Below are 144179 nucleotides of genomic sequence, written 5' to 3'. Positions count from 1 at the left end.
GCAGTTGTAGAAATATTTTCAAACCAGTCACCTTACACAAAATTACAAGTATCTTTTTTTAATATTGTGGAAATTATAGAATCAAAGAGCAGATTCATATAACCAAGTCTCCCTTTGATGCCTTTGGACATGTCAGTGTTCTGTCAATGAAACGAACGTAGTATCTGCTGTGCCTGTCTCCCTGGGCTGTGGTGACTATCAATTTAGCCAAGATAATGAACCTGCACTGTGAAAGCCACAGCACTATGCATTTAAGGTGACCTTGACATCATCCGAGAACACCTTTCACGGCCCTGCCTCATTATCCTCAACCAGCTTGGGAACGCCATACATATGGGTGCAAACCTCAGGTGAATTGTAGTAGCAATAAGTTCCTTAAAAATGCATCTACTGGGCTTCCCTGCTGGCGCAGTGGTTGGGAGTCCGCCTGCCGATGCAGGGGACACGGGTTCGTGCCCCGGTCCGGGAAGATCCCACATGCCACAGAGCAGCTGGGCCCGTGAGCCATGGCTGCTGAGCTTGCGCGTCCGGAGCCTGTGCTCCGCAACGGGAGAGGCCACAACAGTGGGAGGCCTGCGTACCGCAAAAAAAAAAAAAAAAATGCATCTACTACGGACGGACAGTTTGGGAGTTAAGAACAATTCATATATTTTATGTTTTATTATATGAATTGCTCTTAACTTCCAAACTGTTCATATGTAGTAGGTGCAGTTTTAAGGAACTTATTGAAACTAGAACTACTGTATATAAAACAGATAAACAACAAGGACACAGGGAACTCTATTCAATATCTTGTAATAACCTAAATGGATAAGAATTTGAAAAAGAATATATATATATATATATATATATATCTGAATCACTTTGCTGTACACGTGAAACTAACACAACATTGTAAATTAACTATACATCAATTAAAAAAAAAATTCATATAGCCAAAAACTTTAATAGTACTAATCCCAAGAGAAAGGTAATCCTTTTAATAGAACAATTTCTAATTCACAACCGAATTTGTATTTGTGAAAGTGCTTAAGCCGTAGTTGTGGCATCCTTGGGTTGGTTTGTCCAAAGAAAAGAGTTAGCCAATCACATTGAAAGGATACCTTTCATACATGTGTGGTCACACCTGCTAGTTTAGCGCCATTCAATAACCAGAGAGATGACCAGCACAGAGGATGAGGGTGTGTTTTCTCCAACTCTCATCTAAACACACAGAGCAGGGACCTGAGGTGTGTGAAATGTGGTGAAACAAACATAATAGGCAAAAGACCAGCACTCTTCATTCATCAAGTGTGTGACCTTGACGGGGCCACTCCAAGTCTCAGAACTTAATTTCCTCATCTGTAAAATGGGTTCATTGTGCATTCTCCACACTGCACCTTCTTTATAGAGCTTTTGTGAGGGTTAAGTGAAATAATGTATATGAAATTGCCAACTTCAACGCCAGGCTAGACCACAGGATTTTCCAAGACTAACACGGCAACAAATGTTTTCCTTGAGATGAATCATGGCTAATTCATACAAGACCAACTTCCACAGACGACTTCCACAGATGAACACTGCCGTTGATCTCCAGCTTAACATTCATTGTGGTGTCAGAGATTTCAGTCAATATACCACAATCCCAGCATACACTTTGGGCTAAAATAAAACCTTGTTTTTATACTTGGAAGTATAAGCACTTCCAAATAAACTGACCTTGTCTGCATTTGCAATAACAAAATCCCAAATGTAAGAAGTCACTTAAAAGTAGGGAGCAGTGAGACCATTCACTCTTAACTAAGATCTGAAATAACAGAAATGCAAAGTAGCTTCCAGCTTCAATGGTAATATTTGTAATATACCTTTTTGAGTTTTATTTATTTCTCTATTTATTTTTTAAAATTTTTTATTGGAGCATAGTTGATTTACAATGCTGTGTTAGTTTCAGGTATACAGCAAAGTGAATCAGTTATACATATACATATATCCACTGTTTTATGGATTCTTTTCCCATATAGGTCATTACAGAGTACTGAGTAGAGTTCTCTGTGCTATACAGCAGGTTCTTACTAGTTATCTATTTTATACATAGTAGTGTGTATAATATCTTTTGATAACGAAGAAAAATAGTATTCTGTAGTAGAATAGTAAATACTAAAGATTTAAAACAAAAAAATATATATTGATCTGTGCAATTTACTAAGAACACTCCACACACCTTAGCTCAGTGAACCCCTTCTGAAGATGAGAAAATGGAAGCTTAGAGAGGTTAGGAAGCTTCCTCAGTTCTACGCAGATGTTCAGTGCTCAAGCCGAAACCCAAATCCAATCTGTTCCACTCCAAAGCCTGTGCCTTTTCTCTCTGACAGCAGACACTTTCCTGTACACCAAGCTGCCTCCAAGCTCTTAAGTCACCTCTTGCCACTTTCTTCCCTATTACTTGATAAAAGCAATGTCCACGTATTGAGGTTTGGGGAAGTTGTTCTGGCTTATACACGAGTTGACTTGAATTTTATGCTAACTAAAGCAATCTATCAAACGTACATTGTACATCTGCTTCAATCATTAAAGAAAAGGGTGCATTGATCAGAAGTAAAGAATGTCCATGTTAAAAATAAAGATGAAATGCCTCCCTTCCTGGGACGCCGATGCCGGTCCTCTTTCAGTGATAAGACTCCCTTCCCAGGGCCAAGGCCATGCTGACTCTCTGTGTACATGCTGGTCTGTTTTTCTGAAACCTTGAAGAAATGTATCCCTGACATTGTTTTTTCTTTCTTTTTTTTCATATTCTTTTCCATTATGGTTTATCACAGGATATTGGCTATAGTTCCCTGTGCTATACAGTAGGACCTTGTTGTTTATTTATTCTCTATGTAATAGTTTGCAACTGCTCATCCCAAACTCCCAATCCATCCCTCCCCCGCCCCCCTCCCCCTTGGCAACCACAAGCCTGTTCTCTAGGTCTGTGAGTCTGTGTCATAGATAAGTTCATTTGTGTCTTATTTTAGATTCCACTTACAAGTGATATCATATGGTATTTGTTTTTCTCTTTCTGACTTAGTATGATAATCTCTAGGTCCATCCAGGTAGCTGCAAATGACATTCTTTCTTTCTTTTTAATGGCTGAGTAGTATTCCATTGTAGGTATATATGTGTGTGTGTGTGTGTGTGTGTGTGTGTGTGTGTGCCACATCTTCTTCATCCATTCATCTGTCAGTGGACGTTTAGGCGGTTCCCTGACTGGTCTGATGCTCTCTGTTCTGACAAGGTATGCAACTATGCTGAAAACCGTGCTCTTCCAGAACAGCTCCTCAGGGTTACCTGGGAGGCTGGCTTCCGGGCTGTAGTCCTCAGCTTGGCTCAGATAAAAAACACTGCCCTACTTTTGTTATAGACAGCTTCCGATTATTTTCATTGACTTTTACTGAAAATGCCTCCCTGAGCTCTCTCCACTGATGTTTCCCTGTCGGGTTACGATGAAGAGTACTCGGACGCGAGAGATGAGGATACGGGTCACACAGGCTGTGGAGTTAGGGGGGAATAGGACATGGCTGCGGGAAGCCAGGAAGCCCCATGGCTCGTGTCCAAATGGGGAAAATGCATTCAGAGGTATCCAAATGAGGCAAATGAGGCTACCAAGGAAGAGCCATCAGGTTGCTTCGCATGTGGGTCTGCTCACATCCCGAACAGGAGGATCTCGAGCTCCTTGTGCACTGGGCTCAGGTCATCTGCAGCCAGGGTCTGGAGCAGAGGGACCAAGACCCAGTGCTCCTGGAGGGGGCGGGGTCAGGCAGGAGTCAAGACCTCAGCCAAGACAGGGGTTGAGGCTGAGCTCCAGACTCAGGGTGAATGGCAACGTCAGGCAGGGAAACAGAGCAGCCACGGTCACTCCAAGTGCGTCACACTAGGGGCTGGGGAAGCAGGCATGGGATACCAGGCAGAAGAATAAGTCAGGATCCTGCCAGGTTAGGAGCCAAGGATGCTGACGTAGCCCCTGCCCTGGTCAGAACTGTCCCAGAAAGCATGAGAACTGATCCACCCAAGGGAGGAGGTCAAAGTGAGCCCAGCTAGGAAGGGTCAAGAAAGAAGGAACTCAGAACTCATCCAACCTGCATCACCTCTTCACCTCTGCCCTGTGACCACTGTGCCTTATTATTATTGCTGTTGTTGTTATATTATTAATATTATCACTATTATTAAAGAATTATATGTCCATTGATCAGTAATGATTCATTGAGTTCCTACAACAAGCTAAGGGTTGTACCAGGTGGTGTTTATACAATGGTAAGGGAAGCAGTCTGGTCTCTGCCACCACAGAAGTGTACAGGCCGTGAAAGGACATTGGTGATGGGCAGAGGGAGGATGAGATCAGGGTGGGGCAGATGAGTCACTCACTTTGGTCACAAAATTTAAGGGAGCACCAAAAACCTCAGCAATCAAGATAAATAATATTTAAAAACAAAATAAATGCAAGAAAATCCATGATTAACAATATATGAAAATATCAAATAAAACAGAATCTTCCAAGAGAAACACACAGGGAAGAAACGAAAATCCCCTACTTTCCTGAAACCAGGGACAGTACGGCAGTGAGCCTTTCCTTCCTGCTTTTAAGTATGTTTATTTGCATTTTCAAAGGGAGTCATGGCTCTACCCTTAATTTGATCCTTCAAGGTTGCATTTTAATCAGGATCTATCACTGGAAAGTGTTCTCAGTTTCGTAGTTTACTAGTTGAGCTTAAGTAGCAATTGATGCTTCCAAGCTGCAAATTAACTACAGCCACCATATTTCCTACTCATGCAATGTGTCCACCCAGGGAACTCTCCTAACCCTAGCCCTTGGGATCCAGGCTGATGGAGACCCATGTTGTATTTACTTCCTCAATTGTAGAGGCAGGAAAAAGGAGTCAGGCCATCACGCCCTCTTCCAACTTCTGCTTCAAAGTGAGCTTGCCGATTCCACCCACCTTATCGTTGGCCAAAGCCAATGATGTGGCGACTCCCAGCCTACAAGTGTCAAAGAAGGTCAACTGGACCATGGCTTGTGATGGGCTTTAGTGACATCACAGCCACCCTCTGACCAACCAGGACAGTGAGAAATTCTTGCCCCTTTTGGCCACCATGGAGGAAGGTGAGCACCAGGTTTGTTGTTCCAACAGCAAAGAAAGAAATGACCGTCTGGAAGAGCAGAGAATGCTGGGCAGTCCACAAACAACAACCATGCACTGCAGTAAGTGGTTCGGCTATGCACCGTCCATGCACCCTCGACAGGGGCCTTCTCCAAAGAACAACACTCCCAGTTAATGTTTTCCTATTTGGATGTCATTTGGTTTGGGGTTTTGGTTTTTCTGTTTGTTTGGTTTTTTTTTAATTCGTAGACTTTATTTTTTAAAGCAGTTTTAGGTTTTAAAAAAATTGAGCAGAAAATATTGGGGAGAATTCCCTTGGATCCCTTCCCCAACACACACACACACACACACACACACACACACACACACACACACACACTTCCCTTATTATTAACATGGTGCATTTGTTATAATGATGAGCTCAGCTGGTTGAGGTTCTTAGCCAGGGAAGAGCCTTAGTTCTCTTGTCTGAGCCCTTGGTGGTCCTGCCTCCATGGAAGAGCAATCATCTTCAGTGGACCTCAATCACTGTACGTGGCGGTTCATTGAGGCACAGCAGAACATCCCGCGGGCTGCCTCCGTACTCTCCTCCACCTAATTTGTAGCAAACAGCTTTTACCCTTGAGGGTCAGGATCAATCACGTAGGCACTGTCACCCTTCTTTGCTTTAATCCAGTAGCATGAGGAGTCCTGAACGGCCAAGTGGCAGCACTATTTCCTACTCAGTGGATGTACCATTATTGAAAGAATGGAAATCTTACTCAGTCCTTCCTAGGGTACTGAAATCTCTAACCCAGAATATCCCAGAGTCATGTAACACAAAGGAAAAAAAAGGCAGTCAGGTTATCGGGGATACTTGTGGGAAATTGCACATCCCTTTTCACGTCATCGTTCTTAGATTCATATTTATTAACTGCAGAAGAAACAGCAGCATATATTGGTCTCTGGCTGAGAGAATTTAACACAGGCTGAAGGTCAGCTGTTCAAAATCACAAGCCAGGACAGATCTGATCTTCAGTAAGACATTTCTTTTAATCATTAGGTTGATCACATATATTCTGGTTCTCCTCTCCTTCCCAAAACCTAGTAGGAAGGTCCTTCCTCACGCCCTGGGAGTCAAGTTTAACCTTGTAACTTGATTTGATCAATGACATATAATGGGAAGAGATAACTCATGCCAGGGTGTGAGTTGCCTTATCTTTTTTTTTCCTACCTCGGTAACTGTAGACACATTTGCCAAGATGAAACCTCTGTCAGCCTAAGTCCAGGTTGAGTTGAACCTGAAATGTGAGTGAGAAATAAACCATTGTTATGTTTGGGCTTGTTGATTATGTCACCATAACCTAACCCATTCTAATTGACTCACCATTTCCTCTCTAAAGGCCAGTTGTTATGGGCCATGGGGTACATGATGAAAGTAGTGAAACTTCATTTGCTATAAAGAGATTCCCTTAATTTTTTAATTATTATTATCTTTTTCAGAGGGGGGCATGCTGCACGGCTTGTGGGATCTTACTTCCCTGACCAGGGATTGAACCCGTGCCCCCTGCAGTGGCAACACGGAGCCCTAACCACTGGACTGCCAGAGAATTCCCAAGAGCTCCCCTTTAGAAGCAAGCCTGTGTGGCATCCTGTGACAATGAATAAGGTATTTGGTAAGCCCATGGATGGTGGTGCTGGCAGAGAATGGTAACCAGGAAAAGCAAACCCAAATTCAGAACAAGTGTCTGTTCCTAGTAGGACAAATCACTGCTCCCTTGTGGTGGAGTGAGACCAGTGCTATCAACCCTCATGGAGTTGTTGGTTGGTCCCTCAAGATGCCACATCAGGAGATCGGGGTCAGCCTTCATTGGTTGGCAAGTAGACCACACAACAGCAGCAATGGCCAGACTTGATGAAGTGGAACCCACACCACGGTTTCCACACGTAGGCTTTATCACAAGCTCCAGGGCCACTTGGTTTGTTCAGCCATTGATCGCTGGAGGAAAGAAGCTAACGAAGACGCCCCAGGGTCTTTGGGTGGGCTTTCAGACAGGATGTGAATAGTCTGAGCTTCTGGGCTCATCTCAAAAGGTCCAACCTTTCTCTCCAGGTGTCGTTGTCTCTAATCCTTCAGGCATGCTCATTTTGAGTCGATGACTCTCACACTATGGTCCATGGATCAGTGTAGAGCCTCATCTTTTGCCCTGTCTCCCCTCTGGTTACCACGAAAGAAGTAAATGTGAAGAGGACATGGTACCTAGCACATGACTGCTGGTGGTTACCTTCCTCCCTGCTAGGGTGACTTCATGCTAAGTGGATAAGGGAATGGTTCAGAGTTCTGCCTGTAGGAAGGTTTCCCTTCTCTGCTGAGGACACCCCAAATAAGAGCTTAACACAGCATCCACCCACTGTCACATGGCATTGACACTTCTTGCAGAAACATCTATACACCATGTTCTATTTTTCCTCTCCGTAAACTGTTACCGGTGCGGGTTGAAGAGGTGGTGCAGTTGTAGCAGAAGTAGGGACATGAGCTACTTGCTCACGCCAAGGTCCAGTGTCTGCAGACCTGCTTGTGTTGACCCAAATATTCCACTGAATGATGGAGTGATGCTGAGCACATCTGACTAGGTGGGTGGCTAGGTGGGCTGGGAAACAGCTGGTTCATGACTGGGGACCTAGGTGGCATTGTCACCTTGCACTTACTACTATGACAGGAGCTGTTTCCAAAGGAGAGTCTTTACAATCGTCAAGGGGATGGGGATGCCTCCAATCTCCATGGGATTCTGTGGTGACTCCATCCCCTGGGGGGTTGTCACTGGCTCTTCACAGTTCCCTCATGTCCACGGAGCGTTTGGGGAGGACAGGCTATGTTGGACCAAAGGCACACATAAGGGCCTCACAGCTGGTCCCCATATGCTGGTTCCATGTGTTTGTCTTATGATAAACTCAAAAGTCTTTAAAGAAAATAAGCGAATAGCTGTAAAAATAAATTTAAAAGATCCAAGGTCTGAAGTTTACAAAGTAAATTTTGGAAGAAATGGAAAGAGTAAATAAACAACCTAAAAAGCTTTTACATTTGAAAAGGAAAAATGAAGCAGCATAAACTGAGATTATGAACAACAAAGATGCTATTAAAAAGGACTTAAAAATGACACAAAGTTTTGAAATGATTCAAGAGGATTAAAATAAAAATAATTGAAAGATGGAGGATTAGGGAATAAAGCTGAAAAGGGCAGAAAGACAGTAATGAAATAAGATGGCAATTCAAACTCGAATGCTTTACTTGACAAAGATGAACCCACTGAAGGACCCTTCAAATGGTCTACATGGACCCTCTGACCTCCAGTTTAGAGGGGAGACCAGGCAATGTCCTCAAGTTGGCATCCAATCAAACACTTTGGCTCCCTGCCTTTGAATAAGCAAGGGTTTGGAAGCTGGAAGCCTTGGTGGTTGAGGCAGTTTTGCCCTCAGCGGGACATTGGCACATAGCCGCATGTGTCCCGAGAGATGTCCTAATAGCCTTCACTGCCAAGCAGCCAGCATGCACACATTCATTCTCCGTTCCATGCATACGCGTTGAGTAAGAGGTCCTGTGGGTCACGAGGGACACACACATGAACTAATCCAAACCCTCACTCCCAAAGACTCATGGAATGATTAGGAACAAGAGTTATACACAAACATTCCTGGAACCCAAATGTCTGCTTTCTTCACCCCCACTGACCTCCGACCTTGAGCTTTTCCCATCTGCATGGGAAAAGGGTCTTTGCTTTGGGTCCACACCAACTTTGAACTGATATTCCTATGTTATAGTTTTACTCAAATGTTTTTGGCTCAGAAGAGGTAATGCATTACATACAGAGCATTTCACTGAAAAAGTCAGACACCTGCTCACCAGATCTCTTTCCTGGTACGCGACCACTGGGTGCTTCCTGACTGCCACAGGTCAGGGACACCAGACCTGTATCTGAGGTGGAGATTTGCTGGCAGAAAGGTTATTTATTGGGACATGCTCTGAGGATCAACTCTGCCACCTCTGAGAGTGGTCACAGTTATTAGGACGGAGGAGACTGCGGTGAAGACAGTGATGAAGAGGTGGGCAGATGACAACAAATCAGATGGAAGGGAGGCGTTCTCGTGAGGTTGGGGGCAGGGCAGTAACAGCCCCGGGAGGTGGTGATGGGGAGCAAAGACAGCAAACTCATCCTCCGGCACTGGCATCAATGGGATTCAAAAAAAAAAAAAAAAAAAACCCTTGAAAGAATGGAAGCAGAGAGCATTCCCCAGAGCAGAAAACCAGTCTTCAAGTAAGGCAAATAGGAGAACAAAAAAAATCACTCTGAAAACTTTATTGACATTACAAGGGGAGTTTGCTGATGGTAGCCATGACTCAGAAGACACAGGGGAAAAGTTTGGGAAGCAGGGAAGAAGCGGAGGATGAAGAGTCTAATTGGACGATGTAAAGAGCGTGTGGGAGGAGACTGTGCGCAGTGATGAATGAGAAAACCTCTCATGAACAAGCGATAAGATATAGCCTCACACTATCTAGTCCGGAGCTTCTTCAGAAAGGCTTCTGGGCTGCTTGTGAAACTTACAAACAGCCATGCTCCTGCATGTTTCACCAAGTAAGGCACTCTTCCAGACCCTACCGAAAGGAAAAGAAACCAAAACTCTGAGGTGTCAGAGTCAAGAAACAGAAGACGGACGAGGCACCACTTCTGCCATGCCCTGCATTAAGCAAAGAGGAAGATGTGCTCCTGGTCTGGGCATCCTGCCAGGAGAGGGGGGAGGCTGGGCAGCCACGTGATGCCATGGTGCTGCTGCTGCTGTGGCCCCATTTCCAGAGGACTCTCTTTCTCCACATGCAGGCCACTTAGAGCTGGGGTCAGACACTTGGTTCTCGGGCCCAAGGATGACCGAGATGCTGAGCGACCTAAGGCCTCTGTTCACGAGCCCTGGGTTTTCCCTGGCTACAGACACTTGGTGAGCTGCCTCTCAACTTCCGTTTGTGGTACCTGTGGTGTCTGTGCCGCTGCAGGACATCTCTGAGCCAGCCATTCTTAAGCCCCTGGCTGCCTAATGCAACGATCAAAACCACTTTGCTTCTACTGGTTAACAGTTGGTCTGGGGATTTTTCCCTTTGCTGTGGTTCCTTGAGTGAGATATGGCTTCTGACCCTGGGGCTGGGGGGATCAGGTCACAGAGCAGTTGTCATAGAAGGGGCCCAGGGCCTGGGCAGATGGCCAAGCAGCATCTAACACACAGTTTTATAACCTGAAATAGAGATTTCATTTATAAGTATGGTAGCGAAGATGAAGTTTATAAGGGAAAATAAAGGTAGATATGAGTTCAGAAAAGTGTAGAGCCTCATAAATGAAAGGAAAATGGTGAGTACTTTAAAAATTGGCAGCATCTGTGAAAGTCACTTAATACGTAAAGAAATCTTTCAAATAGAACAATAAATAGGCCAAAAGGAAAACAGGCAAAGAGGACAAGAAGTCAAGACAGACTTTCAGACCATGTTGAATTCAAAAGCCAGTTTGTCCACTAGCAGCTGTGTGGCTAAGGGTGATCACAAAACCTCTCTGAGCCTCCATTGCGCTGCCTACAAAATAAAGAGCTGTTAATAGGCTCCTTTCCTACCTCCCTGCTCCCCTTGACATAAACCTAACAGTTCTCAACAACAGAAAGTGGGAGGAGATTGTCCAGCTGTGCTGAGATATAATCGTGTCATTTCCCTGCTTACATTTCAAGACAGTGTCCTCTGCCTTCAGAGGACACTGAAGGTATTAAACACACACTCTTTTGAGTGACAGCAGGGCCCTTGAAGACGTACTAGCTGGCTTTCAGTCCAGCCTCATCTCTACCATCTCAGGAAGGTCCAGCAATAACAAAGTTCACGTCCCCTGAACACTGACTTCTCTCCAAAGCCATCAAGTGTTTGCACACGCTCCCGGACACACAGCGTTCTTACCTCCATTGGAACAAATATCTTGTATCTTGTCTGTACATTGGCCTCTAAATGCTATTTAAGAGCCAGGGCCAAGGTGTTTCTTTTTCTCGTCCTACCGCCTTTCTCAGGGCCCGATGGCAGCGGTGTGTCCATCGCGTGCATGCCTTTATCAAAGCTCTTGCCCACAGGGAACTCTACTCAGTGTTCTGTGGTGACCTCAATGGGAAGGAAACCCAAAACAGAGGGGATATATGTATATATATAACTGATTCACTTTGCTGTACAGTGAAAAAAAAAAAAAAACTTTTGCCATATTGCACTGAGAATATTTTGTTTTTAATTTTTATTGGGGTATAGTTGATTTATGTTAGTTATGTTTAACAAACTAATGTTGTGTTAGCTTCAGGTGTATAGGACAGTGAATCTGTTATACACAAACATATACCCACTCTTTCTTAGATTCTTTTCCCAAATAGGCCATTACAGAATATTGAGTAGAGTTCCCTGTGCTATACAGTAGGTCCTTATTAGTTATCTGTTTTATACATAGTACTGTGTATGTGTCAATCCCAACTTCCCAATTTATCCCTCCCCACCCTTACCGCCCGTAACCATAAGTCTATTTTCTACGTCTGTAACTCTACTTCTGCTTTGTAGATAAGCTCATTTGCACTGCGATTATTGTGTGCGTGTCTGTCTCCCCTACGTGACCAGACAGAAGACGACTCCAGCGTTTCCACTGCTGTCAACACAGAGTCCAGCTGAGCGACGCACACACAGCCCCAGCCCTGAGGGTCTGACGGCACGCACCAAAACAGTTGTCAGACTCACACGTACCCCCATGCACGCCAGCATGACTGCTCTTAGAGCTGTTTGGATTTTGTAATTACTAGGTATGATGATGACCAAAAGGGGAAAAATCCCCAAGGCTGGAGTGAGAAGGAGGAGCAGGTCTGAGCTTCCCTTCCAGAAGCTTCTTCCTCCAGGCACTTCATTTATGATAACATCTTAAGCATTTGGCTCATGTGACAGGTCGGCCTCCTCTTTCCTCGAGACCCTGAATGCCCTCCAGGACACTCCCTGCATTGTATCATGGACTCTGTTTGTTCTCTGTGAAAACAGCCTTGCTGAACATAAGGAATCTTCAGACAATTCTGACAACTCTCACGGTCAGGCACGCATTCACCATTAGACCTGCAGACCTTGTCATCTGCTCTGTCCTCCTGTTGGGGTCACATCCAATGATTCTGAGGTCAAGTTGGGGTGTATTTCCAGGCCACAGCTCAACGTCTTGCATAGTCATATACAGCAGAACAGACACAGCAACAATGAATTTTAACGCAGTGCCTCTAAACAGGAGATTGCCAAGTGGTGGCCCGAGTTGACTTGGTATAGCAGCGTATTAAAGCTATAAACCCGAATGCCTGTAAGGTGGACATTCCCCCCTCCACACCCCAAGCCCTAGCAGTCCCTCCCCTGGCCTTGCTCACCTATGAAACCTGCCAGGCCTTGAAGGTATGTGTGTCCATGAGACCACCTACCCCACATACTGAATGAGCTCCAAACAGATATGGGGGCTGGGACTGAGGGTAGGTCTCTGATGCATCATGGTGGCTGCTTTGGCTGCTTTGAAAGGACACCTTTCCTCCGCACTGTCCCATTCTGTCCACTTTGAAGGGTGGGGACCCCAGGGCCCAGAAGCCTAGGAAGGCATGAGCCTCACTGTCACGGCGATTACAAGAGGGCGTGGCCTGAGAGCCCCATGCTGGTGAAGCTCTTCTCTGAAAAGCAAAAATTAACTTGGGGTGGGGTTGGAGTAGCAACTTCTGCCAAACAAGGGAATCACAGAGTCCCAGCGAGACCCAGCAGCGGTTCCTATATTTTCACAGCAGCTGAGAATGGCTGTCGCAGCGAAGCCTGCTTCACCCCGCCTGCTATTTTTAGCCTCCTCTCTGCCACGCTGGCGAGGCCGTGCTGCCACATGGCAGGGAATGGGATCCATGTGTGCAGACTGGACCACTTCCAGCGGCCGAGTGTTCCCTTAAAAGGCATGAGAATGTCAAATCCGATGGCTACAGGGACAGGAGCGTGGACTCGAAGCGGACGGCGAATTTCCATCTCAGAGAGCTCTTTGAGGACCAGGAAACTAACAAGAGCCTGCGTGTCAGCATCCTTTCAGTGAAGACGGGTTTTCATTTTGAAACTGAAATCAGGATGAGAATTTGAGCTGATATATATGTTGCATTCTGGTCGCCAAGGAAAGACTGCCCCTGTGTGATTCATTTGTGGCAGGGACTTGAGAGCCGCTCATGTAAATTCCCTTCAGACATTTACTTTACAAATCAAAGCTGTTTGGCCATTTGGTTAGAGCTGGATGCTAAACAGACCCAGTCTCAGCTCAAGCCTTTCCCAGGGCAATCCCACAGAAGGAAACAGTTTTCTGAATGTATTCTAATATGGAATAAAATGAATAGAATAAAGTGGAAGACAATAAAACAGAATTAGAATATATTCTAATTTAGGACCCTTATTCTGAATAGTATAAAGTGTGCATAAGTTTTTGTTTCTGGAAATGATTAATACTTATTTTTATTATCCTGAAGTTGTGTCTTATCATGAGTAGCATAAATTCCCTTGATGAGGTGGGAAATCTAACCAACTATTTATTGTACATAAATAAGGGCCAAACACTCTAACACCGAATCCCTCTCTTACCTCACTAAAGTAGAGAAAAACAACGATGGAGAAATGTTTGAAGTCTTTTTTCACCTACTGTTTTCCAAGCATTGCCATGGTCACGAGCATTAGGTCTGGTGCAGGGCTGAGTTAAGGCCACCAGAAACATTCGGAAGGTGGGGAATTAGGCGTGGGGCACGGACCACTGACACCCACGGTGAGAGATGCAGCGAAGCAGCTGCCTTGCTGATACAGTTAAGTTGACAGTCATGACTTTTCCTGGACCACAGTGAGGGAACCACAATAGACAGGAAATGTCAGGAAGCGCCATTAGTTCAAGTGCTTTCCTTAATGAAAACTATAGAACTTTGTTTCTGCTGCTCTGTTTTGCTTTGGAAACTATCAGGAGTTAATTTAGAAGAATAAAGATTACGGCATTGGGTGAAGTACACACGTTTGTTAAATGGCACATTGCTCTGTCGTGGACACACACTCACAAACCTACGCACGCACAGCAATGAATACAGTCAGCCCCCATCCCCCTGACCAGAGCCCCACTGACCTTCACGTCATGGGCCTAAGGGAAGTGGGCTTGTTTGTCTGGGAGTAATGTCAGTCATCTTGCAAATGATTGGCTCAAGGAAGGCCACCTCAGCCAATTCTAAACATTGGAATTCGGGCGGGGGGGAGCTGCTGGGAAACACGCTGTCACTCCCGAGAGAGCCACAGAAAGAGATGGTCTTCCTTTTCCATTAAATATTGCCGTGTCCAAGTGAGGGGACCATCTCATTACCAACCTGAGGGTGGAGCCCACACTGAAAATAGCACAGAGAGATGAAGAGCACCTGGTCTTTGATGACATCATTCAACCATCTAATTGACTGACCCTACAGCCCATGCTCTGGATTTCCTGTGAGGTGGGGATAAAAAATATCTTTATAGGCAAAGCTAATATGATATGGGGATTCTGTTCCTGGCTGCTGAGTCCACCTAATACGCCTGTCAACATCTGCACGAATCTTCTCAAGATTTCCCCTGCCCTCATTTCAGCAGCATTCAACACAGCTGAACATGCTTATTTTCTTGAAATAGCTGCTTTTCATACTTTCCAAGATACCATATTCTCTCCTGGTTCTCTTCTATTTGTTCCAGATGTTCCTTCTCAGACTCTGCCTGGGCCCCTCTCCTCTGCTCACCATCTAACTGTCAGTGTGCTGAGAGGTCTATTCTAACCTCCTTTCCCTTCTCTGTGTACACTCGCAAGCTAGGTTATCTCCTTTGGACCCGTGGCTTAGAATATCCTATGCTCTCCCCAAGTGCCAGCTCTATACCCTTAGCCCCAGTCACTGCCCTGAACTTCAACTGCCTTCTTGACATTTTGACTCAGACGTTCAACTGGCATCCCAAATTATGATGCATGTGAGGGAATTCTTGATTTTACTACCCGTTTCTAAAAAGAAGCAAATGGCACACCAAAAACACCATTTCTCCCTCATTTGCCCTCATCACAGTAAAAGGCATCTCATCAGCCATTTAACACCCTTTCCTTCCCCGTGTGTCTAATTCGTAAGCAAGTCTTATTGACTCTGCTCCCAAAAGAAGTCCAAACCCACCCTCTCTTCTCCACATCCTCTGTCTTCTCCAACCAGGGCTGCAATTCCGAATCACCCCTCCCCGGTGTGCTCCAGGCCCACTAGCCACCTTGCTCGTTCTCCAACATGCCAGACTCAATGTGTCAGACTCAGAAGACCCAGCTCTACTCCAAACCCAGAACCCTCCTCCCTCAGGTCTCCCTGTGCCTGACTCCCTCTTGCCTTTGGGTTGTTAACTTATAAATCAACTCTTCAGGGGGCGGAATCAAGAGGGCATACTAGGAAGATGTGGAATTCACGTCTCCTCACAACTAAGGCACCTACCAGGCACCGGTGGGGGACCATGGACGCCTAAGGGGACGGAAAGCAACCAGCAACCAGCTTGCGAGATCTTGGTTCCCAGGCTGGAGGTCGGGCCCAAGATCCTGTGGTGGGAGCTCTGAATCTAAACCGCTGGACTAACAGAGAACCTCAGACCCCAGAGAATATCAATCGGAATGATTCATCCCAGAGGTCCTCATCTCAGCACCAAGACCCAGCTCTATCCAACTGCCTGCAAACTCCACTGCTGCACGTCTCAGGCCAAACAACCAGTAAGACAGGAATATAACACCACCCATCAAAAAAAAAAAAAAAAAAGAAAAAGAAACAGCAAAAAAAAATATTACAGGCAACAAGGTAAAAACCTACAAGACTAAATAAATGAAGATGAAATAGGCAACCTGCCTGAAAAAGAATTCAGAGTAATGATAGTAAAGATGATCCAAAATCTCAGAAACAGAATGGAGAATATACAAGAAGCATTTAACAAGGATCTAGAAGAACTAAAGAGCAAACAAATAGTGATGAACAACACAATTACTGAAATTAAAAATACTCTAGAAGGAATTAATAGCAGAATAACTGAGGCAGAAGAATGGATAAAAGAGCTGGAAGATAAAATGGTGGATATAACTGCCAGGGAGCAGAATAAGACAAAAGAATGAAAAGAATTGAGAACAGTCTCAGAGACCTCTGGGACAACATTAAATGCACCAACATTCGAATCATAGGGGTCCCAGAAGAAGAGAAAAAGAAAAGGTCTGAGAAAATATTTGAAGATATTATAGTCAAAAACCTCCCTAACATGGGAAAGGAAATAGTCAAGTCCAGGAAGCACAGAGAGTACCATACAGGATAAATCCAAAGAGAAACATGCCGAGACACATATTAATCAAACTATCAAAATTAAATACAAAGAAAAAATATTAAAAACAGCAAGGGAAAAGCAACAAATAACATACAAGGGAATCGACATAAGGTTAAAAGCTGATTTTTCAGTAGAAACCCTGCAAGCTAGAAGGGAGTGGCAGGACATATTTAAAGTGATGCAAGGGAAGAAACTACAACCAATATTATTCCACCCAGCAAGGATCTCATTCAGATTTGATGGAGATTACAACCATTACAGATAAGCAGAAGTTAAGAGAATTCAGCACCACAAACCAGCTTTACAGCACATGCTAAAGGAACTTCTCTAGACAGGAAACACAAGAGAAGGAAAGACCTACAATAACAAACACAAACCAATTAAGAAAATGGTAATAGGAACATACATATCTATAATTACCTTAAATGTAATTGGATTAAATGCTCCAACCAAAAGACATAGACTGGCTGAATGGACACAAAAACAAGACCCGTACATATGCTGTCTACAAGAGACCCACTTCAGACCTAGGGACACATACAGACTGAAAGTGAGGAGATGGAAAAAGATATTCCATGCAAATGGAAATCAAAAGAAAGCTGGAGTAGCCATTCTCATATCAGACAAAATAGACTTTAAAATAGGGCTTCCCTGGTGGCGCGGTGGTTGAGAGTCTGCCTGCCAATGCAGGGGAAACAGGTTCGTGCCCTGGTCCGGGAAGATCCCACATGCCATGGAGTGGCTGGGCCTGTGAGCCATGGCCGCAGAGCCTGCGCGTCCAGAGCCTGTGCTCCGCAACAGGAGAGGCCACGACAGTGAGAGGCCTGCGTACCGCAAAAATAAATAAATAAAATAAAATAAATACTATTACAAGAGGAAAAGAAGGGCACTACATAATGATCAAGGGATCAATCCAAGAAGAAGATATAACAATTGTAAATATTTATGCACCCAACATAGGAGCACCTCCATATATAAGGCAAATGCTAACAGCCATAAAAGGGGAAATTGACAGTAACACAATAATAGTAGGGGACTTTAACACCCCACTTTCACCAATGGACAGATCATCCAAAATGAAAATAAATATGGAAACACAAGCCTAAAATGACACATTAAACAAGAGGGACTTATGATATTTATAGGACATTCCATCCAAAAACAATAGAATACACTTTCTTCTCAAGTGCTCATGGAACATTCCCCAGGATAGACCATATCTTGGGTCACAAGTCAAACCTTGGTAAATTTAAGACAATTGAAATCATATCAAGAATCTTTTCCAACCACAATGCTATCAGACTAGATATCAATTACAGGAAAAAAAACTGTAAATATACAAACACATGGAGGCTACACAATACGCTACTAAATAACCAAAAGATCACTGAAGAAATCAAAGAGGAAATAAAAAAATACCTAGGAACAAATGACAATGAAATCATGATGACCCAAAACCTATGGAAAGCAGCAAAAGCAGTTCTAAGGGGGAAGTTAATAGCAATACAATCCTACCTCAAGAAACAAGAAAAATCTCAAATAAACAACCTAACCTTACACTTAAAGCAATTAGAGAAAAAAGAACAAAAGCACCCAAATGTCAGCAGAAGGAAAGAAATCATAAACATCAGAGCAGAAAGAAATGAAAAAGAAATGAAGGAAGCAATAGCAAACATCAATAAAACTAAAAGCTTGTTCTTTGAGAAGATAAACAAAATTGATAAACCATTAGCCAGATTCATCAAGAAAAAAAGGGAGAAGACTGAAATCAATAGAATTGAAATTCATTTCTAATAGAAATGAAAAAGGAGAAGTAACAACTGACACAGCGGAAGTACAAAGGATCATGAGAGATTACTACAAGCAACTATATGCCAATAAAATGGACAACCTGGAAGAAATGGACAAATTCTTAGAAGAGCAAAACCTTCTGAGACTGAACCAGGAAGAAATAGAAAATATAAACGGACCAATCACAAGCACTGAAATTGAAACTGTGATTTAAAATCTTCCAACAAACAAAAATGCAGGACCAGAGGACTTCACAGGCAAACTCTATCAAACATTTAGAGAGGAGCTAACACCTATCCTTCTCAAACTCTTCCAAAATATAGCAGAGGGAGGAACACTCCCAAACTCATTCTATGAGGCCACCATCACCCTGATACCAGATAAAGATGTCTCAAAAAAAGTAAACTACTGGCCAATGTCACTGATGAACATAGATGAAAAATCCTCAACAAAATACTAACAAACAAAATCCAACAGCACATTAAAAGGATCATACACCATGGTCAAGTGGGGTTTATCCCAGGAATGCAAGGATTCTTCAATATATGCAAATCAATCAATTTGATAAACCATATTAACAAACTGAAGGAAAAAAATCATATGATTATCTCAATAGATGCAGAAAAAGCTTTTGACAAAATTCAACACCTATTTATGACAAAAACCCTCCAGAAAGTAGGCATAGAGGGAACTTACTTCAGCATAATAAAGGCCTTATATGACAAACCCACAGCCAACATTGTTCTCAGTGGTGAAAAACTGAAACCATTTCCTCTAAGATCAGGAACAAGACAAGGTTGCCCACTCTCACCACTATTATTCACCATAGTTTTGGAAGTTTTAGCCACAGCAATCAGAGAAGAAAAATAAATAAAAGGAATCCAAATCGGAAAAGAAGAAGTAAAGCTGTCACTGTTTGCAGATGATATGATACTATACATAGAGAATCCTAAAGATGCAACCAGAAAACTACTAGAGCTAATCAATGAATTTGGTAAAGTGACAGGATACAAAATTAATGCACAGAAATCTCTTGCATTCCTATACACTTATGATGAAAAATCTGAAAGAGAAATCAAGGAAACACTCGCATTTACCACTGCAACAAAAAGAATAAAATACCTAGGAATAAACCTACCTAAGGAGAAGAAAGACCTGTATGCAGAAAACTATAAGACACTGATGAAAGGAATTAAAGATGATACAAACAGATGGAGAGACATACCATGTTCTTGGATTGGAAGAATCAGCATTGTGAAAGTGACTGTGCTACCCAAAGCAATCTACAGATTCAATACAATCCCTATCAAACTACCAATGGCATTTTTCACAGAATTAGAATAAAAAATTTCACAATTTGTATGGAAACACAAAAGACCCTGAATGGCCAAAGCAATCTTGAGAACGAAAAACGGAGCTGGAGGAATCAGGCTCCCTGACTTCAGACTATACTACAAAGCTACAGTAATCAAGACTGTATGGTATGGTATGGTACTGGCACCAAAACAGAAAGATAGATCAATGGAACAGGATAGAAAGCCCAGAGATAAACCCATGCACATATGGTCACCTTATCTTTGATAAAGGAGGCAAGAATATACAATAGATAAAAGACAGCCTCTTCAATAAGTGGTGCTGGGAAAACTGGACAGGTACATGTAAAAGAATGAAATTAGAACACTCCCTAACACCATACAACATAAACTCAAAATGGATTAAAGACCTAAATGTAAGGCCAGACACTATAAAACTCTTAGAGGAAAACATAAGCAGAACACCCTTTGACATAAATCACAGCAAGATCCTTTCTGACCCACCTCCTAGAGAAATGGAAATAAAAACAAAAATAAACAATTGGGACCTAATGAAACTTAAAAGCTTTTGCACAGCAAAGGAAACCATAAACAAGACGAAAAGACAACCCTCAGAATGGGAGAAAATATTTGCAAATGAAGTAACTGACAAAGGGTTAATCTCCAAAACTTACAAGCACCTCATGCAGCTCAGCATCAAAAAAACAAACAACCGAATCCAAAATTGGGCAGAAGACCTAAATAGATATTTCTCCAGAGAAGATATACAGATTGCCACAAACACATGAAAGGATGCTCAGCATCACTAATCATTAGAGAAATGTAAATCAAAACTACACCTGTCAAAATGGCCATCATCAGAAAATCTACAAACAATAAATGCTGGAGAGGGTGTGGAGAAAAGGGAACCCTCTTGCACTGTTGGTGGGAATGTAAACTGATACAGCCACTATGGAGAACAGTATGGAGGTTCCTTAAAAAACTAGAAATAGAACTACCATACTGCCCAGTAATCCCACTACTGGGCATATACCCTGAGAAAACCTTAATTCAAAAAGAGTCATGTACCACAGTGTTCATTGCAGTACTATTTACAATAGCCAGGACATGGAAGCAACCTAAGTGTCCATCAACAGATGAATGGATAAAGAAGATGTGGCACATATACACAATGGAATATTACTCAGCCATAGAAAGGAATGAAACTGAGTTATTTGTAGTGAGGTGGATGGACCTAGAGTCTGTCATACAGAGTGAAGTCAGAAAGAGAAAAATAAATACCGTATGCTAACACATATATACGGAATCTAAAAAAAAAAGTGGTTCTGAAGAACCTAGGGGCAGGACAGGAATAAAGACACAGACGTAAAGAATGGGCTTGAGGACACAGGGAGGGAGAAGGGTAAGCTGGGACGAAGTGAGAGAGTGGCATGGACTTATATATACTACCCAAAGTAACATAGATAGCTAGTGGGAACCAGCAACATAGCACAGGGAGATCGGCTGGGTGTTTTGTGACCACCTAGAGAGGTGGGATAGGGAGGGTGGGAGGGAGATGCAAGAGGGAGGAGATATGGGGATATATGTATATGTATAGCGGATTCACTTTGTTATAAAGCAGAAACTAGCACACCATTGTAAAGCAATTATACTCCAATAAACATGTTTTAAAAAAAACTTGTTTGAACTAATAAATAAATAGACTTTTTTTTCCCTCGAATATATAGAGGCTCCACCAGTTTTTTCGTATTGTCTCACTATTTCTTTGTCTAACCTTTCCTGGAAAATTTGTGCAGACACTGGAACTTCTGCATTCCTCTTGAATTCAAACATGCTTGGCTGGTTTTCTCTGCAGCTCCCTGAATCCCTTCCACTAGATGACTTTTTGTACCAGTAGCCTGAAGGTTTTCATAGACACCTCTTATTTAAGGCAGGAAAATCGTATGTACTCTCCAGGTTGAGTCTTACTTGGAAAGTGTCACCCTTATGCACAGAGTCCCTTTCTTCTTTGTTTCCCATTACCCTCTACCAGGTGTCTTTGGGCTGGAGCAACTGGGTTTTTAAACACTCCTTCAGTGTTTCTCTCTCAGGCAATTCTATGCCCACCACGTGAGTTGCAGAATCAGGAATAGTGCGGAAAGGGATCTCTGAACTTGTTCACGCTGGGCCTCGGGACCTCTGAAGGACTGTCCAATTCTGAAGTCCTGACTCCAAACAAACAGGAAGACCCCCCTGGGAATCCGATGGCACTAAGAATAGCACTTCAGCTCCAGGGAGAGACAGGAGGCACACGCAGCATCAAAGATCAGAACCCTGAACTAAAATCGGAGAAGGAGCAGACCCCTGGGCAGCCCCTGGACTGGGGCCTAGCAGCTCAGCACCATCAGCAGACCCCAGTTTCCCCGGAAGCCACACCCAGAAGGCCAGACTCCGAGAACCTGACCAACAGCCAGGTCCAACTGGAAATGTGACAACGAGGGAAATTTGGCAGTGAAATCTGAACAATTCCCTAAAAATGAATCACCGTGGGGGAGAAATCTCAAACTGATCTTGAGGGTTCAGGATATTGGCTTCCTACAGAAAGACTGGTGCCCATTCACACTCCTTGTGATTTTTTTAAAATTATGTAGAATGTTGTAAAGGGGGTGGGGGTGGGGGGGAGGAGTAGAAGGCACTTATATTCACAGATCCAGCAAAGCTGACGAAAGGATCGAAATGTGCTGATAGTACAGTCCAAACAGATGTCTCAATGACCTGGCCTCGGAGAACCAGGCACAAGCCCAGAATGGCTAGCTTTTCTAAGTCCTCCCCTGAGCAGCTCCGGATAATGAAAAAGAGATGGGAAAACTGTCATTAAAGGAAAGGGAAAGGAGAGAGGGACTTTCTGCCCGCTGAGAGTTTCAGAAGGTCTTAGAAAGGGACTGGGTAGGCCGTGCTTTGTGCTGGAAGAAGATACGGAGCTTGAGATTAGATCCAACTTCCAGGGAAACAGCCCCTGGGGAATGACAGCGAGGATCCCGCAGGAACCAGTATACCTTTGGGAGCTCAGGGAGCGCTTCTGGGTCATGGTGACTTTCTCAGATACAGCCTCCATTAGGTCGTAACTGGGTGAACTGGAACACTCTGACCCTCTGTTTCATCATCTAAAGAACTAGTATAGTGACCGCTACCAGACAGCACTGCCTGAGATAATGTGGGTGAAGCAGTTAGTACAGTGCCTGACACACAACTGCTACTGGGTAGAGGTAAATTGTGTTAAGATTACACCGTCTTCTAGAACAGCCCAAAAACTCAGTGCATTACCCGAGTAGAAGTTTAGTTTTGCTCACAAAATTCAAAACAGGTGTTCTTTTCTGGCAAGCCACCTCCGTGCACACAGCCAGACTGGAAGCTGTCCAAGGTTGCCCCATAAAGCACTGGGTAGACCCTCGGGTCAGGGGCACGCTACAGCACAGGCAAGGATGTGGGGACCGTGGCACCATCTGACAAAGAACAGGCCTCAGAAAGAGGTCCACAGCTGTCTCAGGTCGGGAGTGCAGCTCAGACCACGCTTTGCTGAACACAAAGTCAGCACAGATGATCTAACATCTGTTTGGTTCTAGTTCCTTTGTGGAAATAATGCGTAAAAAACTGTACACAGACATTACCTCAATTCTTGCACATTTTAGACCAAAATGTACCCAGAGTCCACACTTCATTTCCTCTGCTGTTGCTCTGGTCTTGGTCACCATCGCGTCTCACCTGAATTTCTTCCATGGCCTCACCACCGATGTCACCACCCCATCACTGGTGTCATCGCCTCATTGCCTGAGGTCTTGTCCCCACAGAGCAGCTAGTGGATCCTGTGGAGTTCAAGGACGTTCCTGTCGGTCTCTTGATGGAGCTGCTGAATGACGGCTCCAGGTCACTGAGTAAAAGCCGGTAGATCGACCCGGGCCACCAGTGGCCCCTGGGGCCCCGCCCTCACTTGACAGAACCCAGCCCAGGGCCTTCTCCTCCATCTGAGGAACACGCTGCTGTAGGGGTCCCATCTGCCCTGAGCTCTCTCCTCAGTTACCCCCTTGACTCACCTTCTTCAGGTGTTTCTCAAAGTCTCCTTCTCAGCGAGGCCCACGGTGATCGCGCTACTGAAACATGGTGGCTGCCCCAGTACAGCACCGCCTGCCCCTTACCCCACCTTCCCTGCCCCAGAGCCTCGTCACCTCCTGCAAAAGCACTTCTACCATTTGCTTCTTCTTCATGGTCCTTGCATTCTCTCTGTCTCCCACCAGCAGCATGTAAGCCCCTCAGGGTCAGGGACCCTGTCTGGTTTGTTCAACACTTTATCCTAAAAGCCCAGAGGAACACATACAATGTGCTCAGGTGTCAAATGAATTAGTGTAACCAACTGTCTCCACTGAACAAGGCAGAATTATGTGGAAATGGGATCTTAGTGTGAGATGCAAAATCAGCCTGATTTTCCAGGGGTGGAATGAACCCACTAATGACTCTTCCACTCTATTTTATAACTAACATTGGGGTAAAATGCAACTTCAAGATTAGGGCCTAGACACTGGGAAGGGTAAGTGCTTGGGTAGGGGACATGTCTGGTGGCCAAATGGGGTTTCTAGGACCACAGCCCTCCCTCCAGTGGTGTCTGATTCTGCACATCTGAGCATCCCTGGGTGTGGATGTAAGCTGGGGCCACAGGTGATGTGTGTGCCCTCAAGCTCTCCTAAAGTCCACGTTTTCTCTTCCTGGGGACCACATGCTAAATTGCACAAGGGCAGAGTAAGAAACCGAGGGAACTGGAAAGGCGGCTGCGGTTATTTTTCTCCTCAGCTCTTCCCACGTCTTCATGCTTTACAGATGCATTTGTGTTGCCTGGTTCCCCCAGTAGGTCAGTTCCAGCGGAACTGCATTTCCAGTGCCTAGACCTGGATGTAGCACATGACACATGTTCAGTAAACACTTGTGGAACAAGGGAATGAAGGAAGGAAGGAAGGATGAGTGGTTAGGTACATCCACACAACACAGATTCTAAAACAATTAAAATTTATGAATAGTGCAATTCGTATATAAAAATATGTTCAAGTTGAAAATAACTGTTTGATAAGGGTAATGCACGGGTTTATTTTAGAAACAAATTTAAGTGTAGGAATATTTAAAGAACACTTAAATCACCACGCCAGAAACAACCACTGCTTAAATTTTGTTGTATTTGCTTTTGTTATTTTCCTTCACAAAAGGGAAATATAGGTGTGTGCATGTGCACATATATATGAAACTATCATATTAAATATACAGATTTCTATCTTTTTAACATCATATCGTATATATCAACTGATTAATGGCATCAACCATTTACCAGCATCATGATGTATTTTTTAATTAAATTTTATTGGAGTATAATTGCTTTACAATTTTGTGTTAGTTTCTGCTGTACAACAAAGTGAATCAGCTATCTGTATACATATATCACCTCTTTTTTAGTTTTCCTTCTCATTTAGGTCACCACCAAGCACTGAGCAGAGTTCTCTGTGCTATACAGTAGGTTCTCATTAGTTATCTATTTAATACATAGTAGTGTATATATATCAGTCACATTAATGGCTATGTTTTTCTTTTGTTGGTGAAGCAGGATGTATGTAAGCATCCTTTTCTTGTTGGTCATTCTGATGATCTCGCATTCACTTTTGTCATTGCAAATAAAGCCATATCCTTAAACATAAATTTTTGTGCATCTCCGATTGTTTCCTTAGGATAAATTTACTGGGAGAGAAGTCATGATAACTTTAAATGCTGTTCACTCGCACACGCGGCTGGATGGGGCTAAGGGAATCATGGCCATCACGAGCGTGGTGAGGGTTCTGTGCATGTATTCATTTGTCAAAACTCATCAAGCAGCACACAGAAGTGGATGCATTTTATTGTACGTAACGTTGATTTTTTTTTTTAATGTGATGGGGTGGACCGACCCCACGTGAACAGTGCAGGAAGCAAGATGCCCACCATTCCGCCCTCTCTCGGGCTTTGGTTTTCCCAGTCGAAGCGCCCCCACTGAGGGGAAGACCTGGAAACTGCTGTAGGGACGGAGGGGATTTCAAGCAGCAGGGGAAGGAAGAGGAGGGGAGACTTGAGGTCATTGTTGGGCAGAGGAACTTTGGGGCTGAGAGAGCTTGTTAAAGGATGCGTGTGAAGCCAAACCATGGACATGTGATGAGCCTTCCCCCTCATCCCCTCGAGTAGACTTCAGTCACTAACGTGTGGTGAGGCAGACTCACACACACTAGTGGGGTGCCTTGGGCTGCAGAGGCTCACTTCTAGGAAATCGAGGGGCAGAGGAGGAAAAGCAGTGTTCAGCCTGCACTAGAGATCTGGGGCTCAGAGCTCTCCATTCATCAAGTTCCTACAAGAGGCTGGTTGTGGGTGCCTGGTGGGTCCTGTTTTCCCAGAGTTGACAGCTAAGGGCCCCAGCTTAGTGCACAGTAACCAGTCACTAATGAGGTAAAACAGGGCCGAGGGAGAGGTGGTGGGGGCCTTTCGAGAGCAACAAAGCGCTTATGAAGAGGCCACACTCTTCCCTCACTCCCTGCGGCATCAGGAAGGGGCGTCCACTGGACCCTGTCCCTGAAGACAAAGAAACACTCAAGAGTTGGAGATGATGGTCTGAATCATTCCTTCCCACCACCACCAAGTCAGGGGCTGGAGACCAGCTCTCAACTGACCATGTTCCTGACCCCTGAACCCGCAGGACCCCTGACCCCTGGTCGAGTGGAAAGACGGATGTGGCAGTTGATGTGGCAAGGTCATGGGCATTTCCTATGGATTAAGTGACCCGAGAAGGTGGCTGGACTTGAGCCAACTGGCTTACACTGCTCTCCAAGGGGATGCCCTCCTGCACAAAGACACCAGCACCGAGGGTCTGTGAAGAGGACGACCCCCAGTAAGGGGCTGTGAGGGGTGGAAGAGTTTCACAGAACTGCCAGGCTAGGGCCCCCTCAGCTTCCGCCAGAGAACCGACGTACACCCCGAGAGAGTCAGCACGGGACCCTACCACAGAAAGGAGTCAAGGAGAGAACAGAAGCCAACAGAGAGTCAGCTCCAAGTTCACCTATGGAGCCTGGGAAGGAGCTCCAGCCCAGAACTCCACAGGCTTGGGGAGAAAAAGGAAGGTGGGAGGGAACAAGCCATGGGCTTCTCCACTCTAATCATCCAGTACCTGCGCTGGTCTACAGGGAAAAGGGTCTGCACAGCATCTGGGATTTAAGTTTTGAAATGAATAGGACCCAGCCTGAAGATCCAATAGTGATGGTTTCAATAACCAATGCCAGTGAGGAAGTGACAGCATTCAACTGAAATCTCTTAACTACAGCTGCTACCTTGCTGTTAACAGTGGATCGACAGATCAGAGTTGGGAACTGGTATTGGAAACCCTAAAACTGTGTTATGGGTTGAATTGTGTCCCTCCCAAAAAAGATGTGCTGAAGTCTTAACCCCCAGGACTTCAGGATGTGACCTTATTTGGAAATAGGGTCATTGCAGATATAGTTAGATAAGATGAGGTTATACCAGAGCAGGGTGGATCCCTAATCCAGTTTGACTGGTGTCCTTATAAGAAGATGACCATGTGAAAACAGGCAGAGATTGGACTCACATGCCTATAAGTCAGGGAATCACGAGAAAGTAGGAAGAAGAAAAGAAGGACTGCCCTACGGGTTTCCGAGGCAGCATGGCACTGCCAACACGTTGATTTTGGACTTCCAGCCACCTGAGCTGTGAGCGAATACATTTCTATTGTTTTAAGTCACCTGGATTGTGGCACTTGGTTATGGCAGCCCCAGGACAAATGCACACAGACTGTCCCATCCACTACACCAGTGAAGCTGCCTTTCCCAATCCCCCTGCAAATGTTTCTCTGCTCCAGTGGGATGGGATGCGCTTGGCTTGACTACCCACAGCCTGAGGGGAGGCACGCAGGCCTGTTTCTGTGGAAGGGGGCTGCTCCTGTGGGGCTGGAGAGAAAAATCTCTAAGAAAGTCATAGAAGGAACATTTCCCACCCAGGTTGAGTACCTGTTTGAAAGGGATTCATGGCCATCATGGGGCTCTTGGTAGTTCCATTGGCTTGGCCTCACGCTAAAAAGGGGGCCCTTCAAAGGTGGGGAGGCAGTCAGCATGGCCTAGAGGGCGGACGTGGTCCAGGGGCCCCCTGACTGTGAGAGCTTCTCAGGAGTCCTCAAAGCCATGCAATCTACCCCGGGCTACCCTGATATTCAACCAGGTTCTCTCCATCCCGACAAGGTGCCCAACATCTTAGATTGTGAAGCGCTGAGTCCTCACCCAGATTCCTGCAGATTCCAGCAGAGGGGTCCTTTGCCCACAGCATCTTCCTTCCATCTCTGCCTTTGGCTGCATTCTCTGACACACCGACTCGGGGACAAAGCTCAGTTCTTCCTCCAATTGCTATGCAGATGTGCTCACTTTGAGCGCATTTGTGAATTTAGAAATTGCACCCAAAGATCTGGGTGGAAATCACAAGGAGTGGTCTCTGTGACTTCCCAGCCTCTCCCCACCCATCTCCGTGGCTCTACACACCCTCTCTCTCCTCCTCCCTACCTCTGATCAATAGATCAACTGACAGATCCTTCCCCATCTTACATAAAACAGTTCTGTCCACACCCAAGGTCCCTAGAGCTCGGCCGGAAGCACTTGTCAGAGTAGATGTGTTTTATCAAACAAATTCAGTTTCCTTCCCTAGTGGAGTTCAGGTACCACCTAAACATGTATTTATTTGTTTCTTGTGTTATTTCTGAAGACAGGAGCAAAAGGGTCTTTAAAGAAAAAAGAAACTTTATGCTTCATCTTTGAGACTCCAGAAAGGGGACTGGGGATTCCTGGGCCAGTGACATCCCACCTCTCAGCCACTGTAGGCAGGAGCAAAGGGAACCCCCAGGAAACAATTATCTTAAAGGGGCAGGGAAGGAGGCCACATCTCTGGGACACAGCTAGAAGTTAAAGGAGAGCATGAAAGCCAGCCTGGTTCTTAAGACTTGGAAGACTCCAGGGGCCCTAAGCAAGGAACGTGACCCACCCGGCCATGGAGAGCTGGATCCACCGGGTTTCCCACTGTCGACAGAGCGCCCTTGTCCCTTCGCTGGAAATCAAAGGGTGGTACCCAAGACTGGGGGCTTGAACGGGCTCCAATTCCCCTGTCCTGGGGTGATTCTGACAACAGGTGCTAGGGAAACGACACAGCCAAGAACACCAAACCCACACCACTTTCAATATACTTTATTAAAAAGTTTCTTTGTATAAATTTCCTAAAAATTTTAAAATTAAAATTAACACCCCCCCCCCAAAAAAAAAGCAACACAGACACAACATTAGAGGAATGCCAAAAAAATCTCTATTATGACTTTCTTTACATCCTTTAATTAAGGCATTGGTCCCACAACAGTGCACAAAGATTAGGGGATTTTGCTTCCCTCTAACTACATTGTTTGTTAGAAGCTCTAGAAAAAGGAAAGTCGCTCAAAATCTAATCCAGGAAACTGGGGGGGGAAATGGAAAAGTTAGACTCTTGTTTTTTCTCCATACACAGGCTTTCCATCTAAAGTCATGCTTAATTAAGAGGGGAAAAAAATGAACCAAGCAGAAGTATATAGAGTAGCTGTGAAATTGGGGGTTATTTTCTAGATCTTACACTTGCCTGTAACAGGCATAACGTGAAACTCCAGAGGGAATTTGAATTTATAGGAATGTTCACATAAACACCAGCAGTGGATAACTATTACACAACGTTCAAAGTATACAATGTAATTGCCCGGAGACAAAGAGGGTTGACTCCACAGACACATTTAGCACCATATTGATAGGTCATGCAGCAGACATTTCCTCCCAAGTTCGAGTGTAAATCAAAGCATGAAATGGTACAGTGCAAGGGAATCTATACACAGAGCTTCTACAAAGACGACTGGCGATGGCGGACTCCTTCTTCTTCAAGAGGTATGTGTCACTGGTCGGCCACACTTAGGTCCCAATCGCAGCAATGACTCCGGGCTTGATGAGCACTGAGCATGGACCGTGGGGGCGGTGGGTGAGGGTGGAAAGGAAGAGGAGGGGAAAAGTCACATTACTGACCCCAAAGGACACTGTATTTCTCATGAAAATATCCATGGCCTCTGGCTGTCATCACCAATCTCACTTTTCAGTTCATTTCCTTCAGTGGCTCCCCTGGAGCTTCTTGGCCTGGGGTTTGGGGCTTTCTGTGCCATCTGAGCCCTTTCTCTCTCCTGGCATCACCTGCCTGGCCTTTAAGCAAACCCAGCGCTCCCACTCCGCACCGGCCCCAGTATCTCTGTGCAGCTGTTCTGATTTTATTACCAATCACGTTGCCCAGCATAATGGAGATATCGCATGGCCTGGCGGTCCACATTATCATTTAGAGGAAGCAAGATTATTTAAAGTTGAATAGACTACATAGCAGTTATTATTAATTGCTCATTATATTATTTTCCTAATAACCATGTCTGTTACAGTATTTTATGAATAACAGAAACTTAGTAATATTTCTGAAGGGTGAGGCGTGGTCCACCGTATGTTTCCTCATCGGCAAAAATACAAGGATACAAGTATGTTTTTAGGAAAACATAATAACTCAGAAAATTAACCCCGTGTGTTTTATTTTTACACCTTCCTCATCTGAAAATCCAATTTATCTTCTTTTTCAAATCTATCATCATCATTATCATTCAAATATCTTTAAAAGGTGAATTATTGGCCTGGATCCCTTACCTGCAAAAACCACCAACACAAAAGAAGAATCACTTACCAGGAGGGCAAACCTTTTCACATTCATCCTGCGAATCAAATCTGTTTTCATTTCCACCACAGCCTCCATACCAGAACCTGGCGCAGCTTTCAGTAACGGAGTCATAGTACCATTTCAATATAAAGTCCCTGCAAGTTCCTTCTTCTTTTGGCAACTTACATATATCTTGAAGAACAAGATGGGGAAAGAGGATTAATGAGAACGTGTAAGTTACTGTGCTCCCAGCATGAGAGGCTGAAGCTCTAATCACAGTGCTGTCAGAGAGAGAAAACAGAAGAATTTCCAGGAGGAAAACTTCCTTTACCTCCCCAGTCTTCAGTTTCCTCACTGTCAGGTGGACATAATAATCACCTACAGATCTGAGAGCAATAAATACAATCTTATCGATGAAAGGACTTCATAAACTACACTTGGAATCCCAAATGTTGGCAATTATTATTGGATGATTTCAGATTAAATGAACTGTGTTTTCCCCTTTCCAATCACTGGGTCACTTAGTCTCCGGTTCTTTCAATGCTCAACTCCCAGAGAAGAAACCTAATTTTAAAACCTTGGAGTTTTCTACTCCTTGCAAAATAACAATTAAGTTCTGTCAGAATGTCATTCAAAAACAAGACTCTCCATTTCACTACAAGCCAGGTAGATTAAAAACAAAAGTCAAAGTGCAAAAAGAAAATCCTTTATGAATATGTGTGTAGGGACTTCCCTGGAGGCACAGTGGTCAAGAATCCACCTGCCAATGCAGGGGACATGGGTTTGAGCCCTGGTCTGGGAAGATCCCACATGCCACGGAGCAACTAAGCCCGTGCACCACAACTACTGAGCCTGCGCTCTAGAGCCCGTGAGCCACAGCTACTGAGCCCACGTTTCACAACTACTGAAGCCCGAGTGCCTAAAGCCCGCGCACCACAGCGAAGAGTAGCCCCCACTTGTCGCAACTAGAGGAAGCCCACGCACAGCAACAAAGACCCAACGCAGCCAAAAATAAATAAATAAATAATTTTTTTAAATGTGTGTATATGCACACATGTGTTGTGTCTGTGTGTGTGTAGCTACTACGTTTGTGACCAGTCAAATTTAACAAGCCAAACGAAGAGCTAACACTGATGCAAAATTCACAGAAGCAAAAATGTCACATAGCAAAGCTATTCTGAAGACAGCATTCTTTTTCCAGTTAAGGAAGTTTTTGTTTTAAATGCATGCTTCTGATGCAGTCCAGCTGCAGAGTAAAAGCTACATTCTCCACCACGCCTGGAAAAAAAGAAAACTTTACAGTTCACACACAGTAAAACTTCTGTTTACAGTGTTTTCTGGCAAACTCTAGATCTGGCTGGAAAAGAGAAACATTAATATCAACTGTTATCTGAAAGTTTGAAAAACGTAAAACAAACCCCTGGAGTGGACAATGTTACATGTTTATGTGCGTAACTAACACCCGTGAATCACCGGCCCTCCCCACACAGGGCTGACATTTCCGGGGGCCTTTCCCCCAGCTCCATGGATGGCAGGGGTGGTAGGCATCTTCAGGGATGGTGGGTAACAAGAAGTAAAAGGAAAATCTAGGTCTTCAGGTAGAAAACCAAAGCTCAGGTCGAAAACCAAAGCTCAGGTCAAGCATAATGGACCAGACTTCCAGGCACAGAATTGAGGCTCAGAATTGGTCTAAGACGCTACCTGGTAACTCTGGGGAGGCTGTCACCCCCGCCCCCAGGAGGAAAGTGACCCCACACCTACAGCATCTCTGAGTTGCAGACACTTTCAGAGCCCCAGAAGGTCAGCAGTGCTACCAAGAGCTTTTGAAGACCCAAATGAGGCCAGGATAAAATGATGACAACTTACAAAAACAACTTGCTCCCTCTCAGATGTGCCAACACTAGAGGAAAAGGCCTGGTTTGAAGGAATGAGGGGACTGAGCCAGGCAAGATCGTTCAAGCACCAACACACATCCCTTGTTTGCCGGTGGGTCCCCTGTTAGCATGGGAACTTGGCCAAATGGTCGCCTCATCCCCTCCCCTTTCTTCCCCAGAGCATCCCCCAGTGGCCCAGGTTGGTTCCACTTTGTCCCAAGTGCACCCAGTCCTGGCCATCTGTGTTTAGCTCTTTGGGTCCTACTCCCCTGTGCTCTTCTGAAGCAACAGAAGCCTTCCCAGACCCAAGGACACCCAGCCTGGAGGCAGCCCAGCAGCAGGACCCTGCTCCCTGACCAACTGGCTTTTCCAATTTCCCTTGATTTTCACCTTCAGTCTCCAGTACCAAACTACGGCTCTTGCATTCTACATCCTTTATTCCAGCAGGAGTCACTGCCAAGACCTTTAAGATTTACTAATGGAATATGAGGATGCTACTACTCTGGACACGTAAATTCTTGGAGAACCAAGAGAAATATGTTAATGTGGGCCTCAACTTTATGCAAAGACAAGAGCCTGGGGTTCTCCATTTTTAAAGCATGAAAATGGGAGGTTTCCTGTTCTTAAGAAGAGGAAGTTTTAAACTCCCGTCATTTGATCTCTGAGACCCATGCAGGCTGGACTCACCCAAGCTATGTCTGCCTATGCTAGAACAACGGTGTCAAAGTCTACAACATTAAAGTGTCCTACAGTCCAAAGAAGGATGGTTGGATCTCATTGAGTTTTTCCCTAGAACAAGTCTTTGGACATGAGAGCTATGTATGTTTCCCTCCAGAAAGAGTTTTCCCCTTGGGGCCCAGCCCTGGGGGAGCCTGGGGTCCTTGATCCAAGAGAAGTGTCTGGCTACACATTCATTGATTTTCTTCTCCTCATACTGAGAACCCAACCAGAGCCTAAGAGACCATGGGGAGTGAGAATTATCACCAACCTTTCCTGGTTCACTTTTGCCTAGAATAACAATGTAAATAAGCTTCATTTTATTTATTTTTTATTTTTTTATAAGTTTCAGTTTAGGGCTTCCCTGGTGGCACAGTGGTTAAGAACCTGCCTGCCAACGCAGGGGACACTGGTTCGAGCCCTGCTCCAGGAAGATCCCATATGCCGCGGGGCAACTAAGCCGGTGCACCACAACTACTGAGCCTGCGCCCTAGAGCCCGCGAGCCACAACTACTGAAGCCCGCGTGCCTAGAGCCAGTGCTCCAAAACAACAGAAGCCACTGCAATGAGAAGCCCGTGCACCGCAACAGAGAGTAGCCCCCGCTCGCCATAACTAGAGAAAGCCCGCACGCAGCAACGAAGACCCAACGCAGCCAAAAGTAAATAAATAAATTTATAAAAAATAATAATAAGTTTCATTTTAAAAGAGAGACTTGAAAGGCTGCCTGATTCAGATCCCCATCTGGTGAAACTTCCTGGTGAAATAGTCAACGGTTACTGGGCTTCTGTGAGTTTCCAAACATGAGAGGAAACTGATGCAAGCGTGGTGCCTGGAGAAACCCTGTCCAAGGAATCCCATGCTCACAGAAACCACAGGAGCCAACCTACATTCTGGAACAACAGCCATGGGGTGGAAGGCACCCAAGGAAACACAGCCTACTTTTGTAATAAAGACGTGTGTGTGTGCACGTGTAATATTCATGGGAAAAACCAGGAAAGCTATGCATTGGATCATTAATGGTGGCCATAAATGGCCATCAGTGTTTCATTATGGGAATCATATTTTTCTTACATTTTTCTGTATGTCCTGAATTCTTCACAATGAATATCTATTACGTTATTACTAGAAAAAGTGTTTGAAACCAAAAACATGTTGAATTGGAAAATCTTGCCTTTTTTATCAGTTGAGATTTGTATAGTGTCTAAAAGCAGCATATTTTTTTTTTAGTTCTGTGATTCTAAAATTATCATTATTTATTTCTTTAAGCTTCTTTTTTAAATTGGGGTATAGTAGCTTTACAATGTTGTGTTAGGTTCTACCATACAGCGAAGTGAAGTAGAGTTCCCTGTGCTATGTAGTAGGTTCTCATTGTTATCTATTTTACACATATTAGTTAGTGTATATATGTCAATCCCAATCTCCCAGTTCATCCCACCCCGCTTTCCCCCCTTGGTGTCCGTACGCTTATCCTCTATGTCTGTGTCTCTATTTCAAAGCAGCATTTTTAAAGGCATCAATTTGACATTTTCCAAACCAGCAAGTTATCAGTATTTAAGTTCTTTCTTAAGCAAAATCGTGGGAGCTGAGAGGAGGGGAAAGGGTTTAGGCTGCAGTTGTGAATATGTGTAAATATGTTCCTCGTTAGTTTAATGGTTTCAAAACAAGAAGAAGGTTTAATTGCCTTAGGATCAGACATTGTTGACATGATATAAAGTGCTTCCAAACCTCTGAAACAGATACAATTGGCAGGAATGAATAAAACTTTCCTGTGTCTACATTTTGAGTGTGGATTGGCTCAAAAAGTACCAAAGAAACTTTTTTTGTACTTTTAACTTTATTTTAAATGTAGCTGTAGTTGCATTTTAAATGTAGTTTCAGGTCTTGACCAATAGACTTTTATTTCATAAGACTTTTATAGCTCACAATAAAAAAATACCAAATGCCCTTGGAGACCCGTCATAACCCAAACATGGTAGCTGACTTAGCTACATTCTCATGCAGCAGTAAACACACAGCCCTGAAGACGGCTACGTGTCTTCAAAGTAGAGAAAATATTTGTAGCCATTGAATGTACCTCAACTTGTGGGGTTAAGTTAGTTCTTTAAATTATTATCAACATAAAGTCATATATTTTCCCCCATCACATCGTTTTATGGCAGCCAACGCTGTATATTCATGGTGGAACACAGCCAAGCAAATACTGGATTTCATCAAATCTAAGACATCTTAATTTTATAATGTACTATTGTTTTATAATCCACTAAGTAAGAGAAAATGCTGCCAATAAGCCATGACATGTCATCAACGTCAAGTCACATTTCAATCTCAGAGGCACTACAATGGGGAAAATTATACAACTTAGAACCAATAAAGTAAGTAAAACATTGCTGAACTCATTTCCTTCAGAGCTGTGTAACTGACCCAGGAATGCCTGATCAGACAAAATATGGTCATTTCTACAGATTGCTAATTTCTAGGGTGAGTAGAAAAGAATGTTACACGTTGTGTTAGTTATTTTTATTCTCTTCTGCATTGAAACATTTCTTCACACATGGGTGGGCCAATAATTTAGGGTTCATTCTTTTCTGAGTTAAATTTTTTTTTTTTTTTTGCTGTTTAGAAACTTCAGAGTTTTAGCTTTACTAATCATATGCATGTAAAATATTCATCCAAGTCTTCTTTGGCCAAAAATGAGAAGGAGAAAGAGAGAGATGGTAACAAAAACCTAAAACCAACATTAGCAACAACACAGCATCCTCAAAACTAGCAGCCACAAAACATACTGCAAAAATGCCTAGCACAGTCAATACTTTCTTAAGACTGTGATAAGCACTGAAAGATTTGTTTAATTGCTGCTAACTGCCATTTTCAGGCAGCAAATGTATCTCAGAAAAGTGGGTGTGCTGCCCTTACGTGCTGAGGAAAGCAAAGAGTGGGGTGGGATTTTTCTTTTTGCAGGGCTTGTTTTGTTGAGGAAAATACAAGAATTAACCATTTAAAATGGAATCATGTAGTATTGCAAAGTCTGGAATCCTGAATGGTTAGTAATGATGCTATTGGTTTGCTGTTGTAATCAACCTTCATCTCAAGCTGAGGCCTTACTGCCACACCTCACACTCCATGTGACACAGGGCCAGGCCTCAGATGGAGGACAAAGAATCCCCTCGCTAGGCTATCCTCCCATTACACGCCTGTGTCAAATTTCTGGTAAAGAAGTACCTGTTAAATGTGAATTTCAAAAGGGGCAAATATTAACATATGAAAACTCAAATATTAGTACTGCTCAATCTTCTCCCCCTTCATTGGATGCCATGGACCAAAGACCTTTTATTTCACAGGATTTTTGCCCACAAATTCCTGCATAGATTCAAACACTGGTCACCATGTTTCCTAAACCCCAAGTGGTAAACTATGACAAAATTCAGTTCCTAAAGATAGAATCAAAACCAGTAAATCTTTTATTCATAGAGGTAAAAAAGCAAAGAAGAGTGTCTAGGGAATTCCCTGGTGGTCCAGTGGTTAGGACTCGGTGCTTTCACTGCTGTGGGCCCAGGTTCGATCCCTGGCTGGGGAACTAAGATCCCGCAAGCCGCATGCCGAGGTCAAAAAACAAAAATAGTATCTAGCATTTAAAACTAAGAAAGGAACACATCTCTGTAAGCACAAACTGTGTTTGTACTTACAGAGATGAACTGTAATGAACTGGTGCTGGAATTAAACTGCATTCACGTCCACATATAAAAGCTAGCTTTAAAACCTATTTTTGCCTGAATTGTCTAGAAAATACATCTTTGGAGAAATAATGCATATTGTGGCCATTGATATTTAGATGTGAAATATACCTGAAACTACTGAGGAAAAATATAGTTAGTATATTTTTAAAGTTTCTTATAAACAATGATTTGTTGTTACTCCTTTTCTATCTGCAAAAATAGGAATATATTAAAATGTTTCACCCCCTGGAAAAAATTTCTAAGATGCCTTGATTATATGCGGGAGGGGTTGGTAGGGAGGAGGGAAAAACAAGCTTCCATCTCCTAATCCTGTTTACCCATTTTCAACATATACATTTTAAAGTAAATATCCAACTAATTTCATTGAAGAAGAGCATTCAAAATGGTGTGTGTGTGTGTGTACACCTACATATGTTCATTTAGCAGATGTTTATTAAGCGACTTCTCCAGGCAAAGTGCTGGGTTTTTTTTTTTCAAAGGGCTGGGTTTTTTTTTTTTTCAAAAGCGCTGTTTTGTTCCTTGCAGGCTAGAGATGAATTATGCAGAAACTTGTTCTTAAGAAGAGCAAGTAAGGGACTTCCCTGGTAGCCCAGTGGTTAAGAATCCACCTTCCATGGACTTGATCCCTGGTCGGGGAACTAAGATCCCACGTGCCGCCATAATTACTGAGCCCACACGCCTCAACTAGCGAGAAGCCCGCCTGCCACAGCTAAGACCCGAGGCAGCCAAAAATTAAAATAAATAAAATAAACAAAAATTTTTAAAAAAAGAAGAGCAAGTAATTTATATTTTCAGGCTGACTTGAATCACTAGGGGGGAAATACACACACGTGTGTGCACACACACACATGAAAGGAAGGGTGAAAGAACATTCAAGTCCTGGGTTTGAGGGCTCTGTACTGATCAGAAGGAAGGAGAAAGGTTTTGGACTCATCTGTATGTAACTACCACCCATCGCCTTGAAGGACACAAAAGCCCCAGTCTCAAAATCTCTTTTCTGTCTGTCACATGAAGAGAGGAGACCTAAGTGTTGAAAATCTAGATTGAAAACACCTTCCTACGTCTGAATCTGTGACTCAGTCTTAAAAAACAAGACAGCCCAGCCAGATTCTTGCTTAAAGATTGTGTTGTTTATATTAACTCAACACTGTTTATATATTCTTATTCCCTCTGGACCATACATAAGAGAACCAAAAACATCCCCAAATCTCACTGTGTAATTTATTCCTAATCATTTTCTCTCAGTGAAGCACTGAATTTGCTAGAAGTTGTACTCTTCCCACACTCTGTGAGGGGTGAAGTTACCAGCAAGTGGCAAATAATATGCACAGATTTCAGTGACTTTGAAGTCAGAATGTCATCTGTCCTGACCCATATCTTTGGTGAAATCCTAGTAGGTCCACTGTGGCTTCTCTGAGCTCAAGCATCGTGTTGGGAGATGACTCAGGAAGGTAGCTGGGGTGCACTAGGGCCTGCAGGGAACCCTCAGTGCAGGGGACAAAGGCTTATCCATTGTCCCTTGATTATGAGCAGAAATCAAAGGAGTTGAGAAAACTCTAATTTAAAAAGATACATGCACCCATGTTCATAGCAGCACTATTTACAATAGCCAAGACATGGAAGCGACCTAAGCGTCCATCAACAGATGAATAGATAAGGAAGACATGGTACATATACATAATGGAATGCTACTCGGCCATCAAAAAGAGGGAAATAATGCCATGTGCAGCAACATGGATGGACCTGGAGATTATCATGCAAGTGAAGTAAGTCAGAGAAATACAAACACCCTATGATATCACTTATATGTGGAATCTAAAATATGACACAAATGAACTTATTTACAAAACAGAAACAGACTCACTGACAGACATAGAAAACAAACCTACGGGTACCAAAGGGGAAAACGGACAGGGGAGGGATAAATTAGGAGTTTGGGATTAGCAGATACAAACTACTATATACAAAATAGATAAACAGCAAAGTCCTTCTGTATAGCACAGGGAACTATATTCAATATTCTGTAATAACCCGTAATGGAAAAGAAAATGAAAAAGAATATATATATATATACGTATAACTGAGTCACTTCGCTGTACACCAGAAACTAACACAACATTGTAAATTGACTATACTTCAATTAAAAAATAAGAAATCAAAGGGGTTGAGACTTGTTTTCTTCTCCATCCCAAACCACCATGCCACATCCATACTGGCATTTTTTTAGTTTGATTTAAAAATCATAGCATTAAAAGTTTTTATAAAATCTTTTTATACAACTCTTAAGTTAAAACTTAATTACCCAATCTACCATGAATTCTTGAATGGTTCCCATAAATTTATGTCAAGAGGAGAGAATTTCTTGGTTTTCTGTCAATCTTTCCATTGGAAAGGCAAAAGGAGTCTGAAAAACACGTGGCTGTCTCGAACACAGACCAATTCCTAAACTTGTTTCTAAAAGTAAACTATTTTAAAACATTTTGCAGCTCTATCAGTAGTTGGTTTTTTGACCCTTATCACACATCTGTGTATGTAATAGTTTCATAATTCCTGCATTGACTCATCATCTTCTTTCTAGTAACTCCTGATACCACATGTCAGTATGGGTTGTGGATGAATTAAAAGATAGATAGGTAGATAGATAAATGTAGATGTACAGATATAGATCAACCATGTATACATGGACACAGGGAAAGTCCATCAATGGAATAAAATACTATTCCAGCCACTATGGAGAACAGTATGGAGGTTCCTTAAAAAACTAAAAATAGAACTACCAGATGACCCAGCAATCCCACTACTGGGCATATACCCTGAGAAAACCATAATTGAAAAAGAGTCATGTACCACAATGTTCATTGCAACACTATTCACAATAGCCAGGACATGGAAGCAACCTAAGTGTCCATCAACAGATGAATGGATAAAGAAGATGTGGCACATATATACAATGGAATACTACTCAGCCATAAGAAGAAACGAAATTGAATTATTTGTAGTGAGGTGGATGGACCTAGAGTCTGTCATACAGAGTGAAGTAAGTCAGAAAGAGAAAAACAAATACCGTATGCTAACACATATATATGGAATCTAAAAAAAAAAAAAATTGTTCTGATGAGCCTAGGGGCTGGACAGGAATCAAGATGCAGGTGTAGGAAATGGACTTGAGGACACAGGGAGGGGGAAGGGTAAGCTGGAACAAAGTGAGAGAGTGGCCTTGACACATACACACTACCAAATGTAAAATAGATAGCTAATTGGAAGCAGCAGCATAGCACAGGGAGATCAGCTCGGTGCTCTGTGACCAGCTAGAGGGGTGGGATAAGGAGGGTGGGAGGGAGACGCAAGAGGGAGGGGATATGGGGATATATGTATACGTATAGCTGATTCACTTTGTTACACAGCAGCAACTAACACAACAATGTAAAGCAATTATACTCCAATAAAGATGTTAAAGAAAAATACTATTCTGGTAATAGAGAAGATTCCCTCTAGAAACAACTAAAAGAATTGAGAGCACTGTATTTCCAAGTGGCCCCAAAGAGATGGGTGTGTGGAGTCAGAAACCACCCAATTTCATTTAAACACTGATGAGATACGATGCAAACTCTACAAAAAGGATGAGGTGGAGAAACAAGGGTCACTTTAAAACTTAAACTGGAAAGAGTAAAATAGGGAATCCTTGCCAACAGCTCAAAACATAATGTGTTGCTGCTTCTGACAATGCAGGGCATATCGAGAAAGCACAGCTGCTTTTAAATCTAGCACTGTAGGAAAGCAGCTGGGCACTCGATATATGGCTTTCGTCATAATCCGTTGCAGAAATTAACAACATAAAGAGATATGCCTTCCTCCTCCTGACTGTGGCCAATATATCAAAAACTAAAGAACTGTCCCTATAACTCGTGGAAACCCTTTGCTTTGGGGTCTGTAAACAATAAGATATCTAAATACCCTTGACTGTGGAATTAGTACCAATATCCTTTGCAGAATACTCTTAAGCAAAGCATATCGGCTATTTCAATAACCAGTTTCCCACAGAACAATCATAGCTCATGTTCCCCTGAAGAAGAGGTTACGGGTCCCCAGCGTTCCACTGCCCAGGACAAAAGCAAGTCACAACTGTCACTTCCAGAAACACATCTAACTCATCATGGATTTCACATAAAACGTGCACATGCTTGGGGTCAGACACATAGAGAATGGCAGGCTAGACTAAGCCAGGGCGTGTGCTTAGGAAATTGGGACCAGAACATTGATCCCATGGGTCACTTCCAAACCCATTTATTTCATGGATTCCAGTCTGAATTGTCTTGTATTCTTCTAAGCAGTTTTTTATTAGATTAAATCACCAAGTGGATGAAATCTCATGCTTCGCTGCATCACACGCCACAAATCAACTCGAGTCCCAAGATGAGGCACCAGGGAAATGACTAAGGGACACATGAGTTCCTGGCTACGGCTCCCAAAGCAGCCCTCATTCAACTTTTTCTAAGATCCTGGGGACAGGCAACTTGGAATGTGCGGAATAAGCCCAGGAGGGGCCACACAGAGCCACTTTGAAACTTTCTCCATACAAGTCTCTCCTGGTCTGAGAATTAGAACCCCAGCAGATTAAACTGTTCAGAAGAATGCTTTCTTAGTGCTGCAGTGGACCTGATAGTTTCACAGCTCACCTGTTTTACTCCCAGCCAGCCGTTCTGCGGTCACCACTAGATTGATGGTTGAACTAGAAGCTGACCTCGCCGTTTGCGGAGATGGAGGCTGAATTTTCTCTATAAAAGAAAAAGATACACCACTAATAGGTAACTCAGAAAATGAAAGGCTTAGGAACCCTATGAGACTGAGGCAGGCTTGCCGTTCTGGGTCATGTCTTATGTAAGGAGGGGCCACTGAAACGTAGAGACCCAAGAAGTCTCCACACACACTGCGTATGTCTGTTGTCTGCACGTTTGATTCATCTCAACGAGCAAACGGAGGAAATTTCTGAACCTGGAAGAGATCCTCCCATTTTTCCACATAACATCTTCTGCTTCCTTCCAAGGAAGCAGAGCCCTGGGGTTGAAGGGTCTTTGGACTCAAACCTTCATGGGTTGTATGGTAACTGATGGGAATTGCCTTTCCTCAGTCATAGTTCCTTGATATGAATAACTCTGGCCCAAGAAAAAAGAATGGGAGCCTCCCCTCCACGTCCCAGGAACAGCAGGGGGTCGAGAAGAGTCAGGGGTGGGGGTGAGGGTCCAGGAGAACTTGGGGACGGGGCTGGGAAATCATGCAGGCCAGGACTCGGGGCAGCAAAGGAGCCACAGGGCCAACACAGCAGAGGGCAGAGCCTGAGCACGATGAGACCAGGGGAGGGAAAAGCTGGTGCCCTTTCGACTGTGCCTGTGGACATCCCGTGGCCCCTGGGATGAGACTCCCTAAGGAGCCATGACTCAGTGGTGTTTTCTGTTCACTGACCATGGAAACATGCTTCCGACACGGGACATGGTGGGCAGCCGAGACCCAGCCAGGTTCCATGGCCGTATTTCTTTCTCCCTGGGAAGGGGCTGCACTCGGGCCACACGGATCTGATTTCCTGCATCAAGTAGCCCAGGACCCCCAAGGCAGGACAACAGTTCACAACGAACCCATTTTCCATTTCGTTAAGTTATCAAGTTGGGTGCAACCGAAACACACAGGATTTCGCTTTAACCTTGTTGCTGTTTCAGAAAAAGGTCAGTGAATAAGCACTGTTCCCTTTATGGCGCCATTGGCTATCCCACGCAAAGATAGGTACCAACCTTCCTTAAACCGACAGTGCACTTACTTGTACTGAAACTGCCTTGGTAGATGGCTCTGACCTGAGACCTTAGGTAACAGATCACCGTGACATGGTACGTCTGCCCAGGGAGCAGGCCCCCGATGACGTGGTCTGTGACCGTGAGGTTCTGCTTCAGAACTGGGGACTGATCGTGGGCCGAGGTGATGGTGAGGTTGTATAAATAAGGGCTGGGGGGCTCGGGCCTCTCCCAGTGGAGTTTGACACTGTTCTCTGTGATTTCAGACGCGTGGACCTCTCGGGGTGCCTTAACTGCAAGATGGAGTGCTGAGAGCAGGAGACAGAAAATAAAACCCTAAATGACTGTAACACACAGGCCGGAGATGAACTCTAAAAGAGATATACCAGTGCACGGTCGATCTGAAATTTAGGTGAGGCAAACAATTAGCTTCTCTTTCAAGCTCCAGAGAAATACTGATCTTGTAACCCACCAGCATATGTGAAACGTGAAATTCACAGTAATCAAAAATCTCATTGTTCATCGGCCAGGTACACGATTACCCTTTTTTTTCCTGTTGAAAATCTCTCTTATTAAGGAAATACTTTGAAACTGTGTGGTTCGGGGTGCTTAATCTGAAGCGTTCAAGACAGAACGAGGCCCCTAATTTAAAATATATTAAATATACGTCATGGAACTTTAGGGTATGACATGAAATTCTTTCAAGGAATCCCTGCTTCTCTCTCTTCATAAAATGAAGATAATCTCCATTTTCTCAGGAGCACATACATCCTGCCTTCACTTTTCCATACAGTTTGTGACTCTATAGGAACTTCTAGCATCTTCTTTGTGGGAAAAATAAAATAGCACAGTCTGAGTCCCATTAAGCCCACCAACCCCCAACCCCCCTATCTAATCCAGCCTGGAATGCATTCTTCCCAGGGGCAGTACCAGCACGTAGTTTGGTCTGTGGGGACAGAACAATCGTCTGGGCTCTAACTTTTCAATTTGCTAAACGCAACGCCCCAATGTTGCCACAGCACGAGGCTTGGGCCTCTTCTCTATGGGTACGTGCTTCCCAGCGGGGACAAGCCTTCTGCAATTACAAAGCTCCATCCAGACCTTCGGGAGTCATACTCTAAGGGAGGCGGGTCTGGCTCCAGAACTATAGCATAGAAGCATAAGCGTCACCATTTACGAGCTGACAGCAGGCGTTCTCTCTCTCTCTCTCTCTCACTCCCTCGACGGGGTCTAAAACCCTACGTCTACTTAGCACTCATCCCTTTAACTGAAGACAGTTGCATTTCCAGGAGAGGTGGGTGGTGGCCGCCCACTGACACCCCTGAGAGAATGAGCCGCTCCCATGCTTGCCCCGATGGGGGTTTGGGGCTGGGGTGGGGAGTGGGAAAACGGGCAGCAGAGGCGGCGGAGGGGTGGGTATTTCACCTGCTCTTTGCTTGGAACTCACCAGCCTCACGGCGGGCGGGGGGCGGGGGGGGGAGAGAAAGATTACTTTCTAATATAGATAAAAAGGGATGTTTTGGTAATTCCATGCTCAAACCAGCACCTTGCAAAATACATCATCTAGATGTCAGATTGCAGATCAAGGACCGTGTCTGGATTGCTTTGCAAACAGGCTTCAAGGGACAAGCCCTGGACACAGTAAATGAGGCATCCCAGGTAGGTGGCTTTCTTACCCATGGGCTTAGCAGTGGCTGGCCTGGTGGCGGCCAGTTTGGCTGCCTGGGGCCTGGGGGCCTCGGGCTTTGCGGCCATGGATTTGGCAGCAGCAGGGGGTCTGGCAGGGGCCGGCTTTGCTGCTGCGGGCCTCGCGGCCAGTGCAGGTCTGACTGTGGCTGTCTTCGAAACCTCCGGCTTGGTGGCCTCAGGCTTGGTGGCCACGGGCTTGGCAACTTCGGGCTTGGTGGCCTCGGGCTTGGCGGCCACAAGCTTGGTGGTCACAGGCTTGGCGACCTCGGGCTTGGTGGCCACTGGCTTGGCCAAGGGCTTGGAGGCCTCGGGCTTGGCGGCCTCAGGTTTGGTGGCCGTGGACTTGACAGCCTCAGGCTTGGTGGCCATGGGTCTCCCAGCCACGGATCTCTCGGCCACAGGTCTCGTGGAAGCTGGCTTTGAGGCCGGCAGGCTTACCACTGTTATTGGTTTGGTGGTGGTGGTCACTGGCTTTGCTGTGGTCACTGGTTTAGATGTAGGACTTGAAGTAACATTATTCGGAACATTTCTGTTAAAACATATTAAATATTATTTCAACTCATACATATTTTCTCCTGCTATCTAAAATAGACAAAGACATAACTCCATGCGCTATACAAAATTTGCTATCTCACCAAAATGCATGCAGTGGCTTTTACATATTCCATATAGCATTGCATATACTAAATTCCTTCCTTTTAGGATCTGCGCCACAGAAAGACATTGAACAGCATATAAAAAATAGAATTATTAAAAATGAAGCCTCTATTGTACTATAAATACACCTGAAATCTTAGTTTCAATTTATAAAAGCTGGAAGAGAGCAAAGAAACAGAAATAAATATTGTCATAATAATAATACTTTTTGTTCATAATAAATAGTAAAGATAAAATATTTAAATAATGCTCTAATTATAAAAATTGACCAACTGAAACACATACACCAAAAACTGAGATCAGTTAACAGCTACGCTCGTTATAAGAAAGCAGCCGCTCAACCAGATGCTGTGTCAAGTGAAGCTACCTACGAAATAGACAGACAGAGAGAACAGACTTGTGGTTGCCCCCGGCTGAGGGGGTGGCTGGGGCAGGGATGGAGTGGGAGGTTGGGGGTTATCAGATGTAAGCTATCATATACAGGATGGATACATAACAAGGTCCTGCTGTATAGCACAGAGAACCATATTCAATAACCTGTGATAAACCATAATGGAAAAGAATATTAAAAAACGTATATATGTATAAGTGAATCACTTTACTGTACAGCAGAAATTAACACAACATTGTAAATTAACTATACTTCCATTAAAAAGTTTAAATAAAAAAATAAGCAAGATGCTGTGTTGAGCTGGAAAATGATCAAATCGGCATACGCTTTCATTCCTAGGGCGTGTTGTATATTTTTGTTTGTATTAATTTTTGTGTATGCGGTTGTTTTTCTCACAATTTCTTGGTTTACTATGAATCCCTAAAGAGAACAGCAATATAACCATCAGACATGCTAGCGCAGACCCAATTTTGTTCATTACTTGCCCTGAGATGAACATTCATTATTTTATAGAAACGTCATGCTATATGGCATAGGCAGTATACTTTCAAGTTGCTGTCATAAAACTTCTGATACTAGGTTGCTTTGTTCATTCTGTTTTCCTAAATATAAAGTTGAGCCAACCTGATGGAATGTTCCAGGGAAATTATACAGATAATACAAGGCTAGAAAAACAGAACCTGTGAACCTAGATCAAGCAGAATGAGCATCACAGCACCAGAGAAGGGTCACCGCTGCCTTGGGAATGATTTTCAACTTACTAGGCTGAAATGTGAAGCGTTCCCTCTGAGGACAAAGACAAGAGCTGAAGGAGTTAAGGGGTGTAGGGAGAAGCATGGGCGGTTGGAAGAGGTCACCCTGGGGCTCAGCCAAGCGTAAGGCAGGCAGTCACTTTACAAGGATAATTCGAATCTGCATCTCATCTGAATGCAACAGACAAAACCTCCCCTTCTCCCAAAGCATGATCCTCTGTGGCCTTCTCTTGAGGACACAATTGCTGGTACAGTGCCTGATCTCACTTCCTGCCACCACGTCCCCCTTGCCCAGCCCTCTGTCACACAGCCACTGTGCCCTCCTCTCTATTCCTGGAGTTGGCACCGACGATGGCACTGGACATAAGGCCACGGAGCATATGCCGAGCAGCCAGCATCACCATGGGCACTGCAGCCCCACCCACCCCCCATCCATCTCATCAGTCTTCCTAGGAGACCATGCATGTCCCCTCCCTTTGCCAACACCATCACCTGTGTCATTACAGCATTAATCATTTTGAGAGACAGCGAGTCCATTTCTTGCTTAATGTATCCAATCTTTCTGTATGAAATCATTGCACACCAGTTATAGTAGACTGTTGGGACATATGGCCCCAGTGGCCCACTTTCTCTGTACCCACACCCTTTGCAATGTGATGTGGCAGGTTCCCCCAACAAGCCCAGCTCCCCACTCTTGAATCTAGCGAGGCCAGCTTTGGTCACGCTTTGGCCAATAGGATAGGGCACAGGTAACAGTGTACCAGCTCTAGCCTAGACCTCAGGAGGCCTTGCTTACCTCCACCTTCTCTCACGGAACCCTCCCAGTCTCCTTGTGCACAAACCCACGCTTGCCACATGAGACCACCCTAGACCACCAGTCCACAGCTGACCAGCAGCTGACCACAAGCATGAAAATGAGCTCTGTAGAGGCCAGAAGAACTGCCCAGCTGAGCCCAAGCAAAACCCACCAGCCCACAGAATCTCAAACTACATAAACAGTTGTTATTGTAAGCCACTAAGCTTCAGGTAATTTGTTACACAGTAAAAGCTAATGGATACAACAGACTCTTCCCGTGAAATGCTCCACGTGACATTTGGGAAGTCACGTTTTCTGGATCTCAACATCCTCACCCCATAAAGTTAGGGGTTGGCTGAAGGACCTCTGCATTCCCTCTAGCACTCTAATTTCTAAGACAGTTATTATAATCACTTACATTTGTTTGTAACCAAACTGCACAAGATTCTTTGCCGGTTGGTCCCCTTGGAACCAATCACACTGTTTCCTGATATCTGGGGACAGGTAAAAAGCATCTTTACCTAGAGAAAAAGAGAGAAGGAAATATTTAAGGGCATGTGAACCACACGCAAATTAAAATCAATCTGCTAAGGAGTTAAATGGATCACGTATAGGTAGTTCGTGAATATTTGTTGAATTCATTCATTCTTCCAGACAATCTAAGTCCAGTGATTCGAAACATGAAGCATAATGGTGCTTGACCCATAAAACGTCTCAAGCCAGTATCTCCTATTTGGCAATATTTGGGTGATTAAGTTAAAGGTAACACTTCCTCAATGTGAGGGAAGACAGGAATAGAAGAAAAATCAAGTGCAGAATGTACCAAGTTCCAAGCTCTTGAACATCACATTATAATAGAATTACTTTGAACATTTTCTCAGTGCTGTTTAACAAAACTTCTGTTTTAATTTTCCGAAGATGGTAATAGTGGCTCCTGGGTGAACTTGCTGGCCTACCCTTGCTTCACATTTTTCCCCTAAAACTTTAGGGAGACAGGTCATACTTTATAAATCTCCCTCATTTGTTAGATGCTTTTCTGTGCCTGACTCCATCAAGGCAGTGATGAATGACACACCTTCTCCAGGATGTGCAGTCTACTGGGACCACATACCCATAAAGGAATGACCAACGGGCCATGTGATAGATGCGGTAAGGACAACATCCTGATTAACAATGCCCGAGCCTTGGGAGTGGGGACCATCGCAGTGAGCAGGGGGTCTGGAAATAATTTTTGAAGATGAATGCGGGTTTGTTGCTGAAGCAAGGGTGGAGATCATGTAGTGGAGGGAGAGCCATATCGGGTAAAGGCTCAGAGGTAGCCAAGTGTATGGTTGGGGGCTAAGCCCAGATCAATGCTGCTCCTTCTAGAAGCTTCCCTGATCCCCATCAGGGCACACTCAGTGTGACATAACAGCGTATCATGTCATGCCTAATGAATGTGCACTTGACCCCTTCACCCACCTAGACTATAAACTCCCAGGGACACAGTCCATGGCTGGGAGGGGTCTAGTCAAGTCTGGTTGAATAAACGAGTGAACAAGGGCAGGATTCCCGTCTGTGTCAACTGCCCACCCAGCTCCTAACAGTGTGTCTGGGATGCGCTAGGTGCCAGTACATACTTGTTGAATGAGTGGACGGGTCAACATGGGCACACTAGCTATCATTCCCATGCCTGCGGCCCCATCCCTGGGGGCCAAGTGTGCGCAGGACTTACTGCTGATGAAGGATGGCAACAGCCTCCCGAAGCGCATCAGAGGCTCTTCGTTGAGCTCAGTAGACTTGTCCATGAGTTTGAAGAAGACGTCGTTTGGTTCACTGGCGAAGCTGTACAGCTCCTTGACGTTCACCTTCCTACCAATGCCCAGGATCACGAAGAAGTAGCCCTTGCATTTGGCCTGCAGGATGGCTCTCTGGGCCTCCTGCAGCTGCTGGTTCTGCACCTCGCCCGTCAGCATCAGGACCACGAGCTTCAGGTCCCGTGGGTTGGGTGCACTTTCAAAGATGTTCTCAATGGTATAGTCGATGGCGCTGCCCAAAGCCCTGGTCCCCTGGAGCTGTGCCATCCTGCTGCCGAGGAAGGCCAGGAGCTTCTCCTTGGAGCCGTAGTCAGTCAGGGAGAATTCCACCTTCACGGGCGGCACGCTGGCGTTGCCCACGGACTCATAGGGTGCATGCTGCACGACCGCCACTCTGGCGAAGTGCTGGGAGGCCTTGGGGTCCGGGCTCATGTCCAGCTGTTGGACCAGGTACTGTATGTACTTCCTCATCTCATTGAACTGGAACGGAGTGGTGGACTCGGAGCTGTCTAAGATGAAAGCCATGTCGATATCCACGTCGCTGCCCGCTGCTCTCCGGTCCCTGAAGGAAGGCCTCCAGCTGCCAAATCCGCAGGATGGGTCGATGTTGCAGATGTCTAGAAAGAAGCATGGCAGCCCGTTTATTCTGTGACTCTCCTGGCGAGATACTGCACATCAGTCTGCAGGGAGCCTGGGGTCATTAGAATTGTCACATAATGTAGAAACCTATGTATACCTTGCTGACAATACCATGGCCAGATTTCAGTTTTCATCACCTAGCACTTACTAGAGGAAGCAAATCAGGCCGAAATCCTTGTTAATGTACTGTGGCATTGGCACAATGAAAGGAAAGGAAAGAAAAGAAAACTACCTGGCTTCCTTGCCACTCCTTGAAGAAATGTGTTCCAGAAACACATTACCAGATAATAAAACAAAACCAGATAATAAAATTCTGGACTCCAAGGTCAAAATACAAGCAGAACCCACTTCCTCCTTTGTTACCTATGGAACTAATCATTCTCTTCACAGAGAGAGGCTCTGTTTGGGGGCAGTCGGCTTTAAGGATGGAAACTACTTACGCAGCATAGACACTGGTAAGTACAAGACTATGTGAATCTTCATTTCACTTAAGCTCTTTGTACAGATGATGATTATTCACTCAAATGTCCCTCTGTAGATAGTGTGTTTTGCAATTGCAGCCGGACAGATTTTTTTTCTCTTAGAGAAGCACCTTACCCAAGCAAACGTGACAAGTCAGGACTTTCTCCAAGAAGTCCGTGAGGTCTCCACTAGCTGGTAGGACGAGGGCGTGACCCACTGCTGTGTTATTGATCTGGTTTAAACAAGAGGAAATCCTTAGTGGGAGTACACGGGGTAAGTTACCATTTGAAAATGCAGCCGAAGGATACACATCAATTAAATAAACACAATTATTTAATAAACACATCAATTAAATAATTATTTAATAATTATTAAATAATTATTTAATAAACACATCAGTTAAATAAACCCCCCAATAGATCAATATCTTCTCTTTCTTGGGAAGCGGGGTTAGGAAGGAAGGCACTGATTATGATAGGAAAACAGGTTTTCTCCCAATGAGATGAACCGGAGTTCAAATCCCACTCCTGCTGGACCTGAAGCACAATTATTTAACTTCTCTGGAATTCAGTTTCCTTAGCTGCAAAGTGGAGATAATGGTAAATTCCCACGAAGTTATTTGGAAGATTAAATTGGATAATGTATGTAAAGTACCTGATATAGCCTCTACCAAAGAGCAGGGACCTAAATGTCATTGTTATCTAGCAATAATAATAGCGACTAACAAATATTCAGTCTGTCCCTCTCCCATGGGCCCAGGTCTAGAAAGGGATTTAACAACAAAGCAAGTTATGAAATCACTTCCAGAAGACTCAGAATGTCCTGCCCATCACAGCCCCTGGCACATCATCATTAAATTGAATAAATGAATGAATATTTGACTTTTTGAACTTGCTGAAACTATGCTTTTTAGGAAACATGCATGGTTCTGGATCACTCAGCCCTCACAAGGGAGATGTATACATGATCCCCTAATAGGAACGTAAGGCTGGTAGCCCAAGCCGGAGCCGAAAGCCCAATACTATGTTCTCCAATTGGCCTGGAGTTCGGCAGAATAAACCCTAAGAGATGGTGCCAGTGACCCAACTGTCTCTTGCTGACATCGCAGTGATAAAACCGTAGAACATCCAGTTTGGAAAGGAAGACGCTAGGGACCATCCCATCCACCAGCCCCTGTTACAGGTGAGGAATCTGAGGCACAGAGAGCATAAGTGACAGGGCCATGTTATTTTCGGTGACTTAAAGCTAGAAGGTGGTTGGACTGGCACTAGAGCCAAGACCTCCTCACTCCTGGTCCCGCTGTGTCCCTTCCTACCCATCATCCACCCATCCTGGACTGCAAAGCCACAATCAGCACTGAGTAAATATTAATTGACTAATTAATCTTTATATATATATATTAGTGGTATAACAATTATACAAGTCATTTAAGCAAAGAATAAGGAAACACTTAGCTGCTTCAGAGGCTGAAGCTAATGCTTCCTCGTCCTATGCTTAAATAACTTGTTTCATTGTTAGATGCCAGCCTGGCTGAGAAATACTTGAACAGGGATGCAGCTTGGGTGTTGGGCTGGCTGATGTCTGGAGAACCTCCCAAGGAGACTGTAGGCCTCCAGGGTCAGCCTGGGAGAGTCTCATCCAAGAAGCAAAGAGGGACCTAGTGGGAATAAGTCATGGGCATTTGGATGTCCATCTAGTGCCAGAGCCATCAGGACGTTCTGGAAGTCTCGCAAGTGAGACCAGCCTCATCTAGAAGCTAAGGGGTGCAAACCCATCAGGGAGGGTACAGTTGCACCCAAGCACCTTCTCAGAGTCAGAGATGCCCAGAGCACAGACCTGCAGGGCGTTGACCAGCTGCCGGTCCTCCTGGCTCGTGAGGAACAATGGTGTGATCCCAGCATCCGAGAGCTTGAGCACGGCCTCCCTGAGCTGCGGGGACTCCCTCGTGGGTTTATTGCTGAAGAAAACCGCCACCTTCCTCATCAGGAATCCATTCCGCACCCGCTTAAACGTGTTTCTGGCCACGAAGGACATGGCAGTTTCCAGACTCTGCTGCTTGGACGTCAGAGCCACCTGAAGGTTCTTGATCTTGTCCTGGAGAACGGACTTCTTCTTGGAGTCAGCAAAGCGGATCTCCGTGGTGACCTCATTGTTGTAGGTGACCACGGCCACACGGGCGCCCCGCGGGCAGTTGCTCTCAGCGATGGTCAGGTCATCCACGATCTTCAGGACCACATCCCTCATCCGGCTGAATGCGTCCTGGGTGACTCCCTCAGAGGTGTCCAAGGCAAAGGCCAGCTCCGTCGGGAAGACAGGGCATTCCAGGGGCCCTGTGGGAAGGGGGAGGGTTTTCACAGACAAACTACTTCCTGGAAAAGGGATCTTCTGCTTTCCTTGGAAGGAAGTTCAATTACTGAAATGACTTACCGTAGCAGCAAGCTGGAAGAGAACAGAGAAGAGAGTGAAAGCCTGGTCCACCAGGTGCGAATTTCACACATAAGGATAAAAATGAGGCACAGACGGCAGAAAATCGTGTACTTACGACATTTATCTTTGATGCTCTGGACCAGGGCACATTGCTGGAAAAGGAAAGAAGATGTAAGAGAACAGACAGAGAAAGCGCACAGGGCAAGGGCTCGCGAGGTACACATGCAACTTACGTCCATCGAGTCACCTCTGCTGCCTTTGTAACCCTGCAAAACAAGGACGGGGGCTGAGACCTCGCAGACGTGAGGGCTGTGGAGCTTCCCACCAAGGAACAGCCCGGGGCCCACAGACGCATGACAGAGAGAACAAGGTGGGCCCTGACTGACCTTGATCATTTACAGGATCTCCCTATAAATTTGATTTAACTGCTCGAAGAGCAAAGGAGAGACTTTGAGGACAGAAGTGTTTCCCCTGTAAGATAAATAGCTCCATGCCCTGGAATCCAGGATACTCATTGCAAATCAACGTAAATCACACATTTGAACTTGAGCCTAAACGCTGCTTCTCCAGAGAGAAGAGCCGCCTTTCCCCTGCTGGCTTCCTACATCCTGTCAGAGGAGGGACCCCCAGGAGTCACTTAGCTACCCTGAGGCTCCAGGTCTAAGCATCCCGGGATTCCACCCCAGGGATACATTCGTGGCTGCCCTCGGCATCTCATCCCAATGTGTGGCCACCGAGGGTCAAGCTGTCACCTCATGGGCTAGCCAGCATCTTTCCATCCGGTTGCCCTGGCTCATCTGTCCCCCACTGCAACTGGACTAACCGTCTACCGTTAAAGGCTCCTCTCCAGATTCAGCACCTGACTCTACCATCTTCTCCTGGGTTCAACCAATCCAACCCTCTAACCTTTCTTTCTAAGGATGATTTTTCCACTTCCTGAGTTATCTTTTCCATTCTTCTGTGAACCTCATCAATTTCAATGTCAGGAGACAGTACAGGAAGAAATTCAAGCAAGGAAACAAAGACATTCATGATGAAGGATATGGAAGGGTTGGAGAAAGGTACCCTCCTGGCTCTAGGTCACTAGTGGGGTTTCAACCACAAATCAGTAGCTCCCTTGGGGATTTTATAGACCAAAGGGAATCTTCCCCAAACCGAGGTCTATACTATACTCCCTCCACAAGATGCAATCAAAAGGTATTCAAATGTGTTCTCTTTAGTTTGTCCTCAGCAAAAACCTCAAGCAAACCTACACCAGGAAATTGTAAAGGCAAATTACGATACACCCTAGATTATAGAGTTCCATGTGAAACTTGCTTTAAAATTTTCTTGGTACACTAAAGCTCAAAGGCTCTTTTCTCCACTGTGGTATCAGAAGGGAAGTGGTAAAAAAACAAACAAAGAAACCACAACAACAAAAATGCAGACAGCTCTTTTGTGAGGAAAAGAGATAGTGGAAAGTTTTCAAGGAGGACCATGTGTAAGGCACCCAGCCCTCGGGCAGCCTGATTGGAAATGGGTAGGTACTCACAGCTGGTCCTGCGTAACCAGGGTCTCCCTTCTGTCCAGCTATCCCTGGAGGTCCTGAATTTCCCTAGAAGCAGAACAAACATTGCTCAATTGTGGCAGAAGATGGAGACTTCCCAGCTTCTGCAGTTGGAAGGGGTGGTGGAGATGATCTTGTCTAATATCCCCCATCACCACAAGGAATCTCTCACTTTAAGAGACCTTAAGTGTCTCCAAAATTCAGGTAAAGGGACAAGTGGCCCTGACAAAACTGATGTGCATCTCCCACAACTCTATTCTCTGGCAGGTCAAGGTGAGATAGATGCTTGCTGTGAACCTTTAATAAGACCACTATGGACGCATAAGAAAGCAGTAACTGACAATTAATTAGCTCACTTTTCGATGTAGATAACCAATCCAATGTTTTAAAACTCTACCGTGAGTAAGAAATGATCTAGTTTGAATGTCCTCACTGAGAAAATTAACAGGATAATTACAATGAATTTCACTATATTTTAAGCTAAATATAACTGTTAGAAGCCTTTACCCGATTCTAGGCCACAAGTTGCTAATTCAAGACTCAGGGCAATCTTAAAAGGATGAGTAAACATCCACTACGGAGAATAATCCAGAATGAAAAGTAGCTTAAGAAAGAGGAGTCTGGGCTTCCCCTGGTGGCGCAGTGGTTGGGAGTCCGCCTGCCGATGCAGGGGACACAGGTTCGTGCCCCGGTCTGGGAAGATCCCACATGCCGCGGAGCGGCTGGGCCCGTGAGCCACGGCCACTGAGCCTGCGCGTCCGGAGCCTGTGCTCCGCAACGGGAGAGGCCTGCGTACCTCAAAAAAAAAAAAAAAAAAAAAAGAAAGAAAGAAAAAGAAAGAGGAGTCTTTTCATGGTGGGGAGGCGAGAGAATACATGGGCTCAGCCTGGCTTGCCCCTGAACTTGGAACCCTAGTAAGCACTTCGTGCAGCTCATGAGATCCTGTCTCCACACCATCTGGCGGGCATGACCAAATATGTCTGCGCAGACTTCTGATGTCATTCATTGTGAGACTTGAGTCCCCCGGCACCATGCGCGGAGTGGACCGTGGGCTAGTGACCTTTGAGACGTATTAGACGAGGGGGCCCTCCAGACCTCCCTCTAAAGGGAGCATGACCAAAGGAAGACAGCACAGACACAACCACAGGGTGTCCTGAGTACATCCCGTCTAAGGTTTAGGATTCCTCTACTCCCACCCCATACTATCTCTGGCCAGGTTGCAAGTGAAGAAGGGTAACTTTCAAAGAAGCGATGGAGTCTTCAGTGCTCAGACCGGCTACCAGGAAGGTGCAGGCAAACTTACCCTTCGGCCTCTGATGCCTTTGGGTCCCAGAGCTCCGTCTGTCCCCGGCTCACCAGGATTGCCCTGGGAAGAGAGCCAGGAAGCAGCACATTAAGCTCTGAGAGGCAGGTCTAGCTGAGGGTCCCTGGGGGCCTCTGGACCACACTTCCCAGCGTGGCCAAATGGCTAATTTTGATGGATTTTTCACCAAGTTACCGGCGCAGCTGCGGCATTTGCAGACTCAGTCTAAGCTTCCTGAACTTGGACTTAGAAGTTACATTAATGATAACATCATACAGATTATACTAGCATCTTAAGGTTCATAAAGTATTTTATTGCAGTGCCACTTCATTTAATCCTCACGAGCACCATGACAAGGGCATATTGTCATCTCCATGTGACTGATGAGGGAGTGTCTTGGAGAGGGTGGGCCTTTCCCAAGGTCACTTGATTAGTAAGTGTCTGACTGAAGACTAGACCCAAGCTATGGTGACCTTCAGTCCATGGTCACATCAGACTCATCCTAAAACAATGATGCTGTTTACCCCCTAGGGGAATATTTACCTTTGGTCCTGGGTATCCGGGAAATCCTCTTTCTCCCTATAAAAAATAAACGACTCAATATTTGATCCCAACTTAAAATCATCTGACAAATTATTCTCGAGCAGAAAAAATATATCCGTAGCATCGCCAAGAGAAAAAACTCACTACATTACAATTCAATTTTGAGAGATAATTCTTTAAAAATACAGCATGTCAGAAGTTCAAGAATCCTCGGCAGACACATACTTTTTTGCCTCTGCGTCCTTCACTGCCAACTCCATCTCGTCCGTCATCTCCCTAAGAGTGGAAAGACAGCGTTACTGCAGGTGCCCCTGTCAGGCACACCATGACCTTCTTTTTCTAAAGCCCTGAGTAGTGGGTCTCTGTGTCCCTGGAATGTTCCCAGATCAAGGTACAGCTCAAGGAAGAGTTCCTAGTCTTATCCCACCCTCCAGTGCAAATAAGACCGTGTCTATACTAAAGAACTACTACAAGCTGTTGGTGAAGATGCTGTTTGGATGTAGACTCAAAGACGCATGGAACCAGGGAATCTTAGAGTTGATCGGACTCTTTGATCTATGCATATATGAGTCTTTGTTTCTACTTCAAAGCAAGAACGCAAGACTCAGTCTTGCACCCTCCTGAGTCTTCTGTGCTCAGCCCTTACTCCCCTCTCCCCGGTGCCCCTTCCCTTCCTTCCAGGTCATGCCTCTAGACTGCCTTCCTTCCCCAAACCTACTTCCCTGTACTCGGAGATCTGCCCCTATCACTCTGTCCTGGGGGGCTTTCCAAACTGGACACTGTTGATCATTTCAAAAGAATTTGCATGAAATATACATTAATGTCTCTAAAACGTGCACAGAACATGCTCCTTAGTTAATTTACAGTTTTAAACAGCTAAAGAGCTGTTGGCCCAAATTTATAGAAACAGAATCAGGAAGAGATTTCATTCAATGGTTTGAGTAGATTTTAAAGTCTGGTTTTTTTTCCCCTCCGCTTCTGAGACAGTAATAGCCATGGATTTTTAAATTTCAGTTAGCTGTAGGGAAATTACAAACACAAGAAAAGTATTTTCAAGCTTTGGGGTTGTGAATCAGATCAACCTGGTCCACTTAATGTAGTTTTTAGGTGTAATGACTCATTTTACAGAAAAATTCCCAATGTACTGGAGATTTCTTTTTCCTGGATAGAAACGTATGTTACAACGTTATTGCAAGACAGCAGTTAGGGTGTTTTTAAATAACTTTTTAAAATGAATCCTCAAAGTTAGAATTTCCATTGCTGGGATGTCTCCTTCAAAACAAACCGTTTCAACCTGAATTGAGATCTTATCAAAGCCCATTCCATTTTAAACCAAGGACATTTATTTCTTTGCAGAAAAGCTGCATCTAGTTGAGCTCCAAAAGCATTTGCAAGACCTGAAATGAAGGTGGTTCAAGGGTCAGTAAACCACCACATTCACTTCTCAGAAAGAAATCAAGAAAAAATGTCTCTATTCACTCCTCCTCCAGTGAAATAAAAATTAGTTTGAAACTTATAAGCAGCAGGTTTCACTATTTTCAATCACATCCCCAGTAATATAAGAAGCAGCTACCAAGCTGTCTCTTTGTGGAACCAACCCAAGTTGCAGTGACAAAGCCCAGCCCAGCACAAGGCCACATCCCCCTGCTTCCTGAGCACCTCAGCGGAGTCAGCGGCAGCCTGGGCCCCGTGCACGTGTTGATCTTACCGTCTCCCCACGAGGACCCCGGTTCCCGATGCTTCCTTTGGGTCCTGGATCTCCGGGCTCGCCCTAGACATAAGAAACAGGGCTGAGACACCTGTGGGTCTGGGACGATTTAAAATGTGATTCCAAGCCCTGCACTTGTTCTGGGTGACATCATCGGTAGGGCTGCCACAAGCTGCTAACTTCACCTTTTAGATTTTGATGTTAATGATTTTTTAAACTGCAACGTCCACATGTGGACTCCTGGAAGAGAATCCAGGAAGGCTTCTGTTTGTTCTTTTCATCATCATGGCACGGGGACGTGCCAACGGGGAGGAGAGAGAGAGACGGGATAGAGGAAGGCGTGGAGTCAGCAGTGAAAGCCAGTGGCCCCACGAGGGGCGGAGAGGCAAGGCTGGAGTCACATGAACACACTGCTTTCCCCAAGAAAATGCTGCCTCTCAGACTGGTTATGCTGAATAGTCGTTCTCAAGGCTCACAGAAAGGCAGCCTGCATATAGCAAGCTGCTGTTATCCAAAGCAGCCGGGCTCTGGGACCCTTGGGTTAGCTGCACGTGGCCAGCCGGGCTGCTGTGCACAGCGTCAATATCTGGAGAATATTCAGTGCAATACGGAAGTGGTCCTAGTGCCGCTGGTGTGCTCCAAGGGCCCTGGGGATGCTGAGCTGTCCTCACAAGCCTGTGCTCGAAAAGATAGGGCAGTTCAGCAGCGGCTGGCAGTTCTGGTTATGAGAACACAGGCCGACCCACTGCACACAGCCCATGGGTGCCCTCAAGGCGGGGACAGTGATCCCACTGGTGCAGCCACTGTCCACAGGGGAGGCCTGGTGGAAAAGACCAGAGGGGAGGAGAAGGGATATGCAAGCCAAGCAGCTGGACAGACTGACAAACGAGGGAGTGGTGACATGGTGTCTGGCCAGGCCCAGGCCTGGGGAAACACGAGCTCCAGACAAACCTTTCTTCCCAGGGGCCCGGTTCTGCCACGTTCTCCAGGAACACCTGAGGTCCCTCCGCTTCCCTGGAGCATGAGGAGAGGAGAGAGTCAGTGAAACATTCACCCTCTGAGCCAAAGCAGCGGAAGCTCGCCTCCCGCAAGCCCCACCCCACCCCCTGCTGCTCCTGTGTGGAGGTCAGATCCTGCAGCTCTCTGCCACTCTCAGCCCTGGAGACCCCAGTGCAAACGTGCATGGAGATGGCTTGTGCAAACCTAAAATATGAGTGTGACCAGTTTTCACAGGTGTGCACACGTCTCAGTAATTAACGTTCACCTCCTAAGTTACCGACTAGGGGACAAACACCCGGATTTATACGGCTTTACCTCCTCTCCCTTTCCACACCTCCACAACGAGCACCTGACTTTACAGGTTTGGAAACCTATACACACTTTCTCATCGAGTGAGTGAATAAGTCAACAAAGGAACATAGGTCTTCAAAAGCAGTGCAGCCTGCAGAGCCCAGAAATGACCCTGACAGATGCGGCAGATCCAGGTGGTGGCAGCTGTTTGTACTGTTAACTATTTGAAGAGCTTCAACTCACCCGTGCACCATCTTAAAGTCTTGACTAATCAGAGCTTAAATAAATATTTAAAACGAAATAGGTATTTATCAGATTTCAAACTTGGGAAGGACTTTCCAAGCAAATAGGGGCTCTCACAAAGTTCCTACTTCCCCTGTAAAACATTCTTGCGCGTCTATGTCGCCCCAGACCAGTTCATTGCCAGTTTATTAGTCATTTACTAATTTCTGTAACAAATTATAAGATGGCTCCCTGTTCCTAGTAGACCCAAGGGACACCAGACTGTGGGCACCCGGTCCTAGCTCAGCTACACCACGTTTCTGCTCATCATGGATAACAGCCAAGATAGATGTTGATGTTTGCATTGACAGCAAGTTTAAGGGACATCTTCCATGTCAAACTTGAGGATGGGGAGCTCCTTACACAAATACCAAACTGCAGGGGCAATTTCCAGGGGCCAAATATGAAATAACACAGAGTAATCTGAGAATTTTGGTCGATTCATCTGATTTTCTGCAGATCCACCCTAAGACTTCTGCAAGGAGGCCCCTCCTTCCTTTGCTCACCTCCAGGTGGCCTATGTTTGGAAGAGGCAGCACTGGGACTTAGCCCCCGGAGCATCAAGAAAAACGCCCTCTAACTTCCTCAGGGTGAACGAGCCAGTTGCTCCGAGGACTGAGGTTGGCCCCAGGTCTGTGCTGCCAAAGAATGGGGCTGAGGGGTCTGTCTCCTGTTCCTCCCTTCACGAAACATGGAACTCTCACCCTGCTGGGGCAACATGCTACCCGTTTAGCTAAAGAGAGGGGTGGGATCAAGACAGACTTACCCGAGGTCCGAGAATGCCTTGTTCACCGATCAGGCCTGGAGGACCGATGGGACCAGGAGGACCCTGAAAAAGTAAAATGCCAACGGAAGTGCCGTGTGGAGGTGGCACACCATGACTGCCATAGTGTCTACACAACGGAATATCATTCCACCATGGAAAGGAACCAAACACTGACACCGGCTACAGCATAGATAAACCTCAAAAACCTGGTGATGAGTGAGAAAGCCAGACACAAAACCTATTACATGATTCCATTCATATGAAAGGCCCAGAATATGCAAATCCACAAAGACTGAAAGGAAGTTAGTTGGTTCTCAGGAGCTGGGGGAGGGGCATGACCGCCTAATGGGTACAGGGTCTCCTTTGGGGGACGATGAAAATGTTTCGAAACTAGATAGAGATGATAGTCTTGCAACATTGGGGATGTGCTAAACGCCACCTTAAAAGATGAATTTTGTGCTCAATTTTGTAAAAGCAATGGTCACCTCAATTTTTTAAAAATGGTAGGGCATCTGGGAACATGTCACAAGGCACGCAACCACACCGGGGGTACTGACCTGTGCACCTCTGGTCCCCTGCTCTCCCACAGAGCCCTGCTGGCCGGGACCGCCCTTGTTGCCCTTTGAAACAAGAGAAGATGGAGGGAAGGGTCAGCCCTCTGTTCTACAGTCACATCTGCACAAGGGTGCAGGGAGGCAGTCACAGCTGTACCAGGGGTCAGAAGCGAGAGCGCCATAACTCCAGGGAGAGACATTCAGTACTTGGAGCCACTTTGCACTCTTAGGATCGATTCTCACTCTTCCCTCGCCTTTTCCTCAAGATGTCTTCATGACATGAAGCTATTTGGGACCCAAACCTGTCTTGCACAGGTGAGAGGACAGAGCCACCAAGACAGGTGACTTGCTGATGACCAGGTAAGTGGGCACATCGCGGGCAAGAGGTCCCCAGGACGCTGCCTCCCCAATCATCTCCTTTCCCTTCTCCCCTCCCCACCGTCACTTTCATTTTGATAATCATTTCCACCGCCATCATCGCTTCTGCAAGTCTTATAGAAGAGGCTACATTTAAGGAGACGGTAGAAAAGATGGGAGCTACAAGCTTTGATGGTGAAGAAGAGAGTAATTTTTAACTTGTGGGTGGGGTGGGGACCCTCTCCCCTGAGAGCACACAGTGACTGACATTGTGATGACAGCAAAGAGATGGTGACTTTGAGGCTTACCTTAGCCCCTGCTGGTCCCCTTCGGCCAAAGCCGCCCTGAGGAAGAAATCACACCAACGGTGAAAGGGAGGCGGGGAGGCTGGGGGAGGCCAGGCTCCCTGGGACTTAACCCGCACCTTCACGACACCTGCTGGGCCCCAGACACTGTGCCTACCCAGCCCAGAGGAAACTCTTGTGAAGGGACACCTTTCCTCCGGCACTCCCCTCCTGCCCAGCCCTTCCACGCTGCCCTTGTCAATCCTCCACATGGAAGGTTTGAGGACGACTTCAGACCTGCCAACCAAAATAAGGACCCCTCGGGCTGCACGGCCCCAGACAGTTTCAAGTAAGGAATGTGAATCAGGAAGGTCGACCTGTCTATTTTTCTTCCATTTTCCTAACTGGAGGGAGAGGTAAGACGTTAATTATAATGGAAGGGAGTCCCAGACTCTCCACACTGTCCCGGCCAAATATAACACACACTCGGTTAAGTAAAGTATTCAGCGTGGGCGTATGTGAACCTAAAAGCCTGGCTGTACTTGGTCTGGGCTCATGACTTGGCAGTATCTTCCCCGATGCTCCAGAAGTGAACCTTAGTTCAAATAAACGTGGGCTCGCTCTTAAGTAATCCATGAGTTCCCACCTCAAGGTGGCTTCCCCTTCAGTGGAAAGGTTTGGGGTGGGAATCCATCCTGGATATATCTTCGCAAGGTTAGGGGTTGAATGCTGGAGCCTGTAAGGCACCAGCCTGTTACAGGCCTGGCCTATCTTCTGCATCAACCCAGGAACCACCTTCTCTTCACCCAGTGAACAAGCCCCATGATCTTCTGGGGCCACCCTTCTGCCCTGCTTCACTGTAATGGCAGCTTCTTTAATGGAAGACCTTGGCCTCCTTCCAGGGATGACACATGGACAAGAGGGGGAGGGGCGCGGCCAGGCCACGCTCCACAGAGTAGCAGTCTGCCTGCCCCTTCCAAAGGGGACCTCACCGAGTATGACCAGAGGCCACCTGTGCTCAGGCCACGTGAGGAGTGAGGTAGCCCAGGGGAAGGATGCCTTTCACCTGGGCGTGAGCCTGGTTTAGTGATATCCTAAGGGAAGACAGCCCTAACTTGACCACACTGATTTCAAACCCAAACTGGCACCCTGTGCATAGAATTAACACGAACTGTATGCCTGACTGTATTTTAAGTCTCTTCATGGAAACAGGCTTTGGCTCTACTCACGAACTAAGTTGTTCAGCACATAGTAACAATGGAGTGTTTTCCTCATGTTTTTTTTTTCATTGTAGAAATCAACAGCATTATTCAAAAATAATACTCAAAAGCTTTTAAGATAGTATTTTCAAAATTTACGTTTTCTTCTGAATTTTCAAAGCAAGGTTATGCCCATAGTATATCATTTGCCTGGGGCCGAGAGTCATTGCTTTTAAAAGCCCTTGTCAGCACACACCCTCTGATCGCCCACTGCAGATCCCTAACCATGTGACTGCCATGGGGGAAAGGGTTGAGGGGGCCCCGATCTGGCCCTCGTCCCCAGCCAGGTGCTGAGCAGACACCTTTCTCAGGCACCCACCAGCGCCCTGAACCAGCCGTGAGAATTTACAGACTTCCAGACACATCTCCTCCCAGCTAGGAGGTCTGAGCTCCGTGTAACCCTGGGCCCTGGAAGCACTCAAGCAGCTTCCCAAAGATCATTCATCTCCCTTTGGCTTCAGCAATTCTTCAACAAGACACAAAGACGAAGCGTGCACTGAGCGGTCTACAACAGGCATTTCTGAAACGTCTTGAAAAAGCAATTGCGAAATGCAATTCACTAGAAAATTGACTCTGGTTTCACTGCTGGAGTTACAGCAGTACGAGAAAAACAACTATCCAACAAAACAAACACACACCCCATCAGCCTCCCCGCCCTTTATCCCCTCACTCCCTCTGTATTTGTGTTTCTGTTTAGATTTTTTTAAACATTCAGTGGGATAAAGCCCGGCCAAATATTCGAAAGCAGCAAAGATATTACTTTTAAAAGCGTCTATTCAGTATGTTTTGGAAGGGGAGGGAAGCAGGCCGGGGGAGTCCAGAGTGAATGATAAGAATGAAGGGTCTGCAGAAGCAGCAACACGTGGGGGACAATGGTTTCCGAAATGGCCTTAAATTCCCTAAATAAAACGTTGCTGAGCAGCTCTGCCCCAAAGGGTGTCTAGCAGAGTTAAGTAAATATCACCACAGAGCCCCCGCAAACCCCAAGAGGCACTCACGCTTTTCCCGGGTTCTCCAGGCGCGCCAGACACCCCATCTGTCCCAGGGAGACCCTGTCATGGGAAAGAAAATTAACGTAAGATTCTCATCTGCAAAGAAGAACTTGTAGCTCAAATATCACACAAGACGCTGGGGTAAAGGAATGGATATACACAGGGCCAGTCGCACACTCTGGGGGTGCCTTAGACCCAGGTGCACTCTGCTCCCCACAAGGCTCAGGCATGATGAGCACTTTCTGGAAATATCTATGGGGCACAACTCTGCCGAGAGGAAGCCCCTCTTGGGAGGGGCTGTTGCTGTTCCTCTTGGAGACTCCTTTGCGAGTATGCACACTGGCTTCCCGGGGCTTTCTGCTCCCAACCTCAGCCTTGTACATCCACAGCCTTAAAGACCACGTTGTGGCCTCCGGGGCTGGCAGTGAACCAGCTTGACTTTAGTTTCTCGGGCTCTCGGCACAGGGGGAGTCTAGGTACACAGAGTGCTGTACCATGGGGCCGATGTCTCCGGTTTCTCCTTTGGGTCCTCTCTGCTGGCTGTCCTGTCCTGAGTTACCCTGAAAAGAGAACAGGTCGGGGAGTAAGCCACGTGTGCAGGGAAAGCCACTGCTGCTGGGTCAGTGACTAGGAAAATATTAGTGGTGGTCTGAATGCCAGTCGCTTTGGCCACATCCCATCTCCAGATAACGCCTGCCGTGGGGTCAGCAATCACTCTGAGCCCCAAACTGGGGGGGAGATGGCTCTTCCTCCCCCCGGGAGAATGGTGGCCAGGCTCGCTCTTGCCTTGTCCTGGTCTGGACCAGAAGAGGCTGGCCCAGCGATGGTCACTTGTTGACAGGTTTTATAGACCCATGAAGCAAGAAAAACTGCAAACTCTTCCCTTTTCCTAAAGCGAACTTAAAGTGTCCTGAGACCACATTTTAGGGAAACTTCTCGGGCCTTCACATAAGAGGCTTTGCAAAGACTTATCTTTGCAGCGAGAGGGCAAAGACATCTCCAGCCATCCCAAAATTCTAAGAAAAGGGCAAACCACATATTTTGCCAACATGTTTTAGAGCAATTTCAAGAGTAAAATTCCTCCTTTCAACCCACTTCTCCCCACAAACCCTTTCCCTGGACTCAAGTCTCAAATCGGTGACAAGGATTTCCCCTTACCGGGTCACCTCTGATCCCAACATCCCCTCTTTCTCCTTTGTCTCCTTTGGGTCCTTTGTCACCCTAAATGAAAACCACAAGCAGAGACTGAGAATTAGATGAGTTTCACACAGTTGTCTCACCCTCAAAATTGCATTCTTCCTTCCAATCACAAACCTTAAAAAGAACAGTGTTTCAGCATTTGCGTTTACTCATTTTCCATGAAGGTAAAATTATTTCCAGATACTTCAGGTAACCCACAAGTATTTATTGGGGACCCACTCTGTGCCAGGCGCTGGGGATTTATTTCAACAAAACACACTCAGTCCTTGCCCAATGGGACTCTCCAAACAAGAAAAATATAATGTAAATATGTCACAGCTGACAAGGGACATAGGAGATGCCAAGGATGCACCCCAGGAGGAGGTCAGGGAAGGCTGCCTGGAGGAAGTGGTCTTAACATACACAAGTAAAAGAAATAATCCCTAAGTGAAATGTTCATAGTTTTTCCATGACAGTAACAATGCAGAAATATACTTACCCTTCTTCCTGCATTCCCTTTCTCTCCAGAAATACCAGGCAATCCTTTGTCTCCCTGCCAAAGACAATGATAAAATGTCATTCCTGGCACAATTTCTACCACAGACTGAGGTGTTAGTCACTGGAATCTTCAGGACCAAAAGTAATTTGCACTCAGAGTCCAAAATCACTTACATCTTCACCGTCAAGACCATCCAGTCCAATTTCTCCTAATTCACCCTGTGAGGGGACAAGACACACAGGTGAGTGTAAAATACGGCAAAACACTGGGAAAGTTTTAAATATAAAAAGAAAAGCAAGCTTAAGTACCTTCTCTCCTGGGAACCCACGAGAGCCCTAAAAGGGAAGGGAAAGAGGAAACATTAGCTCCTTCCCGGAGGCTGAAGAGAATAGGCTAGAATAGGCTAAGGGCTCCCCTCTCCCCATCCCCAACTTAAAAGTCAGTGTCTAGGGCTTCCCTCTGGCTCACTGGTTAAGAATCTGCCTGCCAATGCAGGGGACACGGGTTCGATCCCCGGTCCAGGAAGATCCCACGTGCCGTGGAGCAACTAAGCCCGTGTACCACAACTACTGAGCCTGAGCTCTAGAGCCTGCGAGCCACAACTACTGAGCCCGTGTGCCGCAACTACTGAAGCATGCACGCCTAGAGCCCGTGCTCTGCAACGAGAGAAGCCACCGCGGTGAGAAGCCCGCGCACCGCATCGGAGAGTAGCCCCGCGAACCACAACAAGAGAAAAGCCCGCGCACGGCAGCAGAAACCCAACGCAGCCAAAAATAAAATCAATAAAATAAATTTATATTAAAGAAAAGTCAGTGTCTGACTTTTCAGTGTTAGAGATTAGTCTGTTCGGCTAGCTCTCGCTCTATCATGAGGGGATCATAAAACTAACTTGCCTGGACCTGAGCACTTGGGTAGTGTTGGCTCTCTGGCAGGACGGCTGGGCCGTGAAGGCCCGGGACAGGAGCTCCGAGGAGGCCCCTTTATGACATTGCAGTGGCCTGTCTCTCAAACGGCAGCAAACTGAGGAGAAGGTTCATCAGCCCTTGACTCCAAGTATGTCACACACAGAACCTTCCAGCACATGAGTCCTTTCCCTCTGTCTCTGGCCCCCTCCACTTCCCTCACTCCTCCCAGGTCCAGGGGCTGAAGCTGCCGGGCACCGGCCTTCTCTCTGCCCTGGCCCACATCCTGTCTGTCCTCATCAGTGTGTCCTGACTGCTTCACACTGCCATGCGAAACTGTTTCTCCAACCTCAGGCTCCCTTCCCGGCACGGTGTGCGCTCCTGAACCCGCCAGGCCCTGGGCTGCCTCTGTGAGAGGCCACTGGCTGTCTGCGCTGAGCCGAGAAGCTGGGGCAGGCATCTTCCTTCCCCAGGAGGCACTGGAGAAAGTGTCCCCCTTCTGTACGCACCACCGACCGCCCTCTCCCCGCTGGGGCCCGGTGCCACGGTCCCCTCCCCACACGTGGGGGTCACTGTACCTTTATGCCCCTCTGCCCGGGGCAGCCCTGGAAACCTTGAGTGCCGTTCACACCAGGCGGGCCGCGCTCACCCTGTCAGGAGAAACAGGCATTTTGCGAGTTGGAACTTCTTGTCACGTGTCTCCACTGAGTAGGGAGCTCCGTGAAAGGCGTGCATTAGGAAGCAGTCCACTGGCTGGCGGGCTGATGTGCCAGGCGGGGCCTCCAGCATCCCCGCCCGCGGGCCCCGCGGGCCGACCTCTGCACAGGGCCTCGAACCTGCAGTTTCCTCCCCTGGAGGAAGTGGGGTCTGGGGCACATCCTGGTGGGCGGAGGATAAGCAGTCCTCAGGGTACTGGGTCTGGGTGGGGGCTGGGCCCGTGGAGAACCCTCGGGCTGGCTGCTTCTCCATATGGTCCTGGGCTCCCAGCTCTCCAGTGGGGTCCAGGCTCAGCCCTGACACCCAGCACTGCCTGACGGGACCTTGGGGGTTTCGACTCTTCCCCCTGGGGCCCTCTCTCCCCACCCCAGGGCTGGCCATGGTCCTGGGTTCCCAGCTCTTCTATGGGGTCCAGGCTCAACCCTGACACCTGGCACTGCCGGACGGGACCTTGGGGGCTTCAACTCCTCCCGCTGGGGCCCTCTCTCCCCACCCCAGGGCTGGGCCTTGTTCTAGTGTCTCAAAAGTTCTCAAACCACTTCTGGGCAGGATTCTGCTTCCCGAAGGCCCTGCTTCAGGCTCTACCCACCCCCAAATGGACCCCTTGGTGACTGGTAACCCATACCGGCAACTGCCCTCTGGGAGGCTGCCCTCAAAGGGCATCACCGCTGCAATCCTGACTGGGTTTCCCCTGCACCCCGGCTCCAGCGGCCTCTCATCTCTGCCTGGATGTCTGAATTTGGTAGATGCTGGGTTTGCCATCCTCAGTGGTCCTCTGTCTCAGGAGCCATTTAGCCCCTCCCTCTGAGATGGAACACGTAAAAACCTGCACTTCCTACCCACACTTGTCATCCTCAGATTCTCAGACTAGTCTCCATAGTGTAGAAATCTGAGTCAAGTTGTTAAGAAAGTTAGAAAGTAATTTTTTTCTGATGGAAAAGACTGGAAACGGAACAGATGAGGAACCCCACAATTCAATCCCAACATGTAAAGAACAAGGAGGGAATAAAGACTTAAGGAAAAAAACAACCTTTACTTACAGGTCCACCCTCGTCACCAGGATAACCTCGATAGCCATCTTCTCCAGAAATACCCTAGAAGAAAGTAAATCGTTTCCTTGGTTAAATGCTGTGGTTTTCTCTGTTTCCTATTTAAGCATCTCTTCACCCCCCTTCATTTGGTAGAGCGGTGCTTTCGGTGTCCCTGGAACGTGACGGTTTCCTACTCATTATTTCAGTGCAATTGTTCTATCAGGATCTTTAAGGCTCTTGATCTACCAAGAAATCCTGTGCATTTCCTATAACTTAGAGGCAAATGGGAAGCATCCCTGCTGGCCGTCCTAGTGAGGCTGCCAGTCAATGATGCCACTGGTCTTAACATAATTTTATAAAATGAAGAACCAATGCATAAAAGAACCCAGTGGAAAGGGAGGAGGGAGCAGACACAGGGACAAGGTCTGCACCTCAGATCTGTCCTACAGCACAGCTAGTTCCTTCTCCTCCCTTTTCCATCTCCCCACCATCATAGCAGAGAAATTCCCCAGCCAAAGTAATGACGGCTCTGAAATCTAGTCTCAGACGTAAGAAAAGGGTAACACCACCGTACCTTTGGCCCAATGCTGCCAATGGGCCCTCGGTCTCCTCTTTGCCCAGAGCATTTGCAGGGAACCCCACAGCAGGCTTTCTCGGCAATGTTGTCCTACCAAGACAAAAACGAAGTTCAGATCTCAATAAATGTCTAGAAAAAAGGCATAAATGTGCCGTCTGAGGACTGCGGCCTCCACAGCAAGAGATAGTCACCTCCTACGGCAACTCCCTTGAAGGCTTAGCCATGGGTGGGCGATACAGTGTCACAAATGGACTCTGAAGAACCACCAAAGATAATGCGTCTTATTCACAATGTCACCTCAGGCTGGGCCTTATTTCTAGAAGTTTCCAACATAGATATTCAAGCTTCAGATGTTAAGTATAGCTTACTTTTTTTTTTTTTTTTTTTTTTTTTTTTTTTTGCAGTACGCAGGCCTCTCACTGCTGTGGCCTCTCCCTTTGTGGAGCACAGGCTCCAGATGCACAGGCTCAGCGGCCATGGCTCACGGGCCCAGCCGCTCCGCAGCATGTGGGATCTTCCCGGACCGTGGCACAAACCTGCGTACCCTGCATTGGCAGGTGGACTCTCAACCACTGCACCACCAGGGAAGCCCAGCTTACATATTTTTAAGCTCCAGAAAGCAAAACCTGACAAACCATTGCAGACGGCCAGGATGGAAGGTGGTTTCAGAGCAGAGACCGTATGCCCTTCCCCAGAACCCTGGTCAGAGTCACGGAACATGGCGTCAGCCTGGAGGAAGCCTGGGAGCAGCTGCGGGGTGGGATCCCTGCCTCTGAGCCACAAGCACTGCACCGCCAGTCACCAATGACTCCAGCGCCCATCAGACACCCTGGACATTCCCTCCCTTCCCAGCCCCCGGCCTTATGCGGGAAAGCGCACACCCAAAGTACATTTCTACCTGCTAAACTCATGATGGTCAATGCCTTTTCTGGCAGTGAATTTCCTAGAGCTTTCACTTTCTCCCATGCCCTAGGTTTGTCAATTAACTCAACTTCCTTCCACTCAATAAAAAAATCCGAATTGCAGCCCTGGGAAGAAGGTCAGAGGGCCGGAGGGAGTCAGCTCGTCCCACAGGGCACCGCTGCCTCCTCCAAAGAACCTCTGAGTTGAACGCTCAGCCCCCTCATGTCCCAAAAGCCCCCAGTCTCACCCCCAAACCCAGACGTTAACCCCACCTGCTGAGAGGCTGAACCCAAGAGGATTAGGAAGCCTATGGGGAGCCCTCATTTGCTCCAAAGGAAACTAGAGGAGAAGGCGACGGAAGCCCCTTTCCACCCAGAAATGGTCTTTCGTCTCCTGCATATTCTTGTTTTCCCTGTTTCCTGTTTACAGAGGGAAGGGTCAAATCTCAATGTTATGGCTTCTCAACAATCTTATAAATGAAAAGAAGTCTCTTTAAAGGGAGCAGAGGAAACTCTAAGGCGACAGCTGCCTCGACACCCATGCCCGGGTGGCCGTCTTTCCAGTTCTCAGATAGCTCCATTTCCAGGACTCATGTTACGGCAACAAAGTAGGTCCCAAGTAAATTACATGAATTAAATTGCCCACCCAGCGGTCTCTCCTCCGTTTGCCTGGTGATGACAGACTGCGTTATCCTGAGATGCCCAATATTGGGCTGTCTAAACCAGTTTGTGTGTAGATGCATAAAACACTCACAAGTTGCTCCGCTAGTTCATAGTCTAGGTCCAGCAAGTTCAGTCTCAGGGGCCGGTTGTACGTGAATCCTCGCCCAAACTCCAGCTGCATCAGCTGCTCCAAGTTGGCGACACGTTCAAGGCCCACCAAGATCAGAGCTCGGACGCCTGGGGGGACAGGTACACTTAAGAAGCCTTACCTAGGCATTCAAGAGCCTCAGTGCTTTTCCTCCTGACTCTCTTTTATTTTTTAAAGAAAACTTCAGTATAAAATTTGGCCTTTAACTGAAACTTGCTTAATCACACGGATTAGCTGCTCCGAAGAGTTGAAATACTGGAACTCTGGACTCCTCTGAGCAATTGTTTCTGATTCGTCAGTAAGTAAATGGATTCATGTAACTCTAGGAAACACCACCATGAAGTTTATTCATCCATAAATTCTCAAGCTCTGGTCTTACGTAACACAGGTATGCTGTGGGAAGAATTGAAATCCCACATCTCCCAAGTCAGATGATAGCAGTCTCATCTCCATTGCTCTGGAAAAGCAAGCTAATAAATAGAACATTCTTATGATAAATTTGCTTCAACAAATTCTCCTTAAACCTCTAGTGTGGACATCCACTTTTTTGATAGCCAGTGCTACCAAATTCCAAAGCAGATGAACAAATAGTACACCTGATAACAGGTATCATTGCAAACCAGTCACCTTAAATTTGGAAAGTATGCTTTCCAAATTTTATGTGAAAGTGTATCTTTTCTTAACGTTGGAGTATTTTTGAGCTGTGATAACTGCAAATGGAAAATACAGCAAGATTTTTTTGCTATAAAATTAATTCCTAGCTTATATAATACAGCCAAATGAATCAAAACTTCATGTTCTTTTACAAAAGCATCATGCTTTCTAGATGTCCTACCACAGGAATGAGCCTGAGACCCCGTGGGGTCTGTGCCAGGACTTGGTAATAGAGCTGTCTGTGTAAGTATGGGATCCTTGCTGCCCCATCCTGTAGCCCCAGGCAGGTGACAGAAGACCAAGATGCCGGGATGAGGTGTCCTCCAAGAGAAGCCGCTTTCCCAGAGGCTCCCTTGGTGGAGTTGTTTCTCTCTAGCCCAGCAGTGCGCCTGCCTCACCCAGGTTTCCTTCTCCCATAGAAAGCCCCAGAACCCACCTTCTTGTCGGAGTTTCTCCGATGCTCTTTGTAAATCAGCCAGATCTCCATCCACCCCATCAGTAAAATGAATGACCACCTGAAGATAAAAGATACGTCAAGCGCCAGCCAAAGTGAAAGAAACATCACAGACCCTTGAGAGAAGGATTAGCCAGTTCAAAGCCTCCACTTTACAGCAGAGGAAACTGGGGGCCAAGGTTGAGAAACCATCACCCCATGTTCATAGTTCCTTGATACTGTGCAATAAGTGAGGTATAAAATAAATGGGTATAGGGTAGGACTTGATTGATTAAAAAGCACAGTCAACAATGGAAATAAAAAGTTTATCTCATTATCTTATTTAGGAGATGTAGTTTCTAGAAATCATGTGTATGCGTGGGTGTGTACATGCGTGCGTGTGTGTTTGTGTAGCCCGTGCTCCAAAATTCATATTTTGAAGTCCTAACCCTCAGTGCCTCAGAGTGTGACCATGTTTGGCAATAGGACTTTTAAAGAGGCCAATAAGTTAACTGAGGTCATTAGAGTGGGTCCTCATCCAATATGACTGGTGTCCTTCTAAGATGAGGCGATTAGGACACAGAGGGAAAAACACGTGGTGACAGAAGGAGAAGATGCCGTTTCCAAGCCAAGTTGAGAGACCTCCAGAAAAACAACCCTGACGCCGCTCTGATCTCAGACTTCCAGCCTCCAGGACTGTGAGAGAATAAATTCCTGTTGTTTAAGCCACCCAACCTGTGGAACTTTGTTATGGCAGCCCTAGCAAACTGATTGTGCATGCGTGCGTGCGTGTGTGTGTGTGTGTGTGTGTGTGTATGTATGAACCAATACAGAGAAAGAGAGAGATAAAAGTAAATACAAATAGAGAACATAATGCATTTAATGGTCAGGACTATGATTAAACATGAATTACTCACAAATTCAATGCATTCAAGCTTAATTACTGATTTCCAAGATTTTTTTTAGAGCTTTAGTAAAACTAGAAGAAGATATTCCATTTCAGCCCAGTTGATAATAAAGGACTCTTACATACAGGCATCACCAACCCCATCAAACATGAAGAGCATCTATAGAAGAACCGTTTGGGGAGGGGGCTTCCGGGCATCGAGGTTTGCCCCTGCCCAGTAAAACCCAGAGATGGCCCAGGAAGCGGAAACGAGGCAGCCGTCCTCACCTTCACACTGTCTGGCGAGGCCTGCCGGAACTTGTTCTGGTAGAGCTTCAGCGTGTCCGCGGTGAGGACGTAGGGGTGCTGGGTGCGCATGTTCTGGAACTTCTCAAACAGCTCTGGCTGGTACTCGGCAAAGTCAAAGGCCTCCACGGGGCCCGAGAGCGCGTTGGCCACCACGGACACCCGCACCGTGGGCAGCTGGCTGCCGCTGCAGCTGATCCTTTGCATTTGGCTAATTCTATTCAGGATGGTGTCCACCTTGGACTCAAAGCCCCTCTGAGCCACAAATATGTTCTGATCTCTTGAACCATCAAAGCCCAGAATCACATCCAGGTCACAGACTGTAAAGGGAAAAGCAGGCCGTGAGCTCGAAGTCGAGCTGCCGAGATGTGTTCAACCTACAGGCACAGCTCGGGGCGTGGACCAGGACGCCACGCTCAAGTGCAAAATGGGACCTTCTGTGCGTGAGCTCTGAGAAGCAATTAGATCTGCCTCTCTCACTGGGAGAACTCACACTGACTCTTCGGAGCCAAAACTGTTGGCCATTCAGTACGTTTGCTTTCCTGATACTAATCAACTTTGGCAACGTATACAGTCAGTGTCTATCTAAGTGCATCCCGAGTTTGTGCTTTAGACTAAACACACTTGAGAACGCAAACCCTCTGATCTCAAATAATTGATCTGATAAACCTACAAACAGAAACAGGCATCAATCAGTCTGAATTATTTAGGGAATTAAAGAGTAGGGGATGGGGAGTAAATCTGGTAAGAGCAAGAAGAGACAGACATCCACTCCTATCCTGGAACCACATCCGATCACAGTGGTAGGTGACAACCAGGACCCAACCCACGTGGATGTAAGTCAATGCCTGACACACCAGATGCTACAGGAGCCCACAGGCCAGCGCTGGGGATCTGGGTAAACAGGTAACTCACCAACATCGACAGGACATGGTTGAAAATATGCACCTAAAGGGCATTACCTTTGGAAACATCAGGCACACCAGGACATAAGGTTTCATGCATCGCATCATGCAGAGTTTCCAAAACCTGCTCGCTCAATTCTGACAGCTCCTGGACACTCCCCACTCGGAACGCTGTGGCACTGTTGGACGCGATCTTCCCAACCTCCTCTGAGTCGATGTTCCTCACGCCCACCGCGAACACTTTGACGCCTCTCTGGGTGAGTGCCAGGCTCGCCTCCTGGGCATCCTCCACCGACCTTCCTCCGGTGATCACAAAGGCAATCTGCGGGACTCTCTGATCCAGGCGACTGCCTGCCTCTGGTATGAAGTGATTCAGCCGCAGGTGCTCCAGGCCCACGTTGGTGTTTGCGTGCCTCCCCCCTTTGTAGACCACCTTGTTGATGGCATCAATAATCTGCTCCTTGGTGGAAAAGTCCTTCAGGAAGAATTCGTCGGTGGGGTCAGAGTTGTACTGGACCAGCCCCACTTGGATGGAGTCTCCCCCTTCATAAACCGTGTCCACAATTTCAGACACGAAACGGAGCACTTCCTGGAAACTGTCCCTCCGGAAATTGATGGAACCATCCAACAGGAACACGATGTCTGCTTTCTTTTTCTCTAAAGACGATTACAATGAAAAAAAAAAAAAGGAGAAATTTGGTTTCTATATCCAGAGCAAAAACACAAAACATAAAATGATTAAAATAAGGCATTCCTGTAATTCATTCACAGTGGACACCTTGGACTCTGTTCCATGACTCTAGAGTTCCTGAATTCACAGTCCTCAAAACACGTTTAGGTGATAAATGATAAATCACCTAAACAAAAGGAAAGGAGACATGAAAACTCAGTGGAACTGAGTCCCAGTTATCCCGTGCAAAATGAGATTATGCCATGGATTCAACAGTCCGTGATATCAGGGGTTTTAGGAAATGCCACTACACACTTTCCTCCTGGTCAAAAATAAATGATAGTGTCTGGAAGGAGTTGGGGGAGGTGTGCTAGAGACAGGGAAAGGGAGGGCTGGGAGAAACAAATTGGAAAATGGGAAGCAGACTCCTTGCACCTTTGGAGGATCACCAGCCAGCACGCCAAGAGCTTTGTTGGAGCCTGTGACACTCAAGGACATTTGGAGATAATTCCCTGATTCCAATCAAGGGATCAAGACTGGAGTAGAGAGAAGGGAATCCGGAGCACTGTGAGATGTTCCACCACCAGCGCAGAAGGAAGACAAGAAAGAGCTAAGTGGAGTGCAGATGCCCCATGGAAAACCAGCCCTAATCATTTGCTCCAGATGTCTGAGGGGCTATCACCTGGGGTAGGAGCTAAGAAAGACGTGGGTTGGTGGAGGGACTCCGTTTGCTCTTGGCAGTCCCAAAGGTCAGACCCAGGAGCATGAGGTCAAAGCTATAGGTGGACAGCTCTAAATTCCCGATGACACCAGTCCAAAGAAAGAGGGTTGACTGGACCAGGACCCCACCAAGGAGAGAGGCTGACTTCCAATCATGTTCGGAGGGGCGTAGATTGAACAACTTCAAAGATGCCATTTTATTCTGACAGCCAATGAGTCTGTGGCTAACCCTCAATGCACTTTTATAGAACCTTTCAATGGGGCTAGGATTAGCCTCGTGGAAGCTCATGGAAGAATCAATGACCATACGCTTTCTGAGATGCGTTTCCTTCTATTCCTCCTACAATTTCAACTCAATTATTTTTCCCGTATTTAGTTTCTAATTGTATGGCAGCCACGACCCTGAGAGAAGAAAATTATTAAAATGAATGCTAACTGCTTTTTTTCAATTAAAAAAAAAAATTGGTGTCCCGCTCTGCCGTCATGGGTACCACAGCTCATACCTGGCCGTGAGGGAGAGGGCATGTCCACTCCTGGAGGTGCAGGGGTGACCTTGGAGGGTCCAAAGGAGTTCACGACCCTTTCTTCTATGTTGGGGAGCTCTCTGAACTCCCGAACCGTGAAGACTAGTCTGGAGTCATTGGTGATGGTCTGCAGCTCCGTTCTGTCGATGTTTCGGTCTCCTATCCCTAAACTCACAATCCCCGAGGAGCTTATCACCTGGGAATACCTGGAAATATCGTCCTGGGATTTGCCACCCAGAAACAGAACCAGGTGTTGGGGCACCCCGTCTTCTATCCGGCTCCCGGCAGACTTGACAAAGAAATTCCTTGCCACGAATTCCAGAGCTTTGCCAGTGTTCAGCGGAGACCCCCCTTTGAACCTCAAGCGACGTGTGGCATCCAGCACGCTGGCCTGGGATTTATAGGTCTTCAGGTAAAACTCTGGGAAGACATCATTGCTGAACTGCACGACCCCAATTCTCACTTTATTAGGGCCAATGTTAAGTCTCCGCACGACCCCGCTAACAAAGTCCCGAATGTGTGCAATGCCATCTGGCCTCACACTGTCAGAGCTGTCGATTAGGAAGACGATGTCTGCAGCATCACTCTCCACGGCTGTGGATGAAAAGGAAAAAGGAAAACTCAGTACAAGACTGGCACGCATCTGGTTTCGTTTCTGAACTTTGCTCTATGTTGCACCAAAATATCAATTGACATGAAAATTATAAGCCGATGTGCATGTGTTTATCTCTTTGGCTTTTTTTAATCAATCATTACAAATTGGGCCTTTTGCATCAAAACAATTTCTGCTTCTTGAAATATTTTAAGTTCTCCAAAACTTTCTCTTTCTGGGTTTACTCAATTTTAATTTTGGCTTTGGTGTCTGGGTTACAACTCATTTCAAAAATATAAACAGCACTTAGAAACGAATCCTGGGTTACCATTATCTATGAATCACGAACTGTTACTACCAGAAGGGATTGAGATCACCAGCATCAACATCTTTGTTGTGCAAGAAAAGAGACAGCTGAGGACAAAGGCCCTCACTTCATCCAAGGCCACCACTTAGCTAGTGACAGCCCGGAGAATCCCAACTCGCTCCAGCAGGCCACACCATCATTCCTGGTGTTTGATTCATAGTATTTGTTTTTCTCACGTATCTCTAGCATTTATACGAAGTTTTTATTTTCACTATTATGCCCCTATTTTCTTTGCATGAATCCATTTTTAACTATAAAATTAATCAGAAGTCCTAGGAAAGATGAGCCATGGCTTCCTATTGATTAGAATTCTAGGTACTTCTTGGATGCCATTTATTAAATAGCTCATATCTTGCCTCTCAACAAATTCAACATTTGCCTCATAAATCACTGGCTACTTATAGTGGAAACATAGCACAGCAAAAGCTGAGCAGGTCATGGAATTGAACCATCTATCTTGAGAGAGAGAAAAGCTGGCCAGGCATACACAGCCAGGACTTGGATTCTCCAGTGGCACATAAAAGGTTTCACAGAATATCAGTATCAGAGACAGCCACGCCCTGATCATATCTGAACACTGACAAAAAGGAAACAAAAATCACCAGACACTCCCCATCCTGGATCATAGGTGTGACCACTGCTTCTGTATCAATTTCAGCATTAGCCGTGAGATTTGGTAAGATATCCAATCATAAAATTACTCCTTCTCAACAGCATTCGATCCGGGGCAAAGTCCCATTTCCTCAAGCCATCTATGATGAGTTCAAGTCCTATCATAAGCCCTTCCTAACACCCTCCCGCTGAGATGCCCTGTGGCTCACCAGCGTGTGTGTCCTTCCTCCCTGCCACAAGCAATAGACCCTGCTGGTTCAATCTCAGGTGTCCTGTTATTTTAATTTTACTTGTGAGCACCATGGCCTTAGAGCCTGTTATTTTTTATATTTTTTTGAAAAGACACAACAAAGAACAAGAAACGCCCAACCTTACCTGGAGGAAGGTAGGGCGTGCTGGCCAGGAGCTGCTGAATCTGCTCGGAGGTTAGGGTTGTGATGGGTGTCAGCAGTTTCTGCTCCAGGCTGGGCAGCTCCCGGAAGGTGCTCACTGAAAACACGTATTCAGGGCTCAGGGAGATCTTCAGCAACTGCTCCTGGTCTGCATTCCTTGCGATGGTAAGTGGCGCCACACCGAACTGCTTGAGCTCTACTGCCGATTCGTCTACCTCATCATCAGACTTCCCAGAAGAAATGAGGACCAGGAACTGAGGGACACCCTCTTCAATCCGGCTCCCCAGAGGCCTCTTGAAGATATTCTTTGACACGTACTCCAGGGCGCCCCCAATGTTGATCTGCCTCCCGCCCTTGGGCCGCAGCCGCCTCACCGCGTTCTGCACCTCGTCCTTGCTGGAGTGGGCGTTCAGCAGGAACTCCACCCTGGGGTCCTCGCTGAACTGGATGACGGCCACCCGGGTCATGTCGAAGCCCACGTCCAGGTAGTCAACCAGCCTCTCGATGAGGGTACGGATGTACTGAAACTCGGGGCCGGCGCTTTGGGACCCATCGATGAGGAAGACCACGTCCCTCTTGCCGCCGACACCTGTGAATCAAACGTTACCATAGGGCTTCAGCTTCACCGACACCAAATTCTTAGTGTTAATGAACAGCCTCCCAATTTGTCAGAGAATTGCCACCTGACCGGTAAGGTATCCTAATTCAGACTATTTGAGTTAGAATACCAGTCCCAGGAGAGAGTCCTGGGCATTTCAGTGATTAAAAGTCAGAGGGAAGAGGAGGAAGCAGCAAAGGGCAAGGAAAAGTAAGTCAGCAGGAGGAAGAACCTAGACACGCAGGAGCCAGGTCTAGACCGAGTGGGGATGGGGTTTGGGGAAGGAGGGGATCGAACCTGTGACAGATGACACTCATAGGTCAAGTGGGACAGTGCCCGACAACTGACTACTGGGATTTGCCAGATGGAGGGACCTTGACCAGAGCACCTTCTGTGGAGCAGAGAGAGCAAACAACAGGTTAGGGTGTGTCCAGAGAAGAATTGTAGACAGCAACACTTTATAAAGGAGCCTGGAGCACTGCTGCAGGTGGGAGCAGGGCATCAAGGGAGAGTTTTTACGAGAAAAGAAAAGGCATTGCATTTGTATCATGAAAGGAATCACCCAGTACGTCAGAGAACTGATGATGCAGGAGAGAGGAGGAGAGTTGCAGGTGACACCCTTGAGTAGGGAAGTGGTGAGGCTGCCCAGGGAAGCAGTGACAGTTCACCCAAGTAACGAGAGGAAGCTGAGACATGGACACTGATGCTGGGGCAGACAGTAAGGCTTCTGGAAGTTCTTTTCCAATTTACTTATATTTTCTCAGTGAAATGGGAATCAGGATCACCAGCTCAGAGTAAGCTGAGGGAAGAGAAGTGTAGAAGAAGCAGGAGAAGGAGAAGGTAGAAAACAGTCATCTTGAAGAGCGGGAGAGCCGATAGACCAGGAGTCGTACTGTTGTAGAAACATAGGCTTTTGTGTATAAGTGAGCTGCACACACACGATGACAGCATTTCTGAAGTGTCTTCTTGGGAGTACAAGTACCTCCAATGCACCGTAAAAAAAGATGGTGGGGGGGAAAAATTGGGAGTTTGGGATTGACATAGACACGCTACTATATTTAAAATAGATAACCAACAAGGACCTACTGTACAGCACAGGGAACTCTACTCAATATTCTGTAATAACCTAAATGGGAAAAGAATTTTAAAAATAATAGATATATGTGCATGTATAACTGAATCACTTTGCTGCACACCTGAAACAAACACAACACTGTAAATCAACTAGACTCCAGTAAAAAGTAAAAAAAAAAAAAAAGAAAGAAAAAGGACTGCTGCAGCCAAACAAGTTTGGGAAATGCTGTGTTCCCTTATTGTACTGGGGATACACAACACATATCAATTAGGGTCCAACCAAAACCAAAAAGACCCTCACTTCATTTATCCCACTGCCTTCCCAAATTTATTTGATGGCAAGCCCTCTAGAACATTCCAGGGAAGCCTTGCAGGGCGAGCTGCACTCTGTGTGGACATCAGCGAGGGAAGCAATCCCTTTCTGCAGCACCGTGCCAGTCACCCTCCCTCCCTCACCCACCCAAACAGCACTGCGTCCTACATCGACTTTCCTCTCACTTGCTTTTACTCTTCCCTCCCCCTTCCCCGTGAGCCCTTCCTAGTTTCCCCTCCCCAAGCCTTGATGTGGACGGTTCTGTAGAATGTGAACCACACAGGAGTGAGGATGCATGTGCCTGTTCACCACTGTGCCCTCCCCACCCGAGTGTCCAGGGAGGGCAGGCGCTCTGTGGGCATTTTGGGAAGGGTGGGTCTATCTGAGCCCCCTTCCTTCTGACAAGTAAGGTTCCCTCCACTTTCCAGTTCATTGTATCAGGCCTAGGAAAGGGGAACAGGAAGGAGGAGATAGAATAAGCCGAGGTCATAACAGCCAGGTGGCCTTCCTGTCAGTTAAGACACTTACTTCTCTGCACCAAGCAAAGACACAGACCTACTAGAGAATGGACTTGAGGATATGGGGAGGGGGAAGGGTGAGCTGTGACAAAGTGAGAGAGTGGCATGGACATATATACACTACCAAACGTAAAATAGCTAGCTAGTGGGAAGCAGCCGCATAGCACAGGGAGATCAGCTCGGTGCTTTGTGACCACCTAGAGGGGTGGGATAGGGAGGGTGGGAGGGAGGGAGACGCAAGAGGGAAGAGATATGGGAACATATATATATGTATAACTGATTCGCTTTGTTATAAAGCAGAAACTAACACACCATTGTAAAGCAATTATACTCCAATAAAGATGTAAAAGAAAAAAGCAATCTTGACACATTGGGTCTGGAAATAACAATGTTTCAGAGACTGTGCTCTAGCCTGATAGGCCACCTGTGGTCAAACTCCCTCCTCGATCACAGGAGGCGGCCAGCTGGACCGACCAGGGGAAGCCTGGACCCGGCATTGAACTGGAACTATCAATTAGATGGCCTCTCTTTTCGGTTGGTTATACAGAGCCTTTATGCAGAATTAGGGGTCTGAGCTGAAAGCCAAGCCTACGCCCATCTTTGAGACTTGAATTTGGCCCAAAACATGAATCTTAGCATCTTCCCAAGCCATTTCTGGCACCAAGCCCACGTGGTTCCTGATTCTTCGCATAACTCTGGTTTTCACTCCCTACAGCTGAGGAAACAAAACTGAGAATACTTTGTAACACACAGGCCAAACAAGTAGCCCCAGATATTTCAAGGAATGAAGAGCCAAAGAATCTGCTCCTTACCCGGGCTCGTTACAGGGACCACAGATGCCCGCAACCTGCTGAGCTCCTCGCGGCTGAGCTGGGTCACCCTTTCGGAGATGACCTGTTGGATGGTCCCCAGCTGCCGGAAGGTGGGAATGGCCACCGCGAAGTCCGGGATGAGGGAGATGGTCTGCATCTCGGTGATGTCAGCGTTCCCGATGCCGATGCCGATGGGCACGGCCCCTCCCCTCTTCAGGACCACCGAGGGGCCTCTCACATCATCCCCAGACCTGCCGGCCGCGAGGACGACCAGGAGCTGGGGGATGCCTTCTGCTATGCGGCTCCCGGCGGAGCCAATCAGGATGTTCCTCAGGACGAAGTCCAGGGCGGCGCCGGTGTTGGGAGTTGGCCCGCCCAGCAGCGTCAGCCCGCGGATAGCACTGACGACGCTCTGCTGGTCCATGTAGGAATTCAGGTAGAACTCGGGCCTGGTCCGGTCGCTGTACTGCACCACAGCTACGCGCACCCGGTCCGCACCCACGTCCAGGCTCTCCACCACTCTCTGGACAAACTCTTTCAACAGCGGGAAGCCGTTCCTGACACCGTCGGAGCCGTCGATCAGAAACACCACATCCTTCTCACCTGAAACTAGAAGGAAGATAGCCCCTGTGACTCACACGGGACACAATAGGGATAATTTCATACCAATCTGTGGTGGACCGAATAACTCCTAAGATATCCAACTCCTAATCCCTGGAATTTATATGGAAGAAAATCTGCAGGTGTGATTAAATTAAGGGTTAGAGGCGTGGGGAGATTGTCCTGGATTATCCAGGTAGATCCAGTGTGATCAATCTCGTGTCCTTATAAAAAGGGAGATAAGAGGATTAGAGTTAGAGGGAGAAGAGGTAAGGATGGAAACAAGAGGCCAGAGATATGAGAAAATCTGCTGGCTTTGAAGATGGAGGAGGGGGCAGTGGACCAAGGATGCAGGCAGCCCCTAGACACTGGAAAAGATAAGGAAGTGGGTAATCGGCCAGAAACTGCAGAAGGAAAGCAATGCTGACACCTTGATCTTAGCCCAGTAGAACAGGTTTTGGATTTCCGACCGCTAAAACTTAAGATAGTAAATTCATTCTGCTTTAAGCCACTAAATTTATTGTAATTTATTAAGGCAGGATTAGGAAACTGATGCACCAATACATACAGGTGTAGCCCTTTCACTTTAGAACTTTTCCACGTTTGAACAGTATTGTTAAGTTTCAACGTTGTCCTCAAGAAGAAATGTTGGGAGCAGGGAGAGAGACATGGTCGGCGGAGTCTGCACAACCGTTAGCACTTTATAGATGAGAGGTTTCAAATGATGTACTGCAAGTCACAGCGGATAAATGGGGGAAAATGTAACCCAGATGTCCAGGTTACAACCCGAAACCCACAGCGAACGTGCTCAACAGCCAATGTAGAGAAGCTCTAGATGCTCTATTTTCAATCAAAGGGATCATGTGTGAAGTTAATTACTCTTTTTGCTGCAGTTTTATCACCAAATGCAAAGTGGTTAAGCAGGAAGTCATGGTAACAAAGATGAGTACTGAGAAACTTTAATGCAGCGTTTATAATGGGAATGTGCCGGCCTCCCTTCATGCTTTATGGTTTTCATGAATGCAAAGGATGAATTATGACACGGGGATACCCCCTTAAAATAAGAAGTTGGGGAACTACATGAAGATGAAAACCGTGTTAGCTCTAATGTGACCGTGTTATATGGCGTTTATTATATATATAGTAAAAACTGTGTTTTTTTAAAAAAAAAAGGATTATTTTTAACCACTGATATAGCTAAATTTTATAATGTCCTTAAAAATAATCACCCTGATTCTCCTGTTTTGCCCTAGAGAGCAGTTAGAGAGTCACCTCGGGGAAAGAAAAGCGATATTCCATTGTTCCTGCAGAAATCACCTATCTTTCTTGGAAACCCAAGGAGGGCTTCTACCCGGAGACCAGGAGCCAGCCGCCTACCATCGACTCAAGCATGGGACAACTGGGCTGCAGAAGCAACCAGAAGTTCTATGCCTTACCTGGTGCTGGCGCCCCGTTTTGCACCGATTTTAAGAGGTTTACAATCTGTGGTTGAAGGTCTCCAATCTTGGGAAGAGACTCTGCAGCCAGGATGAAGGCAGGGGATGGTACCATCTGCTCCAACTCGGCAGGGTCTGCGTTCTTGGCCTGGAGGATGAAGGGCACCACACCGCTCTGTTTCAGGTTGAGAGCTGGCCCGTCCACACGATCGGATGACCTTCCTGCCACCAGCAGCACCAGGAACTGAAGCACTCCATCCTCGACCCGGCTTCCAGTGGACTTCACAAAGATGTACCTCTGCGCGTAGTCCAGGGCATAGCCCAGGTTGAGGGCTTTGCCCGTCTTGATCTTCATTCTCTTCACAAGATTCAGGATCTCGGGCTTGTTCTGGTGCTCATCAAAACGAGACTCCACCCTGACATCGTCGCTGTACTGAGCCACCGCAATCCGGGTCCTGTCAGGTTTCACGTCCAGCTCATCAATGACCTTGTAGAGGAAGTCGCGGACGGCAGGGAACTGGCCCACGAGATTGGCTGAGCCATCAAAGAGGAACAGGACGTCTCGCTTGCTCTCTACAAGGAAGGAGAGTTAGGACACAGTGAGGGACAAGAACACAACAGGCACCAAACTGACCTGAGCCCAGAACCACCAGCTTTTGGTAATGGGAGTTCACAAAATTCATCTGGTATCACTGCACCAGCAAGGGAAGAGAAAACCCACACCAGGTGCCTTTCAAATGCCCCCTTTCATCTATGCACAGGATTAGGACAACTAGATCGGTCTGCCCAACCTAACATCATGCTTCCTCAACAAAGCAGGCCAAGGAAAAGCCCAGAGGGTCCTGTTCTTATATCAGGTGGCAACCACTCTAGGAGAACAGACAGTGTTTTCAAATTGTTATAAAGAGAACTATTGAAAATATGGTCCTGTTGTTCTTCTGCTTAAAAATGGATCTGTCTCTAGTGACAAAGGCAGATATGGGATATCCACCTGACACATAGACATGCTCTAATTAGATTCTCTTTTCATTAAATTTGAGCTTATGGGTTAGAACCCAAAATAGTGTCCAGTGTCGGTCTGTGGGTCAGGATCTCTGTCAGTGATTTCCAATCTGCTGTGATCAGACAACAGAAAACACGGACATAGGGGGCTACGGCATGTCATGTGAACATTATTTTCAGCACACACGGTTCTTAGAACTATTTTGATTATGTTTCAGTGGGATCTATCTTGCTACCCATCTGTGATGTCAGCGACTGGTAGATCTAAGAGTCTGTATCTCATCACCCTAGTAATTTGCAGTCATCATCATCACCCAGACTTCCTTTGGAAACCGTTTTCCATTTTGCCATCACATAAAGATACAGCCTTCATTGGGCTTACGACAAATAATTTTCTAGATACAGCAGATTTGGAACATAAAAATATCATATCAGGAAAATCCTTTCCATTTTTAAATGCTCCCAGTGCATACTCATGTATGAAAGGGAATCCATCTCTCTCTCTTTCTCTGTTTTTCTCCCATTTCCATCTGGATTTGCTCACCAGAATCTTCAGAGGTATTGGGGCAAAATAAATAAATAAGTAAAGCTTCTGAATCAAGAGTGGGACAACCAGGACAGAACGTAAACTGGATTTTCTAGACTTTCTTTCATGGGCGAACATCCTTTAGACAGAGCATCTAAGCTTGCTGGTAGAGTGTCTCAAGCCCCCCCTTCAAAATCCTTCAACTAAAGAGAGCCCATCATCTTTCTATAGCTTATCGCCACGCTCTGGAGTTCAGATCGGGCCATCTGCCTGCCAACGTGGTGTCAGGGGGGAAGAGGGAGCCCGGAACAGTCGGAGAGCGTTACCTGGCTGGGCGAGTGGTACTTCCTCCACACCTCCACTAACATAAGTGGTTAGGGGCTGAATCAGCTGCTGAGGCAAAGCAGGCAGGGAGCTGAAATCATCCATGAGATACACCAGGCTCGGGTTAAAAGCTATCTGCTCAAGCTCTGCCTTATTGGCCTGGCTAGTGCCCACACAAAATGTCAGGATGCCTGCGCGTGCTAGGGCGTTGGCAGCTTGCAAATAAGAGTCCTCAGACTGCCCGGCTGTGAACAAGAGCAGGAGTTGCGGCACACGGTCCTGGATCCTGCTGCCGCCAGCTTCGGTGAAGTGGTTGTCATGGACATAGCTTAGGGCTGCGCCCGTGTTCAGGCCCAAACCCCCCTTGAGCTGCAGCTGCCTCAGGTGAGCTAGCAATTCTGACTTGGTCTGGTAGGTGTTTAGAGAGAACTCCGTCACCGGAGTGTCACTAAATTGCACTAAACCAACACGAATATTGTCGCTTCCAACATCAAGGCTGTTAACTACATTCATGACAAAGTCCCGCACGTAAGGGAAATTGGTCTTTCCAACGTTGAACGATCCATCCAAAAGAAAGATGATATCCCTTTTGTTTACGTGAACTGCAGTGGAGCACAGAAAACAAAGTGAGACATACACAACCGCAGAGGGCTTCCTCATGTGTGCCCACAGCCCAGGCACACATGCCAACATGTAGAACACAGAGAACATCAGTGAGGCCAAGCACGTCCATCTCGTAAAATGTGGCATAAAGCTGCTTATTTCCCTCCAGTGGGGGCTGGTGTTTGTGAGGAGAATTGACAGCCGGCATTACAAAACAAGTGGGCTCACAGAGAGATGTGGTGCCAAAAGCTAGAATGTTTACAACCAACAAAAGTGATCAGAACCCTTGAAACAGAACACTCCTTCCCTGGAAATGAATTCTGCAAGGGTGTTGCTCCTTCTGCACCACTCGCCTTATGACCACGGTCAGAGCCAGGTTTACCTGGGCGAGACTGGGTCCCCCTGGGTTTCCCTCTACACAGTTACAGATAAATTTCCACTTACAGATCGATTAGAAGGGTGAGCCCAAGTTAACCTGAGAACATGAGTTCCCTAAGGCTAAAAAAAATCAGCAAAATTAGGCTGTTCTCATCTTGAAATATTCCTAGGGAGGCCCACTTGTCACTCTCTACCGACTCTCCCATAGAAGAGCCACGGCATTGGCGGGCAATAATCCAACCAGTGCCCACGGGGATTCCTCCTGAGTGAGATCACAGGGTCACGGAAACACCTTAAAATGCAAAGAGACTCCTTGCTATGCTTGGCTGACGTTGTACTCATGAAGAATCGAAAGTACAATTCTCAGATCGGAGTGTTTTCCCCAACACATGCTACCAAATGCTTTCCCATCTCTTCCCTGACGTTTCACTAAAATGGAAGCCTAACAACTACTTATATCCTACGTTCTGTCAGATTGAACTTTGGCTCTGAAAGTGTGGATTAGAAGTCTTAAGGAAATAAAGGAGAGAGAGAGAGTGGATTTTAGAAGACCAGAGAGCTTGAGGAGAAAGCATGCATCCATGCACCGTGGGACATGCACCGAACATCCTTCCAGGGGTGAAGCTTGTGAGGCAGAAAAGCTTGTTTCTGTGATATCCATCTTCTTTAAGGACGGTGAATTGCACTGATTCAATTCGTAAGCTCATTGACTGTTATCCTGCCTTTAAAAATAACTGTTCAGTGATAACCGTAATAAATGAGGGGTTTGGAGGACCACTGGGTTTTTATCTGCACACGCATCCCCTCACTATGCTTCCCCATTGAAGGAAATCCCTTAAAGAGAGAGGACAGAGGATGAATGCTCAGGTTTGGACCGTTTAGAAGTAAACTGTCTACTTGGGAAAGGAAGAGCCAGGCTTCATCTTGGTGGAGGTGGGAGGGGGCTGGACAGGAGTCACCAGTAGAGACAGAACACTAAGACCTCAAGAGGGATCAGAACAGAGAGGTGATCTCTCGGCCAGAAGCTTCAAAGACAGGCAGTCTCTGGTCCTATAGCCTAAGTCACACGATTCTTATTTTATGACATTTTAAGACATACAGTTGTATCACATGGTGTTTTAAGTCATATATTTCTCAAGTCAGGGTAAAAGGAAACCCGAAATAAATCTTGGTTGCTATGGTTTCCATCATTTAAAAGGTGTCGCTCAGCTGAACACAAATAAAACTTGGGTTTGCTTTTTCCCCAGAGATTCTGCCTGGAGACAGCCCTCTCACGTGTCTGACACCCTCCCCACCGCACCTTCAGTGGTTCCAGTGAGGGTCCTGAGAGGCGCCAGCAAGCCAGGCAGCACACCCTGCAACGGGGCGGCTCGGAACTCGGCAGGAATGAACACCAGGGAGGAATCGAAAGCGATCTCTTCCAGCTCAGCCCGGTCGGCCACCTTGCTCCCGACGGCAAAGGCCATGATGCCGCTTCTCTTCAGCTCCTGGGCAGGCTGGCTGACTTCATCTAAGGACTTACCACCTGTAATCAGCACCAAAAGCTTAGGGACCCCCTCGGCGGCCCGATAGCCGGCCGCCTCCGTGAACAGGTTGTTCCGAACAAAGTCCAGAGCAGAGCCTGTGTACGAGGCCGAGCCATCCATGGACTTCATCTTCCTCACGGCGGTTATGACCTCCCTCTTGGTGGGGTAGGTATTGAAATAAAACTCCGGCCTCACTGTGTCTGCATACTGAGCCACTGCCACCTGGATATAATCCTGTCCGATCTCCAGCCTCTGGATGACCTTGGCAACGAAGTCGCGGATTGCATTGAAGCTGACCAGTCCCAGTGCAGAAGAGCCATCCACCAGGAAAACTATGTCCCTCTTGTTGATTTCAATGACTGTAGGTAGCAACGTGACAAGGTGAGTAGAATAGCCTTACGCATCACATTCAGTATGACTCTCTACACAGCTAACACCACCCAAGGGGAGTTCCCTTTGCCCTGGCCAATGTCAAGTCCACGGGAGCCCCTGAGGAATTTGTCCTAACACACACATTAGTTATAGCTGCGCTAGTTATAGCTTCCCTACGGCTGGCAAGTGGGGCTCCCCAAACACCCACCCTCTCTTAGTACTTTTTACAAAACAGTTGCACAAAAATCAACGTAGATTTATTCAACACTTATTTACCCTATTGTCACTAAAAATGTCAGCAAGCTCTTTTCTACCATAAATCCATAGCTTGGGTTTTAGAGGTGAGAACGAAGCCATAGCTCAAATAATTACAGAAGCAGTCAGCGTCTGCTCGGAGAGCCCTGCGCTTCACAATCCTGACTTCATGAACACCTACTGCCAAGTGCAAAACTTGAACAAGCATAAGCACCTCTATTCCTTTTGGTACCCTTGTCCCTGCCTTGATTTTTTCAGGCAAGGGAAAAAAAAAAACACCAATTATTTGGCATCCTAAACTTATAAAAAGGAAATCAATGTCAAAACTAGGAAGTGGCCCAGAAGTATTTGCATTTAAGAGAGAGGCGTTGTGCAGGTCCCACGTTACATGTTAAGGTTATGACAACCCAAAGACAACTCACAAAGCAAAAACACCTTAACAAGATCACTGCCTCCAAGTGACTATGAACTTGTGTCCACCTGCTGTATCGACACCCAGGCAGCACACCTGAGTCTCAGGAACCGAGGCTCATATCGGACCACAGCACCCCATCCAGAAAACGGAGAAGGCTTCCAAGACTCGTAAGATCGTAAATGGCTCAAGCAGAGGCAGGAGTGTTTGCAATTTATTAAATGATCATCTGCATATGAGGAAGCCTCGTTACCCCCTGCAGTCAGATGGATGGCACGTAACACTTTAGTTCACTTGACGTTCGATTATATTGACAGCACTCGTCCAAACTCTCCTCTTTAAGAGAAAACATGTTAATGTACCATAGATACAAAGCATTCAGGGACAGGCGCGTGGAGACCACTGCTTTGGCATTGAGTCGTGGTGTAAACAGTGAATTCCAAGTCCTCCAGCTCTCCATCGAAGCCTGCAGACACGTGGATTCTCCCTACCTGGGGGCGGGGGGGGGGGGCGGGGGGCGCTGCTGAGAGACCCTGAGGGCCACACCCCCTGCTTCCTCCCTCTCCCTCTCTCCATATACACCTAAAAGCCATATACACAGCTGTGCAGCTAACCACATGTGTGCTTTCTAGACACATACAAGGAGAGCGAGCTCACCTGGAAACACCCACTCTCACAACGCGCCTTCCATACCGTGGATGTAGGAGTTGAAATGATAAATGCAGAGCTTCCTGAATTCAATAAGGTGAATGCAACACATGGATAGATGGAGAGGAAGGCAGATCCCTTTCACCCCCCGGTCTCTGGGCTGACTCACGCCCACCTCATCTCCTCCCTCCCCCTCCAGTAAGAGTTCTCCTCTTCCTGCTGCGAGATGCCAACAGAGCCGTCTCCCCTCTTTCACACGGTTCTGCTGGGGCTGGGTGTGAACACCCTTACCACGGTGACCCTGAAGGTCCTGTAACCAGTCGACTGCGGCCCTCACCTCCCTATTGACCCAAGGACGCCAAGCCCCTGCAAGCCCAGGACCGGTGGCGGTCCTCACTCTCCCACTCTCCTGTTCCCAAGCAAAATCTCCTCCAGCAAACGTCCAGGCCCCATCGCCCTTCCTCGCTGCTGTCTTCCTCTGCACCCTCCTCTTAGGGTGACTCAAGGCTACTCCTAGGTGATTCTTCTCAGTGACTTGGGGACCCTGACCTCCAATAAAGCAGGTCCTCCTGTCCCCACCAGCTTCACTGAAAAAGATAGAAGCCACTGGAGGACTTCACCCAAGCTGGTGATGCGCGCGCCCTAACCCAGAGGCTTCTCCAGGCTTCCAGGCACCAGTGAGCTCCAGCCCCGCCTCCCCCTGACAGTCCTGGGTGCGGCCAGGTTCCCTCGTGCTGCACGACTGACCGCCACACCTGGCACCTTGTTCCTTCTGCTTCTGTCCTGCAGCTCCTCACAGCAGCCTTCCCTGGCCACTTGACCTACAGCTCTCTCTCCCCCTTCTTTCCCTGACAGCCCCCTTTAGCGTCCTCATCTGTCACGCTCTGGGAGTAGTTTTCTGGTTGTTGGTTTACATTTTCGTGATCTATCTCCCCATTATACTGCAACGAGCCAGCAGCCACATCAGTCTGGGTCCCCAGTGCTTGGCCTGGTGTCCAGCACATACCTGAGAGCTAAGAATATCTGTTGAATATTTACAGATGAAGCACAAAGATTAAAGACGGTTTTGTAAGTGAGGAGTGAAAGTCAGCTAGGGAAAGCTGAAATAAGGGCCTGGACTGCCATAGATAAAAATGAACTTGAAACTTCTCCTGGAACAAAAATATCCTTTCGTCCTCTGTCATCAATTCAAAAAACTGGAGCCCAGAAAGTCTGTGTGGGCTGCCCAGGATCACACAGCTCGTTAACATAAGACCTGGGACCAAAGGCCCGCTCTTCGGACAGCAGCCATGGCGCTCTCTGAGTGTTTACAAAACCTATGGAAGTCATTCTTTGTTTCCAAAACCATGCAAGCCCATGGTTTCCAAAACCATGCAATCTATCTAATATTGATAGATTGTATTCCAATCAGAGGGAAGTCTGGAAATATCAAGAGAATTTTCTGGATGCAATTTTGCATCAATCCTTAATTTACCCCACCCAGCAATATGCCTAAAACCATTAATAATAAAATCCCTGACGGATGGGTGAGATCACCAGTGATGTAACCTGGTCCACCTGGATCTGCCAGATTTTTACCTGCCGCAGCATCAAGCACCACTGGGTTCTTACTGAAATTTTTAAATACACTTCCCGCCTCCCACGTCCGTGAAATGTGTTTTCTTATCTGACTTGCTCAGCTTTATATGTTATTTTAAAATGACTCCAGTCGGGCTCTTTTGCCAAAGGCCTCCCATCTGAGTGTATAATCTCTCCGTCAACAGAGCTACTCTACAACTCAGTAAACACAGGAAAAACGGTTTTCATAAACATCCCCCCAAGCGAGTGCTTTGTTATTTCTTACCTCCAGAAATGCCACTCCTGCTACGCATCACAAAACTGACTTTGGGGAGACAGTTCTCACATGTCAGCACACTCTAACGGGCTGACTTTTAGAGCTCAATGCCATTATCCTGGAGTAACTGTCTCAGAACCATAATGACCCCCAGAGATCCATTTTTAGGATGACTGCATTATAAGTAGATCATACGACGGTGTTTAATAACCAACGTAACAGGTTTGCCGAATTAGCCCTAAAAGCACACTTTCTTGACAACTCATGCTCTAAAAAGAACTTTCCACTCAATCACAGATCTCTGTTTTTTTTGGAACACTGCAACCGTTACAGACACCACATCCAAGAACTAGCTCATCATGGAAGGACTCGGCTGTGGGTACTTACAGGTTCTCCCGAGGCGAATCATTCTGCAAGGTGCCCACCTGACTTCTACAAAAACACACACAGACAGCCCACTACCACACAGATGGTGAGAAAAGCATACGTACCTTGGGTGACAATGGTTGGCGGTTGCAAGACAATGTGCCTTTGGGCCACGCCAACAATGTACGGCAGTAATTGCTCCTGGACGAGCCCAAAGCTATGGAATTCCGGGACAGTAAACACCAAGTTGTCATTGGTAGCTATGTGCTGAAGCTCTGCCTTGGAGGCGGCCTGGGCTCCGAGGCCAAACGAGAAAATGCTAGCCTGCTTCAGTGCTATGACCGCGTCTCGGATTTCATCACTAGAAGGCCCAGCACTTATGAGGACCAGCACCTGGGGAACCCCTTCCTCCACTCGGCTGCCCCCTGCCCGGGTGAAGTGATTCTCCAGCACAAAATCAAGGGCCAGGCCGACATTGGCCAACTCCCCACCGATGAACCCCAGGGCTTTCACTGCGTCCAGAACCTGAGCCTTGGTGGAATAGCTGTTTAAGGAGAACAGCGTTCTGGGCTCATCGCTATACTGGACCACCCCCACTTGGATCTGCTGAGTTCCAACTGAGAGTCTCTCAAGGAGATTTACAAGGAAGTCGCGAATGACTGCGAAATTGACACTTCCGGTGTTGTTTGATCCATCAATTAGGAAAATAATGTCAGCAGAGTCTTGTTCTTTAAAAGAGAGAAATGCAAAAAGTGAAAGCATTAGAACAAGTGACCACATGCATCGTTCAGTGTTCTGACATGTTTCTTGGGAAACCAATAAGAAACACGAAATATGGACAAACAAAACACACGTTGATTAAGGAATGTGAAATTCTCTTTTAGTTCTGCATTCTGAATGGATAAGAGGCAACTTCTTAACATCATTTCTTAACAGAAATGATGGTGTTTAGTAGGGCATTTGATATCAAATTTTCTTCTGTGCCATCTTTGTAGTCAAATTTCAACACATATTCAATTTCTGGGTATATTCTGAAATTTTCTACTAAATTTGGAGGGAACTGTAGCTGCATGGAATTATGCATTACCATACCTACAGGAGAAAGTAAAGGAGTATATTAACAAAGGTCCAAAGATGATTTCTAATTTGAGGACATTTCTCTTATAATCCTCAAGTCATTATAAGAATTTTCTTTGTCCAAATCCACAGCATAAGACAGAATCCCAGATTTAGGGTTTGGTGATTCATCATCCCAGTATGTTAAACACTTGATTCCTTGAGCAACTGTTGTTCCTTCTTTTTTACTTTAAAAACCAAAGTGGCTGTGTATCTACCACTTTGGGAATACAAAAAGGAGAACTCAAACAGCATTTACGGTTTGGATTCAAAAATGCTCTGATACATTTTGGTTTGATTTTTGTTTCTCAAATGACGTTTAGTTGCGTGAAACTCAAATGCAAGTCTGGGATTCAGCTAAGTGTTCTCTTCATTTATTTTTGCCATTGCCTCTATATTCAATCACATAATGCAGAACAATGTTAAGCAGAGTGATATGAAACCAGTCATGACATAATTATCCAACCTTATTTTTATGACATCGTAGACCGAGTGCCTGGCAAGCCCATGGGCATCTAGTAAACCCTGAATCAGAATTAGCTCCGGAGTTATACAAATGGACATAAAAAGGCTGACCAAGACCTCTTTGCTCCCCACAATGGCAAACATGACACTTCCATTCTGTTACTGAGAATGGGGGTTTCACAGAAGCACTGAGCAAGGAATAGCAATCAATAAACTATGAACCTGGGTGGAATATTTCAAAGCCTCATCTGCTAGAATGTTTAAATCTGGCTGAGTTAAACGATATGAAAAGTAAAATTATTCTAGCAAATATATTTTAATAACCTAAGTAGATGTTAGGAATAGGAAGAGATTTTATGTGAGCATATATGGTATTTATATTCTGGATTTTAGGAAGCTATGTTTGGAGTATAATTGTAATATTATATATACAATCATTCATTCTGATATTTTTAATGACAGTGAACATTTTATACATAAAATTAATTTTTCCTGGTACCAACAAAATTGCTTTTATTTCCACAATGGAAACAGGGTACAAATCTTGTCTCATGGAATTAAGGAATTTTGCTATAGTGAAATGATGTTCTTACCCAAGCTCTCCCCTTGGGGAATCTTAGCCAAGGATGGCTGCAGTTGGGATTACTGGAATCAGAACTGCTCTCTCTCTCCCCTTACATACGTGAAACCCCTAACAGTAATTTTGTAGAGGGATTCCTTTCATAGGGAAAGATACTAATGTGAAAATATCTTGTAAGGTTTTATAAGATATTAACTTAGCATTTGCTAAGAATTGCAAAGCATTTCCTACTCTTTAACCAAACCGTAAGGTTCCTGAAGGATCTTATGGGATGGTGCGGTGTCAGCAGTGTGAATTATGTTGCAAGCCATAGAAATGGCCCACATGGTGCCGGGAGCTCCAGGTTCAGCAAACCATACCACAAAATTCCTCAACACTTCCCAGGCCTAAACCAATGACCCTGAGGGACAAAGGAAGATTTGCCCCTTACTCAACAAACCGAGACCTTTAAAGGAAGGACTAACTCTGAACCTAAGATCAATAAAAGAAGAACGATCCCTAAATCACAGATGACTCATTCCTTATTAATTTATTACTTACTTTTTGATCGCGGTTCACAATAGAATAAATAAAATAAACAAACACTGAGGGAAAACCCTTGATTACTGCTCTTCTAAAAAGCTGAACCACAGCAGGTCATAGAAAAATGTTGGATAATTTGTCATCACTGAAAAAACCACGTTGTCCTCTTATGCACACAATGATGGGACACACAAGGGCATGCTGTTATCCAGGAGAGCCGAAGCCTCAGACAGACACAAGAGAGACCGGTTCCTGTGTACAGCAAGGCATACCAGGGATCGATATTAACTCTAAGAGGAATCAGGTCTTTCTAAAATTCAAAATGAGAAGTTGTCTGGTTTCCTGCTTTTATGGCTCATGTATCACACCATCTGTGGCATTTTCTATGGAAAAGTTTCCAAACAGCCATGGAAAAATCATAGGTTCCTTCAACATCGTTGGAAGCACTACTTTCCTGAGCACACTGGTGTGGGCACAATGCTTTCCTTAGCTCATGGGATGCTTCCTTTTTCCAAGCAAAATTTAAAAGATCACATTAGTATTTCCTATGCAAACACAAAACTGCAGATAGGTTTTGCGAGTTTTCTAAATCTTTATATTTTGCAAAGAAAAGAAAGTTCATCCTCGCGGATACATAGGTCACCTTTAGCTCTTGCTTTAGTAAAGCTTTTGTATTTTATATCCATTGATAAAAGGGATTCAAAAAAACACAACTTTCAGTGATTACTTGAGTACAGTTCATTTAGAACAGCACCATCATGTATATATTCACGGGGAAAAGTTACCTACCTAGTGGGCAAGAAATGGAAAGAAATGGCCCTAGCTTATTAGCAATCTCCATAATGCCTTCCTGACTACCTTTCCCAAAAACTATAAGCAGAGAATTTTTATTATTATTATTATTATTTTGCTATGGAACATGCAGTGGGACATGATACTGGCAGAATTGCAGAGTGAAGTTAATTAGAAAAGACAACATAAATGGATTAATATCCCACCCCGGTGCTGCTAGCGGCTTGGACACTAGAAGACAGAGATGCTTTCTTGGCATAAAAACAAAGGTTTTGTCATTTGTGTGGAAACAGACTATGTTGACAGGCTCACGTAGCATTCACATGGTAATCTAATCGTTTATCCATTTATATAACGGTTAAACACAATGGCGAACTCATCCACCCTTTTTCCTGAATTGGCCAAAACACCAATAAAGAGAAGACGTTCCCTTTCTCACCTGATCCCTTTCATTGTTTTTGCCATGGAAGAGCTATTATCCCTATATCCAGAAAAGCAATGATTAGTGAATTATTGATGCTGAGCACATTGTAGCCAATGGAAAAGGTCATTAGAGCTGCCATCTTGTAACCTCCTTGTAACCTGCAGTGCTTGGTTTGGGGTGCTCTCAGGGTCCACCTTCTTTTCCTGTAATCTGGCAGGATCGACACTAGTGTCATAATGCAGAGGTGAGACACATCATTTGAAGTAGGGAATGCTATTCAGGTTTAATGCAAATAATCCAGACTGCATCACCCCTCCCTTAGAAGTAGACCCACTGGTAGGGTCATGAGCCCTCCCACCCCTATCAAAGCTGAAATCACGGATAACCATTGGGGAAACCATTTTAATCTCCTGAAATGCCCCGGGGTTGGTTAGTTCTGTAACCCTTCTCTTAACCACGATCTGCCTGCCCGGCTCCTATCTAATGACATCTACCCATCTTGCTCCCCAACTCCCTGTTTTCAGGATCTCTCTTATGAAAAACTGATGTCTAGTACTATTTGCCTAAAAACACCATTATTCTGATCATAATCCAGAAAGCCTTTCTCTGGACTCCTCCTCAACTGCCTCTAGGTCTCTTCTGCCTCATCCTGGCCCCTGCTCCTCTGGCTTTCCAGAAGTCTCCCAGCCCCTTCCAGCTCTCATCTGCTTCCCCGCCCAGCCAGGTCCCCAAGGCGGGCTATTTCAGGAATTTACTAGCTACCGTCTTAGCAATGATAAATTTCCTTCCCAAGAAGATCTTCTTGCCCCTCTATCATCCTCTCTTTGCAAGCTCCAACCTGGTAGCTTTTTTCTTCCAAGAATGCCTGAGATATCTTCAGAACACCAGGGAGCCACGCTCATGGACAAGACCCCAGGCTGTGGTCTCTGATGACAACTGAACATCACTGCAAGTCAGCAGTTTCTTCTTGATCCTTTTTTGTGATCCTTTCCTCCTAGCCCTGTTGCAGCTGTTCAAAAATAACTTCGATTCCTCCAAGCTCCCAAGCACCACTGCTTCTCTCCCTCTGCCATCTTCTCTTATTGGATGATTGATGCCAACTCAACCTGAACACTGTCAACGTCTCCCCTTTCCACCTCAGTATCTTAGAAATATGATACCCTTCTCCTCCTTTCCCTTCATCTTGTGGGACACACATCTCTCCTTCTGGAGCTCATCTCTCGCTTGAGCTCTCCCACCCTAGCTTTCTGACCATTCTCCTAGAATTCTCTCCTACCCACAGTCAGTTGGCGACATGGACTCATTCGGGGACACAGGGAGTTCCCTCTGTCCTACTCGTCGCTGATGAGGAAGCCTAGCCCTGGTCAGAATTGCTGTGGTGCAATACATTTGAAATTTACCTGTGGAATTCCTTCCCTATCAGTCTTTAGGCACTTAGCACTGGCAAGAGAGCTAATAGGTGCGACTGGTTAAGTGACTTGCCGGACAATTAGTTCCATGCACATCACCATGCATGAACACATCCATGTAAAGTCGCTGCATCATCGGTACTTCCAGAGTGACACTGATGAGGACCATCGGAATCTCAGAAGCATCTCTATGGGCACAGCCATGGTGACAGCGTGGAGGAGAAGTGGGAAAATCCACTCCAGAGCCAACATGTAAGGGCCTCCAGCTCTAAAACTCAATTTCTTCAAAATAGATTTGGACTGGATCATCTCTAAGGCCTCTCACAATTCTAATTCCATCAAAACTCTGAAATAAATCCCATTGAGTCAAAGACAGGAGCTCTGCGTGTTGCTTCACTGGACCCAAAGTGGACCCCCCCCTTCCCCCTCCACTCAAACTCTTTCAGACACGGAGTTTTCTTTAAAGGAAACAGGCTCTCTATCCCAGGAACAATGAAGGGACTTTTGTTAGGTACCTGCCCAGCCACGCTGAGTCTGTCTTGTCCAAGGAAGGCAGAAGCAACCTCTTGTGGGGTCATAATATCAGGATGTGCTTTTTTAGAGTTAGAATATTAATTGTCTCAAAAGCAAAGAATTCCTCTTGAAGGTAGATGAATTGCTCTGTTTTGGAAGGAGACTACAGAGAATATTCAAACCTTTGTTTTTAGACCTGTGAACAGGCATCTCTTCCCTAATCCGCCCACCATCTTTTAGCCGTAATATTGCCTTAATGCCAGCGGTTGCCAAGCTTATCTCCAAAGAAGAGCGAGGCAGGCAGCAGCTTGGCGATGTTGCCATTACCTGTGATGTCTTTAAGGGTCTCTGTGCCTCCAGCCCTTTCTGGAGTCATGGATGAATGCACACAGGCCACTAAGTTTCCTACTATGTCATGAAGTGAGGTAAAATTCTCTAGGTTGAAAATATGCATATTGAGCGGTTCACTTGCTGTTTCTTTTAACGCTCCTTCATCTGCATCCTCAACTCCAATTGCAAACACGTTAACATCAGCAGATTTAAGTTCCGCTGAAGGCAGAGCAAGGGCATCCTTCGAGTGTCCATCAGTTAACATTACGATAACCTGAGGGACTCCATCACTGGCCCGGCTTCCGGCAGCCTCAGTGAGGTGATTCTGCATTACGTATTCTAATCCTTTTCCAGTCTGATTGCTTCCCCCAGTATAAGACATGTTGGAAACATGGGAGAGGACTTCTTGTTTAGAACGATACGTATTTAACAGGAACTCGGTATCTGGGCTGCCGTTGAACCAGACCAGAGCAAAACGGAAATCGTTTTCTCCCACAGCTAAAGATTTTATAACATCATATAGAAACTCTTGAACAAGTTGGAAATGTTCCTTTCCAATGCTCCAAAAGGAATCCACTAGAAATATTATATCGGCAGCAGCACCATTTTTGACATCTTTAAAAAAAGACATTGGTTTAGATGTTTCTCCTGTTCAAGAAATGACTTCCCATCAGTGCAAAGCCTTCCTCAACTCATTCAGTTTCCACTCTACTGTTACTAAATAATTTACACCTCATGTGTGAAACAGGCGGGGACGCTGACTTACCTGAGAAACAGGGACCTGGACACATGGACCCAACAACTGTCGGTGCCCAGTCATTGACCCAAGTTCCATATGCAATGACTGCCATACGTGGACCAGTAGCAGGTTCCACAATGGGGAAAAACATTCCCTGGCGTGTCCTTTAACTCTAGATGATTCTTTGTGGTAGTTTGAACCCCAAGACCCACCTGCTCAGGTGGAAAGGATATCCTATCACAGGTAACCAAGCATCATCTTGGAAATTCCTTCTTCAGCTTTGAGTCTGAAACTGGGCCCCGACAAGATAGAATACTGAAATCTACTACAGTTTTACCTCCCATGCTTTGGGTAATTTGCCAGAAAAATAAGTATTATAAATACATCTTAAGAAGACTTGTATAACTGTAGGGAAGGGCAAAGTCTCATTTCTTTCAGACTTTTTAGCATGAAGAAAGGTACCCTAACTCATCACTACATCTTCAGAGCCATCTAAGCCCTCTTAGATGCTGAACAGTATTCATCTCTTTCAAAGATGAATCTAGTTCTCTCTTAAAAGTAGGAGCAAGAGGCTCCAGGTGCCAGGCTGTGGGTGGCTGGGAAGTGCCCTTCTGCACTGGGCCAGGCTGGCTGTGCACAGCAGGCCCCTGGACTCTACTCACCTGGGGCTGACCCGATGCCCCAAGCCATGCTCCCCTGGCATTGAGGTGGTCCTCACCAGGCCGCCATCTAAGAACTACCAGGTCCAGAGGGAGAATCCCCATCAGAAGCTCAGCTCTCCAAGCAAAGGAGAGGGACCCAAGTCACTCCTTCCCAGCTCATAATACATGAACCATTTCTCATTTTTCTAGAACTCTGCAAGCAAGTTCTTAATAGGATGAGTTGGGATCCATTTTTAAGTAGTTTGGGGAAACTGATATTTAAAGATTTGATGATTCTAGATGAAAAACGTCTTTTCCTGTCCGGAGTGAGAAAGAAATGGCAACATTTGTGTTTGTTTTTGTTGTTTTTTCAGGGAAAATAATTTTTTGCTCTCAACCATTGTCTTCCCTGGGTTTTATGTGCTCAGACATCAACCAGTGCCAGAAATGTGGAAAAGCTCTTCAGACGGTAAAATATTCTCGACACAAACTTTCTGCTCACACCCAAGGTAAAAACAAACCACTTGCAAACCACCGCCAAGGTATCAAACCCAAGTTTCAGTAAAAAGAACCTCTCTCTCACTGGATAAAGAGGAGCAAAAAGTCTGTAAAATAAATGAACATCCTGTAGTCAATGGCTTGGCTATCTCTTCAAAGCTTATCTAAGCTCTATATTCAGCTCATGACGCCTAAGATCTAAAATCAGAGAATACTGTTCCTTTTAATGAAATGAAGAGATGTTTCTGGATCTTACCTGCTTGTTGCTGCGCACGAGTAAAGGAAAAGCCTGAGAAAAAAAGGCAAAAGATGGCCACTAAAGGCAAATGCCGATGCTTCCTCATTTTGATTTTGTCTAAGCACCAAGTGAGAACCTACGAGAAAAAACAGGACAAAGGAGAATGATCAGGTATTGACTCCCCGATTACTAACAAATGAATCAAGGGTTTATCCCTTTTATGAAAAATAGTTTTGACTAAACATAGACATGAGAATCTTTGAATCTAGTGATTGTAGGACTTTGGCCATAGCTAAAAATTGTGCAGTTCAACTTTTTTTCCTCTCAAATTGAGGCAGGCAAAAATAGTATATCACGAAACAAATGGCAGAATGAAAAAGGGTCAGGAGAAAAGGTGCTCAGAGGCACAAAGGGGCAGGTTGGTGACGCCCAGCCTAACTGTCAATCGTGTCTAACGGAATCCCGCGGGGAAGCTTCCGTTCAGGGAGGGAACGGGCTTCATCCAAATCACAACGTGTACCAACCATGGCAGCTGGGACCATTTCGAATCTTGCCCTCATTCTCTGTTAATATTTAGCACTTTTCCTCCACCAAAAACCTGCTGTGTGTCCAACGCCAATCACAGGATGGAGCACACCCTGGGGTACTGAGTTAGCAAGACTGAAGCCAGTCACGAGGGCTGACGGCCACATAGCATGGTCTCCCATGCAAATTTAACTGCCAGCCAGCCGGGCTCAAATCTGGATGGGCGCAGTGGGCTGTGTCACCATCACTTTTCCCTTCAAGCAAACACCACCTTCTCCCCATGCCACATCTGAAAGCACCCTGACCCACACCAAAGCTTCAGGTCAGCATCTTCACCCTCCAATCTCCAGTGACAGCAGCTTGAGGGTCTGGGCTCTTCCTTATGACCCTCCAGAGAGCCAGCCTAGGTCTTCTCCACCTGGGCTTAGGTCCCCTTGCAGGACATCACCTCTTTTCTCTTCCCCTTGATCCAAGGCTCTGGTTTCCCCCAACTCTTTCTTAGGTCTTAGGTATATGACCTGTGCAGACCCACTAGACCCCATGCTTGATTTAATGATTTGTTGTTGCTGTCTTAACATTCTTAATAACTTTTGGACAAGGACCCTTCATGTTCATTTTGCATCGAGCCCACAGATTCTGGAGCTGGTCCTGGCTACAGCTGTGCATGTGTATCAATGACTCTTCTTACCCTTACCCAGACTTGGCAGGGGTTCCCTGGTCAGAGCCTTGGGTAACAGCATCAGAGAGGAGGGGCGTGCCAGTCAAAATTATTGGTTATTTTTTCTTGTCCTTAGTTTCAAGCAGTACTATTTAATATTGAAAATTATGTGGTATAGACTACAGTCAAGCGAGAAGTCCCATTTGGTTTAAGAAACCTAAATATTTTCATCTGGAGAGATTGGGTTACCATCATAATTTACAGTTCATTGTTAGGGTTTGAAGATTAAGAAGGCGGCCTTGGGAATTACAGCATGAAAAGGTAATCATCATCAGTATAAATAAAAATCAAAAACCTCTCACTCTGGGGCATTTTTTGGTAGAAACAGAAAAACAAATCCTAAAACGCATACAGAATTTCAAAGGATCCAGAAGAGCCAAAGCAAACTTGAGAAAGGAAAAATAGAGCTGGAGACCTCATATTTCCTGATTTCAAATCATATTACAAAGCTACTGTAATCAAAACAATATGGGACTGGAATAAAGACAAACATGTCAACCAATGGAATAAAATAAAGATCCGAGAAACAAACCCTCAAGTATATGGTCAAATAAGCTTCTATAACAGTACCAAGGTTACACAATGGGGTCAGGATAGTCTCTTCAACAAATGATGCTGGAAAAACTGTATATCCACATGCAAAAAATGAAGTTGGACCCTTACCTTACACCACTTACAAAGAACTAACTCAAAATGGATTATAAATGTAAATGTAAGACCTGAAACTATTACACATTTAGAAGAAAATATAGGAGAAAATCTTCATAATATTGGATTTGGGAATGATTTCTTCCATATGACACCAAAAGCACAGACAACAAAAGCAAGGACAGACAAATGGTACTATATCAAACTTAAAAACTTTTACACAGCAAAGGAAACAATCAACAGAGTGAAGAGGCAAGCTACAGAATGGGAGAAAATATTCACAAACCATATATCTGATAAGGGGTTCATATCAGAACACATAAAGAACTCCCACAACTTTACAACAAGATCTGATTTAAAAATAGGTAAAGGACTTGAATAGACATTTCTCCAGAGAAGACATACGAATGGCCAATAAGCATATGAAAAAACACTCAGCATCAGAGAAATGAAAATCAAAACCACAATGAGATAATTCAAAAAGAGTCACGTAACACAATGTTCATTGCAGCTCTATTTACAAAAACCGGGACATGGAAGCAACTTAAGTGTCCATCGACAGATGAATGGATAAAGAAGATGTGGCACATATATACAATGGAATATTACTCAGCCATAAAAAGAACCGAAATTGAGTTATTTGTAGTGAGGTGGATGGACCTAGAGTCTGTCATACAGAGTGAAGTAAGTCAGAAAGAGAAAAACAAATACCGTATGCTAACACATATATATGGAATCTAAAAAAAAAAAAAAAGTGGTTCTGAAGAACCTAGGGGCAGGACAGGAATAAAGACACAGACGTAGAGAATGGACTTGAGGACATGGGGAAGGGGAATGGAAAGCTGGGATGAAGTGAGAGAGTGACATGGACATATATACACTACCAAATGTAAAATAGATAGCTAGTGGGAAGCAGCCACATGGCACAGGGAGATCAGCTCAGTGCTTTGTGTCCACCTAGAGGAGTGGGATAGGGAGGGTGGGAGGGAGGGAGACGCAAGAGGGAGGGGATAGGGGGATATATGTATATGTATACCTGATTCACTTTGTTATACAGCAGAAACTAACACAACATTGTAAAGCAATTATATTCCAATAAAGATGTAAAAACAAACAAACAAACAAAAACCACAATGAGATATTGCCTCACATCCACTGAGATGGCCACTATCAAACAAACAGTAAACAAGAAGTGCTAATGAGGATGTAGAAATATTGGTACTCTTAGGCACTGTTGGTGTGAATGTAAAACACTGCAACCACTTAGAAAACTGTATGGAGGTTCCTCCAAAAATTAAAAATAGAATGACTATATAAGCCAGCAATCCAGCTTCTGGGTATATATCCAAAATAATTGAAAACAAGATTTTGAAGATATATATATATACACCCAAGTTTAATGCAGCATTATTCATAATAGCCAAGACGTGGAAACAACATAAATGCCCATCAATGGATGAATGGATAAAGAAAATGTGGTACATACATACAATGAAATATTATTCAGCCTGAAATAAAAGAAAGAAATTCTGTCATAGGCTACAACATGAATGAACCTTGAGGACATCATGATAAGTGAAATGAGCCAGTCGCAAAGAGACACGTACCGCAAGATTCAACTTACATGGGGCACCTGAAATAGACAAACTATTAGAAACAGAAAATAGAATGGTAGTCGCTAGAGGGACGGGGAGGTGGGAAGGAGAATTAGTGTCCAAAGGGTACAGAGGTTCAGTTCTGCAAGATGAAAAAGTTCTAGAGATCAGTTACACAACAAGGTACATGTAGATAACACTACTGTACTAGTCACTTAAAAATGATTAAATTTGCTCACTTGCTCTACTCTGGGAATCTTCCAGGCCTTTCTATCCAGTCATACCTTTCTTCCCCACACTCTGCTAGACCTATTCCTGAGTTTGTCCTTTGAAAAAAAGCACATGCAATATTTGTGGTCTTTGTAAGTTTTCTTAATTGAGGATATACGGTTTAGAATCGTGTAAATTCTATGTCATGTGTGTTTCACTACAATCTTTCAAAGGATAGGAAAAGTTACCTGAGATTTTTCGAAGTGTGGATTACTCCATACACCTAAAATGTGGCCATCAGTTTAACAGGAATGGTATAAATGTGGCATCTTTTTTTTGAGGCATGAGTCTTTAAGAGCTAAAACGGGAAAACAATACAACAGCACATATTTTCTTAAAGCATATGTATGTGCCCCTATAATTAAATAACAGAACATTTGTCCTTGCTTCTAAATAATATTTGGAAAGGAAGAAGAAAAGAAGTATTTGGGAGCAAATACTAAGGTTTGGGGAAGAGGACTTCAGTCCCAGGAAACTGAAAAGAATCTGATATGAACACTGAGATGGGGTACAAAAGTTATTTCTACCCCAACCAGTGTCATCAGAGCTACAAAATCAGGTCCGCCTAAGGCCTAGGCTTTTGTACCTGCTTGACCTTCCTACCTTGACCTTCCTCTCACCATAGGCCTTCCATGGGCCTGGTGATTCTATCTGTGGTTGTCCGTTGTATATATAATTCAGGAATCCCATTTTCCCCTCATCGCTAAGGAAGACAATGTTAAGGGTGGTCTAAGGTTCTCAACCTTTCCATCTAGAGCAACAGAAATAATGACAGCAAAGGAAAAATCTGTCTGGTTAATTAGCGACCTGGCCTTGGCAGGGGACTCGTGTCTAGATGGACTTCTTAGCAAGATACACAGAGGGCCAAGGAGCCCCTATCGAAGGTGTCACCCAAGGACGTGGATGAAGTGGGCTCAGTCCCATGATTTTTCCTGCCAGAGATCAGTCCCAGAGGGAGGAGCTGGGGTCCAGATCCTGTGGCCCAGCTGTGAGGAACAGCAAGACAACAGAGTGTGGGCCCCAGGCCAGCCCAGTCAGCCAAATTGGTGGGATAGAAAAAGACAAAACCATAAACAAGAGAATGGATTCCAAGACCCACTGTTGCTTTGGATTTTCCAGGGAGGTCAAACCAAAAGTATCACCTGTGATAAAACAAATTTACCCTGTGATTCAAATTCTGAAAGCTTGAAGATACAACCCCAGCACCTAATACAAAGCCACCTGTCAATACAACTTTCTCTTGGAAATGTATCAACAGTGAGAAGGAAAGGTTTTTCTGATGTTCAGAAGGTCAGTCATCAAGAGAACGTATTTCTTTCTACAGTGAAGTGACAGCCAGTGGTGATAACGGTGCCATTCCAAAAACACAGCCCATCTTCTTGGCTTGAAATGGTCAACACGTGCTAGGCACGGCTCTGCACGATACAGGAGGGCAGTCCTCAGCTCGCCGTGCTTTGGTTCCACAGCATCCCCAAGTCCTGGCCAGTGCTCAGGGGAGTCCCCTCAGGCAGTACAGAAACCCACGCTTGGCTGGTTGGTCTGTTTTCTTCACTGAGGATGAATGCCCAAGCCACGGCCCCCATGTTGCCCCATTGCTCTCTAGAAATCCTGCAAGACCATGCTCTACTCTAGGAATCTTCTAGGCCTTTCCATCCGGTCATACCTTTCTTCCCCACACTCTGCTAGACCTATTCCTGAGTTTGCCTTTTGAAGAAACGAAAAGCACATGCAGTATTTGTGGCCTTTGTAAGTTTTCTTAATTGAGGATATACACTTTAGAGTAACGTAAAAGTACATCATACATATGTTATTCTTGATTCTTTCCATTAAAATTGAACATCCGGTCTCTTTACCAGCAATAAGCATCCTACTAGAAAACTATTTTGTGGGAAAATTGTCAGCCCACATTATTTAAATTTTACTGGATTCTTTCCAGAAATATATACTGTCCTTTCCAAGACAGCCTGTGATATTCTAATTGGTCGAGAACTTTTTTTAAAATGTGGGATCCACAGATTTTTTTTTAATATGGGATCCACAGATTTCAAAGGATCTGCCAACCTCCCCCAAAAGTGTACAACATTGTTTCTGTGTATGTGGGAGTCTCTGGGGATAGCATCCAAGTTCACATGTGATTCTAACCGCCTCTAGTCTAACTCCCCACTGAAGTTCAAGCACCACTCCTTCTAGAAAAAGATTTGATGCAATTCTTCCGGGAGGTCCAGTTCAATTGTTTTAAATATTTGATCCGTGCACAAGAGGCAGGATTTAAAGTAGCATTTTTGTTTTGGAATGAGGGCAAAAAAATAGTATAGGACCTCACTGCAAAGCATTGGACAATGTAATCCATGTGGAAAAAATAGGACATGACCACTGCTGAGTGAGGGATGGGACGAGCTTCAGGCTTCTCTGCAGACAACCTTGACAGAGAACATGGGTGAATTGTGCACTGAGTAGGTTTCACTGGTTTTGGTTTTGGTTTGGTTTTGTTTTTACTATCCCTATACTGTCCCTATACTATCCCTATACTGTCCCTATACTATCCCTATACTGTCCCTATACTATCCCTATACTGTCCCTATACTATCCCTATACTATCCCTATATCCCTGTGTGGGATCTCTATTAACAAATTCCAAAGTTTGGTAGTCTTTGGTAGAGCTCAATAAAATCAAAATCATGATAGAACAAAGTCTTAATGTCTTTCTGAGGCACTAATGAGTTACTTCAACTATTCTCTAAGGAAAATGAATTTTAAATTGGTTGAAAATTATATGTAAAGATTTTTATTTCCAAGATCTTAATCTTATAAAAGAGTAGACCCCTAAATGAATTCCTTCTCATTGGGACACAAAGTAATGAAAAAACATTCAGTGCACTGGAATTATCTTTTCTAAAACCTATCCAGATGTTGAGGAGAGGGAAAGAGGGGAGAGGGGAAGTGGGGGAGGGGAGGAGAAGGCAGAGGGGGGCACAGGAGGGCAGAGGGGAGAAGCTCTTCCAACCCTGGAAGTGAAGGACAGAAAATGATGTTTGTTGGATGATGAGTTATCCAGGCTCCACTGATGATTAATGGACTCACATGTTCAGTTGAGCTGAATTCCCAGGTGGGGAAAAGGCCTTTAGATCCACACACTTTTCCTGCCACAGGGCTTAGGAGCCAGTCATGGGGCTCAAGCATTCCTAGACCAGCTGGTGAATATTTGTTAACGTTTTTGTTTGCAATTAAATCTCTCCTAGTGTTTACCATGTCATGGCATCCCACTTTTTAAAACTGCAGTTCCTGGCAACAAAGCTTGGAGAATTTTTTTCATTTAGATTTAAAAGACGTCAAATAGCATCTCCCCAAATGATCACCCAGTTGGTCCATTTTAATAAGGGGGAACAAGTCACCCTCCCATTACCCTTCCTTAACTCTCCCTCCCACCCCCAAGAAATAGAGACAAAAGAGCACAAGTCATATTTTCTGGGCCCCTGTCTCATGGGTGGGATTTCACGCCCTTCTCCCAGGAGCCCCATGGCTGGACTTTCCCCCATCTTATAGCTGGGAAACTGAAAGCAGGTGAGGTATAGCGTTTTGCCCACTGCCACATTCAAAAAAAAAAAAAATTGAACCAGAATCCTAATGAAAGTTTGTGTTTCCAAAGCCCAAGGGAAGAACCCCAGGAAACCCCAAGAGGATGTGCCGGATTTGGCCCCAATCTCAAGGAAACCCCCGACATCTTTCGGGGAAAAAATACACTAAATTTCTTTGGTGGTGACACACCACAGATTCTGTATCAACAGACGCCATTTGTCTGCTGCTGATCTTTCAAATATGAAAACAGTCAAAATTGGCTGCTTGAGACCCTCGTGTTGGGTGGGGTGTCAAGCTACTTTGTGTCACAGATTCTGTCCTAAAGGCAGTAGATTCAACCAGAGAAGTTCATTAAATTCTTATCTTTCTATCGAGCATTAGTCATTCCTTTTTTTACTCGGCCTCATTCTGAAAAGGATTTGAGATGCCTTTTTCCTTTCTGTAGCTGTCCACTTGAAACTTAAAAAGACATCTCTTATTATGAAGACTGCTCTACATGGGTCTTCAACTCAAAATTGTATTCAGAGTCCAGTGACATTCCCCAGCCATTGTGCAATTCCATGAAATTAGTTTTCATTAAGTCTCCTCAGAAGCTTTTTCATTTTCCATGTCTGGAAATCTTTTTTAAGACAGACACACACATGCACACAAGGCAATCTTTTTCAAACAAAGACTTAAATACATCCAGAGCTCCCATTTTGAAGTCATTTATTTGGTCTCCTCCAAGCACTGCTTTTTAGAATCAGGCTGGTCCTCCTAACAAGTTCTAGGACTTCTGTTAACTCCTAACTGTCCCATTTTAAGTGGGAGCTGCAGAAATAGTGGAAGACTGCAGCGACAGAACTATGCCCACCTGCCGTGAAATGAAAAGTCACATTTCAGTAAACCCTAGGGGTCTCTAGCTTGCAGCCACCCTAGTTCTCTCTCTTTTTCTTACCCTTCTTCTCTTTCCTGCCTGAATCCTGGGAAAAGAGCCCCCATTCTTGTCCCCAGAGAGGAAGCTATGAGAGGGAGGACTTAATCTTCTCCGGTTAGCGAAGGAGGAGAGCGGAATTTAACATGTTATTGCTACTTGAAAGAGCTTTGGGGGAATCCTCAAAAGCAATCCATTTGGAACAACTCTAAGAAGATTCCTCCAAATAAATGCATCGGAAGCTGCTCTTCTACAGTTTATTTTACAACTTGAATCTCGCATTTCCATTCTATGAAATTGTGCTAGAGAAGAAAATAGCAGCCACGTGTACACATCTGTAAACAATTATCTGCTCGACCCAGGCTCTGAAGGTGTGTTCTGTGAGAGCGATCCTGTGTATCGACTTGGTCTCACTGCCACCTACTGGTATCCTTGCTAGACACTCAGAATGGGCCCAAGATCTTTGGCTCAAGGAACACAGTGTCTGTTCACGTCTGGGCTATTATAGATAGTGCTGCTCTGAACATTGGGTGCAGGTATCTTTTCAAATTACAGTCTTCATCTTTTCTGGATATATGCCCAGGTGTGGGATTGCTGGGTCATGTAGTAGTTCTATTTTTAGTTTTTTTGGGGAGGTTGGGGTTTTTTTTTGCGGTACGCGGGCCTCTCACTGTTGTGGCCTCTCCCGTTGCAGAGCACAGGCTCCAGATGCGCAGGCTCAGCGGCCGTGGCTCACGGGCCCAGCCGCTCCGCGGCATGTGGGATCTTCCCAGACCGGGGCACGAACCCGCGTCCCCTGCATCGGCAGGCGGACTCTCAACCACTGCGCCACCAGGGAAGCCCTATTTTTAGTTTTTTAAGGACCTTCCACATTGTTCCCCACACTGTTCCCCATAGAGGCTGTACCAATTTGTATTCCCACCAACAGTATAGGAGGGGTCCCTTTTCTCCACACCTTCTCCAGCATTTATTATTTGTAGACTTTTGGTTTCCATCAACAGATGAATGAATAAAGAAGTTGTGGTATGTGTGTGTATATATATATATATATATATATATATATATATATATATACACACACACAATGGAATATTAGTCATAAAAAGAATGAAATAATGCCATTTGTAGCAGCACGAATGGACCTAGAGATTGTCATACTGAGTGAAGTAAGTCAGAGAAAGACAAATACCATATGATATCACTTATATATAGAATCTTAAAAAAGGATACAAATGAACTTATTTACAAAACAGAAACAGACGCACAGACATAAAAAACAAACTTATGGTTACCAGGGGAAAGGGGATAAATTGGGAATTTGGGATTAACATAGAAAAACTACTATACGTAAAACAAATAATCAGCAAGGACCTATTGTATAGCACAGGGAACTATATTCAATATCTTGTAATAACTTATAATGGAAAAGAATCTGAAAAAGAATATACATATATATGCATATGTATAACTGAATCACTTTGCCGTACAACTGAAACTAACGCAATATTTTAAATCAACTATACTTCCATTTTTTTTAAGTGTCATTCTTGTTTATAAACAATGACTGTTCAACAGCTCACGCAGGAGAACAGAGCAATCCAGAAAGGGAGGGTTTGACTGAGCCTTGACAAGTTAGCCTCCTCCCGGAATGAGGTCACGTGAGGATGTGCCGAGCACCATCTGGGGTTACCTTCCTTCTCCCCATAAAGGCAACTTGAAGAACCTCCAGATTAACTGCCCAGATATTTGGAAATTTATTTAAAGACGTATTCCTAGGGTCCAAGATAATGAACATGAAGGAGAGAGTTCCATATCTGCTATAGTTGGAAAAGCTAGACACCACGATGCACATGTAAAGGGCATTTCACCCTCTTAAATATAAGGCAGCCCCACAGAGCACTTCCTCCATTTTTCCTGCTAATTATAAACATTAGGCAGAGATTAGTTCAGATTTAATGTTAGGGCAGAGAATGCCTTAGAAGACGCTTCAGAAGGAATTGCGCAAACACCCATTCCATTCCTGCCCCGTGACACACACAGGGCCGTCGGCTCCAGGGTAGATCCCAGCGCTATCCTCCCTTCCTGCCTTGGCCATGGACTTTTGGGGCTACTGGCCTCTCCAAAACCATGGTGTTCCATTGTAGAACTGTTCAAACACAGCGGCTAAAGTGTCCTCCTTTTGTAAGGAAAAACTAAACATCTTGTTTTCTAGTCTGATTCGTGATCAAGTCTAGAAGAGAAAATTATTTAAAAGAGACTTTTTAAAAAATGACATTGAAACCTCAGATAAAGTATCACCCGCACTGTGTTTAGTGTAATATCCGGGAAAAATTCTGCTTAGTTCCTGTCTCTATCAGGAAAGGTCAGTTAATCTCTCCCAGACTCACTAATTTTACGTGTAAAATGAGGCTGATTGCCTGATGCTCTAACCGGCAGTGATTCTGTGACCGCTTTCTTTCATCTATTACCCTAGGCTCTGACCACCAGTGGGTTTCCTGCTGTCCCCACAAGAAACAGAGAGGCCCGCAGTGCACGGCGGGGCAGCCTGTGGGCTTAGCTGAACTGGCTCTGGGTGCTGGCACTGAACTGCTGAATCAAATGATGAGGATTCCAGAAGAGAAAAACCAGTTTCCTGGAATGGCTTCTCTTGAGACCTGAGTCATCTCCAGCTGCTGTTCAGTTCTTAATTTTGAAATGCAACCAACCCACGAGCTCTTCCATCTAGCGGCCAATTCTCGATGCTCTGGGTCCATGAAAACTGAAGGTATGGGTCAAACCAGGGGGATTTGACAGAAACATTTGCCATTGTACCTTTCCCCAGCCATTCCTACCTCGCAAATGTTTCTCTGTACTTCATGAGTCTTAAAATTCAGGAGAACAGCAGGACTACGCTATGCAAAACGCAGCCAGACCCCTACGAAAGACTAACAACCTGCCTCTGGGAGAGGGTTTGGCAGAACGTTTCATATTTGTCCTACTTTTCTGCTTTGCTTTCTCCTTCCAGATTTTTTGAAACAACAATTACCTCTCTGCTAAACAAACTTAAAATATGCTACTCTATACAAGACTGGCCGATGGCAAAAAGTGCCTTTCTTCACGTGAAACTCCAAAATATACTCTCGAAGACTTGTACTCCCTTGATATTCCTGGCCTTAGACACCTACCTGGGAGAACACGTGAGCGTGTGCCGGGGCGCCCAGGAAATGCTGATTTTGCTTTCCTTCTAGTACTGGGACCTCAAACCAGCAATTCACCTCCCTGTGTTCCATTTCTTCATCTGAGGTGTCAAGGGCGTGGGGAGACCATCCACCAAGGTAGTAATTTGGGGATATTTCCAGTAGCCAAACGGAAATCATATATTTGCCGACCAGAGGGCAGGGCCTAAGTCTTAGTCATTTTTGTCCCCTCCCTCGAGCCAGAGCTCCACGCCCTGGAGCACAAGGGGGTTTATTAAGCTTAAAGGAATATGAGACGCATAGACCAAGGGCAGGTAAGGAAAAGTTTGGGAGTTACTGGATTAGTTCATCTTAACAACATCTCTTCCAGTTGTAAACTTCAGAACTCCTACAGGGATACAGCATTGCACGAATAGGCAGCCTTGATCTGGTTCTGAAACACCTCTGTGTTCATTCAATTTAAATTTTTTCTCAGTAGATATCAGTAAAACGTTTCCTTTCAAAGTTCTTGCTTGGTTCATGCCCTTGTCATGAAGGTATTTTAGAAAGCAGAATGCTTCATTGCAAGCAGAAGTTCACCTCAATACATGCATACCTGAGCATAAGGAAAAAATAAAATTCTAAATGTACATTTGCTTCAGATATTAGTCACATTTTTTAAAATTCTGTATTGGAGCGGTCTCCAGGTGAGTCCCAAAGTGACCCACAAGCTCTGCTGAGATGTGTATCAGCAGATTCCCTGCGGTCCCGGAAACCCCACCCCAGGGACTCCCTACGATGCACGGAGATTTTTCTGGAGCTCAGCGGGATGCATTGTCCTCTAGAGGACGATGCATCTTTCCTCTACGCTTTCGGGAAAGACTACACCAGGACAAAGGTGCTGCTTCACAATTTCATCTGCTTCCTAAAATAGTCTGAGGAGACCAGAAGGTACTAAAATTACGTTTTCAAAAATTAATATAACGAATTCCTGAAAAGAACCCCTCTTTGTAAATCAGGGTGCCGCAGGTGCTCCCTGAGTGTGACACGGCCATCACCCATGGTTTAGAGGGGACAGGCAGTGTCTTTTCTTGAAAGGGTAGGATTATCTCCTACCAGATTTTTGGAAAGAGGGAATCCATATCTAGAAATGTGGGTGAAAAGAACCTTTCCTTGTCTCGCTCAAGGCTGTCTGAAGAAGCAGGAAATTTTTAAAGCTTCCTTACTTAAAAACCTGAATCATTTTGAGCTTTCCTTTCCTCAGTGAGAGCTACTAATAGGATTTTTTTAAATGCCAGGTCACTCCTCAAATCGTCAACTATTTATGCAGCAGTGGTGTGGTTTTTACAGCCTGCTTTCCACAGCTAAGACACCAAGAAAAGTTTGCTCCTGTGGGTTTCCGTGGAAAGGCTGCCCGGGACACAAAGTCCCCTTCAGATGGGAACCAGCCCACTATTCTTCTCCAAGAGATAACAAATCCTCAGTTTCTTCCAAAAAGAACAGTGACAAGAACTAATTTTCAAATAAAACTTTTGCCTAAAGTGATTAACATACCTGCAAGACAGTCTCATGCAACAGAATTCGTGACCTGCCAGTGTATTTTAAACCCTAAATGTGGAATTTCACATAAAAGTGGGTAATGAGGGCTTCCCTGGTGGCGCAGTGGTTAACAATCCACCTGCCAATGCAAGGGACACAGGTTCGAGCCCTGGTCCAGGAAGATCCCACATGCCGTGGAGCAACTAAGCCTGTGCGCCACAATTACTGAGCCTGCGCTCTAGAGCCCACGAGCCACAACTACCGAGCCCGTGTGCCTAGAACCTGTGCTCCGCAACAAAGAAAAGCCACTGCAACGAGAAGCCCGCGCACCGCAAAGAGTAGCCCCCACTGGCCACGACTAGAGAAAGCCCACGCGCAGCAACGAAGACCCAACACAGTCAAAAAATTAATTAATTAATTAATTATTTTTAAAAAAAGGTGTGTAATGACAAAGACCCCTGTAACCAGTTGTCTAAATACTCTGAGCAACAGCACAGATGAAGCCTCCGTGGCAAAAGTCTACTAACTTTCAAAAGGGAAGGAGGTCTGATTTCAAGCCGGCTTTAGCGGCGGCATCCGTAACCTCCTAACCTAAAACTAAGGTCAGGTGGGGAGCCTCCCTTGAGTCATGAATCCATCATCAATCATCAGTTGAAGAGAGGGGTTTCTTCCTACTTCATCATCAGTGTTGTATCAGGTTCTAAGGCACGAAATCACAGAAAGCACTTACGATGACAGAATGAGCTGCAGTGAGTCCTAAACACTGAAAATAGAGGGAGGGGCAGAAATAAAAACAATTCTATTCAGGAAGGTAGGAATTCTTCTTGCCTTACATCAGAAGTATCCTTAAGACCCCAAGTTTGGACGTTCACCATACATCCTGTCACCTAAGGACCACAAAGCATGGTGGGGTGGGGCACAAACCCTCCCAAGGGCTGGAACAGCCTGGGCCAAGGGCTAACATTCTAGAGACTTCCCCAGCTGCCTCCCAGGAAGGTGGGAGTAGCTACACCCTCCAATTCCCCCACTGGAAAAGGGCAGGACACCCACGCTCACCACCCTGCTATGGGATTCTTCCCCAAGTTCTCCTCTCCACCAAGTATCTTCTCAACGGCTTCCTCACTGCCGTGAGCGGGGAAAGAGAAAAATAAACCTTATGGTGATGGAAAACCCATGCCTCCTCCAAGAAGAGACGAAGACCACAAGACCATAATTCGTATAGCTTGAATTCCTACAAAACCCCTCACCTCCCCACCCTTCTGCCTTTACCCTCAGCAAAGCCCACACAAGATTGGGACTGACATACGTACACTAATATGTATAAAACAGATAACTAATAAGAACCTGCTGTATAAAAAATAATTAAATTAAATTAAATTAAAAAAAAAAAAAGAATGAAGCAAAACGCTGGTGCCGTCCCTCCAGGCCCCCATCCCCAGAGGTGGCCTGGATGAGGGATGCCTGCTCAGCTGCTCTGGTCACAAAGCCAGTGTCGGTCCCTGGGGACCAGCTCTCTTCTCTGGCACGTCTTTCCCCGTTAGTTGGTAGAGGCCCCGGGAAGCATAATCCAATTTCCCCATCACTTTTAATAGAATATGATAGGAGGACACTGTCTTCTGGGAGAGCAAATCAAACAGTATGTTCCAAATCTAGATGTAAATTAGCTCAGGATCCTCCAGTGCTGGGCCATCTGCTTTCCTGAAATGGTAAAGATCTGACTGCTGTCTGAGCCACCTACTGGTGCTGTGGCCTCAGCAAGTAATTGAGCATCTCAGAGCCCCTAAGCCTTCATCTTTAAAGCCAGGGAACCACACCTCAGTGCCTCCTAACCAAGAATCTCTTCCTTTATCTTTAGCCCAGCAAAGAACTCAGAAGTTTCAATAATGTCCAACAGCCAACTGGTGGTTTTCAACATCATTTTGCTTAGGAACAAAAAATACCTGATTTTAAAGCCACTTCAGTTTTTTGAAGTATTAAGAATGGGTCCCCTGGGAAGTTGGGGGACCCCAGTGTGAGAATAGTCTATCTGCATGAGCTCTGAGCAGCCCTGCAGCTCTAGGACCCTGCAGTTCTCGTGTGGAGGCAGCTGTGTGTAGGCTGGCATGGGCCAGCCCCTCTGAGTCCCCACTGGGGGGGACACTCCCCTCTGCCTACAGCAGCTTGTTCTTGGGGTCCAGACCAGCCTATCAATTCGCTCCTTGGGCAGGCTGTGAAATGCCAGTTTCTGTTTACATCCCCCAGTACCCCTCTGGGGCCTCCTAGGGACCCCACCCCTGCTTCAGTCCTAATTTTCTAACACGGTAGCCCCTGAAACAGGTCCCCAGAGTAGACTGGCAACTGTCAGATAACACTTTCCATCCTGGGCGAGAGGGCCGGAGCCCCACCCTCCTGGCTGGGGAACAGGCTCCCGGCCTCCAGACTTGGTACTTGCTCCACTTCTGGGCAACACAGGCCAGCCCGTGGCCCTAGGGGCCCTGCCCTGTCCACTGGGCGTGCTGCCCAAACACCAAATTCCTTCTCCTCCTCTGACCCCTGCAGCTCCTTTAGGCAGCCCCAGAGGACTGAGGCTCCAGCCGTAACTGCAGATTCCTGAAAAGATGGAGCCCCGATGGTAATAGCTGAGTAACTCTTGACTGGGTCCTGTTCCTGGACACCAAGGTCACCGCAGTCCCCCGGAGGTGACAGATATACCCAACCAGCCCACGCCCCGGGGACGTGGGAGAACTCAGAGTCTCCCCAAGGTAGCTCTCGAATCCTCGGAAAGACACTTCTGCGAACAAAGCAGATTCTCAGATTCCAGCTGAGCTGCAGTTTATTTATGTCCAATAAATAAACCGTGAGCCGAAAAGCACCGCAGTCAGGAGAGCAGAGGGTGATGGGGGTGGGGGGGAGGTAGCGGGGGACCCGGCACGACTCGTGGGCAGCCGGGGCCTCGGCCCAGCTAAGGAAACCCAGGTGGCACAAACTGAGAAAGAAAAGTCGGCTGGATCTTCCAGAGACCAGCGGCGTGTACAGAAAACAGACTCTACGGGAGCGAACCTGAGAGCCATCGAGAAATGGTCAGCAGGGTTTAAAGCATTTCCCTCTGGCCACAAACCCAACACAGGGGGAACAGGGGCGAAGCGGCACTTACCCTGAGCAAACCTGGAGAAGCGTGTGTCCCTGGGCTTCGATATTCAATTATGTGCGAATCTGACACATGTTTTCCCCACTTGGCTGCGTCTCCTTTTCCTTCTGCAGGAGAGGGGACCCCGAGCAGGCAGAGAACTCCCCCTGTGGTCCTTGCAGGGGGCTGCTGAGCGGGAGAGCTGAGCGGCCTTTGGTGGAAGACTGAGCTCCAAACTGGACCGTGTCCAGGGATACAGTCAAGGCTCCCTCCAGCCCCTCCTCTCCCCCTCCCCACTCGGGCCTGCCCCACACTGTAAATGAAAACCAGACTCTCACTCTGTTGCTTCTGGCCCAGCCACGGGCTGATGTCACCTCGGAAGGCTGTCTTCACCCTACGAGCCCGTAGCTGGATGCCTGCAACTCTTAAAAAAAAAAAAATCCACCCCTTCTACTCATCACTTTAAAACTCTTAAAAAAAACTCTTAAAAAAAAAATCCACCCCTTCTACTCATCACCTTTGGGGCTGGGTCCCTGGCCGCAAAGAGTATGAATTTTGGAATGTTTCTGTGGGTCTCCATGGTTTTGCTGCAGTGTTTTCCAACACCATCTGAAAGGAAAACAGGAAATGCAGTCTCCCGCCTCCCCCCTCACCACGCCCTCCCATTTCTTCTTGAAGTTTCTGAATTGAGACTTCTCCTAATAACCTCCCCTTTCAAATATAAAAAACCAGCCGTTAAAATCACCTTGGCGTTCTGCTAACCAAAGTTCTGTTTGCCGGTGAGAAGACAAGGAAAAAAGACTACTTTTTTTTTTTTTTTTTGGTAATTCTGTATATAATGATTCTGATCATGAAGCTAATGGTCCCAATTCCAGGACACCTATGAGAGGAGCAAGAATGGTTATCGTGCCCAGATTTACAGGAAAATTCTTGAGAAAGAATTCGTGTTTCCTCAAGGCTTTGTACCTTTCCCAGCACTTTGATATGTGTTATCTCTTGTACCAGGAACATCTCCACCTGTTAAAGAGATATGTGTCATGTTTTCTTAAGTGAGATTATGATCTCATTTTACAGATGAGAAGAATCTGGGTTCGTAGCAGAGCTCAGATCAGAACCCTGACCGTGGACACCCCCAAACTGCTCACTTCTCACCCATCACACGGCCCCCCCCTTGAAAATTCGGTTCATGTGAGATACCAAGAGACATCTGAAGAAACAAACTTATGGTTACAGGTGGTAAGGGGGAGGGAGATTGGGACTGACCTACACACATTACTATATATAAAATAGATGAATAACAAGGAGCTACTGTATAGCACAGGGAACTCTTCCCGATACTCTATAATGATCTATATGGGAAAAGAATCTAAAAAAGAGTGGATGTATGTATATGTATAAGTGATTCACTTTGGTGTGCAGCAGAAACTAACACAACATTGTAAATCAACTAGACTCCAATAAAAATTTTAAAAAAGAGAGAGAGAGAGACAGCTGAAGGATACTTTTGACTTGGAGATCCTTCCAAAGCCAAGTTTGAGGAGTAAAGGTATCATTAACTCCTTTGCACAGACGATGTCCTTCCAATTTAGGGAGGAAGGGGAGATGGTACAGGAGAGACAGTGCCTGCTCCCCTCCTGCAGCTCCAGGGTCCCCTTACTCATCCACAGGAAGACTCAACCCCTCTCTACGCCCTGGGGGTTCAGCTCAAAGAGTGTCAGAATGGGGAGGGAGACCTGGATTGAGGGTTTTCCTGTCCATCACCTGTAGAGGAAGAAGAAATGAGCAGAGGCTCTGAGTAGGAGCCACATTGCCCGTGTGACGTGTGGGAAGACAATGTTCTCATGCAGGGCAGCCCATCTCCCACCAGAGTCCCCACTCCACGTGGCAGGCGTGGACTCGGACCCGAGGAGCTGGGACATGTGCTGCCACTCTATCGGTTGGCATCTGCAAGTTCAGCTCTGGAGAGAACCATTTCTCCAAGGCACATCGCCTGCTGCAAATTAAGGCAACGTTTGATTACAACTTTCTGTCCCAAGCAACTCCGCTCAGAGAGGTTAATGGCACAAGTGTGGCCTATGTACTTCCATTCAGTGGTTCCTTTTCCCAAATACCGATACAACTATTGCTTTTCAAGATAGCTAGAAATACACATTCCTTGCTATTAGGAATTTCTACTATTTCAATGGCAAGGGTGATGCATCGTTTAGAGCAAGACTTAAAGAAATAAAAACTGCTCAAGCAGGAACGGTTCTCTGTAATATTTAACTGTAACTAATCATTGACAATCTAGACCCTCACCAACACTGTCTGTGGCCTCAGAAACTTCTGGAAGCTGGCAGCTGTTGGTGAAAAACCTCCCACATCCTCCCTTGAACACACCAGAGAGAGCATTATGGCTCCTATGGTTTTCTCACTTAATCACCGGGATTTGGGATTCTCGGTGAAATGACCAGTTCCTCCTGCCATCTGGTCCCAAGAGGAAACCATCTCAAAGGTGAGAACTGACCTCAACATCAAGGGTCCTGGGTCTGGGCCTGACCACCCAAGGGACCTTACAGAATCTCGCAGTCCAGTTTCTTCTTAAATGCTGCGTTGAACCTGGGTACCTCTTCCCATTTCCTTCTGCACAAGTTAGAAAGTTACAAACCCTGTTTCCCAGGCTCCGCTGTAGTTAAGGGCTTCCCTAGGCACTGCTGTGATATATAGGAAGGTGGGGAGAGGCATGGTGATTTCTCTACTACTTTGGCTGGTCTTTTCCCTCCTGGCAAGTATAGTGCGGAGGCCCTAAGGGAGCCCCTCCCAGACCCCTTCCAAGGCTGGAACACAGCACCCTTTTTGGAGGACTGCTCTTTCCTGCTGGAAGCTGCCTCTTCTGGAGGGGCTGGGATGAGTGTGGTAGGTCTAAGGGAGACGCCAGCTTCCCAGGTGCTGAGGGTAAGTTGAAGGGAATTTGTGAAGGCAGCAGCGGCAGTCAGACCCCTCAGCCCAGCATCCATCCGGGTGGTGGCTGCGGAGTGCCCCTCCCCCGTCTTCCTTCCCTTACCCCTGGATTGCCGGCTGTGATCCGAAACTCAGGCTCTGCAGTGCAGCCCCCTGCTTCCCTCCCTCCCAGAACGGGCCAGAGGATCAAGCTGGAATGCCCTGGGAATTACTACTGGAGGCCCCGCCTCAAACCCACTCCCCTGGCCCTTCCTGATAATTCCTGGCGAAGAATCCCTTTCTGCTCACAGTAGCAAAAGCGGTTTCTGTTTCCTGCCTGGAACCCCGACTGGAACAGATGTATTACATCAGCTCTAAAGCTTCTTTCAGTTCCAACAGCCTGTGCTTATATATTTTATATGACAGAACAAAACGAAAATAGCACTATGCCCAAATGAGATTGTAGATGTAATATTGTATTTAATTAGTCTCGGGCTCAGTCATACATAGATTATTCTGTAACTGGTGGCCTCTCTGCCTTTGAGTCTCCTCCCTAGAAGACAGCTTTTAGGGACTTCGCTGGCGGTCCAGTGGTTAAGACACCATGTTTCCATTACACAGGGTGCGGGTTTGATCCCTGGTCAGGGAACTAAGATCCCGCATGCCGCATGGCGTGGCCAAAAAATAAAAATAGGAAACAAAAAAAAGAAGATGGCCTTTATTGGTCTTCTTGTACTTCTGTCTTGGCACTACTGCTGATAAATTCTCTCTGCCATCTGCAGACTTCACCACACTAACACACGGAGTCAGCCCGCACGGACACAGACTCTTACAACGAATCGCAATGTCTCAGCTATACTATCGTACGTGTGGAAATCTACACTTAAATGGAATTTTAGTACATTTTTAGAAGAAATGTGAAACCATTTCTCCTCGAGTGCCATTTCTCTCTTTTAATTCAACATAGTAAGTCCATGCTGATGGAGAGGAGAATGTACATAACACAACTCGTATGACCCTGAAATTGTAACTGGTATCTCCATTGAGAAGGACCCCTGGGGAGCTCATGAGAATCTTAAGAAATTTCCCTGGCAGATGCCTTGGGAGGAAGGGGTTGAATGATTCACACCCAGCTCACACGAGTGAGCTTCTCTAAGTGCATGTGAGCTGAGCCCTTTTCCACTTTACATCTTTAATAACCCCCTTCAGATCAGTTCCCTACTGCCACCCCCAACCCCCATTGTCATAACAACCAGCATCCCATAATAGACACTGGTAGCCCTAACAGAGTTGACGGGAGCTGGAAGCCTGCCATTGTGACTTTGGTCTCCAGTTCAGAGATATGTGATCCGGGGGCCTGGCCCTCTGAGCTCACGGTCCCTTGACAAGTCGGGAGGTGTCTCGATGGCTTCCACACTGGAAAGGCCTGTTCTGGGTCACAGCCAGCATCCCCGAGTCCTCAGCCCCCAGGATGCTGCTCGAGACCAAAAAGCTCTTCCCAACAGGCGACCATAGCTTCGGCAAATAACAAGCAGACGCGGCGGCTACAGCATTGTGGGAAAAGAAGCATCCCAATTCTGCATAATTATGTCCCGATCTTAAAAACTCGTAAGAATCCCAAACTAAAAGGAAAAGCACATTGTCACCAACCGCACATTAATTTTCACAGAGGCATTACTATTTCAAGAGACGAAGGATTGTGAGTCCAACCAATGGGGAGGATTTGAGGTTTCCACTGACCCTGCAGCTGGAGGGCGGCTGGGATTCCTCATTCCATCCCCATGCCGGCTTTCAGCCTCCATAAGCAGCACCGTGGGAAGTGGGCCACCCGGCTAGGAACGAGGCCCTAGTCCTTCTCTGCCACTAATGAACTGCAGGTCTTGGGCAGGGCGGCTCAGCCTCCTCATCTGTAGACCAAGGGCAGCTGTGCGCCAAGGTGTCCGGGACGGTCCAGCATCGGCCCCTGGGGAGCTGGGGCTGCATCAGCACATTTGCCTCGGCCTGATTTCCAGCCTCTACTTCCTCCCTGGCCCCGGGCTGCAAACTCGGACTCTCCACCTCCAGATTCAGCCCCACCCAACCCCAGTCTCAGGGGCAGGGACGGAAAACATGGTGGGCTCACTGCCCTTCGCCCTGCTCCCCGTGTACTTGGTACGTGCGCATTGACGCAATCCTCCCACCACTCTGGTCTACTGTTCAAATAATGCCGTTGCAGCAGTTTTTGAGTCTAAAGCTAAACGACACCTCACCTCCAATTACTAAAATACAGCAGGCTGCCTGAAGAAGATGTGGTCCATATATACTTACTCAGCCATAAGAAAGAACAAAATAATGCCATTTGCAGCAACATGGATGGACCTAGAGACTGTCATACTGAGTGAAGTAAGTCAGACACAGAAAGACAAATATCATATGATATTGCTTATATGTGGAAATCTAAAAATGGTACAAAGGAACTTACCTACAAAACAGAAGTAGAGTCACAGACGTAGAAAACAAACTTATGGTTACCAGGTAATAAGGGGGAGGGGGGTGGGGGGGATAAACTGGGAGATTGGGACTGACATACACACACTACTATATATAAAATAGATAACTAATAAGGACCTACTGTATAGCACAGGGAACTCAATACTCTGTAATGGCCTATATGGAAAAAGAATCTAAAAAAGAGTGGATACATGTATAACTGATTCACTTTGCTGTACACTTGAAACTAACACAACATTGTAAATCAACTATACTCCAATAAAAATTTTTTAAAAATAAATAAAGTATAGCAGGCTATAAAGGAAAATATCTGCGGGTCGTGGAGGGACATCTGTTGTGTCATTTGTCTAGACCGGTGCTTCCCTTATTGTGGGAAAGGCCCTTTCCCTGCTTTCATCATGTGCTTCAACAGGGAGCCGCCATCTTCCTGCAGAACCTGCCAGCACCACCTCCACTGGTTGATGCAGGGATGGGCATGTGACACAAGCGGTCCAAACAGCCCTTCCCTGGGGTTTCCAGCTCGCTCCTACAGCCGGCCCATCTCAGGATCCCAGGAGCTGCCACATTTCCTGCCATGGGGAGGAAGGCGGCCAGATGGAAGGAAAAAGAGAGGAGAGAAGGAGAATGAGTGCCATCAGCTTCCTGGCTCCAGATGCCCCAAGACTGAGCCTACACCCTTGTTTGGTCTCATCCTACCCATCCCAACTCTCCCTTTGATTATGTGAGCCAAAACTTATTCATTTTTACCCTAACTCGAGTTAAGATCTCAAGACTTGCCACCAAAAGAGTCTTGCCTGATGCACTAATAAAAATTGTTCACAGGGCAACCTTCTAATTTAAGTCCTAGGCTAGCAGATCAGTCAGTCCGTTGCAATAATGACCGTGGCAATTCTATGATTACGTCTGCTGCAATAAAAATGTACCCCGTCTTTATTTTCCCTGATTTTTCTTCTTTTTTTAATTGAAGTATAGCCGAGTACAACGTTCTGTTAGTTTCAGGCTTACAGCAAAGTGATTCAGCTATATATCTGAATATATAAACATTCTTTTTCAGATTCTTTTCCATTAATTCTTTGATTTTTCTTAAAGCCATTTTTCTAATCAAACAGACAGAAAGTGTTGTCACTGAGTGTCACATGGACTCAAAAGCCTGCCATGGAAACTAGAGATTCAGTGGATTCTCCAAAGCCTCCACCCAGCAAGACACGGGGGAGGGCTTTGCATCCTAAAGAGAGTTTTCAAATTTAAGTGCACGGGAAACACCTCGTAACAATACACGTTCTTGCAAAGAATTGCCTAACAAGAGGAATGTTATATTTACCTTGAATAAGTAACTTTGGGGGAACGTGTTAACCGGCTCCGTTTGGGGGAATAAGAAGATGCACTGAGTAGAGGTAATCTGCCAGCAGTGAGCTGGGTCTAGGAAAATCTGTGTAAAATTGCCCAGTTAAAATTATAGCATTCTTCCTAGAACTTCGTGAGCTGTAAACCATGCTCAGCTGATTCATTTTAAGGATGGCAAACCCGACTGTGAGAGCGGCCAAGGAAGTTTTTGCGGTTGATTGGAATTCAAAAATTCTAGCGAGAAGATGTTTGGTCTTATACTTATCAGACGACACTAATTTTGACCCATTTCTCCAGCTTTGAGATATAAACTCCCATTCATAAAGAATGGGTGCACTGGTTCTTTCTTTAACAATCCTAGCCTTAGTCATAAAGTCAAATGTCTCCTCACTTTAGCTTCAGGTCATCTCCATTCCTTCATTTATTCAGCAGACACGTGCTGAGGGGCCTTTGTGTAGAAAAGCGCTTTGTTGGGAGGCGGAGGTGAGCTGGGATGCGTCGGACAGGAAGGCTTCCCTCCCGGATCTTATGGTCCAGGTGAGACCTAAAGGGAGCCCAGAGAAAATGCTTGGGGAGGCCAGGAGAGGGCGCCCTCGTCTCCGTCTGGGAAGGTTCAGGGATTCCTAGAAGATGTGACCTCTGGCTGCGGGACTTGAGAACACGACATTGGTGTGCGGAGGCAGGTCCTTCAGGAACAGGAGGGTCCAGTTACTTTTCAAGAGTGAGTTGAGGCTACTTGGGAGTCTGAGTGAGGAGGACACAGCCCCAGATCCCTGCCCCATGAGACTCACGCCTTCCTCACCCCAAGAGGAACGGGAAGTTTAATTCCAAGAGCAACGAACTCCAGGTCCACGGACACCGGGCACAGAATAGGGCAAGGGCGAGACCCTGAACTAGCATGAGGGGACGTGGTAAGTAAAGTTAAAACAATAGAGATTTATTCCCTCTCAGTTCTAGAGGCTGGAAGTGCAAAATCCAGTTGTCAGCTGGGCCACGGTCCCTCCAAAGCCCCTAGGAGAGGATCCCCCCTTTGTTCCTCCAGCTGCTGGTGCCCAGGCATTTCTCTATCCAATCTCTGTCTCTGCCATCACACGGCTTCTCCCTGTGTGCGTCTGTCTTCTTATAAGGACGCCAGTCATATTGGATGAGTCCCCCTTCTCCACTGTGATCTCATCTTAACTAATGACATCTGCAACAACCCTGTTTCCAAATAAGGTCACATTGTGAAGCAGTGGGGGTTAGGACTTGGACATCCCTTTTTTGGGAAACACAGTTCAACCCATTACACCCTCCCAACAGAAAACCAGAAAGTTCCTCCGTAACAAAATTCACTGGACCAAGAAAAAAGTCTGAGAAGATAGGCAGGTCTTCACACCACTGTGGAACCCATTATTCAACAAGCCCCTTACCTGAACACAGATAAATTAATTAAACTTATAGGAAACAAAGACAATACAGGGAGCAAAGTTTTCTACAGAGTAATGGTGAGCATTCATAGAAATCCAAGGAAAGATATTGCATCCATGAAACAAGAAAAGGATGCTACCTTTTAAATGAGAATATTTAATATTTACTGGCTAAGAAAGCGTTTAGTAGTTAAAAATACCTTAGCAAAATTCACTTATATGTGAATTCTAAAAAAGTTGACTCACAGAAGCAGAGAGTAGAATGGTGATTTCCAGAGACTGGGTGTTGGGAGAAATGGGGAGATGTTGGAGAGATATTGGTGCAAATTCATTTATAAGTCGAATAAGTTCTGAGGATGAGAACAGCATGGTGATAATAGTTAATAAAACCATATTGGACACTAGAAATTTGTTGAGAGAACAGATCTTAAGTGTTCTCAGTACATACACAAAAAAATGGTAACTGTGTGAGGTGATGGATGTGTTAATTAGCTTGATTGTGGTAATATGCAAAATAATATCATAGCAAAACTAAAAAATTCGATAGAAGTTTTTGGACAATTAACAAGAGGGAATCCCTCAGCCAGTATGACAAAAATCAAAGAGAGAGGAAATAAAACAGGAAAGACAAGAAAATTACAGGCCCATCCAGGAGGCCCAAAATCTAAGAAATAGAAGCACAGAATGAAAGAACAGAAAACAACAGGGGGGAAATTATCAAATAAATAATATGAAAAAAAATCCCAGAATTGGAGGGTCTGAGTTTCTGGACAATGAATGAAACAATGAATGAAGAAAGATCCTTGCCAAGGCACATTCTTGCCACATTTCACAAAACACTGACAATCAAGAGAAGATCCTGAAAACTTATAGAAAGTCAAAAAGGCAAAAAGATTGGGGGTTTGCACAAAGGATTAGGAATCAGAAGACCTATCAGACATTCTCAAAACTAATACCAGAAACAAGGAGACAATGGAGAAATGCCTTCAAAAGTCTGGAAAAGGACTTCCCTGGTGGTGCAGTGGTTAAGACTCCACCTGCCAATTCAGGGAACACGGTTCAAGCCCTGACCTGGGAAGATCCCACATGCCACAGAGCAACTAAGCCCATGCGCCACAACTACTGAGCCTGAGCTCTAGAGCCCATGAGCCACAACTACTGAGCCCACATGCCACAACTACTGAAACCCGTGCACCTAGGGCCCATGCTCCGCAACAAGAGAAGCCACCGCGATGAGAAGCCCGTGCACCGCAACAAAGAATAGCCCATGCTCGCCGCAACTAGAGAAAGCCCATGCGCAGCAACAAAGACCCAACTCAGCCATAATTAATTAATTAATTAAAATGTTAAAAAATTTTTTAAATGTCTGGAAAAAAATAAATATTTCCATCCTAAAATGCCACACCCAACTAATCAAAGGTAAGAGCAAAGACACCATTATGCGAGATTTCAGAAAATTATTTTCCAGTACCTTTTCTCAGGAGTCTACTAAAGGATGTGCTCCACCAAAATGAGAAAGAAAACCAGGAAGAGGGAAACAAAGGTTCTGGGAGACAGGGATCTAACAGAAAGGGCAGGAAAGGGGCATTTCCAGGTAGTTGGTATAAAACAAGAGCTTGTACAACCAGCTTGGAAGTTAACGGGCCAGGACGAGAACAAAAGGTGGGGTCCAAAAGGGAGGCCCCCAGGAACTTAGGAAACAGATAGATTCGTGTTGTGTTGGGTGATTATTGAAAGGAGTTTGGGGAAGAAATACGCATAGGTACAGAGACTAGCACAACAAAGAAGAGGTCACTAGTAACTCTCCTAAAAATGTAAACACGGAAGAACTGTTTAAGCAAAACACATGATAAAATTATCAGTAGGGAGGGGGAATGGTGGACCTAAGAAAGCTGAGCACTCATTTCCACGGAAGGAAGTCAGAAGATACCTGTGAATGAAAAAGCTGAGAAGAACAGTACAAGCATTACACGTAGATGGAGACAAGTATCAGAAGAAAGGAAAAAAGAGTTAAAATGGTTTCAGGAAGAGGGTAGGACAAAGGGTTGCTGGGTTTAGTTTGTTACAAAAAAATTTTTTTCTCCCCTTTTTGAAAAAGAGAGAAAAACAAAATCAGGAAGAAAATCAAGTAACTTAGCTCTAGGTTTAGTACTTGGTTTCCAAAATTTCTGAAGATGATTAAAGGGTAGAAAATTCTGAGCAGGATCCCTAACACCAGCATCAAGTTAATATGTCCCCAAGTACTACTTTTTGATTTGGAGGAATGGATTTTTTGGCTTAAAGTTCAAAACTTCGGGGCATAAATTTATATACACATTTCCATCATTTAAAAAGAGAAGTGTTGACACACTTTCTTAAAATCCAAAACTTCATAAACAGCCTTATCAGGTAACTATGAGTAATAACCTGAACATAACCAAAGGATGTTTCACCGTTTCTGAGGTCTCAGCTTCAAGGATTTGTCCTACAGGAGGCTGAAGCAAGGAGAACCTTCATCGAAAAGGCTTTTCTCTCATCTATTCTTCTACAACTGAGTCTCTGTCATGATTAAAACATTGTGTATTGTGAAACAGAGTCCAACCTCATCACAAACCAACAGCAAAGCTCCTCCCTGGTGATCTGAAGCGAACGTTTACGGCGTAGCGTGGGGTACTGCATATGGAGCATGGCTGCATGCCAAAGAGAGCAGGGCTGTTTACAACTCATGTCTGATATTTACATGGACTGAGCCATGCCATTTTGTCTTCAAAAAGTGCCTTTAATGTCTTCTAAGACAAAAGGCTTATTCAGGGAAGGGTTCCAAACCCTTCTAAACATTGCTATAAATATCTTATTTTCATTAATTCTAAATGAACTGCCATTTCTGTGTTCCAAGGAATTTTCCTTGCTTAGAAAAGAAGGTCAAAAGGTAATCTTGAGAGCTGCTCCCCAAATGTACCTTGTTTTATCATTGAAATTCACTGCAGCTTCTGTGTTTCAAAATATTTGAAACAACACACATAAAACAGCTACTAGGGATTTTCTCGGGTACATATGTATTGTGTCATTATTTAACTCAACAAACGCTTAGTAAGCAGTAGGTACTGCATTAAATGTAAAGGTTCCATCTAATGAACAGCCCACTCCACCATTTAAAGTCTATCTGAAATTCCCAGTATTCTCTGTTTCTTCCCTTGTTTACAAGAAAGAGAGGAAAACATGCTGGGTGTGGTAGAGTATATAATTGTCCCCCTAATATTCATCGTCTTCCCCAGTAGAAGAGTATGCGTTCCCTCCAATGGTCATTGATTTACAGCATCTACCTTCCTGCAGATTATAATTCTCATCCCATTGTCAAGCTAGACCACATGAGTTTGGGCCAGTGGAGTGTGTGAGGACATGATATAGAAGAAATGCCTCACGGATTTCTGCAGCCCTCTAACTCTTTTTTCATCAGCTACAAAACCAGTGTGTCCAAGAGAGAAGCTGCTTCTCCAAGCTCGAGGACGCATGGAATAGAGCTGCTACAGCCCACCCATAGCCACTTTTATGCAACATGACAAAAAGAATAAACATCAATGTTGAAAGCCCTATGATTTAGGGGTTGTTTGTCATCACAGCAGAACTGACTACTAGACTAGGATAGTAGTATGACTGCAACAGGTATGTACTCCAAAGATGGTGGAAGATATTCTGTGCTTTCTCTCTTCCTTAAATACGTCCAATTTTGTGTCCCTGTCATCAGAGAGTCTGTGCTTTCTCTTTTCCTTAAATACGTCCAATTTTGTGTCCCTGTCATCAGCACATGCTTAGCTCTCCGGGTCGCTGCTGGGGGGCCCAGTCTCTGAACAGTGGGGCTCGAGATCAGGAAGCCTCATCTGCTATAGGGTCTGAGAGATCTGTGGGGATGTCTGCACCCTCAGGTGATAATGACCAGCATTGAACAGACCCAACGCCAAGGGCATCACATGCTTTGCCTCCTCTGACCTCATGACAACCCCATAAGATACCACTGTCATAACTGGCATCTACTGATGAAGAAACTGAGGCTTGGAGCAGTTAAGACATTTGCCCAAGTTCACACTTCTAATAAACAGTGGGGCACAAATTTGTACCCAAGCAGTTGGCCCCTATACGTTCTTCCAAGGGGGGAGATGAAGAAAGACATCAACTTGATACAGAGTTTAGTCCTAAGGGTGCTTGGGAATCAGACAGACAGAGTCCCACAGCCCCAGCCCCTCATTGTGCTTTCTTCCTCCATTCATAACTTTTTCTCAAAACTCCTCCCTTCTCCCTCCTCTTAAAATATCCTGATGTCTGCTGAGATTAGTTCTGGAATAGAGCTGGAAGAAAATCAAGCTTCCTCAATTCCTGGTGTGCGAACGAATGCCTTGCCAAACAAAACCACTTCTCCTCACAGTTTAATTGGATGCTGTCGGTCAGCAAAGGAGACAAATGCTTACGCTCAACTTGCTCTTCAGTCTAGCCCCATGAGTCTGTTCAAACCACTGGTGCAACAGAGAAAGGAAAACCTTCCCTCACGTCAAAATGTGTCAATCCATAGCATCAGGGGATTTGAGAACTGAAGGTCTCCTGAAAGAGCATCTAACACAAATTCTTCATTGTACAGGTGAGGAAACCGAGGCCAGAAAAGACTCATCAGGACACAGGAAGATCTGGCTGCAGAGCCAGCCCTGGAACTCAGGCTCCAGGCTCCCCAGCCCTGCAAGTCACAGGGTTCCTCTTGATGACTTTCTCATTTTTCTGCAGTTCTCCCTGTGGGCTGATACATTCTCTCACCCTTAACCACAAACTGCCTGAAAAGAACATTGAGTTTTTCTCTATCCTGCCTATTTTCAGCCTCCAAATGTAGACAGCTTTTCACTGTCTAAATCTTCATCAGAAGATACACTGTGATGAGATTTTTCTTTCACAGAACAACTCAACCCTGGTTTTTTCCTCATGTCATCTGCAACACCTAAGTGGCTCTGAGTCAAATCCCTGCAGTGCTCCTGGGAAAAGAAATGAGTTTTTTTTTTGCCTTTCCTTGCTAGCTTTCTAGCCCCGGGTTCATATCCAGGAGTAAGACATTTGAAGTTTTGATGCAGCTTTTAAGAAGACCGTTTGGGGTCACAGGTCTCCCAGGTAATGAACATGTAGGTAGCCCAAGTCTGATGTACAAAAATTAAAGTCAGAATAAGTATAGAGTTGGGAGCAAAATTCTTCTCTTCCGTTAACCCCAAAATAAGCATGAGTTTGTCCCAAACTTGGCAAGCACTTTTAGCAAAGGTTGCTCAACAGCCCCATAGGATGCTGGGGGTTGTCAGTACCCTTAATTCACCCACATCCCAGGAGGGAAGCACCCAACAAAGCAAAATTGGCCCCATGGCCCCATTGGAGCCCATAACCTCAGACTGCTGTGCTCCACCACCTCTAGCCCTTGCTCCCCATTCCTCTGTCTCCATAGTACCTGGCTTTCTTAATGTTCTTCCAGTACCAGCCAGAGATTATCCCTTGGGCTTAATAAGGCCTGGATATCAACAACTTGTTTATTCATAAAGGAAGGAAGAGTGTCAGAGAAAGAACAAATGTAAGTAAAACAAAATATTTTATTTTTCTTATTCTTAATGGATATAATAGATAACTGCTCAAAGTAATAATTGAAACAATATATTAGGTGGTTATAGCATATGGATGCAAAATAAATAACAGCAATATTATAAGGGACAGGTGGAAGGAAATGGAAATACTCTGTTATAAGATACCTGCACTGCCTGTGAAACAGTATAGTGTTATTAGAAAGTGGACTCAGATTATCTGTAAACGTGTACAGTGAACTCTAGAAGAACCAATAAGTCTTTTTAAAAAGATGTGTAATTGATATCCTGAAGCAAGAAAGTAAATTAAATTATATAAAATTCTTAATTAAAACCAGAGAAGGCATAAAAATGGCCGGGGATGGGGGTGGGGAGGAGAACTAGAGAACAAGTGCAATAAACAGGAAACAGTTGCAAACATGGTAGATATTAATCCAGCTATATCAATAAATGGGAGCAGTGTAAATGTGCCAAGTAAAGATAAAGATCGTCAGAGTGTATTTTTAAAAAAGACCCAACTATATATTTTCTATAAGAACCCCAACTTAAATATAAAAACAGGTCAATTGACAGTAATAGGTTAGAGAAAGATATACCATGCTAACATTTATCAAAAGAAAGTTGGGTTAGCTATATTAATTTCAGGCAAAGCAGACTTTAGAACAAGAAATATTATTAGGAATAAAGAGGGGCATTACATAATGATAAAGGAGTCATTTCTCCAGGGAGAGAGAACAATCCTTAGCATGTATGTACCTAACAATAGTGCATCAAAATACACTAAGCAGAAACTGATAGAACTGCAGGGAGAAATAGACAAATCCCCTACTAGAGCTGGAGACTTCAATTCCCCTCTTTCAGTAATTAATTAATCAATCAAATAGGTGAAGATATAGGTAACCTGAATGTCACTATCAATAAACTCGATCTAATTAACATTTATAACATGCTCTATCAAACAACAGCAGAATAAATATTTTTCCCAAACTCACATGGAATATTCACAGAGATAGACTCTGGGCCATAAAACACACCTTAGCAAATTTAAGAGAATATAAATCATACAAAGTATAAAATTAAACTATAAATCAGTAACAGAAAAATAGCTTGAAAATCTCCAGATATTTAGAGATTATACACACTTCTAAATAACATGAGTCAAAGAAGTATCAAAAGGAATTAAAAACATTTTAAACTAAATAAAAATGAAAGTATAATTTATAAAAAGCTGTGCAAGGCAGTGAAAAGCAGTGCTTAGAGGAAGATTTGTAGCACTAAATGCATACATTAAGAAAGAAGAAAGATCCAAAATCAATCATCTAAATTTCCACCTTGGAAAAATAGAGAAAAAAGCAATTTAATTTTCTTCTTAGGTAGAAAGGAAATAATAAAACTTAGAGAAGAAATTGATGAAATTGAAAACAGGAAAAAAATAGAGAAAATCAACACAAAGCCTAGTTCTTTGAAAAGATCAATAAAATTGATAAACTTCTAGCCAGCTAGAAGCTGAAAACCAGGAAAAAAGAAAGAATACACAAATTACCACTAACAGAAATGAAAGAGGTATCATCAGTACTGATCCCATGGACATTAAAAGAATAATGAAAGAATACTTTGAACAACTTCATGTCCACAGATTTGGTAACTTGGATGAAATGGACCAATTTCTTGAAAAACACAAACTACCAAAACTTACACTAGGAGAAACAGATCATCTGAATAGGCCTATATCTATTAAGGAAATGAAATCAATAGCTAATTACTTTACAAAAAAAAAGAAAGCACCAGTTCCAAATGGTTTTACTGGTGAATTCTACCAAACATTTAAGGAGAAATGATTCTAATTCTCCACAATCTCTTCCAGAAAATAGAAGCAGAGAGAATACTTCAGAACTAATTCTATTAAGTCAATTCTATGGATCCTAGTACCAAAACTAGATAAAAAGATTATAGGGAAAGCTAGAGACCAATGTCTGTCATGAACATACATGCAAAAGTCCCCAACAAAATATTAGCAAATTTAATCCAACACTATATAAAAAGAATTATACACTATAACCAAGCGAGATTTCTTTCAAGAATGCAAGTCTGTTCAACATTTGAAAATCCATAGGCTAAAGAAGAAAAATAATATGATCATACCAATTGATGCAGAAAAAGCATTCAATGAAATCCAACACCTATTCATGAAAAAAAAAACCAAAAAAACTCCCAGCAAATTTGGAATAGAGGGAAACTACAGAAAATCTACTGCTATCATAATCAGTGATGAAAACCTGGACATTTTGCCCCTATGATCAGGAACAATACAAGGATGTCTTCCCTCACCATTCCTACCAACATCACACTGGAAGTCATAGTTAATATAATAAGACAAGAAAAGGAAATAAAAGATACACAGATTGAGCTGGAAGAAATAAAACTCTTTGGTCACAGATGACATGAGTAAGCAGATAATCCCAAGCAATCAACAATAGCATCAAAAAGAATAAAATACTTAGAAGTAAATTTAACAAAAGGAGTACAAAATTTACACTCTGAAAACTACAAAATGTTATTGAAAGAAATTAAGGAAGAATTAGATAAACGGAAAGATATCCCACATTCGTGGATTGGAAGACTCAATACTACTGAGGTGGCGCTGGTCTCCAAACCAACCTAGTGCAATCCCTATCAGAAACCCGGCTGATTTCTTTGTAGAAATTAACAAGCTCATTCCAAAACTCATAGAAGTTTGCAAGGGATCCAGACAGCCAAAACCATCTTGAAAACATAGTACAAAGCTGGATGACTCACTCTTTCTGATTTTAAAACTTAGTACAAAGCAACAGTAATCAAGATGGTATGGGACATGCATAAAGACAGACATATAGATTAATGGAATAGAATGGGGTCCAGAAATAAACCCTTACATTTATGTTCAATTGATTTTTAACGAAGGTGCCAAAACAATTCCAAGGGAAAAGAATAGTCTTTACAATCATCCGTGTTAGGACAACTGGGTATCCACATTCAAAAGAATTAACTTTGACCCCTATCTCCTATCATATACATCATACACAAAAATTAACTCAAAATTAATCTAAGAGCTAAAACTATAAAAAAACTCTTAGAGAAAGACTAGGGGTCTTTCTCTTCGCAAGACTTCGCAAACTTGGATTAGGTAGTGGTTCCTTAGATATGACCAAACGAACAAGCAACAAAAGAAAAAAACAGATAAATAGGACTCATCAAATTTTTTAATTACTGTGCTTCAAAAGACATCTTCAAGAAAGTGAAAAGACATCCCACAGAATGCGAGAAACTATTTGCAAATCATAAGGAGTGATGAGGAATTTGTATCTAGAATATATAATGAACGCTTAAATTCAATAACAAAAAGACAATCTAAATTTTGAAATGGGAAAAGTATCTAAACAGGCGTTTCTCCAAGGAAGATGTACAAATAGCCAGTAAGTATATAAAATGATACCCAGCATCACAGCCTTCAGGGAACTGCAAGTCAAAAGCACAATGAGATACCCCTTCACATCCACTGGGATAGCTTAGATGATAAGTACTGGTTAGAATATGGAGAAAGTGGAACCCTCCTACACTACTGATAAGAATGTAAAAATCACCAATTTATTGAACACTTGGGAAAACAGCCTGGCAGTTCCTCAAAAGGTTAAACATAGAGTTACCATATGAGCCAGCAATTACATTCCTACAAAAGACCACGTATTGTATGATTCCATTTATATGCGTTGTCCAAACAGGCAAATCTATAGAAACAAGAATATTAGTGGTTGCTTAGAGCTGGGGGGAGGTGTGGCAGGAGAATAGAATAGAATAGAATAGAATAGGACAGAATAACACAGGTCCTGTGCATCAACCAGGCAGTCAGCAAATGTGGGGCAGAGCGCAGGGCAGTGGCACCACCTCTGGCTTGAACAAGGGGGCTTGGATGGTAGACACAGCTCTTCACTGTCTGGCCACGGGACTTTGAGCCAGTTACCCCATCTGAGCTCCAGTTTTCTCTCTAGTAAAACGAGAGTAATTGTTCCATCTTTCTGGTCTCACAGGGTTATCGTGGGGGGTGGTGGAGAGGGGAAAATGAGAGAGTTTCAAAGGCCCCAGGAAGTCGTAGCAGATGTAACAGGTAACGAGCTTTGCCATTTCACAGCCCCTTTCTGCCTTTCTGCCTTTGATGGTCACTTCCTCTGGGCAGCCATCCTTGCACCCCCAGAGCACCCTGCCCCTAACCGGGGGCTGCCAGTGGGTCTGTGCTCAACTCCCAGTGTTGTCGCTTCTGTGCCCTGCACACGGGCTCTCCCCTCTCTGCACCCAGCACCCTGCTGACAGACAGCACAGGGAGCGGGGAGTGCCAGGCACCCTCTAGGGGGAGGCTGGAGAGAGATGGGAGACCACGGGGAGGAAGGTGGGCTCCCCGCCCCTGCAGAGGCTGTCGCAGGACCAGGAGACGATCAGCAGGTGGGTGGGGACACCGGAAGGTGACTGGGCAGTGAGTAAGTGTGGAAGCAAGCAAAGGAGGGCCAGGTCACCTCCCACCCGCCCACCGCAGCCACACACCGGGAGGGGCCGAGCACCGGGTTGGGGTCGATGAAGCATCTGGAGCGGAACAGACAGACAGACAGCCGTTCACCAGAACTGGCACAGGCACACCGTTTCAGTGCCCCCTCAGCCCTCCCTCCGGGGCAGAATGAATGGGCTACTCACTGAGGAAACCGTTGGCCAGAGCGGCCACTGATTCATGGTTTACAGGCAACGGTGAAATCCTTTTTCCACCGGCTGCTACAGCCCGGATGCTGTCAACAGTAACTGTGACCATGCCCGTGGGTCCCCACCTCGCCCTCTCCTCCCCTCACGCCTCCAGCGCTGAGCTGAGACGACGCAGAAGCTGCCCCACCACTCCTCACCCACACAGCAGCCCTGCTTCCTGAGGAAACACACAGGGAACACTTGAAAAGATACACGGACGTACGTGGAATCTGCCAGTCGAGTTCTGAGACAGGGGGTGGGTGGGCTGCAGTCCTGCCCAGAAAGACCGAGAAGGGGCAGAAAGCGAGACCTGTCTCCCCAGCAGCAGCAAGGCCAGACCTGATGGCAACAAGCCTGGAGGCGTCATTCCTTCATTCACTCATTCATTCACTCATACAAGCAAGCTTTTCCTGAGGGCTCGCCTGTGCCAGGACCTGCCAGGGCTAGAGACACAAGGCGGCCCTCAGCACAGAGGAAGGGCTTGGAAAGTCTCAGGACATCCTTTTATCACTTCTAATTCCCTCCAGGTAGCAGTAGAGATGCCTGGTGATCAGACCTATTGTTGGCTGCCACAATCAAGATGCTGGAGCCCAGGAAAAACCCCAGAAGCGCTCCCCTCTCAAGAATTGTGCTGGCCAGGCTTGGACCTGTTGGGATGGGTGACACTGCTGCGCACTGCGCAGGGATAAGGGCTCTTACAGCCACACCTTGAGCTCCCTGCTCAGCCCCTGGGGTCCCTGTGTCGGGTTGTGGAAGCCCATCTCCCAGCGGCTGCAGGTGTGGCTGAGAAAGGTCCTCTCTCACCTGCACCTCTCTCTGCCCTTGACTAATGGGATCCACCTCCCCAGAAGTGCCAGGAAGTTGTTCCCCTCCACCCTACTCCTGAGGGGAGGCTCAAAGCCAGAGACCGACAGAGGCAGGGGTGCAAAGCGATACAGGACAGATTCGACGGTGAAAGCCCGCGTGGCTGCACGTCCTGAACCCATCGAGGCTTCCCTTCCTCCCCTGTCCCCTGCTTCCATCCTCCCACCCTCACAGGTGTGCCCTGGGCCTCCGCTTCATCAGTCATTTGCAGGAGAATCCATCTCGGTCTCTGTTTCCAGGGAGCCAGCCCTAAACCAGCTGTGAGCCCGAACGTCTGTATCAAATGCCAGCTGCACCAGGCCACCTGGGGCCAGGTCTTGACCCTCCCCAAGTCTGTTTCCTCCTCTGTAAAGTAGGGATGGGAAATACTTGTCCACATGGGTGTCGTACAGATTACGTGTGTGCGTTAACACACCTGAAGGTTAGGACACCCCCTGCCCGAAGAAAGCCCTTGTGGTGCCCATTGTTTTCCACTCTGTGTCAAGTAGGCGGCCTGCTCTGAGCCATGTGGCAGACACCAAATGTCCATCCACTCACCTCCTAGAGACCATCACAGTCAAACCAGCTAGGTACCGATTTTTCATGTCCAGAATTTTCATTTGGGGGTGTCTTATCCAGTATCTGAGGTTGAAAGTTCGTTTCCAGGGAGAAAGTTTGAAGAACTGATTAAGTCTACCCCAAAAATAAGCATATAAATTCGAGTGGCCTTTGCGGGCAACTTTGAGCAGGGCAGCGATTATAAACCTGGCTCCTCCCCAGAATCACCTGAGGACTTACTAAAAGGCTAGCTCCCCTCGAGTGCCACCCGCCACCCCTAGTTCAGTCATTTCTGGGACTTGCATCCTTGACAAGCCCCCAGGGTGGTAGGCTCATAAAAGCTTTCCTGGAGAAGATACCCGAACCGGGTCTAGAAGGATGTATAGGAGTTTTCTAAAGGGGGAGGCGGTGCAGAGAAGGGCATTCCAGGCAGAGGGGACAGTGAGAGCAGACAGGGGCCCTGGAGCTGCATGGTGGGTGCAGAGGTCTATGAGCATTTCTGCATGGCAGGAACGTGAGGGCGGTGGCATGTCCTGGGCTGAGCTGGACCTGGAATAAGTGACTCATGGTGCCCAGGATGGCCGTGCTTCTGTACCGGCCACACTTGGAGGCTCTCACAGCCCCTGGGGATGCTCTCATCCTGCCAGCTGTCCTCATCCTTGTGTCTTCTTCTGTCCCCACATCACCCAGGAGATAATGAATGAAGCCCTGCAGGGGGACCAGGCCTCACGAGTCATCTCCATCAGGCCACTGGAACCTAACAGTGACCCCAAAGACCTCGGTGTCTTCTAGAAGCTTCCCTCCCTGCCCTCCCTCATCCCATTAGGAGCCTGAGGGGCTGTGTCTGCCAGACAAAGGTGGAGGCTGCTTCCCTCAAGAAGGCAGGCCTCACATCCCAAGGCGGGCATGTCCTGCCCTCCCCAGACCCTCAGAAGGAATGCAGAGAGCTGACACCTTCTCCAGACACCACAGCTGCTGAGATCATTTGCAGGAGGGATCCTTGAGAGGAGGGGTCCAGGCAGGCGCATCAGAACGATGCGTCGTTAATCCTTAAGTATTTACCAGGCATTTGCTATCTGCCAGTGGCGGCTCGGAGCTGATGACACGGCCCCAGCCCCGGCAGAACTTAAAATATAATAAAACACAGGAATAGACCCAAAAAAGTGAGACTGTAATTTGGATTATTTTTGTCATACATCTCTGTTTTAAGTGAGTAATGTCAAAATGATTGGAATTGATCTGCGTAACGGAATGCTGTGGGCATGTAATGGTGTTATTTAAATAAAAATACTACAGCACCCGTAGGGGAGGGAGGGAAGGAAAGAGGAAGGAAGAGCAAAGAACAGCCCTTATCCAGGGAGAGCCCTTCTGTGCCCCCAGACCAGGGCTGCCCCTTGCCCTTGGCCAGAGAGGAGCCCAATGTGCCGGCAGAAAAAAGAACTTTCAAACTTCAAATCACTTTCAGCGTCAGCTGTTCTGCTGATTAGATTTCCTCCTCATCGCGGTCTCCAGGGTACAGAGAGCTTTCCTCCTGAAAAGCTCACAGCTCTTCTTTCCTGGAGTGATCCATCCTCCCGACAATCCTGTTAGGAAATGTGTCAGAAAGAGGAATATGGAACCGAAACTGAACGAGGCCGACGGTGAAACCTTAACGTATGTTATTCCATTAGCTCTGCCATGAGTTATGGCAAAGTGCGATGAAACGCACAGGTTTTTAAACATCACTTTCACTATCCCAACCTGATAAAAGGGATTTACGGTGGCACGACAAGCTATCCCCTCCTTCAGGCCACCCGAGGAGATCAGACGATTTCAGGGGCACCTTCTGAGGGGTGACGGAACTTGCGGCTCTTCAGTCTGGAAGCCCAGCTTCACCTCACTCCAAGGGACAGAAAGCCACCTTCCTGGACTCTGTCAGCCTGACCCCACCAAGAGCCTTCTTTACATGCCCTCAGCTGCTTCAGGGCCCAGCTCCAAAAGGCATCACTGAGACTCTGCTACAGACTGACACTTCAAGAAGTTCGTCTCAGAAGCCATGTGATTGGTTCCTTCTATAACTAATTTTCAAAAAATAATTACCTCTCTTGGTCTTTATCTTATAACCCTTTTTTCCTGCTGATCTCGCCTTTTCTCTTATTTTAAATGCTTTCTATAAAAGGATATGCGTGTGCACACTAAGGAACCTCAATTGCTTTAGGAAAAACGTCAGGATATAAATGATCAATTATTATATTATTATATATTATACATAATAAGATACAATACAATATAACTTTATACTATATATTATACAATTATAAGTGTTAAATATATATTATTATATTAATTGATTTATTGTTTAATTAAATATAGTAAGTAGTTTCTCAGAAACCAGTTCTGTACAATCTTTACTGGGATGTTTCCTCTCTGGAAGTGCTGGTCGAGGTATCCATAGCTTTCTGGAGCCCTGAAGGATTTCAGGCCAAGGCCCGGCTGCTGCGGGCTGGCCATGTCCTTCCTTCCCCACAGGTTCCATCTAGCACACCAGGGGGCTTGAGGAGATCACCCTCAGCTCTTCTCACCCGGGGGGTCCACACACCTGAGCCCAGGTTCCCAGGCTGGCTCCAGATCTACCAGTTCTATCTGCAGGATAGGTGGAGAGATGACAGATAGATGGATAGGTAGGCACACACATAGACAAACATGAATACACATCTATGCTCGTGCATCCGTGTGAATGTCCACGTGCAGTACAAACCTCCCACGGACAAGGTTGGGGTTCCTAGATGCTGGCCTCCCTCTCTCTCCTGCCACCCCTCTCCAGAATGCTCTCCCACAGCCCGGTTCTACAGTTCCATGTGGTTAAGGCAAGGTGGGAACCAGGGGACCAAAGGAGACCATCCCACTGCCTTGCAGGGGTGCCAGCCCCATGCGGCCGGAGCTTCTAGGTCTTCAGGAGAAGCTGGAGATCTCATTCTGTGTGACATCTGGATTTTTAAAGCTTGGGGCACATTTTCTTTGAAACAAAACACGTACTTCAGGCCTCCGGTTGTGACCTCTGTCACAGAAGGGGGACGGCTGGGATCCTGAGACCTGAGGCTGGGTCTCAGTCCTGTCCTCAGCGTGGAGCCCCCTCCTCAGCTCCTCAGCAGCCATGCAGTGGGGCCGGGGGCGGGGCAGTGGTCTTCCAGTGCCCCTTCAGCTCCACGCTGCTGGGTCTTCCACTCCTTCCACCCCCCAAAATAAATTCTTGTCTGACAAATTTTATAACTGCCTCTCGGTGTTATTTATTTGAGCATCAACTAAAGTATAAATGTGTCTATTCAAACAGGGCCTGGCCAGTGAAATTTTAACCAACTACCAGATTTCCAACTGTTTTCCATTGACCCATATATTAAAATAGTAGAAGCCGTTGGTCTCATGAGGTTTCTGGACAAGCCTGAATTCAGCAGGAATGACGCCCCAGTTGTGGAATTTCACTAAGCAACAGGCCCCAAACAGAAAATGTCAGCACTTCTGAGGAATAATGCAGTGTTTCTGGTCCACTGTCCCCCACCCCTTTTCTTTATCCTGTGTCTGCTCTTTTATTTCTACGATTCCTTTTAAGTGTTCACATGTGGTGTTATTACTATAATTTAAGGAGTACTCCCTTCCCTAAAATGACCCTTTTTGACTGACTACATGGCCTAAACTTATCGTGCTAGCCCCTTCTCTGGAGGAAGGCTCTGCTCTGTTGAAATGCCCACCCTGGAAGGGCAATGAACCCATGCTTCCTCACTGGGATCTGGGTGTTCAATGAGTGAACCATCGGGATATCAAGGCATTGCCTGATGGCCAGACAACTGGTCAACCCCAGAGGATGGCCAGCCCAGGAGGGAGAAAAGCCAATGTCAAGGTCCAGCCACGGGTCTGCAGGCCTGGAGAAGGATTCAGGCACCAGCATCACCCAAAGGGGGCCATAGAAGTATATCCAGGAGAAGCCGGTCTGCCACTGTACCCACTCTGTGCCACACAGAACGTAAACACCTGCTGAATGAATAGAAATTGAAAGATGCCCCTCTTTCACACAGTTTATTATGCCTCCTTGTAGTGTCACAGAGCAGAGTGGCCCCCTGGAGATCCAACAGGTGGCTGTGTCCCTTGCCTTCCTCTGTAAGACTCTGCAGAGAACTCACTGTCCAGGGATTTAGGCTGGAAAAGGGGATGTGTTGGAAGTTTAGGGAGTATACTGGGTTGAATGGTGTTTCCCCCAAAAGATATGTCCATGTCCTGACCCCCCGGACCTCAGAATGTGACCTTGTTTGGAAAAAGGCCTTTGCAAATGTTACTAAGGATTTTGAGAGGAAAACGTCCTGGATACCCTGCATGGGCCCTAAATGCGGTGATCAGTGCCCTTATAAGGGACTGACGAGAGACACAGGGAGAAGGAGGAGGAAAATGGAGGCAGAGACCAGAGTGATGTGGCCACAAACAAGGGAGCACCTGGAGCCACCAGAAGGTGGAAGTGAGGACGTTTCCTCCCCTAGTGCCTCTGGAAGGAGCACAGCCCTGCTGACGCCTGGATTTCAGTCTTCTGGCCTCTAGAACTGCAAGAAAGTTTATTTCTGTTGTTTTAAAACTACCAAGTGTGTGACGATTTGTCAGAGCAGCGTGAGGAAACCAATAGGGAGAGCTGCCCTTGCAAGGGGTTTCATGGGCCCCCTTGTCCAGTTAGGGCGTGAGCCCGTTTGAGGAGTGGGAAGGTCAGCTGCAGAGACAGATGGAGGGGAGGGGTCTGGTCTCTAACCAACACACTGCTGACCTCCAGGTCACCCATACACAGGGACCTTCCACCAGCATCCCGAGGCCCCAGATTTAAATATGTGCCTGCATGAAAGTCAAAGACCAAGGAAAATCAACAAATGTAGAAAAAAAGGAAACAATAAAGAGAGCAGCATTAACCTTTAGAGAAACCATATTTGAAACCTCTGAAAAATAAGGTGAAATAAGATATTCTTAAAATGAGACTTTTTAAAATGAGACAGAGAGACAATGGTACCCTACAGGCAGTTCCCCCCCAGAGGGAGAAAGATGGGCTGCCCGGCCCAGTGACCCCCCCCCCCAAATTTACTGGTCAGGAGAGTCACTACAGCAAAGAGAGGAGGACGCTGAGAAGCAGGAGGCCACAGTGGCCCGTGCATCGGAGCAGAAGGTGCTGCCTCCGTAGTGGTCTCTGAAACTGCCCGTCAGGCGACAGAGCTACGACGTTGATCCTTTGTGGATCTTCTCCCATAATCTCTGTTTCTTGTCTTTTGCACTGTTTTCCAGGACATTTCTTCTAATTCTGACACTTGAATGAAACGTTTTCCTATATTTTTAATCTTGCAGCGCTCTCTTGCTGTGACTGTTCTATTCTCATAGCCCTGTGCTCCTGTTTCATGGATGCATTATCTGTTTTGTAAAAAATTCATTGAAAACATTAATGAATCTGAGCTTGGGTTTGAGTTTTTGTTTTATTTCTTTCTACTTGTTTTGTTCTCACTGTTGTGTTTTGTGTTTTTTCTTTGATTGTGTCAATTGGATCATCTTTAAAGCAGCAGAAGATGGAGTTAGAAGGTACTGAGACTCGTTGGCAGTAAAGCCTGTGACGACGAACTCAAGGGATGCAGAAGCATTTCCATCTTGCCTCCAGATGCCAAGCCCACCCATCTGTGAAGCTGGGGCTTCTCCCTGCTCCTCCAGCAGGTCACATGGCCGGAGATGCCCACTGGACTAGGCACTGGTCTATGTGGTGGGTGCTCTGGGCACCTGCTCACACCACTTACTCATGCCCTCTGGTCCCACTCAGGCTCCATCCCAGCTGTACCATCTCCACGTTAAAAAGGACCACCCTCGACACACCCAGCTTCATGACTCAGTGGGTCGTAAACAGATATGAGTGGGACCACTGACCCTGTGTTCTTAAAATCTTCAAGGACAGCACTGATCATGCCAACCTACATGCCTTCCACAATGTGACACTAATTTTTCTTGCTTTGTTTTGTCTTTTTTTAACATAACAAAACAACCATTTTATTTGCTCATAATTCTGTGGTCAGGAATCTAGACTGGACTCAGATGGACAATTCTTCTGCTGGTCTCACGTGAATGCGACACCGTTTTTGATTCACACTCTTGGCTGAAGTGGAGGAAGGGGTAGCTGCTGAGGTTTCTACTTGGTCTTCTCTTTTCTCTGTGCTCCGAGGACCCAGCACATTGCTTACACCACCACCAAATAGATGGGTCTCAATGACATGTTGGGGGATGAATGTAGTATTGAATGCGAGGCAGTCATAACCAGCCATTTCCTTTGTCTTCACGTGCACTGTTGCCTTCCTATTTTCAACAGACTGGATCATCACGCTAGTCAGGGCATCCCCTCACTGAAACATTCTCCAAAGTCACCACCATTAAAATTGTTGGCATCTGGGCCACAACCTGTGCCAGGGACTACCCACAGCCCACATACAACTTGGGATGGGGTCTCCCTTGCCGGCCAGGTTGGGAGTGATCTAGTCCCAATTCTTGGACCCTCTGCAAAGCAGAAGCAAAGGCAGACAAGAGATTTATTGGGCATCACACCTGTGAAAAACAAGAGGGAGAGGGGACGGGAGGAAGCAGGAGCGCCTTCAGATGATGATGCAGGTCTAGCTCTTGTGAAAGGAGAAGGGGAAGGGAGGAAGACAGGGTAGGAGAAGCCCAAGACCACCACGCAGCTCTGAGGACATCTCATCCAGCCCATCAGGGAGCTCGGCGGCAGACACCATCTGGTATCCCACACTGGCCAGAAACGGTGAGCTTCGTACCACCGCTGTTCACCACCAGCTGCAGGTGCCAGTGAAGCACAGAGCATCAGCTGGAAGGTGGCGCAGGACCTGAAGACTCCCAGTCAGAGTTGTCAGCAAGCTGCCATCTTGCTTGGAGGGGGATCAGAGTGGCACCCCTCTATGGCTGCCACGTCCGTCTCTGAATGCTCTTTTCTTCTGCATTTTTTTATGGGTGTTTTTCTTTGTTCCTCTTCTTCACGTTGCCAGCTTTGCTTAAATTACTGGCTCGTGTGTTCATTTATTGGAACAGGACGATAGTCGCTGTTTGGGAAAGGGGCTGGCAGCTGGCAGACCTCACAATGGGTGATCAAGTTGGGGCAAACGCTCCCTCAGGACCTCGGACACAGGGTCCGGAGGAGGGCTCAGTAAATGTCACATTGCCAGGGCTTGGCTCTGGGGTACCCAGCAGAGGCCATGCCAGCTTCAGTTCTCCCAAAACGACTCATTAAATTTCCTTAGAGCAGAACCCATGGTCGATTGGTTGGTTGGTTGGTTGGTTGGTTGGTTGAATTTGCAGGGGGAGGTGAGCTGGTCTGGGAGGGGAGCAGGGTTAAATGCCAGGTATTCCAAGGAGGGGGGATTAGGGGTGCACTTCCATTTAACCCCCCTGTTTCAGGGCCATGGTCTTCTCCATAAGGGCACCCTGAGTCCCGGGCATCTCCAGGCTCCATGGGGCTGACACCCCCTCCTTGGGTCTGCCCCCTGCACCAGACACCTCCCTTCTCTGCACCTTCCCCGAGTGTGTTGAGGCTCCTCCACCAGACACCTCCCCCCTTCTCCACCCTCCCCAAGTGTGTTGAAATCTCTCATCCTCTGAAGGCTCCCCTCCCGTTCTCTTTTTCTTTGTGAGTTTATAACTTTCAGCCATCCCTTTACTATCGTTTAGTGGAACTGTAGGCTGGAGACAAGACAAAGGCGTGTGGTCCTCCCTCATCTCGACCTGGAAGCCTTGAACTAGCATGGTTATCATAGGCCATCGCAGACCTTGTTCTGGAAATAGATAAGTCATACTATTTCTATTTCTGCGCCTGCGATGGTGAAGCTTTCAAACCTTCCTCTCTTCTCGCTGCTTCCTACCTCTTCCCTCTTGACCCTGAGCTCCCATCCTCACAATCAGCTGTCCTCCTTCTGATTCTAAAGCAGAATTGGGAGCCTCATGCATACAATTCCGTGCACAGTCTCACCCAGAGAAAGGTCCCAGCTGCCAAGACGTTCCTGGAAGCAGCAGTGACAGTCACCTCTGTGTCTCTCCAAACCGCTCAGCAGAGAACAGTCACAGCTCCCACAAAACTCCCTGCAACAGTGGCTCAGGCTGGCCTAGGACAGACCCTGGCCACCCTAGGGTCTCCTGGACACAGTCTCTCCAGCAGGCTCCCTCTGCACCACTGCCACCTCGGGGCTTGCCCCCGGCTGGGTCCTCACCCCTCACAGCTCAGCGGCTGGCCATCCACTCGCCAAGCGTAGACACCAAAGCCAGCATCGTCCTGCTTATCACTGAAAGGCAGCTTGGCTGGGGCACCTCGGGGACACCAGACATGGCAGAACCATTCTGACCCCTGCCGCTCTCCAGCCAGAGGCGTCCAGTGAGGAGAAAAGTGACCAGTGTCCAGAGGAGAGGGCTGTGCCCGTGGTGGAGGGGACAGTGTCCAGGAGAAGCCTCAATACGCACTTGGAGGTCGAGCCTGGGAGAAAAGACCAAAGGGGCCAGGGACACCCATACTAGGCACTGTCCCCATCCTGCTCGCCCCTCCCCCACGGTCAGTCAAGGCAGAGATAAGATTCACACACATTAAAAGTTCAACGCATTAGACTTTTTCATGCCAGCACTGAGGGGGTTTCGTCCCAATACTTCCCTAAGCTCCAAAATTTGCATTTAATTATATGCCTAATTATACAGCACACAATTCATTCCATCACAGGAAATGAGACTTCAGTGAACATTTGAGCAGTGCCGTCAGATCCATAATGCATGCATTCGAGAGGAAAGGCGTTCGTAAAGCCACTGCTGGCTTGGTTCTGGCCCACCGGCTTCTTCACCCTCCCCACTGCCCCTACATTTCACACCCCAGCACCTGCTGCCACCTTTCTTCTCAGAGAGAAGTCTGTGTTGTTGCATGGGAGTGGCTGAGGCCCCCTCAGGGGAGAGGACTCCTCAGCCCCAGGAGACAGCGTGCCCTTCATTGGACACAGTAGCCACCCAGGACGGGGCACTTCTGTTCGGGGCTCTGATGTCATCGCCTGGGGAGCATGATGTCTCTATGGGGTGACCCCCAGCTGGAAAGAGGTCAGGGGGCAGGGTGGGCAGATCCTGGCCGGGGCCTCCAGCACCTGCCCTTGCCCAGGCCTCAGCGCAGCTGATGGACCGAGTGCCGTGTGGATTGAATTCCTCAGAGAGGAAACACTGCGTTTTTTCCACGCATGGAGCAACACCCAGTTCGGATTCTCCAGCTAAGATTTCCGCACACGTTCATTTGGGCTGGGTTGTTACAATGTTACAAAGGCAGCTGAAATGCAGCAAAGATATTCAGGGGATGGGTAGAGGCTGGTGACCCTACCAAGAAAGCAAGATACAAAGCACAGGGAGGCAAGCTTGGCCAGGACCCTCTTTCCTGCTGGGGGAGAGAAGGAGGGAGGGAAGACACTCTGTCAGGGTGTCAGCTTGACAATAAGATGAAACATGCAAGCAGCCTTGAGCCAACTTGGAAATCGATAGGGATCAGATGTTTCCAACCAACGGTGGTGGTCGTTTTTATGTTCCTGCCATGACACACTTTTTAAATATTCGTATTTTTTCCTAACAGGCTCTGTTGGTCCAGTCCTTTCAAGAAGCTGAGGCCGAGAAGAGATTAAACGTGTAGGAGTCACTGGGGGGCACT

The 144179-nt window shown here is 45.9% G+C and overlaps 1 protein-coding gene and 1 non-coding gene across 2 annotated transcripts; one reads left to right on the top strand and one right to left on the bottom strand.

The window, feature by feature from the left end:
* Positions 1-28866: 28866 nt before the first annotated feature.
* Positions 28867-115016, bottom strand: COL6A3 (collagen type VI alpha 3 chain). The gene is made up of 43 exons (XM_060015871.2): positions 114610-115016; positions 98556-98673; positions 96419-97036; positions 90396-90998; positions 86158-86742; positions 82025-82597; positions 79989-80597; positions 76657-77262; positions 74690-75304; positions 72854-73453; positions 71874-72211; positions 70703-70781; positions 69556-69701; positions 67897-67989; positions 67332-67385; positions 66153-66224; positions 64981-65007; positions 64846-64890; positions 64673-64726; positions 64153-64215; positions 63489-63554; positions 63001-63054; positions 60768-60803; positions 60106-60168; positions 59549-59611; positions 58162-58224; positions 57211-57273; positions 55728-55778; positions 55503-55538; positions 54960-55022; positions 53642-53704; positions 52344-52376; positions 52226-52262; positions 52111-52122; positions 51520-52013; positions 49819-49915; positions 48501-49199; positions 47205-47307; positions 44178-44719; positions 42531-42809; positions 41398-41496; positions 30423-30587; positions 28867-29661 (listed from the first exon to the last, which is right to left on the bottom strand). Exons 2-43 carry the CDS (start codon positions 98641-98643, stop codon positions 29621-29623), a joined length of 9090 nt encoding a protein of 3029 aa, XP_059871854.1. The 5' UTR covers positions 98644-98673; positions 114610-115016; the 3' UTR covers positions 28867-29620.
* Positions 36489-36561, top strand: TRNAE-UUC (transfer RNA glutamic acid (anticodon UUC)). Its single transcript has one exon. It is a non-coding gene; the product is annotated as a tRNA-Glu (tRNA).
* Positions 115017-144179: the final 29163 nt, after the last annotated feature.

This window comes from Delphinus delphis, chromosome 7 (assembly GCF_949987515.2).
Source record: "Delphinus delphis chromosome 7, mDelDel1.2, whole genome shotgun sequence".
NCBI lineage: Eukaryota > Metazoa > Chordata > Mammalia > Artiodactyla > Delphinidae > Delphinus > Delphinus delphis.
This window is presented reverse-complemented; position numbering and strand designations above follow the sequence as displayed.

Coding starts and splice junctions, on each gene's coding strand:
- COL6A3 (XM_060015871.2), bottom strand. CDS start 98,643: ATGAGGAAGCATCGGCATTTGCCTTTAGTGGCCATCTTTTGCCTTTTT. Junction 86,743..90,395: donor GCCAACCATTGTCACCCAAG/GTACGTATGCTT, acceptor TGCTACCTACAG/TCATTGAAATCAACAAGAGG. Junction 55,539..55,727: donor AAGGACGCAGAGGCAAAAAA/GTATGTGTCTGC, acceptor TATTTTTTATAG/GGAGAAAGAGGATTTCCCGG.